This window comes from Microcaecilia unicolor, chromosome 2, assembly GCF_901765095.1.
Source record: "Microcaecilia unicolor chromosome 2, aMicUni1.1, whole genome shotgun sequence".
Taxonomy (NCBI): Eukaryota; Metazoa; Chordata; class Amphibia; order Gymnophiona; family Siphonopidae; genus Microcaecilia; species Microcaecilia unicolor.
The window spans coordinates 520,655,736-520,799,914 of NC_044032.1; positions in this window are offsets into that span (position 1 = coordinate 520,655,736).

Consider the following 144,179-nt stretch of genomic DNA (forward strand, 5'->3'; position numbering starts at 1 on the left):
ATTATGATAGGAAAGGAAACACTCAAGCCAGGAACACATATCAAAAATCAATTCTTGTATACCGCTAATATCCCCTTTCCAAGGTTCAGTGCGGTTTCCATTCTAGGTGAGACAAAAGCCGATAATGTTAGTGTGAGGTATGAGATCAATCAGAGACTACTGGTGTAATGCATGAGACCAAAAACATTACAGGAAAGAATAATGGATGATACTAGGAGATAGAAGTCAGTGGATTGTTATGAAGCAGTCTTTGGGATCATATCACATGCAACCAAATTAATAAAAAAACAGTTGATACCCTGATTAGGAAAAATCACCACTAGGATATTCCGAAAGCAACAGAAAAATAACTGGGTCTCATTGTATAAAATGGGACCTGTGCTAAAATAGCAGAAATTAGTGGTAAAATAACCCATCTGAATTGATAACCTCCCTCGTAATCTCACCCACCTAGGTGCCCTTTTACAAAGCAGCGGTAAGCCCAATGTGGGCTTACCGCTCGCTGTTTCAGGAACCGCTGGCCCAAAGCGGTTGCCAACGGCAGTTTCACCCCGAGCGCACACCATTTCTGGGGGAAAAAGAAAATCCACGGAAATGGCTTGCATGGTGATAACTTGGCAGTAATCGGGCATCACCATGTGCTGCCCGGTTACTGCCAAGTTAATGTTGGAGCCCTTATCGCCACCTCAATGGGTGGCGGTAAGGCCGCCCCGTTGCATGGCCATGCAATAAGAGTTCTCTTACCGAATGGCCAGGTGTGCCTGGGATGTTTTTACCCACTGCAGTAAAAAGGGCCCATGCACATGGGAAAAATGGACCCCGCCACCAGCGCAGTGCCCTTTTTCCCGCAACTTGGTAAAAGGACCCCCTAATCTTTAAGAAGCAATTAGCATGGGTTTTATCACAGAATAATGGCTACCTCATACTAAAACAGCAAGTGTGGTAAAAAAAAAACCTATGCTACCTGCTTAGCTTGGGATGGGGCAGGGACTAGGCAGGGTGTTGGTGGAGATTGGGTGTGGACTGCACACTGCTGTGCAAGGTTAACTAGAGAATGTTAACTGTCAAATGTACACTTAGTGCAAGCACACTTAACACCACCTCACGAGGCAGCATTAGGTGCATCTGCACATGAATATATTGTAGTAAAATTGCCCATGAAGTAACTGCAGGAAAAATGTTGGATATGCCCCCAAGTGTTACCACACAGCTTTGCAATTACTATGCACTAGGTTTTGCACCTAAGTCACAGGAAGTGCAAAAACTTACTGCACTTTAGTTAAAAAAAAAAAAGCTTATTGGTATAAGGAAAAAGCTATGAAAAAATACATCAAGTTAAAAAATGGACTGGATTGGGTGGCTCCAGAAAAATAAGCTCCACAAAAAATTACTCATGTATTTCTATGTGAGAAGCAGTTCAACTTCTGCAGCGTAGAAACTTTCATACAATAAAACATAGCAGTTGGGGAATTGCTCCTTTCAAACTGCCTCTCTGTTCTCTCACAAACAGAGCCAACATACACAGATACAAACACACATGCATTCTCACATATGTACATTCATAAAGACAAACAGCACACATACAGATTCACAGACTCACACAATCCACATATAAACAACACATACATAAGTACATAAGTACATAAGTAGTGCCATACTGGGAAAGACCAAAGGTCCATCTAGCCCAGCATCCTGTCACCGACAGTGGCCAATCCAGGTCAAGGGCACCTGGCACGCTCCCCAAACGTAAAAACATTCCAGACAAGTTATACCTAAAAATGCGGAATTTTTCCAAGTCCATTTAATAGCGGTCTATGGACTTGTCCTTTAGGAATCTATCTAACCCCTTTTTAAACTCCGTCAAGCTAACCGCCCGTACCACGTTCTCCGGCAACGATTTCCAGAGTCTAATTACACGTTGGGTGAAGAAAAATTTTCTCTGATTCGTTTTAAATTTACCACACTGTAGCTTCAACTCATGCCCTCTAGTCCTAGTATTTTTGGATAGCGTGAACAGTCGCTTCACATCCACCCGATCCATTCCACTCATTATTTTATAAACTTCTATCATATCTCCCCTCAGCCGTCTCTTCTCCAAGCTGAAAAGCCCTAGCCTTCTCAGCCTCTCTTCATAGGAAAGTCGTCCCATCCCCACTATCATTTTCGTTGCCCTTCGCTGTACCTTTTCCAATTCTACTATATCTTTTTTGAGATACGGAGACCAGTACTGAACACAATACTCCAGGTGCGGTCGCACCATGGAGCGATACAACGGCATTATAACATCCGCACACCTGGACTCCATACCCTTCCTAATAACACCCAACATTCTATTCGCTTTCCTAGCCGCAGCAGCACACTGAGCAGAAGGTTTCAGCGTATCATCGACGACGACACCCAGATCCCTTTCTTGATCCGTAACTCCTAACGCGGAACCTTGCAAGACTTAGCTATAATTCGGGTTCCTCTTACCCACATGCACACACACACACATACACAATACACGAACACACATAGACATAAAGGGGTAGAATCTATACATGGCGCCTGAAAAATCTACACAGTAGAAATGCTAAATAGTAGTAGTAGTAGTAGTAGTAGTAGTAAAAAAGTATGCCTAGGAGTATTCACTAAAATACACCTACATTTTAGAAAATAGGCAATTTCTGTACAGTATATAGAATAACACTGAGTGCCTCTCCACATGACCAAATTAGGTTGCATCCATATAGGCCATGTTTTACTTGGCATAAATCCTGATGCCTATATTAGGTGTAGAGCATGTATATTCTATAATAATGTATATAGGTTTTTGAAACAACCATTCCACACCCATTACCATGCCCCCTTTTCAACTGTGCAACTGAATTTACATGTACCATGTTACAGAATACACAGCGAGATGTGCATGTAAATCCTAATTAATGGCAATTAGTGATGATAATTGCTTGTTAACATCCAATTAAGAGCACTGATTAGCTAGCTTACCAATTAAGTTGTGCACATTGTTAAAAAATACACTTTGATTTCCACTTAGAAATTAAGGTGCGATGGATAGAATTTGGGGGAAAGCACATATGCATACACACACACGATACCCATATACACTAATTTCTCCTTATATAGTGGGGTCATCATTGTCACTTTGAACATGATAGCAACCCAGGGTGGGATCAAAGGGGGAATACTCCCACCTTGGGTCTCTACAACACTAGGGAAAACCCTGGTTGAGCTCTATGGTGGGACTGGGCTTGCTCAGGGGCAGAGTTTTGTGGCTTGGGTGGGGGGGAGGCTCATACTGGAGGGAAAATTTTGAGGGGTTATGACTTTGGGTGGAATTGGACCACGGAAAGGACACTGGGGCACTGCTTGCCACAGCAACCTCGCTACTGGAGTGCTGATAGCATGGCTGCACTTAACATCACCTCTTTTTTTTTTTAGTTCAAATTGTTTTTATTATTTTTTTAAAGTAATAAAACATGTATACAAAATTATGTTTCATCAAAAAAACACATTACATTCTCAAATGAATAGAACTATGGAAAAAAACAACAACAATAAAAAAAGGAGATGCTAGATAGAGACATAATAAACTGGTAGTTTTCTGTGAATATCAAAGTATATGAGTAGATGTAAGACACCGGTTGCCTTGAGCCTTTATAAATCCATACATAGAATGTCAATGTGATTACAAATCTTGATCTAAATATGTATCCAAAGGTTTCCATGTCTGAAGAATGGCCTGTAGGTTATTTTTTTTCAGCAGAATTTAATTCAAATTTTGATATCAATTATACTGTGTTCCTCCAAAATATAGCATCCAACATGTTTGCATTTTTCCAGTTGCATAGAATAATCTGCAGGGCAATAGAGATTAAGATATCAAAAAGTTAGAGATCTGATTCCAGGACATCTAATTGAGGATGTGTTGAACTTAAAATTATTATATCAATTGAGAGCTTGGCTTGACAGTGAAATAAAGCTTGGATGTTTTCCAAATTTGTATCCAGAACAACTTAATCATTGGACATAAATATATCATAGGGGCATAAATATATCATATGGGTTAATATACCTTCAGTTTTGGTACAATGCCAACAAGAATTGTTAGGGGAGAGACCTGATTTCATTTTTTCATAGGGGTCCAAATTGCCCTATGTAATAAAAAGTAAAGGGATTGCGCCATGCTGGTGGAATGAGTTGGCCTATTTACTTCACTACAGGAGCGTAGCCAGACAACAGGTTTTGGGTGGGCCTAGGGAAGAAGTGGGTGGGCACCAATTGTCCCCCCCACCAACCACCACCCAAAATATATCTCAGCTGGTGGGAAAATGCTTCTTTCCACCTTGGCAGTCTGCAGCAGGCATGCGCTGAAAACTGAACATTCGCAGTCTTCAGCTGACCGAGCTTGGGATCCCATCAGCTACCACTAAACGTGTGCTACTGTTGGGTGGGCCTGAGCCCTAAATGGGTGGGCCCCGGCCCACCCAGGCCCACCTGTGGCTACACCACTGCTTCACTAGCATCTTTGTTGATACCAGCAGTGCTAGATTGTGGTTTGTTTTAAAGAGCCTGAGCATTTCAATATTAGGAATCAGTAACTTTACTGTTTCCTATGAAGGTTCGTGTGCATGTTTCAGTAATATACTTCATTATATGATGAGGTTGTGAGACCAGACTTCTGAAGAAGACCTTTTGGCTGAAACACAAATACGTGTAGAGTCTTTCTTTCAATATAATAAAGCATCATTCATTACCACGATTGACTTTGGGACTCCTTTTTGTCACCTTTGCTTTTGTGCTGTTTTGGATTGCTTTTTAGCAAAGGTTTTCCTTCTTTGTTGTTTTTTGATCATCTATTTACTTTGAGCAATAAATAAGACCAATCAATTTTATCAGGTTGGATATTCAGGTCCTCAAGCCAAACATCTCGAATACCAATACAATGTGAAAAATTGAATAAGTTCAGAACTTTATAAAAATGCTTTACCTTTTGGAAATATAGAATCACATAAATGAGATACTTTTGATAAAGAAGTTGGATCAATACAGTGGCGTAGCTACGCGGGGCCTCAGGGGGCCTTGGCCCCCTTAGATTTGGCCCTGGCCCCCTCCCTACGATCCACTTGAACCCCCCCTCCTGCCAGCAACCCTCCCCCGCCATTGCCGCCCGCCCCGCCGCTTCAAATACTTTGTTGTTTGCTGGCCCCACCAGCCAAGAATCTAGTTCTTCGGTGCCGGAGTAGCGCCTTCATTCAATGCAGTTCCTGGCGTGATCAGCTGTTTCTGATGCCGTACGTGATGTACGGCATCAGAAACAGCTGATCACGCCAAGAACTGCATTGAATGAAGGTGCTACTCCGGCGCTGAAGAACTAGATTCTCTTTGGCGGGGCCAGCAAACAACAAGGTATTTGAAGCGGCGGGGCAGGTGGCAATGGCGGGGGGAGGGTTGGTGGCGGGAGGGGGGTTCAAGGGGATCGTTGGGGGGGCGGTGGCGGGAGGGGGCTAAACAGTGCCCCCCACCTAGGGCTGTGGCCCCTGCTCCTGGCGAGGTCTGGCTACGCCCCTGGATCAATATTACTTTTTTGATAGCATGTGTTAACTGTAACCATTGAAACATTTGGTTGGGAGGTAGATCATATTTATGAACTTAGGGCCCTGTTTACAAAGGCACGCTAGCGTTTTTTGTGTGCTCTAAAAATTAGCATGTGCTGTGTAGGCACCCATAGGAATATTATGGGTATCTACACGGTTACTGTGTGCTAATTTTTAGTGCACACTAAAAACTCTAGCACACCTTTGTAAACAGGGCCCTAAATCTTCAAATGAAAGAAAAGCCTGTCCAAATAGAAGCTGATGTTAATGACCAAATATTTAGTTGCTGCCATAACTTCCAAGATAAAGTTTTCTTTTCTATTTTGAATTTAGGGTTATATCAAAGAGAAATTTGAGAAGAGCTCCAGACATTCTTTTTCATAGCTTTATCAATTTGCAAAAGAGCAAAGTTTGTATCTTTGATTAATTTATTATTGAATAAATTATGTGCTAAAGATATTGTAATAAGCAAAGAGGTAGGTACTGATGAGATCAAATCCATTTCAATATGTAGACATAGAGGGATGTCATAATCCGTAGGAGAAGTTAATAGCCAATATATATCAAATTTAGCTAATGACGCAATGCGATAGTTGTAACAATTTGGGAAACCTTCATCACCATTCATTCTAGAGGCTTTGAAAGTTTTCAAAGAGATTCTTGGAGCTCTACTGTTCCATAGAAATGTTGTTAGTTTAAACTCAATGCTTTTATAGAATGACTTTGAACATAATCCAGGTAGCATCATTAATATGTAGTTAATTTGAGGAGTAAGCATCATCTTTATGGTGTCCATAAAGATGATGAAAGGATAAAGTGGAGGTTGCATCTTGAATTAAATTCGTGATTTTAGTTGTGTTAAGATCAATAATTTTGATGGGGTATTTGTTTAACCATATTCCTAAATATTTTAATTCTAAGGGAGACCAATGAAAATTTGCCATGCCTATATCAGTAACAGTGGCAATCTCATTTAGGGGCATCACTTCAGATTTGTCCCAATTTATCTTATATCCAGAAAATTTGGAAAAAGTCTACCGTGTTGATTAATTCTGCTATAGAGTGATTTGGCTCAGATAGAAAAAGAATCAAGTTGTCTGCATAAGCTGCTAACTTTTCCCCCTTTTACAAAGCCATGCTAGCGGCTGCCTGTGTGGTAATGCTGACATAGCCAATTCTAGGGGGCCCTTTTACTAAGGTGCGGAAGGACTAATACGCGGGTAGCGTGTGCCAAATCAGCACTACCCCTGGGCTAGCATGAGTGCGCAGTTGTTATTCTGCTCTGAATCCCATGGTAGAAAATAATTTTCAAATTTTTACCTGGGAGGGGCCGTTCCCGGCGGTAATCAGCAATTAACACATGCTGCATGGTTACCATGTGGGTAGCACATGAGCACTTACCACTAGGTCAATGGGTGGCGGTAAGGGCTCAGGCTGTAAATAGACGCACGCTAGTTTCAATTTCCGCACACACCCATTTCTCGGCCCTTTAAAAAAAAGCCCTTTTTCCCAGCCATGGTAAAAAAAATGGTCCAGCATTCACTTAGCATTCGCTTAGTAAAAGGACCCCCAAGTGAATGGGCTGTGTTGGCATTGTCGTGTAGCTTTCTAAAAGAGGGGAGTTTGTTTCCAATAAATTGGATTTAATACCTTTAATGTCTTACAGTATCACCAATAAATCTACCTTGCATGAAACCTACTTGATTTTCTGCTATTAAGGTTCCAAGCTTTTTGTTTTGTTGTAAAATGCCAGTAATTTAGTAAGAATTTTATCATCAATGCTAAGGGCCCTGTTTACTAAGCAGTGCTAACGGACTTTTAGCATTTTTAGTGCACGCTAATCACTAAATCGCCCATAGGAACATATGGGTGACTCTGGCGTTTAGTACGCACTAATTTTAGCATGCGTTATAAACGCTAGCACAGCTTAGTAAACAAGGCCCTAAGTAAATAAATAGTAACATAGTAACATAGTAGATGACGGCAGAAAAAGACATGCACGGTCCATCCAGTCTGCCCAACAAGATAAACTCACATATGCCATTTGTTGTGTATACCTTACGTTGATTTGTACCTGTCTTTTTCAGGGCACAGACCGTATAAGTCTGCCCAGCACTATCCCCGCCCCGCCTCCCACCACCGGCTCTGGCACAGACCGTATAAGTCTGCCCAGCACTATCCCCTCCCCCCAACCACCAGCCCCGCCTCCCACCTCCGGCTCTGGCACAGAGTTAGTAAGTTATCTACTTTTGTAGGATCTCTGCTAGGTGTAGGAATTAGAATAACATTTGCTTCCCCAAACTTTCATTGTTTTTCTGAATATAATTATAATAAATTGTAATAATAGAGTGAGGAGTACTTTGAAATATTTATAAAATTCAGAAGTGAGACCATCTGGTCCGGGAGCTTTGTTAGAAGAAATAGATTTAATAGCCAATGTTACTTCCTTTTCATTGATGGGCTTCCCTAGATCAGATTGAACCTTAGAAGTTAAGGGGCCCTTTCAAAGGCGTGGTAGCTCTACGCGCATGTAGCACATGCCAGATTGAGACTACCACCAGGCTAGTGTGCTCCCCTGGTGGTAATTTCAGATTTGGTGCACGCCTATAATGCCGGGACAATTTTTTTTAAATTTCCTACCACATGTGGCATTTCTGGCGTTAATCTTCAGTTGGTGCAAGCTGACCAGTCACCGCACATGCAACATGAGCCCTTACTGCTAGATCAATGGGTGACATTAAGGATTCAGGCTGTAAATAGGCGTGTGCTGGCTTCAATTTTACCACAGGCCCTTTTCCCGGCCCATGGTAAAAAGCCCTTTTTCCCAGACATGGTCAAAACTGCCCCAGCGTGTGCCCAAAAGATACACTCACACTACTGCAGGCCACTTTTTACCATGGCTTAGTAAAAGGACCCCTAAATTAGTACAGTTAAGTTTGTTCAGAAAGGTTTGCACTTCTGATGAAGAGTTAATAGTTTCTGAGCTAAATAAGGAAGAAAAAAGAGGAAAATACATTTCCAACTTTTGGATCAGTAATGGTACTTTTGTCATGGACATGAATAGAGGTTATTCTATCTTTTAATTTTTTTTTGCCTTTGAGATAATTGGAAAGAGATCTACCAGCTTTATTACCACCAAAATAGTGACCTGGTTTCTTAATAAAGATATCATGACCTGCTCATTTAGTCAGAAGTTTGTTATATGTATATTTTAGATTGAAAAGAGATTAGTTGGGTCTAAAATATGCTGTTTTTCTAAACTCTCAGTCTCATGCTCAAGATTTTTCATTTCCAGAAGTTCTTGTTTTCATTTCCAAATAGAGTAACCTATGATTTCACCTCTGAGTGAACTTTATAGGCCTCCCATAGTAACATTATATCGCTATTTTCATGTAGATTATTCAATAGAAATTCTGATGTAAAAGTTTCTATTTTTTTTAGTAAAATCAGAATTTGTTAAAAGAGTATTGTTAAATCACCATTGAAAATTACCCTTATTTTTGGTGGAAATACTTAGCAATAATGTGATCAGAAACAAGAATAGGGAGTATCTCAATTTTCAAAACGTTGGAGAAGATAATTTGGAAATTAAGAAAAAGTCAGTTCTGGAGCAGGTATAGTATGGTGCAGAGTAAAAAGTAAATTCTCTGTGGGTGTGTCAGTCTCCATGGGTCAACTAGGTTCAATAGGTCAATAGAATTGAGTAATTCTTGCCAAGAATTGGGTTTAGATGTATGGCAGGAAGATTGTCTGTCCATTATCATATCCTGGTTAAGATTGAAATGACCAGCTAAAATCTTTATGTGATCTTTATAATCAAAAAGCAATTGTGTGATATATTGGAAAAATTCTGGATTATCAGAGGTAAGAGCATATATATTCATGAATAAATATTTTTTTTCATTGAGAAGGCCAGTTATCAGTAACCATCTGCTTCTTGGATATGAGATTTGGGTATGAATTTTAAAATTAAGATTTTTCCTCATGAGGATTGACACTACTGCTTTCTTTTGAACTGCAGAGGAAAAATGATGACATTCACTTCAATTAGGTTTAAATTTCATACTCTCTTTATGAGACAGATGAGTTTCCTGTACTACTACATCAGAATTTTCTTTCTTAAGATATAAAGATTTTTTTTTCTTTTCACAGGGTGATTGAGACCACTGACATTCATAGATATTAATTTCAAGTTAGTCATTCAAATAAAAGCAAATAATAAATTCTGAAACTGTATAAAGTATCTACCTTAAAATGAAAATACAAACTGGTATAAAGCTAAAGCAGATCTAAAGATCTATTGGCAATTGTGATGCCAGTAAACCACCCCTACCTGCTTTAAGTGGGTATTGTGGTTTTTACTATAATGGTTGGTTTTAATGTGATAGCTTCTAGTACAGGTTCAACAGCTCCAAATCATGACTATTAATATCATCTTCCCATATTGCTCTCTACTTTCTTGCATATATTTTAAAATCTTTTGTATTCTGTAATATTAAGGGCTAGATTCATTAAAGTGTACCACAGCATTGTTGAGCACTAATGCAATTAATACACCTCTAAGCCCTTTTACTAAGGCGCGTAGGCACCTATGCACGTCCAATGTGTGTCAATTTGTAACTATCTCTTTGAAACCGTGTTCCCCAGGCAGTAATTCCATGTTTTATGCGCGTCCAATAGGCACGGCAGTAATCGGCAGTGTACGTGCGCTGATGATCACTGCTCGGTTAACGCATGAGACCTTACCTCTAAGTTAATGGGTGGCAGTAAAGTCTCAGGCCCAAAATGGACGTGCGCCAATTTTTATTTTGCTGCACACACATTTTCAGCCAAAAAAGGACTTGTGCGTGTCCAATACACGTACCTACAACTGCGTAGGCCATTTTCGGTGCACTTTAGTAAAAGGACCCCCTTATTAGTAAGTAGATTTTACTGCATAAAAATGGACCTGCTAGCATGTGGTAATCTACCTTAAATTAGTGAACTTGTCACAGAATCTGAGTACTTGATCAGAAAATATTGTTTTTTTCTTTTGATCAAAATGCATCCATCTCCCACCATTCCAAGCACCCTTTCATTTGAGATCTACTTCATGGTCAAGCTCCTTCTTTAACCGTTACATGCTAAACATAACAACTTCACTGTACCTACCGCCTGCCCTGCCAAACATCTATTCTGGGTATGATTTCCTGTAACTCAACAAGCTATCTACAACTGTAACTACATTAAACCAAAATGGCCACTCAACTTGTCATGTAGTACAATTTTCAGAATATCTCAAGGCAATATTTTTTTAGGGACAATCATATTTCTAGGTTTATTCTGAAATATCCCTTCAGTTATCAGAAATCATATGGAGGGGGCATTTTAGAAAGGATATCCAACTCAGAATGTGGACGTCCGGGTCAGTACATCACAAATAGGCATCCGTCTCACGTGTATTTTAGAAAAGGGTGCAGCCTGTTCTAAAATACATGTAAGAAGGATGTCCATGTACTGGAAACATCCAGCATGAACATCAATTTTAGAAACTGAAACATGCATATTATGAATGTGGGGGGAGCAAAATGAGGGACATGCACATCTGTGTAGTAGCAGAGGAATAGCTGTACCTCAAGAGGTGCAGAAGTAGCCTAATGGTTAAAGCATCCTGCTGAAAACCAGGAAAGATCCACAGGTTTTTGGATTAAGTCCTAGTGCAGCTTTTTAATTTTTTTTTTGTAATTGAGTACTCCAGAGACAGAAAAATACCTACTGTGACTTCCTTTAGCTCCAATCAGTGGAGAACTGCTCAGACCACCTTTCTGTAACCTGGGAGTGCCAAATACCAGGTCTAAATATAGTCTATAGTTTACGTTTAAAAATCAAGTAAAAACAATAGAAAGGAACGCCAGAGTAAATAGGAAAGATAAGTAAAATAATATAATTCATACAACATAAAATACATCAAGAAACGTATATACAAATGGATATCTTTTTAGACTTAGATATCCCTTCTACGGATGTACTGCAGTGTTAGACATCCATATCCTGCCTTTGATATATTGGAATTTGGACGTTCATGCAATATGGATGTCTAAATACCAGTTTTCAGACATCCAAAACAAGAATAGAGCATCTAAAATAACCACCATAATGTTCTAAATTTTCTTCATGTGAACTCATATGTGCAAATTCAATAAAATATTCAATATAGTATTTGTGTAATTGTAATGCCAGTATTATCTAAAGCCTTAAAGGTATTTCACATCAAAACACAAAAACTATATGATTGGACTGATGATTGCAAGGAAGTCAAATTATATCATCAAGGACAGACACAGACCATCCAGCTTATAATCGAACGAGAAAAACGCCCAAGTTCCGACCTAAATCGGGAGATGGACGTTTATCTCACAAAAACGAATAAAGCGGTATAATCGAAAGCCGATTTTTGGGCGTTTTCAACTGCACTCCGTCGCGGATGTGGACAAAGTTGATGGGGGCGTGTCAGAGGTGTGGCGAAGGCGGAACTGGGGCGTGGTTATCTCCCGAACAAAGATGGGCGCATTTCAGCGATAATGGGAAGAAAGTATGCGTTTTTAGCTAGAATTTAGGACACTTTTCCTGGACCTTGTTTTTTCACGAATAAGGCCCCAAAAAGTGCCCTAAATGACCAGATGACCACTGGAGGGAATCGGGGATGACCTCCCCTGACTCCCCCAGTGGTACCTAACCCCCTCCCACCACAAAAAAATGATGTTTCACACATTTTTATTTTCACCCTCAAATGTCATACCCAGCTCCCTGGCAGCAGTATGCAGGTCACTGGAGGAGTTGTTAGGGGGTGCAGTGGACTTCAGGCAGGTGGACCCAGGCCCATCCCCCCCTACCTGTTACAATTGTGCTGCTTAATGCTTATTAGTCGTCCAACCCCCCCAAACCCACTGTACCCACATGTAGGTGCCCCCCTTCACCCCTTAGGGCTATAGTAATGGTGTAGACTTGTGGGCAGTGGGTTTTGAGGGGGATTTGGGGGGCTCAACACACAAGGGAAGGGTGCTATGCACCTGGGAGCTCTTTGACCTTTTTTTTTGTTTTTGTAAAAGTGCCCCCTAGGGTGCCCGGTTGATGTCCTGGCATGTGAGGGGGACCAGTGCACTACGAATCCTGGCCCCTCCCACGAATAAATGTCTTGGATTTATTCGTTTTTGAGCTGGGCGCTTTCATTTTCTATTATCGCTGAAAAACAAAAACGCCCAGCTCACACATTGTTGAATAAAACATGGGCGTCTATTTTTTTCGAAAATACGGTTCGGTCCGCCCCTTCACTGACCCGTTCTCGGAGATAAACGCCCATGGAGATAGGCGTTTTCGTTCAATTATGCCCCTCCATGGGTATCAAGTGGGTGCATGGGAAATAGTTCCTCTTGTTTTTAAGTGTGTTTGTATCAATCTCATCTGTTTTGTAGGAGGACCACTGGAGCAATAACACTTGGATGTGGATTCAGGCGGAATGCCAAAAAGTAATCCCTATCAATCCTCGGTGAATTAACCATCCTTTGATATGTATTCCTATTATCATTCCTATCAAGTAAGGTGTTTTGTTTTTCACTACGTGGATTATTTGCATTGAAATGCTAATGACCTGATTGAAATGCAATATTATGCAAATCAGCTCATTTATGCATAGCTCGATTTGTGTAAGCAAAAAAACTTGCGTTAATGTTGCTAGATATTTCACTTACCTCTAAAGGTGCGTTCATAAAGTTTTACATTAAAAACTGCAGTAAACCACATTTTTATCTTGCATCATTGCAATGCTTTGATGTGCTATTCATTCAGGGGTCCTTTTACCAAGCTGTGGTAAAAGGAGGCCTGGGCTAGAGTTAGCGCATGTTTTTGATGCGTGCTGAAGCCCCATTTTACTGTAGCAGATAAAAGTCTGTTCATTTTGGGGAAAAAGAAATGGCTGTGTGGTAAGTAGTTAACTAACCACATGGCCATTTTGGTGGGGAGCCCTTATCACCACCCATTGAGATGGCGGTAAGGACTCCCGCGCTAACCCAGCGGTACCTGGGCAACACTGATTACCGCTGGTTAAGTTCCAGTATTACAAAAATAGGACATATTTTTGAAGAGCTGGAAATGGTGCGCACTAGGGGTGGGAACTGCCGCTGGACTCCTGTAGTAGACCAGCTGTAGTGTCGGATTGGTGCATGGCAAGCCCCTGTGGGTTTGCCGTTGCTTAGTAAAAAGGCCCCTGAAGGATATGTGAAGGGCAGTTCTATAAAGGGTGCCTAAATTGTGTGCAATAATTTTTAGAATAGACACACTTATGTGCATGAATGATGTCACAAATTGGCATTTATGCGCAAATGTGTAAGGCGTTATCCTATGAAATTGGTACACTAGTCACATGGGGGTCCTTACCGCAGCTTAATAGGTCTTACTATGGGACACATTTTTTGTTTGAGGGGCCGTGTCTGGGGTGGAGAGTGTGTGTGTGTGTCTGCAGTAATCAGTTTGCACATGTATATTACCACATATCTATTTATTTATTAGTATGTATTTACCGCCTTTTTGAAAGAATTCACTCAAGGCAGTGTACAGTAAAATAAATCAAACATAAGATATAGACAATTACAGCAGTAAAAATATTCAAATAACAATACAAAGTATGGCATAATATACTACTTACAATGTCAACACAACACGTAATATTAACTGATTAGCACAGGTTTACTGCATAAGCCCTTACTGCTTACAAAATGAAGGGAGGTAAGTGCTCATACGGAAATTGCTTTTAATGGCCACACGTTAATGGTGACACTAGCACATGGCCATTAATAATAAAAATAGAAAATCGGTCATTTTGTGCTCAAATATGTTGTTTAATTTGTTTTTAGATGTATGTTTAATCATTTTTATTGCATAAAGAGATATGACATTACAATAACGCAGTTATCACAAACTTGTTTTTAGATGTATTGTTCTACCTGAATATATGTAAACCGCTTTGAATGTAGTTGCAAAAACCTCAGAAAGGCGATATATCAAGTCCCATTTCCCTTTCCCTATTGTGAATCGCTTTGATGTTTTTGTTGTAAATGTGGTATATCAAATTAATAAATCAAATCAAAATAATTTTGCTGTTGTGGTACAAATGGCCAAGTAAGGGTGCGCTAAGGCCACTTTCTACCACAGCTTTGTTAAAGAAGGACCCCCATGGTGTGGAACAGCAAATGGGCTGTACCAGTAGGTGGAGAATGGGCATATTCCCCCGGATTCTATATAGCACGCCTAGAGATCTGCGCTGAAATCCAAGTGTATTCTGTAACAACGCACATGACGTAATTGGCTTAACAAGCTAATTAGCATTTATAAAAGCACTTAACAAGCAATAATGAGCACTAATTGGTAATAAATAGAATTTACACGTACAACTCGCTAAACTTATTCTATAGCATAATGCATCTAACTTTTTAATGCGTGCAGCCAAAAAAGGGGCATGGTTATGGGCAGGGAAATGGGCATTTCACAGGCATTCTGAAATTTACACTTGTTATACAACATGGCCCATAGAACCTAAATCCACGCACCGGGATTTATACCATGTTTTTGTTGGTGTAAATGGATGCATGTCGTTTTCGGCACTGGCATATCGACTAAGTGTAATTCATATACCGTGCCTAAATGTAGGTGCTACTTAAAGAATACACTTAGGTGAAAATGTTTTCCATGCAGATTTTTTAGGCACCATTTATAGAATCCCCCCCCCCCCCCCCCCTACTTATGGGCATTCTGCCTAACAATATGCATGATCTTATAGAATAGTATCATAGGTGTACACCGCAAGGTGCACTGAGGTATATCAGCTTATGCCCGGCTGAACCGGCGTAAGCTGTCACATCTATATTTCAGCATGCCAAAGTGGCTTGTACTACTATTTTACAGCAGGTTAAACACACCTCGATGCTACTATACAATTGGCACTATACACACATCTTTGTCGCACCTGCTTCTTTGTCACATATGCTTTTAATGGAGATTAATAAACAGGCCTCTAAATGGGAATTGTACTATAATTCAACATTTGGTTTGTATATGTTGGTTTATTGTCTTTGATCTTTGAGCCCACTTTGGCTCTTTTTTGTTTCTGATTGTAACTAGAAAATCACAAATACATCTAGAAGTCTGTATGAAATTCGAGATCTTTGTCTGTCTGAAATTCGAGATATTTTATATTGTTATAAAATAAAGTAAAATATGCAAACTACAAGCACTGAGAAACATTTATTAATGGAACTCAGACTACCTATTTCAAATGCAGTGTCAAAATTACTTTGATGTGTTGGAGCCTGAAGCAAGACAAACCTAATAAAAGCAGGCACAAAAATGAGAGACTTTAGGGGTTTTTTTTTCTAAATATGAATCTGTCACTTATTTGCAAGAAATCAAATCTAGAGGATATCCACAGAGTTCAAATTCCAAGTATCATTTTGTAAAGCTCTGTACACTGAAACATGTCATTTCTTTGCAGTTGGTTTACAAAGGCTGTTTGATCCTAAATTATCAAATGGCGCTCATAAAAAAATCAGTCAGAACAGATCAAATGACAGTGCAGCAACTTCCCTCCTGGTTACCCATTTATCTAGAATTTTTTCACCTACGTTCTTATAAAGTGACTATTTAAGGAGTGTTTTGCCCTCCAGTGGCTTTTTCACCAATGAAAGAAGTAACTACAGAGCATACAGCAGAACAGATCTTATTACTCCTTTGGGTGGGTTCAAGGCACAATGCTTCATTTAAGGGCCTTTTACTAAGGTGTACTGAAAAATGGCTTGTGGTAGTGTATGCGCGGGTTTTGGGCATGCACCAATCCATTTTCTCAGCGCACCTGTAAAAGAGGTATTTTTAAGATGTTTGCCGAAAATGGATATGTGGCAAAATGAAAATTGCCGCATGTCCATTTTGGGGTCTGAGACCTCACCGCCAGTCATTGACTTAGCGGTATAGTCTCATGCGGTAACCGGGTGGTAATGACCTACATGTGCCAAATGCCACTTGGCGCGTGTAGCTGACGTATGCCAGAAAATAGAAAATATTTTTCAGGCACGCATAGCGGACGTGCGCCAAAAATGAAATTACCGCAAGGTCCAGGTGGTAGCCATGCGGTAACTCCATTCTGGCACATGTTGGGCACACATAGACACTTACACGGCTTACTAAAAGGGCCCCTAAGAGAACCTCTTTCTTTTGTGAATCATTTCTTAGCCTTTGGATTAAGATCACATGTAAAGTCTGAGTCATAAGGCCCTTACCTTAGTCCACAAAGCTTACATCTCCAACATACCCTCATATTTGGCTGATCTGTTGCACTCTTACATTCTTACTCGTTTCCTCTGCTCACCCCAAGTGAACGGTTAGGTACTTCTCTCTCCTTCACATCTTAGAATCTCTCGGGACACTGCGTTGTTGTCATCACTCATCCAATTTGGATTTTTTGGTCTGGACACTGCATTGTCTCCGCACATCCCATTTACATAAGTACATAAGTATTGCCATACTGGGACAGACCAAAGGTCCATCAAGCCCAGCATCCTGATTCCAACAGTGGCCAATCCAGGTCACAAATACCTGGCAAGATCCCAAAGAAGTACAAAATATTTTATACTGATTATCCCAGAAATAGTGGATTTTCCCCCAAGTCTATGGACTTTTCTTTAGGAAGCAGTTCCAACCTTTTTTAAACTCCGCTAAGCTAACCGCCTTTACCACATTCTCTGGCAATGAATTCCAGAGTTTAATTACACGTTAAGTGTAGAAAAATCTTCTCTGATTCATTTTAAATTTACTACTTTGTAGCTTCATCGCAAGCTCCCTAGTCCTAGTATTTTTGGACAGAGTAAACAGACGCTTCACGTCGTCTACCCATTCAACTTCACTCATTATTTCATAGACCTCTGTCATATCTCCCCTCAGCCACCTTTTCTCCAAGCTGAAGAGCCCTAGCCACTTTAGCCTTTCGTCATAGGGAAGTCGTCCTATCCCCTTTATCATTTTCATCGCCCTTCTCTTTACCTTTTCTAATTCCACTATATCTTTTTTGAGATGCAGCGACCAGAATTGAACACAATATTCGAGTTGCGGTCGCACCATGGAGTCATACAAAGGCATTATAATATCCTCATTTTTGTTTTCCATTCCTTTCCTAATAATACCTAACATTCTATTTGCTTTCTTAGCTGCAGCAGCACACTGAGCGGAAGGTTTCAACGTATCATCAATGATGACACCTAGATCCCTTTCTTGGTCTGTGACTCCTAACATGGAACCTTGCATGACATAGCTATAATTCGGGTTCCTCTTTCCCACATGCATCACTTTGCACTTGCTCACATTAAACATCATCTGCCATTTAGACGCCCAGTCTTGTAAGGTCCTCTTGTAATTTTTCACAATCCTCCCGTGATTTGACGATTTTGAATAACTTTGTGTCTTCAGCAAATTTAATTACCTCACTAGTTACTCCCATCTCTAAGCCATTTATAAATATGTTAAAAAAGCAGCGGTCCCAGCACAGACCCCTGGGGAACCCCACTAACTACCCTTCTCCATTGAGAATACTGACCATTTAACCCTACTCTCTGTTTTCTATCTTTTAACCAGTTTTTAATCCACAATAGAACACTACCTCCTATCCCATGACTCTCCAATTTCCTCTGGAGTCTTTCATGAGGTACTTTGTCAAATGCCTTCTGAAAATCCAGATACACAATATCAATCGGCTCACCTTTATCCACATGTTTGTTCACCCCTTCAAATTAATGTAGTAGATTGGTGAAGCAAGATTTCCCTTTACTAAATCCATGTTGACTTTCCACCTTATAATTGAAAGAGAAAAAACGCCTAGATTTCGACCCAAATCGGGAGATAGACGTTTATCTCACAAAAACGAATAAATCGGTATAATGGAAAGCCGATTTTGGACGTTTTCAACTGCACTCCATCGCGGAAGCGTACAAAGTTGACGGCGGCGTGTCGGAGGCATGGCGAAGGTGGAACTGGGGCGTGGTTATCGGCCGAGGAGAGATGCCTTTCGCCGATAATGGAAAAAAAAGTACGCGTTTGTAGCTAGAATTTAGGACACTTTTCCTGGACCCTGTTTTTTCACGAATAAGGCCCCAAAAAGTGCCCTAAATGACCAGATTACCCCCAGAGGGAATCAGGGATAACCTCCCCTGACTCCCCCAGTGGTCACTAACCCCCTCCCATCACAAAAAATGATGTTTCACAACTTTTTATTTTCACCCTCAAATGTCATACCCACCTCCCTGGCAGCAGTATGCAGGTCCCTGGAGCAGTTGTTAGGGGGTGCAGTGGACTTCAGGCAGGTGGACCCAGGCCCATTCCCCCCTACCTGTTACAATTGTGCTGCTTAATGCTTAGTCGTCCAACTCCCCCAAACCCACTGTACCCACATGTAGGTGCCCCCCTTCACCCCTTAGGGCTATAGTAATGGTGTAGACTTGTGGGCAGTGGGTTTTGAGGGGGATTTGGGGGACTCAACACACAAGGGAAGGGTGCTATGCACCTGGGAGCTCTTTTACCTTTTTTTTTGTTTTTGTAAAAGTGCCCCCTAGGGTGCCCTGGCATGTGAGGGGGACCAATGCACTACGAATCCTGGCCCCTCCCACGAACAAATGCCTTGGATTTATTCGTTTTTGAGCTGGGCGCTTTCATTTTCCATTATCACTGAAAAACAAAAACGCCCAGCTCACAAATTGTCGAATAAAACATGGACGTCTATTTTTTTTCGAAAATACGGTTCGGTCCGCCCCTTCACGGACCCGTTCTCGGAGATAAACGCCCATGGAGATAGACATTTTCGTTCAATTATGCCCCTCTTTGTCTCATTAATCCATGTTTTTGAATATGCTCTGTAATTTTGTTCTTTATAATAGTATCTACCATTTTGCCCGGCACCGACATCAGACTCATTGGTCTATAATTTCCCAGATCACCTCTGGAACCTTTTTTAAAAATTGGCGTTACATTGGCCACCCTCCAATCTTCCGGTACCACGCTCGATTTTAAGGATAAATTACATATTACCAGCAATAGCTCCACAAGTTCATTTTTCAGTTCTATTAGTACTCTGGATTGAACATTTTCTGGTCCAGGATTTGCTACTCTTCAATTTGTAGAACTGCCCCATTACATCCTCCAGGTTTATAGAGAATTCATTCAGTTTCTCCGACTCATCAGCTTCAAATACCATTTCTGGCACCGGTATCTCACCCAAATCTTCATCGGTGAAGACTGAAGCAAAAAATTCATTTAATCTCTCTGCTACGGCTTTGTCTTCCCTGATCACCCACGCGGATGTTTTGATACTCCTCTCTCCTTCATGTCTTAGACATCTCTCAAGACACTACATTTTTATAACTTGGTCTTCTTTTGTGGAATCCTCTTCCACCTCTTATCCATTCTGAATGTTTTTACCATAGATTTAAGAAAGCTATAAAATCCTGGCTTTTAAAATTAGCCTTTGGTGTTGAGTTCACCATACATGTGAATTCATTAGACTTCAACTCCCCCCCCCCCCCCCCCCAACACACACACGCACACACATTTTGGTTGTCTCTCAGTCCCAACTCATGATTTTCCCATTTTTTTCTTCCATTCTTGATTCCCTTTATTCATGTTTTGATTTATTGGGTTTTTTTTAAATTGTAATCCACTATCCTGTGAAGCTTTCACTAATGGCGGTATATCAAGCACTTATAATAACAATAATAGTATAACTCAGCACTTCCTTTTAGGTGTCCTGATGTGGTGTGGTGAGAACCTACTCAATAACAGTATCTGGGCACCCAGATTCTGTTATAGAATATGAACATAACCTGGTATTGATACATTTGCAGTTACATTATCCATAGAGCTGGTATAACTGGGGCATCTAAATGCAGCAAGGAGATATGTAACTTACTTTATTACCTTGAATAATCTGGTCACCGTATCTCAAAAAAAGATATAGTGGAATCACAAAGTGGCCAATTTTCAGACTGGGGAAGCCAGACCAGCTAACTCCTGTGGTCAGCTCTAAGCCCGGATATTCAATACCGGGCCTTTTCTTGTGACACTCATTGAATATCCAGTTAATTTTTGGCCAGTTTAAAGATAACTGTCTAAGCCAATATTCAGCATTAGCCAGTTATCTTTAAATCAGCCAAAGATATCCCACGTTTTCACGTACCCAAATATGGCCTAGAAATCAGCGGATAGCCGGTTATATCGGGTGATATAACCACCTATCTGGTAGCTACTAACCAACAATATTCAGTGGGAGAAAGCCGTTATCCTCTGCTGAATATCACCGGATAGCCATTTTTCTGGCATTTAACCGGTCAAGTGCTGATCCTGGCAGGTTAAAAGCTGCTGACTATCGGGGGGAGGGGGGAAGAAGGTTCAAAGAAGAGCAACCAAAATGATAAAAGGGATGGAACACCTCTCATATGAGGAAAGGCTAAAGAGGTTAGGACTCTTCAGCTTGGAAAATTGACGGCTGAGCGGCTGATATGACTGAGGACTACAAAATCCTGAGTGGTGTAGAATGGGTAAAAGTGAATCGATGTTTTACTTTTTCAAAAAGTACATTGAAGTTACATGGAAACAGTTATAAAACAAATAGTTTTTTTTCACTCAAATAGTTAAGCTCTGGAACTTGTTGCCAGAGAATGTGGTAACAGAGGTTAGCATATGTGGGTTTAAAAAAGGTTTGGACAAGTTCCTGGAGGAAACATCCATAGTTTGTTATTGAGATGGACATCAGGAAGCCGCTGCTTGCTCTGGGATCGGTAGCATGGAATGTTGCTACTAGTTTGATTTCTGCCAGGTACTTGTGACCTGGATTGGCCACTGTTGGAAGCAGAATACTGGGTTAGATGGATATTTGGTCTGATCCAGTGTGGCTATTCTTATGTTCTTATGTCCCTCCCAGCTCCACCCATGTGAATGTCCCTTGCATGTATGTGCTATGCCTCTTTAGGCGTGTCCATACAGAATAGCACTTAAGTGTTTTACTGCCACTTATGTGTGTCAGTGCTGGGTTTCCTGTGCATGTACCTTAGCAAGAGGCATATTAATATTTTTTATACAGCTGGTTCTGGTTCTCTTTTGAATGTTTTTACATTTTGTGTTTTATATATATATATATATATATATATATATATATATATATATATATATATATATATATATATATATATATATATATAATTTCTTTTATATACACATTTTTATTCTCATGTTTTTCTTCAATGGACATTCTTTATTTAACATGTTACTCTTGTGTTTAAAGCTTTGGATAAGTTATTACTCATGTTAATTTGTTTTAAAATATATTTTCACTATAATATGCATGTTTTGATATTAATTTATTTATATTGCTCTATTTATATATGTTTGGTAGAATCCTAAAGCAGGCACTGTCATGCCAAAGCACAGCTGCTGTGTCTCGTCTTTTGAGTCTTTTTGGTGTATCTTAAATACATTTTATATACAAGATCCTTTTTGTCTTTCCTGTGGCTTTTGGAAGCGCCTACCCCTTCACCCTAGTCTTAAAGCTTGGTTACAATGGTCATAGGGATTACTGTTCCTCCACTTCTGTAAGCACCCTGTTTATTTATTTATGATATTTCTATCCCACATTAGCTCAAATGAAACTCAGGTTCAATGTGGTTTACAATATAAACAAAAAAGAAAAAAAAATAAGAGTTACACTTAAAGAATACATCATAAAAATAATATATATAGGAAGTGATGGGGCAAATTCAGTGGGCATCAGGAAGAAGTGAAATATAAGGAACTAAATAATATTCAGCGCTGAGTTCTAACATTGTTGATGATTGAGTTAATAAAGTAAGTTTTCAAATAAATTACGAAATAATCTATAATCACTGGTATGTCTAATTTGTTTAGGAAGCAAATTCCAGATTTTGGGGCATTGATAAGAAAAGTTAGCATTGTGGATTGTTTTGTAAGATGCATTTCTGCAACTGGGGAAATATAAAATGAGATATTCTCTGGATGACACGGGAGCATTCCATGGAGGTAAATCAGTGAATTACCTTTAGCATGTATATTGGCCTGTTGGCTGATTTTGAAACTTCTATGGAGGACAGGGGGAAGAACACTTTGCCACTTGCACTCACTTAGGAGTAATTAACCTCCAGTTCCTATGGACATCAATTCTCTCGGTTTTCAGGCTATTCCCAAGTATGCATAAGATAGACTTGCATGGTAGGGTTAAAAATATGACAGCACAAAAAAGTTGAATACCGTTAAATTTTTAAGGGTTTTTTTTAACTAACAATATTTTTTAACAACTTTCACGTTTTAGAGCTGGTTATATAAGTGGATGCAGTTGCTATACATATAACAGCAATTATGGAAAGAGAAAATACATGTATCCTTTCCCTTCAAAAATTGTTGCTTATACACATGTGTCCAGTAGCAGCAAACACTGCTTTTCACTAATCCAGAGGTTCTCAACCCAGTCCTTGGGACACACCAGGCCAGTCTAGTTTTCCAGACATCCACAAGGAATAAGCATGCGATCAATTTTGCATGCACTGCCACCACTGTATGCAAACCTATGTCATGCATATTCATTATAGGTATCCTGAAAATCTGACAGGTTGGGTGCATCCTGAGGACGTAGGTGAGAACCACTGCACTAAATTCATTCTCCTCTTAAAATTTTACTAGATTTCTTTTCCTCTTCCTTGAAAGAAAGTTATTTCCTCTTCTATAAGTGATCGGACAATAAATTCCTTTGTTTAAGCCTTTGCTGCCTTCCCTAATTTCTTTTGCTTTTTTCCCTTTCTTTCTTATTAAGGGGCCCTTTTACTAAAGGATTGGCACATGGCAAAATCCTTGCTGCATGCCAATCCAAAACTACACCAGGTTACTGCAACAGCTCGGCAGTAATTCCGCCCCCAGTGGGCACCATTTCCAGCGCTATGGAAATTTATTTCTGTATTTTTACTACTGGGGTTATGTATCGGGCAACACCGTGCGCTGCCTGGTTGCTATCAGGTTAGCACGTGTGCCCTCACTACCACCTTAGTGGTGGCGGTAAGTGTTACCTCCCCAGAAATGGCCACAGGTTAAGTGAGAACTTACCACACAGCCATTTCTCTTTTTTGGCCTTTTTACCCTTGCGGTAAAAGGGGCCTTGGTGCACGGCAAAAACAAGCATTGCCGTTAGATCAGGACCCCTTTTACCACAACTAGGTAAAAGGGCCCCTCAGTGTCAGCCTTTCATTCGTAGCCCTGGGGTAACTCCTGACTGCATCCCATGGTTTCTGTGTTGATAGCGCTAGCACTCCAGATCCCATTCCTCTGGGGTCATATGAGGTGGGGGAAACATAACTTCCAAGCCCCTACATCTCTGGATTATTCTTCTCACTCTTGTCCCCATTAGGCAGTTGGCTCAAGTCAAATCAGCATACAGTCTGATCACCTGTTCAAATAAAAGAGATTTTACTGATGACATTTTTCTGTGTTATACAACTGCAAAAAATCTTTGCCACAATCTAGACCCAACCAGAGTAATATGGAACAGTAATTTTATGATCTTTTTTCTGCTCACTGGAGACTCAGATATTCTCTCTATGAACTCCACTTCTACCACTGGAAAGCAGGCTCTTTGTCTCCTTAGGTTACTGTGGCTTCTTCCAGACTAGTGGCCAGCCTTCTATACAAACCTTCTTATTCTTCAATTCTCCTTCTCTTTGATTAAATGAACTTCTCAAAACTTTGCTCCTTGAGTCTTCCGCCAAGGATCTATGGAAAACAGACCTCTCACCAACAGGAAACAGCAGTGGACCTACTTTCCCTAACCTCAGGACCCCTGGCCAAGAAACCACTCCCTGGAGCTCACATACTCCCAAGGAAGGGGATAAAAGAAGAAGCTAGGCCATTCCTTCATAAGGGATTTTACATATCCGAATACATCACTGATACCTCCCCTTTAGACACTTCCATTTACATAAAGTAGTCTCTCCCACTGTCACTCTGCTACAGAGACTATGAAACCTCTGCAGCCACTATTATTAGTGAAGGGACTTTATGACTATCACAAAATGAATTATATTCTTTTTAGTCTTACTTTTTCTCCTACTTCTTCAGTGAGTCATAGTGGTTTATTCAATCTCTTTCCTTTACTAATATGCCTGACACAATGATTTATTGTCATCCTTTTTTATTTTCTTTTTCATAAGCATATAAAAGTAAAATAAATCAAAATAAATGTCTTACCATTAAAACTGAAGGCCCACAACATAGCAAAGGATCCAAGATGTGACAGAATCTTTATTTTACACAGTTGGATCTCTATAGGGAATGGTGGGAATCTCCAAGGGGTAAGAGAGTTCTAGAAGAAAGAACAGAGGCAAGGGGTCCTGAGAGCTGGAGTCCTGGGAAGGGGTGTCTGAAATTCTAGGCCCTACCCCTGAAGAAAAAGACAAAAGCCGATGGACAGGAATATGGAGGAAAACTGGAAGTTATGTTCCTGAACTACAAACAACACTTCTTGGCAGGGAGAGATGGAAGGAAGTAGAAGCTGGATTGAGAACCAGGGGTTGAATTGGGTTGTGGCCTACCCTAACCATTTGTATATAGTCTGACTTCCTGAGTAAATAGGAGAAAAGAAATGCTTCTTATTTGTAAAGAGTTGTCAAGAGGTTTCTCAGGATTGGAAGTGAACTCTGAGAAAATGGGAGTACTCAAATGGCGTGAAGTTTTGCAGAATACCTTTAAAAAATACATCATATATATATACAATGAAGAGAGAAAAAAGGGCTACAGAAGAACTCAAATGCAGGTAGTAATAAGGAAAAGAAAGGATGAGCAACGGAGAGAAAAAAAATATTTATCAGAATGAGTGAAAGTACACTCAGGGAAACCAGAGCTCAACAACTACACATAGTACGGAAACCTTGCTGCTTGTTCTGACAGCACGAGTTAATACCTATGTAGGGTAAAGTATTATTGGCATTTGATGTAGTCGATCACGTATTGTTACTTGAATGACTGGATCAGATAGGAATAATAGGAACTATTCAGTGAATTCCTATCAACTGAAACTATTTTGTAAGGCAAAGCAATCAACAATCCAACTATTAGTTTCTGAATTGTGGGGTCCCTCAGGGATCTCTACTCTCTCCTATTCTGTTTAATTTCTTTATGACCTCCCTTGGCTCCATACACCTGGGATTAGGTGAACTATTACTATCCTATGCTAACAACATCCTGCTTCTCCTACCATTAACCTCTTCATGTCAAGACATAGTAACATAGTAACATAGTAGATGACGGCAGATAAAGACCTGCATGGTCCATCCAGTCTGCCCATGACAAACTCATATGTGTATACCTTACCTTGAATTTGTACCTGTCCTTTTCAGGGCACAGACCATATAAGTCTGCCCAGCAGTATTTCCCGCCTCCCAACCACCAGTCCCGCCTCCCATCACCGGCTCTGGTACAGACCGTATAAGTCTGCCCTCCCCTATCCTCACCTCCCAACCACCACCCCCTCTTCCCCCCAACTGCTCCGCCACCCAATTTCAGCTAAGCTTCTGAGGATCCATTCCTTCTGCACAGCATTCCTCTATGCATATCCCACGCATGTTTGAACTCCGTTACCGTTTTCATCTCCACCACCTCCCGTGGGAGGGCATTCCAAGCGTCCACCACCCTCTCCGTGAAAAAATACTTCCTGACATCTTTCCTGAGTCTGCCTCTCTTCAATCTCATTTCATGTCCTCTCGTTCTACCGCCTTCCCATCTCCGGAAAAGGTGCGTTTGCGGTCTGCAATGTGGGCCTTGGCAAGTAAGTTAAAACTGAATGCACAAAACAAACCAAGAAACCCTGGTTCCGAAATCAAGGAGTTGTAGTCCCAACTTCAATAGCACTGTAATAAAACCTTTGTAGCTGAATCTGAAACCAGAGTACTTGGGGTCTTGTTTGACTGTTCCCTAACTTTTTCTGCCCATATTGATCAATTATGGAAGAAAATGCTGTTTAAAATGAGACAGCTACATCTTGTCTGGTCATTCTTTTTTTTTTTTTTTTTACTAAAAAGCCTTTGCACTGTTAGTCCAAATGCTGGTCCTACCACACCTAGATTACTGTAATGTTTTATATTCCAGTAGTAAGTGTCAATATCAGAAAAAAAATTGTACATTTATAAAGAACATAGCTGCTAGACTGATTTTCAAACTGAACAGATATATCTTGTCAAACTGCATTGGCTTCCCATAGCCGAAAGAATTTTTATTTATTTATTTATTGCATTTGTACCCCACATTATCCCACCTTTTTGCAGGCTCAATGTGGCTTACAGAGTAAGGTTATGATGCTTGTCTAGTTTTCCAAATTTTACATGGCTTCACATCTGAATTGCTGATTAATGTTTCACCATTATGTATGGTTCAATCTACATTCCCTTATAAAACAGTGATGTTTTATAAGGGAATCTGATCTCATTATGGAATTCTTTACCTAGTGATATTAGGTCAGATAATAGTTACCTTAGCTTCCAGAAGAGGTTACAAACTTTTCGCTTTCCTCTTAGATAACAAATCATTACTACTTTTGTATCCCTTAACTGTCCATGACTATTACATGATGTACCTTTATTACTTTTGTATACTCTAACGGTCTTTGTTATATTTCACTCAGGATATAAACCACACTGAACCCTGAAAAAGGGGATTTTAGCGGTATACAAGATTTGATTCAGGGGGAGAGAGTGGTTCAGGTTGGGATGGCCTGTTTTTTTTTTTTTTTGAGTGGTGGACCCTTATTTGGGAGGGAAGCCTCAGGAGGAGGTTTGTGCTTTGGGGGCGGGGCACCTTGAAGGTACTATGTATGGTCCCTTTAAGATACAATCTGGGATCATGGAGCCTCAGCTTTGCGGCCTGATGCTGTTGGGATTGTGTCACAGTCAGTGACTAACATGGTAAATCAAGATGCAGTAAAAGTCTGACTTTTACCACACTTAGATTGCTTTCCCCTTTAGATACTGAAGACAAAATGTAATCCCTTCTTTCAGTTTTTAAGTCCTCCAATCAAATAGCACTTATAAATGTTCAGTGGAATAAATTTAACAACTGTAGGGAAATTTATAGGAATCAGGTGCCTGAAAATTGCCCTCTTTCAATGCTGCCCAAAATTTACTCATTGTTCCACAATGAGAGACTTTTTCAAAAACCCACTGAGCAGATGAGATAAGCCGCTAATTTTAACTGACTATATTTAGGAACAGTTTCAGATAAATTAAAATGAAACCAGCTAGAGTTAATGCAGCTGTGTTCCCCAACTAAACTTAGCTGCTTAGTACTGAAAATCAGCCATGGCTGGTTGAACCCTTTGAAAAAGATCAAGTCAGCAATGACCCCTTTCTCTCACACATATATAAAAAATTACAAAAGGATCTGAGTCTCTGTCCATTTCTTTTGCCTGTGAAGGTGACCTGTATGTTACACCAATGTAAACACATTTTCCTTTCCCTCTTACTAGTTTGTCCCACATTGCTTCTTCCTTACCCCATATGTCCTGCAGTTCTGTCACTTTAATATTGTTCCTCTGTTAACCATGTCTCCATGACCACCACTAAATCCAAGTTAGCTTCTATTATTGCAGCTTCTAGATCTAGAAATGTATTTCCCATACTACAGGCATTGGTATAGAAGGCTCTCCAGATGTGACTCTATTTCTGCAAGGGTATTTGATGTCTTACTTTCCTGAGAGTTATTAATGACTTTAGGGCTTTTCTCTCCCACCCCCAGCAAATTTAATTTAAAGCCATCTTTAGTGCTTTAGCCAGCATTATTTATTTAGATTTTGCTCACACCTTTTTCAATAGTAGCTCAAGGTGAGTTACATTCAGGTACACTGGATATTTCTCTGCCCCAGGAGGGCTCACAATCTAAGTTTGTACCTGAGGCAACGGAGGGCAAAGTGACTTGCCCAAGATCACAAGGAGCAGCAATGGGATTTGAACCAGCCACCTTGGGATTGCAAGAACAGTGCTCTAACCACTAGGCCACTCTTCCACTCAGCATGCTACTGAAGACACTTTGTCCCTTCCATGAAAGATGGATACCATCACTACTCAGTAGCTCTTGGAAAATCATCACATGGTCTAAGAATCCAACGCGCTCGCACTGGACATTTAGCACCAGGATGTGAGCTTCCTTCATTCAGCCTTTACCTTCAACAGGAAGGATAGATGAGAATACTGTCTGTGCACTTAGGTGCTTCACCCTCCAACCCAGAGCCTAAAACCTATGGTAAACATGCTTTAATGCTTACCGCAGCTTAGTAAAAGGGCCCCAAAATGTGTTGATAGTGAATACCCATTATTATGGGAAAAGTAATCAACTATGATATCACAAAACAGGAGAACCCTCCCTCTCCAGTATTTAAATAGGAAACTAAATGATAGGTTCTGATCAGCTGAACCTTCTAAAACCAAAAATGTGGCATCAAAATGCTCTAAGGTGGTCTTACTAAAGATTAGCACATGTTATCTGCATCAGGGCCCACAGGAATGAAATGGGTCTTGTGGCAGATAACATGTGTTAATCTTTAATAAAAGACCCCCTTAGGGGCCCTTTTAGAAAGGTGTGGCAAGCTTACTGCAGACTTGAAGCATGGGAATTTGGCACTACCACCTGGCTTCTGCAGGAACTCGGCGGTATTGCTGTCTCACACTGTGTCCCATTTCCTGTGCTTCAAAATTAGTTTTATTTTTTTGGTGGTGGGGGCATGTCTGGTGGTAATTGGGCAGCAGCAAAATAGGTGGCGGTAATGCCCCCCCCCCCCCCAGGAAATAGCCCTGCCGCAAGAGTTTCAATTACCACATAGCTGTTACTTTTTTCTTTTCAAAAAATACATTTTACCCACTATTGTAAAAAGGGGCCTCAATGCGTTGCAAAACCATGCGCCGATGCCACCGCAGGCCCTCTTGTATCAGAGCTTGGTAAAAGGGGCCCTTAGTGAGGTAAGTACTATTTTTAAGCCTGTTCTTAAGAAGTCTTCTATACATCATTAATTAGTAAGGGATTTCTCTGTCTCAAATCTCCCACATCTATAATTGTGAATTCCTCCTGTATTAATGCCAAGTTGCCATTTCTTTGAGTGTAAGTCCATAAGATCCTGGGAGATTGGAAAAAATGGCTGACATGTTTATTAGTTAAGAAAATAAGCAAATGACAAGTGAATTAAGCACTCCTCCAGATACTTGCACTACTGACTTTGCAAAAATCTATAGCAAGCCCTATAAGATGTCAGAAAATACCAAATGAGAAGGTAGGAATCAATAGACACCCTTGGAATTACAAGAGTGACGAACAATATTTATCAACGGGAGTAAATATTCATTGAATGACTTTATTGGGTAGTCATCACATCTGTTAATAGTACCAAAGATATATAATAAGCCAACTATCAAAGCAGACTATAAGAATGTTTTTGCAAAACTAAAACATGTGTAAGAGTGATTTACCCCAAAGCCATGTCTGCCATCTACAGATACTGAACACTCAAAAACATGCAGGAAATTACAGGCCATGAATCAGAACAGCAGTTGTACACAGTGTCCGTAAAAAAACGGGACTCCTCACATAGTTTTAAAATACCTTGTAGTTGTTTAAACAATTAATATGACCTTAAAAAATACAATAATATAATGGAATTTTTCTTACTGAATTTATAATTTGTGCTCAGTGTCTCCTTCTTCAACCTTGACACATTCACAAAGAGAGGCATAATCGAACGGGGCACCTAAGTTTTCCTGAGGGCATCCTCGCAGGATGTCCTCGGGAAGGGGCGGGGAAACCTGTATTATCGAAACAATCTGGGCGGACATCTTTTGTTTCGATAATACGGTCAGGGACGCCCAAATCTTAACATTTAGATCGACCTTAGAGATGGTCATCCTTAGAGATGGTCATCCCCGGTTTTCGCATATAATGGAAACCGAGGACGGCCATCTCAGAAACGACCAAATCCAAGCCATTTGGTCGTGGGAGGAGCCAGCATTCATAGTGCACTGGTCCCCCTCACATGCCAGGACACCAACCGGGCACCCTAGGGGGCACTGCAGTGGACTTCACAAATTGCTGCCAGGTACATAGCTCCCTTACCTTGGGTGCTGAGCGCCCCAAACCCACTACCCACAAGTGTACAACACTACCATAGACCTAAGGGGTGACGGGGGGCACCTACATTGGGTACAGTGGGTTTGTGGTGGGTTTTGGAGGGCTCACATTTACCACCACAAGTGTAACAGGTAGGGGGGGATGGGCCTGGGTCCGCCTGCCTGAAGTGCACTGCACCCACTAAAACTGCTCCAGAGACCTGCATACTGCTGTCAGGGAGCTGGGTATGACATTTGAGGCTGGCATAGAGGCTGGAAAAATATTTTTAAAGGTTTTTTTGAGTGTGGGAGGGGGTTAGTGACCACTGGGGGAGTAAGGGGAGTTCATCCCTGATTCCCTCCAGTGGTCATCTGGTCAGTTCAGGCACCGTTTTGAGGCTTGGTCATAAGAAAAAATGGACCAAGTAAAGTCGGCCAAGTGCTCATCAGGGACGCCCTTCTTTTTTCCATTATCAGCCGAGGATGCCCATGTGTTAAGCATGCCCCAGTCCTGCCTTCGCTGTGCTTCCGACATGCCCCCATGAACTTTGGTCATCCCTGCGACGGAAAGCAGTTGAGGATGCCCAAAATCCGTTTTCGATTGTGCCGATTTGGGCGACCCTGGGAGAAGGATGCCCCATCTCCCGATGTGTCAAAAGATGGGCGCCCTTCCCTTTCGAAAGTAAGCCTGATAGTCTTCAGTGCCACTGAACTGCTGGCTCAATTAATTCTAGAGCTTCATTAATTAAGAGTTCAACTGTTTTGGGAGCTCAATACGCTGAAGCTCCATCCTGTTCAAAAATAAAGTTCTCAGAAATGTCTTAAATTTGAGGCAGAAGTTTCTGGTGCAGTAGGGCATTTTTGGATTATTTAGAAAAATGTTGGAGGTCCCCCTTTTTTTCTGGACACCATCTGCCCCATATTTAAAACCATTTAACCAGCCAGGAATGGCTCCTAGTCAATTAAATGGCAATTAACTGGTTAGCCAGCAAATATCAGTGGGAGATAGCCAGCTATTTCCCGCTGAATATTGCTGGTTAGCGCTTGCTTAGTGGATAACTAGTTATATCATGCGATATAATCAACTATCCATTAATCAGTGCCTCCACTGCATGCAAATCTCTTTCATGAATATTCATTATGGATATCCCGAAAACCTGACTGGATGAGGTGCCTCCAGGATCAGGTTTGGGAACAACTGTGCTAATATTTAGCGCATTGCTGGCTAAGCTTGGTGGCCAAATTAGGCCGCCAAAATAGCAAGCCTATCTTTGTCCTGTTTCAACATAACTGGACAGTGTTGAATATTGACTTGGCCAGTTAAGTTGAAACCAGCCAAAAATAAATCGGATATTCACTGGATATGGCCCAGAATTGAATATCCAGGCTCAGCCCTCATGTATTAGCCCTGTGCTACACAACCAGGATAGAATATGTGGATGATCGCCTATTTTCCATATAAGTAACAGACATACTAGTTTATTCTTTCATGCAAGGCTTGGATTTCATGATACTGTCTTTTTCTGTCAACTTTGAAATACAGTTTTCAACCCTAAGCAGGTCATTGAGGGAAAAATACAAAGATAGTATTACAGCAAACATTGCTCTCTTAACAGAATCCTGACACTGAAAAGTTCAAATGCCATTTGAATTGTTCTGTTCAAATAACACTTTAAGGTTTCTATTATTTGACGTCGTTACAATTTCAAATAACAGAATAACTATTTCAAACCTCACTACTTATATGAGGGGAGAAAAATCTTTGATTTTGATCACGGTACTGTCTACTCTTGTTTTATGGGGGAGGGGGATGTTGTAATAATGTATACAAAAGACAGAAGTACAAAAAAAAAGAGGGGGAAAAGAAAGAAAGTAGAAAAAAATCAAAAGTCAACAGGAAAAAAAAAGAGAATCCTGTGAAAAGAGGCAGAAGGTAGAAGGATGTTAAAAATGCATGAGTAGTAAGGAGTGCTGAAAGCAGAGAGTAAAGGACAAAAGAGGGGTAAAAAGTCACAAGGAGAAAGGGAGAGGCCTGTAAGCAAGCACAAAGGCAAAAGGTTAGAAACAAGACAGAAAGATAAAGGAAGAAAGAGGCAGCTCAGAAATAAGGCATTAAAGCATAAAATATGACAGCTAATAAGATCTGTGATGCTCACTACTGTTTCATTCCTGGTGCAGTGACATTGACTCAGTTAATCTCTGCCTCTCCCTTCCCTTTTTGTAAGTAGGGATCCTTTCATCTTATCCTGTGCTCTCATGAAGTGTCATCCTGTTTTTGTTTTTCTCGCCTGTACTGGGAGGCCATTCCTTACATCCACCACACTCTCATGGAAGAAGTTGTGGAGGCCACACAGTTTACAAGGATGCAGCAATTTCTTTCACATAAAACTAAACTCGATAAATTTGTAAAGGTTTGTTCAAAAAGATATGTGCTTTTTTTCAATTAACACAGTTGCCTTCAAACTTAGTTATTAAACAAAATAATCAGGATTCTGATAAAACTGTAGCATATATGAACCACAGGATCACAACTAGCCAGCAAAGGAACGCTGTTCAAATAGACAGTACTCAGAGGGGAGTCTAGGCACATGCTCAGCACTATTTACACAAACCTAGGAGGAGAGAAATGTATCTCTCCAAATGAAAAAGACTACACAGGATCATCTTCATTCAATCCTGTCTTCTTCCTAGACTCATGCTCGCTCCCTCCCATCTCCTTGAAAGAGTGATTGCCTAGGCCTGGACTCACAACCCATCAATGGCTCAATGGAGAAAGATTTAAAAACCAGATAAATAGTGCTTCCCATTGAAAATTTTAGCTGTGGTGAAGTCCACTGGTATAAATGTACCTGTGTGCATACTAAGGGGGTCCATTTACAAAGCTGCAGTAGAAAGCGGCTTTAGCGTGCCCTTACATGGGTTTTTACCATGCACTAAGGGCATTTGTACCACAGTCGGAGAATGGCCAATTTTCCCATTTTCCAAATTAATGCCCATGTGCTAATGTTGGCATTGACGTGCAAACATTAACAAAAATTAGCATGTCAGCCCTCACCGCCACCTATTTTGGAGGCAGTAATAACTTGCGCATTAATCAATGTGAGATAATGTTGATGTGCTAACTGATTAGCACAGAAATGCTCACTCTCTGCCCCCAGATATGCCCACTCAGACAACAAATACATAAGAACATAAGCAGAGGCAGTGATGTAGCTAGGAGGGGCGCAGGGGGAGCGAGTGCTCCCCCAAACAGGTTTGGATAAAAACAGCACCTATTTTTGCTGCGAACCCACTCCCTTCTCTGGCCTCTCTTCCTCCCCTCTCTCCTAATCATCTTTTACAGCTTTTAAGTTTAGTGGTAGAGCAGCAGCAGTATCAACTGTAAGAACAAAGTGAAAGCGCGTGGGACCATTTTCCTGCATGCACCGCTGCTGCTTTGCTCTGCTCTGCTGCTCACGCCCCCTCTGACCTTTGCCCTACTTTCCAACTTGCATTTCATCCAGATCTCTCAAGGATCTCTACCAAGTCAGGAATAGGCACACATGCCCCTTTTCCTCTGGACATGGTGTGATCAAGTGTCCAAGCGCAATCTTATTGGCTGACTGCAGGGGAGGGCATTGGCTGTGGTGAGCTCAGGGCAAGGTGTTTTGTTTTTCCCCGTGCCTCCCTCTGAATTTTTTTAGGGTCAATTTATCCCTCCCAATATGGCGGTTCACCCACCAATACATAGGAAGAAATAAATCACCCAAGGCTGCATCAGCTAGGAGTTTAATTAGATACCTTAGTTCTTATCAAGTATTTGTATAATTAGCAGATCAGTGATATCTCATTGGGAGTACGGAACATTGCTATACAAAAATACTGCTATATCTGAGACTCCAAAGAATATATATCCAATCAAATACTTTTATTTATTATTCTCCAAATATATGCACAATCAATTGCTTATGGGAGTACAGTATCACAGCTACACATAGGTGTTCTCTGTGTCTGAGTTTATAATGCTTTATTTTAGGGTCTTTTTCATCTTCACCCCAAATTACCAGCCAAAGCCAATTTGAAGATAAAAAAAGAGTCAAGGATACTTATGAGAAAGCAATAGGATTACTTGCCAATTGATTGGTTTCTCATGGGAGTGCAGCCCTGCTTGCACAAAGGTGCTGGCTGTGACTGTCTCACCCCATTGAAGTAGGAAGTACAATAACTTATATACGTTCAAGTGTGACTGCAGAACTCATGATCTGTTGTGACATTCATGCAGCAGAAAGAGGAATGGGCGTAGGTGGAAAAACAGAGTAACATCGTTTAGCAACATGGTGGTCACAGATGTTTTGGTGAAAAATAGATCAAGATAACTCCTCAGGAAGATAACTTAGTCTTCCAGTAAGAGTTGGTATATTATACACGATTCCTAGATGTGTAAGTGCTATTATGGTATGGTAGAGTTGCTCTACAGTTCCTGAATGACTTTTATAGGTTTTCATATTACTTCACAATATGCCTGGTACTGGATGTTGGGTTTGTATTTAGCTCATACCTCTCATGGTAGCAGGGCCGTGCCAACACGGTAAGCGAGGTAAGCATGGCAGGGGGGCGCTGCCGCACCATGCTCACTTCGCTCGCCCTCCTGCTCCCATTGTTCAACTACTGCCCGCCCTCTTCTCCTCCCTCCCCCCCAACATCCCTTTTCTTTTTTTTTTCTTTTTAAATTTACCTCCGTGGCAGTCCAGCAGCGCAGCGTCAGTGAAGGAGGCGGCGCTCCCGACGTCTCTAGCCTTCCCTTCACTGTGTTCCGCCTTCTTCTGATGTCAAGGAAATGACGTCAGAAGAAGGCGGAACACAGCGAAGGGAAGGCTAGAGACGTCGGGAGGCGAGCGCTGCCTCCTTCACTGACTCTGCGCTGCTGGACCGCCACGGAGGTAAATTTAAAAAGAAAAAACAAGAAAAGGGATGTTGGTGGGAGAGAAGAGGGTGGGCAGTAGTTGAACAATGGAAGCGGGAGGGCAGGGGAGAGACGAGCATGGATGTGAAGGGGGAGGGGAGAAGAGGGCGGGCCAGGCCAACTGGGACATGATGGGAGCGGGAGGACAGAGGAGAGAGGAGCATGGATGCGAGGTGGGTGGTCATGGAAGGGAGAGAGGGGAATTGCTGGATAGGGATTAATGGAGGGTGACAGAGGAGCATGGATGGGAGGGGCAGGGCTCAGGGAGAGAGGGGAATTGCTGGATAGGGAATTAGGGATGAATGGAGGGCACAGAGGAGCATGGATGGGAGGGCAGGGCTCAGGGAGAGAGGGGAATTGCTGGAAAGGGATGAATGGAGGGGGCAGGGGACAGAGGAGCATGGATGGGCATGGATTGGGAGGGCAGGGCTCAGGGAGAGAGGGGAATTGCTGGATAGGGATGAATGGAGGGGACAGATGGGCATGGATGGATATGGATTGCAGGGCAGGGCTCAGGAAGAGAGGGGAATTGCTGGATAGGGATGAATGGAGGGGGCAGGTGACAGAGGAGCATGGATGGGCATGGATTGAGAGGGCAGGGCTCAGGGAGAGAGGGGAATTGCTGGATAGGGATGAATGGGGGGGCAGGGGACAGAGGAGCATGGATGGGCATGGATTGGGAGGGCAGGGCTCAGGGAGAGAGGGGAATTGCTGGATAGGGATGAATGGAGGGGGCAGGGGACAGAGGAGCATGGATGGGCATGGATGGGAGGGCAGGGCTCAGGGAGAGAGGAGAAATTGCTGGACATAGAGGGGAGGGAAGAGAGATGAAGGAGATGAAATGAGGGAAAAGGAAGAGAGGAGAAAAACTGCACATGGATGAAGAAAATAGGCAGAAGCTGAGGACCAGAAATGAAGAAGAAAGGAGGAAAGGAAAGAAATAAATGGAAAGGAAGCCCTGGAAACGGAGTTAAGAGGACAGATAGCAGCAGAATCAGATACTGGGCCAGCATGATCAGAAAAAGAAAGTCACCAGACAACAAAGGTAGAAAAAAATCATTTTATTTTCATTTTAGTGTTTGGAATATGTCCACTTTGAGAATTTACATCTGCTATCTTATTTTGCAATGTATAGCAGTTTGTTTCTAAGAATATTGCTGACAATTCCTGTCAGTGTGGCAAGTGGTGAGCGATCATTTTCACGGGGGGGGGGGGGGGGCGCCGCTGCCGCCGCCAACTGATAGTCTGCAGGGGGGTGCCAGAGACCCTAGGCATGGCCCTGCATGGTAGTAGCTGAAGGTGAGTTGCATTCATGCGTCCGCCTCGCCAGGATGAGCAGGTAGACACAGAAATGATAAAAGAAATCAGAGACGCGAACAAAATGGGCAATGTGATAATAATGGGTGACTTCAATTATCCAAATATAGACTGGGTAAATGTAACATCGGGACACGCCACAGAGATACAATTCCTTGATGAAATCAAGGACAGCTTTATGGAGCAACTGGTGCAGGAGCCGACGAGAGAAGGAAAAATTCTAGACTTGGTCCTTAGTGGAGCGCATGATCTGGTGAGGGATGTTATGGTACTGGGGCCGCTTGATAACAGTGACCATAATATGATCAGTTTTGATATCGACCTTGAAGTAACTGTACACAGAAAGTCAAATACGTTAGCGTTTAACTTTAAAAAAGGAGACTATGATAAAATGAGAAGAACGGTAAAAAAAAAACTTAGGGGGGCAACTGAGAAAGTAAAAACTGTACAACAGGCGTGGACGCTGTTCAAAAATACCATCCTGGAGGCCCAGGCCATACATATTCCGTGAATTAGAAAAGAAAGACAGAACTCCAAAAGACAGCCGGCCTGGTTGAAAAGTGAGGTGTAGGAAGCTATTAGGGCTAAAAGAAATGCCTTCAGAAAATGGAAGAAGGAACCGTCTGAAAATAACAAGAAGCAGCATAAGGAGTGTCAAAGCAAATGCAAGGCACAGATAAAGAAGGCCAAGAGGGATTACGAAAAAAAGATAGCATTAGAGGCAAAAAAACATAGTAAAAAAAATTTTCGGTATATTAAAAGCAGGAAGCTGGCAAAAGAATCGGTTGGGCCGCTGGATGACCGAGGGGTAAAATGGATGATCAAGGAAGACAAAGACGTAGCGGAGAGACTGAATGAATTCTTTGCTTCGGTCTTCACCAAGGAAGATTTGGGTGGGATACTGGTGTCGGAAATGGTATTTCAAGCAGACAAGTCGGAGAAACTTACTGACTTCACGGTAAACCTGGAGGACGTAATGGGGCAGTTCGGCAAACTGAAGAGTAGCTAATCTCCTGGACTGGATGGTATTCATCCTAGAGTACTGATAGAACTGAAAAATGAGCTTGCTGAGCTACTGCTAGTGATATGCAACTTATCCTTAAAATCGAGCGTTGTACCGGAAGATTGGAGGGTGGCCAATGTAACGCCCATTTTTTAAAAAGGCTCCAGGGGAGATCCGGGAAATTATAGACCGGTGAGTCTGACTTCGGTGCCGGGGAAAATGGTAGAGGCTATTATTAAAAACAAAATTACAGAGCACATCCGAGGACATGGATTACTGAGACCGAGTCAGCATGGCTTTTGTGTGGGGAAATCTTGCCTGACCAATTTACTTCAATTCTTTGAAGGAGTAAACAAACATGTGGACAAAGGGGAGCCGGTTGATATTGTGTATCTGGATTTTCAAAAGGCGTTTGACAAGGTACCTCATGAAAGGCTACAGAGGAAATTGGAGGGTCATGGGATAGGAGGAAATGTCCTATTGTGGATTAAAAACTGGTTGAAGGATAGGAAACAGAGAGTGGGGTTAAATGGGCAGTATTCACAATGGAGAAGGGTAGTTAGTGGGGTTCCTCAGGCGTCTGTGCTAGGACCGCTGCTTTTTAATATATTTATAAATGATTTAGAGATGGGAGTAACTAGCGAGGTAATTAAATTTGCTGATGACACAAAGTTATTCAAAGTCGTTAACTCGCGACAGGATTGTGAAAAATTACAAGAGGACCTTACGAGACTGGGAGACTGGGCGGCTAAATGGCAGATGACGTTTAATGTGAGCAAGTGCAAGGTGATGCATGTGGAAAAAAAGAACCCGAATTATAGCTACGTCATGCAAGGTTCCACGTTAGGAGTTACGGACCAAGAAAGGGATCTGGATGTTGTCGTCGATAACACACTGAAACCTTCTGCTCAGTGTGCTGCTGCGGCTAGGAAAGCGAATAGAATGTTGGGTATTATTAGAAAAGGTATGGAAAACAGGTGTGAGGATGTTATAATGCCGTTGTATCGCTCCATGGTGCGACCGCACCTTGAGTATTGTGTTCAATTCTGGTCGCCGCATCTCAAGAAAGATATAGTAGAATTGGAATAGGTGCAGCGAAGGGCGACTAAAATGATAGCGGGGACGACTTCCCTATGAAGAAAGACTAAGGAGGCTAGGGCTATTCAGCTTCGAGAAGAGACGGCTGAGGGGAGACATGATAGAGGTATATAAAATAATGAGTGGAGTGGAACAGGTGGATGTGAAGCGTCTGTTCACGCTTTCCAAAAATACTAGGACTAGGGGGCATGCGATTAAACTACAGTGTAGTAAATTTAAAACAAATCGGAGAAACTTTTTCTTCACCCAACATGTAATTAAACTCTGGAATTCATTGCCGGAAAACGTGGTGAAGGCGGTTAGCTTAGCAGAGTTTAAAAAGGGGTTGGACGGTTTCCTAAAGGACAAGTCCATAAACCGCTACTAAACGGACTTGGAAAAATCCAAAATCCCAGGAATAACATGTATAGAATGTTTGTACGTTTGGGAAGCTTGCCAGGTGCCCTTGGCCTGGATTGGCCGCTGTCGTGGACAAGATGCTGGGCTCAATGGACCCTTGGTCTTTTCCCAGTATGGCATTACTTATGTACTTATGTACTTATATGTACAACAGGCATTTTCCTGTCCCTGGAGGTTTACAGTCTAAGTTTGTACAGGAGGCAATGCAGAGTTAAATAACTTGCCTAAGCTCTCAAGGAACAGCAGTGGAATGTGATCCCTGGTTCTCAGTCACTTCTCAAACCCATTAGATAACAGTTAATACAGATAATACTTTTTCCAAACATGTTTGGTACCTGTACAGTAAACTAAAAAACCAGCAGATCTAAAGCCTGATGGAACTTTGGCAGCTTACTAAAAGATCTGATATTTTATGGTTGCCAGTAACCACAGAATTTCTGTTACAGTGCTGCTGAATTCTACTGTTCACGTAGCCAACAGGAAGATGTTGAACTGGGAGCTAGGACTGACTAGGAGTCCAGTGTTAAAAGTACTTGCCTTAGACACTCTTGCACCTTTGATGACCCGCCCTATAAGGCGTACAAAACCCCAACCTTGGCTGACTTCTATTATCCGCTACCTACGTTCCTGTACCCGCTCCACCGAACGCCTCTGGCGGAAATCTCGGGCCCTTGCTGATGTATTTCCAGAATACTGCAAATACTGTTCTGTTTAATAATTTGCATTATTATGGTACATTATTTGGATGTTTTTGGCACATAATTCTCTGGAGTGTATTCAGTGTACACAATACCATCAGTAATAGAGATACTAGGGGGAAATAACTGGTGCATATGCACCAGAGACACAGCAAAGGGGTCCTTCACTGCTGTATTCAGAAATACCCCTACTATCCCTTTACAGCTTATGCTTACATGGGTATTGCCCCCACCCTAAGGATTTTAACTAGCCTCACCCCAACCACACTCTAGCCTCCCCAAACAGCTAAGTCACCGACTGCATATGCCTATGAGGAATTTAACCCTCCCCTCTCTCCCAGCCTTTCAGCCTTGCACTGGCGCCTATTTTAGAAAAGTCTGCTCCCTCTGATGTCAAAATCTGGCTATGCCTCTGTGTTATCCATAGAGATAGAGAACAGGGGAAGAGGAGAGGTGGGTTTAGGGGGAAAAGATAAGAAGCTCAGTCTTGGTCATGTTTAGTTTCAGATGGCGGTGAGACATCCAGGCAGCAATGTCAGACAGGCAGGCTAATACTTGGTCCTGGATTCCTGTTGAAATTTCTGGAGTGGAGAGGTAGATCTGAGAGTCAACATTATAAAAGTGATACTGAAAACCATGGGATGAGATCAGAGCACCAAGGAAACAAGTATAGATGGAGAAAAGAAGAGGTCCCAAGACAGAGCCCTGAGGTACACCAACTGGTAATGGGAAAGAAATGTTGGATTCACCAGAGCATACACTAAGTGTGATGGGAGAGATAAGAAAAAGCCCAGGAAAGAACAGAGCCCTGAAATCCAGGTGAGGACAGTGTATCAAGGAGTAGGCCACTGAAATTAGCATTTCAGATCCCATATTGCATCAGAGTAGAGTTGTCCAGGGCTGGCTCAAAATTTCCCTCCTGGAACTAGGTAAATTGGCAGCTCTCAAGCTCTAACCATGAAGCCATTCCATTTGAAGCATGTGCTTGTATGGTCCCCATGCTCACTCACCATTACTGTTATCATACCCACAGCCAGGCTCTGCACCTTTCCCTGCTGCGTAGCATGGTAGGGGGTCTGCAAATATATGTTTTACCTAAGGACCAAAATAGTGTTAATCCGTCCCTTTCCATTTTTACACTTTATACACTGATCTAGGAAAATCCTTTGGATATAGACTGTGATTCCTGATTTCAATATGGGAGACTGCAGACCCCCCAGCTGTCATTACACAGAGGTATGTGAAACTTCTGTTTGTCCACCTCTGAACACCTAATCCGAAAGAACAGGAGAAGTAATGCTTCATGGTTTATTTAGCTTTGCAAGGTAAAAATTGAAAAAGAAATAAAGTATCAAGGTCAAAATGTAAGGAATGTAGCATATTTAAGAACTAAAGCAGGACGAAAGAGCATTTGGGACTCAAGATGAAAAATGTCTTTTGAATTCAAGGATCATTTTAAGTTTGTACACAAATGATTGAGTCTTCTTTTGGATTAGTCAAGTATCACAGCAAGGCACTAAAGTGCAATATCATAAATAGCTTCAAGATAAAAAGGTTAAGTACATACTCTGGGTTTTGCTGTGGCATTTCCAGTGAACATGAAACAGATCGCTTTATTAGGAGTTACCCAATGAGTGAATAAGGCGGAATCTTGGCAATTTACAATCACTGAATACAAAATCATATTTTGGGTGCACATGAAAATGTAATGGATGTGGGTCATCCCTCATCAAAATAATAGGAAGAGTACTGAGGTCTACATTTAAGCCAGAACACAGGCAGATTTATAACACACAAATGACCTCTATTTCTCATTTCAAGCATGATACCCAACACTCACCTTGTCTTTCACAGTAGGGACAGCACAAAGTGTACAGCTATGCAATCTCATAGCACAGGAACTGGATATAGGACATCTTGAGTTAAAAGACAAATGTTACCACATAGCTTAGCTGGTGGTATATGTCAAGCAGATGCAAACTCTAAAAGGATTATGGTATTAATTACTACAAATGGAAGACTGATATGAGGAAAAAAATAATTCTTAGTGCAATTATAAGAATGAGCTACTGAGTTCTGCAGCAATCCAATGCCATGAAACAGAAAAACCCATGACCGGTGTAACCCAACAATGTTTTTAAGAAAAATAAAACCTAATGATGGAATTCTAATTATTGCACAGCTAGTTATTTCACTCAAGCCATTGGAACAAGACGTTTCTGAAGGAGAGTTTTCTATTCCTGTAAAGTAGCACAGTAACAAATATAGAGGCCCTTTTATTATGATACATTAGGTGTTAATATGCACTTAAAGCAGCTTCAAATGGCATACCATGGGACATATTTAGGCATCCTGCAGTAAGTGTCAAATGTGATAACAAATCTTTTCCTTTTTTTTTTGAGGGGGCGTGTCTAGGGGCAGAGAGTGACCATTCCTGTACTCATCTGTTAGTGCAGCTACATTACCATGCAATAAGGGCCAGATTCAATATATGGCGCTTACAAAATCCGCACAGAAAACATTTCCGCCTCAGTGTATTCTATAAGCGGCGCTAGATTTACGTATGATATATAGAATACACTTAGTTGATATCCTAGTGCCTAAAACTATGTGCATCCATTTACACCAATGAAAATGTGGAATAAATCCCGGCGTGTAGATTTAGACACAGAGGGCCATATTCTATAACAAAGCGCGTAAATTTTGGAATGCCCATGAAACGCCCATTTCCCTGCCAATAACCACACCCCTTTTCCCCTGCATGCATTAAAAGTTAGGCACAGTGCATTACAAAATACACTAAGGCAGGGGCATAGCCAGACAACAGATTTTGGGTGGGCCTAGGCAAGAAGTGGGTGGGCACCAAGTGTTCTCCCCCACCCCACCACACCAAAAAAATATCTCAGCTGGTGGGAAAATGCTTCTCTGCACCTTGGCAGTCTGCAGCAGGCATGCACAGGTGCCAGTATCGTGGAGAGCAGCGTTTCTGTTACCATCAGGGGGAAGTCTTCAGCTGATGGAGCTTGGGATCTCCAACAGCTACTGCTAAACGTGTGCTACTGTTGGGTGGGCCTGAGCCCACCCAGGCCCACCTGTGGCTACGCCACTGCACTAAGGGGCCCTTTTACTAAGCCGTGGCAATAAGTGGCCTGCGGTAGTGTGGGTGTGTGTTTTTGGAGCACACCAGGCCAGTTTTTACAGCGTCTGGGAAAAAAGGGCTTTTTTTTAATGGGCCAGGAAAAGGGCCTGCAGTAAAACTTAAACCAGCGCGCCCCTATTTACAGTCTGAGTCCTTAATGCCACCTATTAATCTATTTATTTAGCACATTTATACCCCACTTTTTTCCACATTGTGCAGACTCAAAGTGGCTTACAATGTACTGATTAGGCTATCGCCAGATCAGTGGTTTTACAATTTCAATTAAATTAGAGAAGATAAAAGAAACAGAGTGAAAGAAAACAGGGAAAGGGTAAAAGAGACTAAAATGGTCCATGAAATGTTGTTAAGAAAGACTTCAGGTTATAAGTTGAATCCTTGAAGTAGTCTGAACCTGTTTAGGCTGGAAAAGATGGAAATTGAGCAGACAGACCAAGTTTTTTTGTTACATTTGTACCCCGTGCTTTCCCACTCATGGCAGGTTCAATGCGGCTTACATGGGGCAATAGAGGGTTAAGTGATTTTCCCAGAATCACAAGGAGCTACCTGTGCCTGAAGTGGGAATTGAGCTCAGTTCCTCAGGACCAAAGTCCACCACCCTAACCACTAGGCCACTCCTTGCATTGTGGAAATGGAGTTGAAAGTCGCTCCTTTAACCGTCCACTCCAACTCCCAAGACATCTGGAGCTATGACCCCCACACTCGCTGAAATCTTGTGGTAAGGGCTCACGTGCCAATTGCCAATTAATGCCAGAAACACCGCACATGGTAGGAAATAAAAAAAATAATTTGTCCCAGCAGTATGGGTGTGAATCAAATCCAAAATTACTGCCGGTGGGGGGCAGTGCACTAGCCTGTCAGTGGTTTCATTTTGGTGCACACTGCACGTGCATAGAGCCTACCATACCTTTGTAAAAGGTCCCCTTAAAGAGTTGTGTGCATAGATTCTAATTATTGCCAATTAGTGCTCATTACTGCTCAACGCGTAGTTAGACTCTGGAATTCGTTGCCGGAAAAAGTGGTTAAGGCGGTTGACTTAGCAGAATTTTAAAAAGGGTTGGACAGCTTCCTGGAGGAAAAGGCCATAGAATGTTATTGAATGGACTTGGGGAAAATCCACTATTTCTGGGATAGGCGGGACAAATTGTTTGTTCTTTTGGCCGCTGTCAGAGACAGGGTGCTGGGCTCGATGGACCCTTGGTCTGTCCCAGCATGGCGATGCTTATGTACTTATTGTTATAGGATGCCCTTGGAGTTCAGCATGGAACACGAGGCACAATATATAGAATCCAGAGTTAACTGTTTAGCACAGGAGTCCTTATTGCTACTACTACTTAACATTTCTAGAGCGCTACTAGGGTTACGCAGCACTGTACAAATCAACAATTAAGGACGGTCCCTGCTCGGAAGATGGGTGCTGGTAAGTGCACATGTGCAATTTTTTTAATGGCCATGTGCTAATGACATTAACACATAACCATTAATACCAAAAATAGAAAAAGGCAAGCTTTATGGCTGCATTAAAAATGGCCTTAGTGCACAGGAAAAACCTGCACAAGAATGTGCTAAGGCCACCTTTTACTGCAGCTTAGTAAAAGAACCCCATATTTGTTTGAAAGCTTTTCTGTTCTGCCTATCGCGGTCAATCTAAGTGGATCACACTCAACATCATATAAACACACATACCATAAACATAAAAATAAAAAATTTAGACTAAACAATGCAGAGAAAGAAAACAAAATGACACTAACATAAATCACAGTAAACAAATGCAGCAGAATAAAGAGCATACAATTATACAAAAGACTGAGAGAAGAGTCACGCCTCACTTAGCAATGAGTTTCATACATGGATCTTGCAACAAAGAACAAGCAGGAGCCTTCCATGTAACTTTCAGTGAAGGTACTTCATGCAAAGGTTCATGAGATCATCATAAGGTACAGAGTGATTTACACCAAGAAACACCTTTCTCTAAATAGGCTGGATACATGTCATGTAACAGCAAATTGCACGGTGAGTGTTGGTAAATGCCAATTATGACTATTGTGATTCCCTGGTTCTACCCTAACCTGTTAGCTATGGGTATTCAGAAATAATATGAATGCAATATCAGTGAACCAGTTCCAAGTTCCTCAACTTGCTATATCAGGATTGAGGGGTCCTTTCACTAAGGTGAGATGAAGGGACAGGTGTGAAAACTTCACTCCTCCTCCTATTTGGTGACGTGTGCCTATATATAGACGCACAATTATGGAATCAAATAACTTATTATTTTCTTAAAGCACTTTATGAATGACCGCCTAGTAAACATGGAGGGCAATGCTATAAAAGGACAGCTATATTTAGGCTCCTAGAGGCTACCTATCTGGAGTCTATTCTATAAAGGACAATAGACACCTGCTTTCATTACAGAATATAATTGTAACCAGATAAATACATGCATGTGTGTTTAGGTGCGAGTACTTATACCAGCCGTAGAGTTGCTATAAATGCTTATGCCCAGGTTAAGGCAATACTCACATATCTTAGAGTATACTCCACCCAGATTCCACCTATGCTCACCTACAAACTACACGCTACCAGAGGTAGGTTCACAGTTGCAAAACAGTGCATAGCCGGAATAATTATTATTTGCATGCACATGTAAATGATTAGAATATTGACATTTACATACATAACTTGCTATCTAACTTTAGGCAGCTCCTTATAGAATTTACTTCCCAAGAGCAATGGTAGAATCATTCATGTCCCGTAAAATTTAGAAATATTGTATGTCGTCTCTGACTGGAAATATTCTCACAATATAGGCACATCAGTTATCAAACAATTAGCTCCATCACGCCTGCTTTGTGCCAAAGGAGAGTGAATATTTTCCATCTTGGCAACAAAGCAGTGCAACAGCTGCTGAGGATTTAAAGGGACATAAGATTTCCCTAAGGCACAATGCAAACCCTGGACAATGTGAAACAACTCACAGGGGAGGTTTATAGCTGAATCAGTTTTCTTACTGATATAATTGCTATCTGGTCTATGTCACTAATACTCTGTAGGTAGCTAGTAACTGGCGAAAATCAGTCATCAGCTGGAAAGGCAGATTTGTACCAATTCCATTCAAGAAGTAATAAGGGGCCCTTTTTACTAAAGGTTTGCCACGTGGCAATCTGGAACTACTGCTGGTCCAATGTGGCTGCCGGTGGTAGTTCCGCCTCAACCATGCACCATTTCCGGCACTACAGAAAATAAATCCGTAATTTCTAGCGCAGTACTGCTGGGTTACTATGGGAGACCTTACTACCACCTCTATGGATGGTGGTAAGTGCTCCTCCTCACATGGCCACATGGCAAGAATAATCTTACCTCATGGCCAGGGGCATAGCCAGACCTCACGGTGGGAGGGGTCAAAGCCCGAGGTTGGGGGCACATTTTGAGTGCCACTCCGCCGCCCCGCCCACCTCCACGCCTTGCCTCCTCGTCCCCCCACCGCCTCGCCTCACCTCACCTCCTCGCCCCCCCCCCACCACCTTGCCTCCTTGCCGCTTCCCCTCACAAATAAATACATGCACAGGAGGAGCAAGAAGAAAGAAGAGCAGGGGGCAGGCAGCGAATGTGGCTGCGCCAGAGACCGGCGCTGAAGAAGGCTTCGGCTGGTGGGGGTTGGGGACCCCCGCCATCCAAACCAGGGGCCCAGACAAAATTTGCGGGGGCCCAGGCCCCCGCGGCCCCCCATAGCTATGCCCCTGCTCATGGCCATGTCTTTTGTAGGGGCTTTTTACAGGCTGCAGTAAAGGGCCCTTACGTGTGGCAAAAACAGCCCCGCAGAGCCCTTTTTACCACAGCATGGTAAAAGGACCCGAAGTGCTTCAGCTCCTTGTCAAACCAAGAAGTCCAATTACATCAAATCAATTTTTAATCTTTGAAGGGAGAAATGCTCTAAGTAATCCTGCATGGTACTGAGCCAATTATCAATTGATACCTCTATATCAGCAGAGTCAGGGTGCCCAATTTATCCTGCAACCGGTCAGAAAATGCATGTGGACCAACATTACCATGTTACCATAATATCTCCTTTCATACAATTATGACAAATTGAATTTTTCATGTCAAAAGGAAAAGCCCATCATACAACAGTCTTACTCAGGCAGGGCCATTATTGTGGCCACAGAACAACCACCCATGGAGGGCTAGATTTTATATATGGCACCTGAAAATTCTGTGCAGAAAAAAAAATACGCCAAGGTCCATTCTCTAAAGTACGCCTAAATTCTATAGAATATACTTAAATTTCCACAAGGTATATAGAATATGCTGAGCACCGGTCCATACGATTAAATTTAGTCACGGCGAATTACGCCAGCTAAAACCTGGTGTAAATCCTGATGCCTAAATTGGGCGTGGAGTGGGTGTATTCTGTAACAACACACATAGATTTTAGAAACATCCATGACCTGCCCATTCCACGCCCTTAACCACACCCACTTTTCAACTATGTGATTTAGAGTTTATGCGCACTACTTTACTAGACAGTAGTGCGTCTAAATTCTAACTAATGCCAATTAGTGCTGATAATTGCTTGCTAACACCCAAATATCACCGCTGATGAGCTTAATTGCGCTAATTAAGTTATGCACATTGTTATAGAATACGCTTTGATTTCTATGTGGAAATCTCGGCACGATATATAGAATCCCCAGGGGGGAGGGGAATACTTAAGCATAAGCAGTCCATTTATGGTTTGGCTTCTCTCAAGCTTAGAACCTGCAAATATTTGCTCCAGACCCAATGATGGTACTGTAGAGAAGAAATTATTCAGTCAACTCAGTGAGACTTGCTTGATATGAATATTAAAAACATGCAGAACAGCTATTCTGGATATATTAAAATTCTCTCTTTCAATGCAGGGCTTAGTATGCAATCGTAAGGGGTGCATATGTGATATAAAATGTCATAATATTGGCACTTGCATTGTATCCGTTCCTGACACACACATGAACAAACAATACTATGACAACCTTAAAAATTGGAGAAATAATTTTGGCTGCAGCTTTATTAACCAATCAAAAATTCATAACCAACACAGATAAAAAATTTATTATCAATATTTCAATGCAACCTTCACTTTTCTTATTACTTTTTATAAAGCTAGTCGGTGCTGACCTAGCTGCACATATTTATTCCATCAAATGTATTAATGCTCCATGAACCACCTTGTAAAGTGAGACCTGTGGTGACGTCAAGGCCTCACTTTTGCTTCTGTAAAATGAAAGCTACTTGAATAATTCTCATTTAAATTACCACAGCTGTGATTTAAACTACCCCTTTTAACATCCCTAAACATTGCTATCCCAACTATAAAATTACCCAAGATCTCAATCTCAACCCTCACTCTTCTAAATTTTGGGAGGGATTAGGTGGGATGAAATTTCTTGCTTCAGTTCCCTCAACTAGCTTTCCTCCTTGTCGCCTATCAATTCTCTTCAGCCCAGACCCCACCAATTTTCCTGACTTTCTCGTGCTATTTTGTTCCGCCCCAATCTTAAAAAAAAATTATATACCCTTTGCAGTCACTATTCTTTCTGTTCTAATTTGGATGCCTTACTAAACCTCAATATCTCTTCCCAGTAATCCCTTCTTATATTGTTTACCCCTTTTTGCTAATTAATTTGTTAATTAATTAATTCAATTACATCAAATTTTATTAATTTTAATTTTTAATTCCTAAGTCTTTATAAGACTCATATTGCAAAATAATTAAATTATCTTCCTATCAAGTATATAGCTTCCCCCATCCATTTTTCTTTTATCCCTTCATCATAATGAAACATATATAAACACTACTGCAGCAATGCCAATATTATCCACTCATAATTGATCTTATGGGTTTTCTTTATCACAAAGAAATAATCAGGTTTTGATACTACATAGGGTTACCATATGGCTCCAGAAAAAGGAGGGCACATTGATCCAGTCCGGGTTTTGCTTCCATTAAACACAATGGAAGTAAAACCCAGACTGGCTCAATCTGTCCTCCTTTTTCTGGAACCATATGGTAACCCTAATAGTACACAAAATATCATGATTTAATTCCAAAGCAAGATGATAAATAGCAGTAACCTTTGTAGCCATCCCCCCCAAAGTAAGATCACAGGTATGCACAGCAAAGCTTATGCTAACAACACCTGAACTGACAACCATACAAAAGAAGCATTCAAAGGAGTACATATCCTTTGGAGCACTCTTTCAGCCACACAAGTGCAGCCATACACCACTATAGCCTGACGTAAGGCTGGTCAATAAAGTTGTATGTTTCAATATACATCTCTAGAGGGGTAGAGACTGCTCTCCAACACAGTCCTGGGAATAAAGTGCAAATATTCAAACTAAGATAAAAAGGGGGTCAACTCATTTAGAGAGTGGCTATTGGTTCAGTAAAGCCTAGTCCTAAATGGAAAGGCCACATACTTACTGATATTTCTTTTCTATGATTCACCAATTTCATTTCTCCATACCGAGTCATAGATCAGTATACCTTAAGTGCAGACTAGTTCTTTCATTTTCAGTAACTGAGTGAGTCTTGCAGATCTCTGAAGATGTTGTCAACTATAGGCTTGCAAAATAAATATAATTTGAGCCTTATTTTCAAAAGAGCACAGACCAAACAGTTCAGACTTGACAAGTGACCTTCAGCTGTCTAAATATTAATTATAAAGCTAGAGCCAAAAAAGCTGATATATTATCTGTAGTGTGGTGTATTATCCAAGTATTTATCCAAATTTGATTTTCCGCCCTTCTAGCAAAACCCAGAGTGGCATACAGATGTAATAACTTACATAAAATACATCAATACATTATTTAAAAAAAGAGCAAAATCAGAACATCATTCAGAACATCTTGCTATGATAATCCACACCCATATTTTTGGATGGTTAGGTTACTTCCATTCATATGGGTTTACCTAAGAAGCAGTAATTTCATTTGCATTATGTATACAGAATATTTCAGTTTGAGTTACGTTGGGTTTAAAATTACATGACCATATTTCTCAGATTTCTGTGATTTATACTGATTCCCTGTTCAATGAAGGGTTACATTTAATGTGACTGTGAGTATGATGTGTTCTAAAATTTTGTTTAACAACCTGCCTAGATATTTAGGTCAAAAGTTAAGGCAATAAAATCCAGAAGTGGTTCTTTAATCTTTGCAAGAGGGAATGTTAAACTGTCCAGCATTGATAAAGGTGAAATATGCTGAAACTTGGAAAACAGAGTTCTTCTGTTATACCCCAAAATCATGAAACTTATTACCTGTAATTGTCAAATTATGTAATAAATATCTTCAATCTAGGAAATGTATAAAAATGATAGTTTTCTTTGGGTATAAGTAGCACAGTATTTCCACTGATAAGAATCATCAATATAAGATTTTATTTTTGTTTAATTTTAACTCTATTGTTTATCTTTTTTTGGAACCTATTTACAAAGGCACACTAGCATTTTTAGCATGTCTAACCATGTAGATGCCCATAATATTCCTATGGGTGTCTACACGGTTAGCACGCAGTAATTTTTAGTGCATGCAAAAATGTTAGTGTGCCTTTGTAAACAGAGCCCTTAGTTTGAATTTTATTGTGCTTGGAGTATTTTGAGATGGTTTCTTATAAATCAAGGTTATTTTAGAAGCCCTGTTCACAATTTGCACATGTAGATCCCACCATTTACATGTGCTTATCAAATAACCAGAAATCCTGATTTAAGAAAGCCAGGATGTATAGATCTAAATTGTGAAAATGTGCAAATGGCAAGGTTTGGGCATTGTTTGGGTGGGACTATGATGGGACAAAATATGCATGTGTTTTCTCATTTTGGAAAGGGAATGCACATCTATGATCTCCAACATCAACTTCAGGATTTGCACCTGCTCCTGTTGACATCTAGGTTTTATAAAGGTGCTTGTTTTGGGCAGTGTTCTAAAGGATGGAATAAGAGAGGTCACCTCTTAATCCCCCCTGTGTCCACCCCCCCCCCCCCCCCCCATGAAATCGATAGTGTTACATGATTGTGGACTCTGTGCCTAACTGGGACAACATAGATGAGTTTAGTGAGGGAGTATTTTGCCCTGTACATCTTAACCATCTATTGCAGGCACCCCAAGATCAGCTACTACCCCAGACTAAAGCTAGACCCCCTGATATTCAGCCAATGTCAAAACACACTATTTACCTAAGCTCAATCCGTCAGTAACTTTGATGCTGTTTTAGTAGACATATTTGCTCTTATTCAGTGGCGTTCCTAGGTCGGCTGCCACCCGGGGCGGATCGCCACTGCACCCCCCCCCCCCCCGGGTGCAGCATGACCCCCCCCCCCCCCCCCGGCGCATCGCCCCCCCCCCCCCAGGGTGCATTCTTGGCTGCTGGAGGGTGCAGAGAGCAGTCGCGCTCCTGTCGGCTCCACTGGCTCCCTGCTCCCTCTGCCCCAGAACAGGAAGTAACCTGTTCCGGGGCAGAGGGAGCAGGGAACCAGCGGAGCCGACAGGTGCGTGGCTGCTCTCTGCACCCTCCATCAGCGTGCACCCAGGGCGGACCGCCCCCACTGCCCCACCCTTGCTACGCCACTGCTCTTATTGTCCCTTGTTCATCATTTGTGGCTGAAAAATATATGCTTGACTCCTGAGGTAGGCGCATCATGAGCTGAAACACAGGAATGTGTCGAGTCACTTATAGCCATTGCTCATCAATAAAGCACTTGCCTTGGAATCGCATTGGCCTACCCATTTCTTCTTTTTGTTTCTGTTTTGTGGACTGCTAAGGGTTTACTTCTGCTCTTCTTTGTTATTTTATTGTTAACTCCAGTTAATAGTAACTAGGTTCCACTGCATAAAATGGAACCTGTGCTAAAATAGCACAAGTTACTCGTAAAGGGGCTCATTTTCAAAGCACATAGACTTACACAGTTACATAGAGAGGCATTTTCTATATGACGTCTAAGTCAGACTTTGGATATTCTGTGCTAAACATCCCAAATCCGACGAGTAAATGTAACCATTTTTGAAACCACAAAACATCTATCTTTTTTAAAAATACCATTTGTACCAAATTTTGGGCTGTGTGTGTTTATCTTTTCTGACAATTTTCAAAAAAAAGTACAAGTAAAAATCGAAGAAATTCAAGCCATTGGGATTAGGATGGGCCAGCATTTTTAGCAGACTGGTCCCCCCAGACATCCCAGGAGAGCAATGGGGCACCTTAGGAGAACACAGCTGTGGACTTCATATAAATGCTCAATGCTACACATCTCACCATTGCTCCATTACCTTGTCTGATGAGCCCTCTAAAGACCACTACCCCCAACTGTACACCACTAAAATAGACCTTATGCATGAAGGAGGCACCTATATGTGAGAACAGTTGTTTTCTAGTGAGTTTTGGAGCGCTCACAGTTTCCATCACAATTGTAACTGGTAGAGAGAGGTATGGGCCTGTGTCCATCTGTCTACAGTGCACTGCACCCACCACTATACTACTCCAGGAACCTACATGCTGCTCTAATGGACCTGGCTATAACATCTGAGGTTGTCAGAGGCTGGTGAGTACTATGTTTATTCACATTTTTTGGGGTGTTGGAAGGAGGTCAGTGACCAATGGGAGATTAAGGGGTGTCATCCCTGAATCCCTCCAGTTGTCATCTGGTCATTTAGGGCACCTTTTTGTGTCTTATTTGTTAGAAAAAACAGATCTAGACAAAAACCCTGAGGTTTTTGCCCTAGACGTTTTGGTTTTGTTCCATTATAACTGTAAAATGTCCAAGTGTTAGGCACGCCCTAATCCCGCCATTGAAACGGCTGATAGATTCCCACTGTCTATTGGTGACTGAGAGGCAGGTTTTTGTTGGTATCTCATCTTCTGAGCATCACAATCTAAGTATTAGAGAAGATGACTAGACTGGTGTCTGATTTTTGTGTCTGTAAGGGTTGCTGGATATATTGTTCAGAGATTTTAATGTTTGTTTCAGTGAGTGATTTCTCATCCATGAATTAGAACATTTAGTGCCCTGTTTACTAAGCTGCGTTGTAGACGTGCTAGCATTTTTAGCATGTGTTAATGCTAGAGACACCCATATATTCCTATGGGTGTGTCTAGTGTTAGCGCAAGCTAATTTTTAGCATGTGCTAAAAATGCTAGTGCACCTTAGTGTTAATTCTGTTAGTACAGAAGTGTACACATCAGCTGAGTTTTTGTTCCACAAATAAAGTAGGAAGGGGTGGGTAGAGGACCTTCAGGCATCTTTTTGAACTCATCACAAAATAATACACACCTGCGGATGATACATTTTATGTCAGAATTTCAATTGATAGTATACCAACTACATTATATTTATGGAATGCTAGCCATTACCAAACAAGACTTCATTTTCCTTTGATTTGGAGGCTGATATAAATAGTAATGTTTTTTGTATAACTGATTCATGGTTATTAAATGATTTTGTGCTGTTGAATTAGCAATGCCCTCCCTCCCATCAGTCTTTCAATCAATCTTGTATTTTGAGAGAGAATATAAAGTTTTGCTATTCGCAAAGCATGAGACTAAGTTAATGTCAATCTGTTAGTGGTCAAAATGTCTTCCTATAGTATTTGTGTGGTCTATGTCCCTTCAGGTCAGCTAGAAGCTAGGTCACTACAGCTGACTGTTGACTGTGTTGTACCCTAGATCTTCCCTAGCCAAGGTAATTATTTTGGATGATGTAGACCTAGACACAGTATCTCCTTTGGTTGCAGATTTTCTATAGATCCATAGGTGACAATATACCTGCAATCTATGATTTGTCTTAATCAAAAGAAAATGACAAACTTGCACAACCTTTGATAGTTACAGAGCCATAATAGTAACATAGTAACATAGTAGATGACGGCAGAAAAAGATCTGCATGGTCCATCCAGTCTGCCCAACAAGATAAACTCATATGTGCTACTTTTTGTGTATACCTTACCTTGATTTGTACCTGTCTTTTTCAGGGCACAGACTGTATAAGTCTGCCCAGCACTATCCCCGCCCCAACCACCAGCCCCGCCTCCCACCACCAGCTCTGGCACAGACCGTATAAGTCTGCCCAGCACTATCCCCGCCTCCCAACCACCAGCCCCGCCTCCCATCACCGGCTCTGGCACAGACCGTATAAGTCTGCCTAGCAATATCCCCGCCTCCCACTATCATAATCTTGCTAGGATCAAAGATCAAAAAGCAACATCACTATGAATGCTTGGCCGCCACAAGCCAGTAATCCCTGTGGCAACTTTTCTGACATGTCCGGCTTAAAACCCAAAAAGTCAAAAAGATTGTGAGGCCCCACTTTCATAGTCTATATTCATACTGAAAATCAAGCGAGCTTTTGCCTTTCTGCTCCATAGGAGCTATCTAGCATCAAAACTAGGTTCCGAATCACCTCTCTGGCCCTAAGGACTACACCCATTTTTTCTATCATGGCATACACCAGGGCTTAATTTGTAGCCAAAAAAAGGTGGAACTGTGGAATTAGGGAGAGGACTGAGGAGCAGAGGCAGAAGCAACCAGAGGAGCTGGGTTATGGAGTAAAGTGATTGTTCTCTGCTCTGCTCCAGGTTCACCTCCTTCCCTCCTTTTCCCTGCAGGCTGCCTGGAAGGCATGGACTGGAGCAGAATACCATTGTTGCTCTGGAGTCTGAAAAAAGGAGTGGAAGTACGTTCCAAGCCATTCCACCAGAATTTATGCCCTGCATAACACACACTAATTTTTTATTTTCAAATAATTGTTATTGTTGATAGAAAGATAACAAAGAAATGAATAGTACAGCAGAGATATGAACTAAATCAATCCTTGTGATCAGCTTTGTTATCTCTCCATCATTTGGATGAGGTGACATTGGAGGTCACCAGGCACACAGGTTTGAGGTATTGTGAATCTACTCTATGGAATCCATTGCCCCAGGATAATAATGAATTTATTTTATTTATTTATTAGGATTTAATTACCGCCTTTTGAAGGAATTTACTCAAGGTGGTGTACAGTAAGAATAAATCAATACAGAAGTAAACATTCAAATAACAGTACAATGTATGGTATAGTATACTACTTACAATGTCAACACAATATATATAATAGAACATTTTAAGTGAAAGTGTTGGGTATAAGCATAGATGGAAGATATAGATAGGTAAGAGAGTAAGAAGAGTTAGAAAATAAGGTGACTAATTTAAAGAAATGTGTACAAGAGGTCAGAGAGATGGTTAAATATTATATCAGCTAGGGAAGGAATGGAAAAACAGCAGCCCGTTAGTTACTTTTTCCATTAAAGGCCTGGTTGAAGAGCCAAGTATTCATCTGCTTCTAGAAGTAGAGAGTGTCTTGTGCTAAGAAATGTTTTAGGAAAATAGGTTGAACACGGTTTTTTGATAACTGCTTCTCTGAAGAGCTTGCTGGCAAGAGGTAAGTGAATGGCCAGGCTGTAGGACCTATAGTTGGTCTAGTGCAAAAGTGGAAGTTACAAGCTTTGTGGTAGCCTAGTGGCTAGTGCAGCAGACTTTGATCTTGGGGAACTGCGTTCAATTCCCACTGCAGCTCCTTGTGACTGTGGGCAAGTCACTTAACCCTCCATTGCCCCAGGTACAAAATAAGTACCTGTATATATGTAAACTGCTTTGAATGTAGTTGCAAAATACCACAGAAAGGCGGTATATCAAGTCCCATTTCCCTTTCCCTTTATTGGTTGATAGTGGCGATTGTAACCTCTTTGATTCTTAAGTTACAGAAGACAGGATATCAAGTATGGATAAATAAATAAAGAGATTTACAAACATGACCATTAACATTACCATTAGTAAATGACACCTCTCCCCTCACCAAAGCAATGCATTTGCTTGCTGAATTCAAAATAGACATAACAATGCTAATGTGAGGATAATTTTATAATGTGCTTTCCTTACGTAAGAGGGAATTCAATAAATGGTGCTGAAACTTAGGCACTGAAAAAAGTTCAGCGCTAAGCACTATTCTATAAAGGGCAAGCGCCTTATATAGAATAGCATTTAGGGTTAGATTCTATATATGGCGCCTGAAACTTTTGCACAGTAGAAATTTCTGCCTAAGCATATTCTATAAGCGGCGCCTAGATTTAGGAGCGGTATGTAGAATAAACTTAGTTGGTATCCCAGCGCCAGGGCTTTTTTTGAGGGGGTACTTGGGGGTACTGAGTACCAGCACCTTTTCCATTCTCCTCTAAAATTGACCCTTGGTCCCCAAGTTTTAATGAAAGAGCTCAGGCTCTACATACCAATTCTGCCTTGTCATAGATTCTGTGGCTGGTTGCAGGGGGCCTGGCTATTGTGGGGTGGGTCCTTCAGTGATCACCTCACCCCTGAACGGTGGCCTAGCATTTGAGTACCAGCACCTTTTTTGCTAGTAAAAACACACAGCCCAGCACCTAGAACTACGTGCATCCATTTACATCAAGGGAAATGTGGCGTAAATACCGGCGCATAGATTTAGGTGCAGAGGGGCATATTCTATAACAATGTGTGTAAATTTTGGAACACCTACAAAATGCCCATAACCATGCCCCCTTTTGGCTCCACACATTAGAATTTAGGCACTGTGCATTACAGAATACGCTTAGCGAGTTATGCGCTTAAATTCTAATTGTTGCCTATTAGTGCTCATTATTACTTGTTAAGTGCTGTTAAAAAATGCTGATCGACTTGTTAAGCCAATTAAGTTATGCATGTTGTTATAGAATATGCTTGGATTGCGGCGCGGAATATTAGGCATGATATATAGAGTCTGGTGGTCAGTGTGGATCCTGTGCCTAACATTTGGGTACTAGCTTACACCTGCTAAAACCTGATGTAAATGCCAATGCCCAAGTTAGCTGCGGTTAGACAGTATTCTGTAATTCCATGCAAACCTTTCTGAACATCCCTGAAATGCTTATGCCATGCCCTGGTTTGAGATACGCACCATTGGAATTAGGTGCTGTGCCTTATGGAACAGCACAAATCCAGTTGCACGCACAAATTTTAATGAGTGCCAATTAACAACAATAAGGTTGTTAACATCCAATTATTGAGGGTTCAGAGCTCATCATCCAATTTATTTGTGTGTGTATCTCAGAAGCATGCCCAAATTTATGGGATTATAGTAGGAGGTCTATTTTACAAAGGCACTATGGGGTCCTTTTACTAAGCCATGGTAAAAAGCGGTAGTGTGGGCATACATTTTGCTCGTATGCTGGGCCATTTTTTGCCACAGCTGGGAAAAAGGGCTTTTTTTTAATGGGCTGGGAAATGGGCGTGTACTGAAATGAAACCTAGTGTGCACCTATTTATGGTCTGAGCCCTTACTGCCACCCATTGACTTCGTGGTAAGGGCTCATATGCTACCCACGTGGTAGCCATGCGACATGCGCTAACTGCTGATTACCGCCAGGCAGGAGAGTAGCCAGACATCAGTGGGAGGGGGTCCAGAGCCTGAGGTGAGGGGGGCATTTTAGCCCCCCCCTGGCGCCGCCAACCCCCACCCCCCGCCACCACCGTCACCTACCTTTGCTGGCAGGGAACCCCAACCCCCGCCAGCCGAGGTCCTCAGAAACAGAACAAAGCCTTGCGCTGGAAGAAGAGGACCTCGGCTGGCGGGGGTTAGGGTTCCCCGCCAGCAAAGGTAGGCGACAGCAGGTTGGCGGCAGGAGGGGTGGTCGAGAGGGTCATTGGCAGGGGGGTCCAGGGCCAAATCTACGGGGGCCCAGGCCCTCGTGGCCCCACATAGCTACGCCACTGCCGCCGGGACCACCCCGTGGTAGAAAATAGAGCATTATTTTCTACCGTGGAATTCAGTGCGCACCAAACTCAGAATTACCGCTGGGTACATGCGCTAGCCTGGTGGTAGTGCTGATTTAGCACGTGCTACCATGCATTAGCCTCCTCTGCCTTAGTAAAAGGGCCCCATAGGCACCTATAATGTCTTTATAAAGTAGACATAGTTTAGGTATTTTGGGGAAAATATTTATCGATGCTTTGCTGTGTGGGCCCTAAAAGTGATTGATCGAGTTAGTAACTAGTTGAGTGTAAGGTGATAAAGTATAGTGGTAAAAAGTAGTTCCCTCTCAGGAAAGAGGAATTATCAGTGCTGTTCCTCAGGCAGTGGTTCGTGGCCTGGTTCTTTTAACATTTGCATAAGCAATATTGGGAAAGAGTTGTCTGATAAGGTTTGCCTCTTTGCAAATGATACCAAAATCTGCAATAGGGTACACATCCCAGATGGAATGGATAACATGAAGAGGGACCTAGCAAAGCTAGGGGGTGGGGGTGTCAATCTTTTGTAAATGCAGGGATAAAGGCTGCAGATTTATAGGCCAGTTCCGGAGGGAGGGGGAGGATGTCTTTCCCACGTTTGCCACGGTGAGTAGTGAGTTACAGATCCCTGGCTCTCAGTTCTTTGCATACCTACAGGCACGAGATTATATACTGAGTGTGGAGCGCCGGAGCAAGGCTATAGTGCGATTCACAAAGCTTGATCATACCTTTTTGCAGATGACCCCACCTCATAACAGGTTGACCGGCTGGTGTCAACTGATCAGGGAGCAATTGCGGGCGCCTCATTTAACATCGCTAGCAGCAGCATGGAGTAAGGATGTTGTAGAAGAGGTATTGGTGGAGAGATTGAGTGCAATTTTCCAAGGCCTACGAAGACTCACTCCGAATGCGTCCTTGCAAGATACGCAGTATAGAGTTCTTTACAGGGTATCATTAAAGCTAGGGGGAAAACCCTGGGGATGTGGGACAGTGACACGTGTGACAAGTGTGGGGGAGCAGTGGGCACTTTTTTGCACTCTTTTATGGAATGCCCAACCCTGCAGGAACTGTGGTCTGGGGCAACAGAAACCATGGAAGAGATCTTACAGAGATCAGTGGAGTGACATTATTCAATTACGTTAATGGGTTGTGGACAGGCTCTTAAGGAGCAGGGGCTGAGAGCCTCACATTGCAAATTTGTATTATTAGTCCTGCTTAAAAGATGTGTGTTGAAGCAGTGGGTGCATAGAGAGCCCCCAGCCCTAGCAGCATGGAAGAACAGTATACTGGAGATGGCTAACTGGGTGTCTATGAGATACAAATCTGTGACCTCCTTGGGTGCTCGCCATTACCGTGATTTGTGGAGGAGAACTTGCGCCTTACTCACGGTGCCTGAATAAGAACCTGACTAACTAGATTTGTGTGCTGACTAAGCGACAAGAAGCAAAGGGGGGGGGGGGAGGGAGGAGGAGCAGGGGGAGGGGGGAAGGTAGGGGGAGGGATCTCTGTTGGGGGAGGGAATAAATAAGATAAAAGAATAAAACATGGAGGTCAGTAGACTGTAACTGAATCCATGGAACAATAAAAATATTTCTAAAAAAAGAATGATCTAGAATTTGGTAGCTAAGATTTAATACTATAAAAGGCAAGGTCATACATTTGTGATTTAAAAATCCAAGGGAGTAGTACTGTACTTCTGTGAAGGAGTAACATACTTTTATGTAGAAAAGAAAAGTGGGACTTGGGGGTGATTGTATTTGATAATCTTAAGATAGCCAAAGAGGTTAAAAAAAAAAAAGCAATGGCCAAAGCCAGAATGATGCCTAACTGAATAGGGAGAGTTATGGTCAGCAGGAAAAAGAGGTCACAGTGCCTCTGTAAAAATCTCTGGTGAGACCTCATTTACAGTACTGTGTTCCATTCTGGAGACCTCACCTTCAAAAACATATAAAGAAGATAGAGTAAGTCAAGAGGGCGGCTTCAAAAATTGTCAGTGGTCTTGGTAAGAAAACATAGGAGGACAGGCACAGATCTAAATATGTATACTTTGGAAGAAAGGCGGAGATAAATACACAGGAAGAGGACCTCTTTTAATTGAAAAGAAGTTCTGGACAAAGGGGCATAAGATGACTCAGGAGTAATGTAAGGAAATATTTCTTTAGGGAGTAGTCAGTGGATCCAAAGAATGGCTCCCAATGGAAGTGATGGAGACAAGCAGTGTATCTGAATTCAAGGAAGCCTGGAAAACCCACAGAGGATCTCTAAGAGATAGGAAAGGATAGTAGAGATTAGTAGATGATATGGCAGTGGCGTAGCAAGGGCGGGGCGGTGGGGGCGGTCCGCCCTGGGTGTCACCTCAAGGGGGGTGCTACCAAAGTCCTCTTATCTCGGAAGCCGAGGCGCAGCACCTCCCGTCTGCATGTAAAAGCAGTGTGGATCGTCTCTTCGGGTCTTCCCTCACTGTCCCGCCCTCCGCTGACACAACTTCCTATTTCCGCAAGGGCGGGACAGACAGAGTGAGGGAAGGCCTCGGCTTCTGAGATTTCTTTGTAAAGGTAGGGTGCGGGAGCTGGCAGGAAGAAGAGGACTTTGGACGGAGCTGAGGGTAGGCACTGGGTCGGGGGGGGGAGACTCAGATGGGAGAAGGGGGAACAGATGGGAGAAGGGGCGTGGAGCACTCGGGGGGGGGGTGCACTCGGGGGGGGGGGGTGTCATCGTGCTGCACCCAGGGGGGGGTGCAATGGCGAACCGCCCCGGGTGGCAGCCACCCTTGCTACGCCACTGTGATATGGATAGGCAAAATGGATAGGTCATATGGTCTTTATCTGGAAAGGAATGGCGAATAAAACTGAGAATATTATCATGCCTTTGTATCGCTCCATGGTGCCACTGCATCTTCAATATCGTGTACAATTGTGGTCATCACATCTCAAAAGAAGATATAGTGGGATTTAAAAAGTTACAGAGAAGGATAACTAAAATGGACTCTTAATCGAGGAGAAGAGACAACTGAGGACAGATATGATAGAGGTCTATAAACTCCTGAGTGGAATGGAATAGGTAAAAGTGAATCACATGTTTATCCTTTCCAAAAGTATAAGGATTAGGGAGCAAGCAATAAAATTAATAAGTAGTATATTTAAAACAAACCAGAGGAGAAATTTCTTCACTCAATGTGAAATTAAGCTCTGGAATTCATTACCAGAGAATTTGGTAAAAGTAGTTAGCATAGCAGGGTTTACAAAAGTTTTGGACATGTTCCTAAAATAAAAGTCCATGAACCACTATTAAGATGGTCTTCGGAAAATGCACTGCTTATTCCTGAGATAAGCAGCATACAATCTGTTGCATTCTTTTGGGATCTCGCCAGGTACTTGTGATCTGAATTGGTTACTGTTAGAAATAAGATACTGAACTTGCTGAACCTTCAATCTGTCCCAGTATGGCTATGCTTATGTGCTTATGTCATGTGTGCATGTTTCTATGTTTCTGTAAAATTGCATTCATAAAGTATAATTCTGTACAGTGCGACTTAAATTGCACATGCAAATCCGGTTGTATTCTAGATTTGCACACCCAACTTAATTAGTTAACAAACCAACCAATGCTGATAATTGCCAATTGGCATTAATTAGAATTTATGTGCACAACTGTCTAAGAATATTCTGTAACATGATGCACATAAATTCTAAGGCGCATAGCTGTAAAGGGGGTGTGGCCATGGAAGGGGCAGGTTGTGGGTGTTTCTAAAATCTATTCACATTGTTACAGAATACACCCAGTCCGTGCCTAATTTAAACATTAGCATTTACACCAAGTTTTACTTGGCAAAACTGCCCATAACAAAATATAGTCGCGCAGACGGGCGCTAGGTGTATTCTATAAACCATGCTGAAATTTAGACATATTCTATAAAGTATGCCTAAATTTAGGCATACTTTATAGCATATGCCTAGGTGTATTCTTTTTCGGCACTGATTTTTTTTAGGCATGATATATAAAATCTAGCCTAACATGGTTAAACGGTACTGGGCGAAAACTAAATTTAAAAAAAATCCTGCAAAATACTGCTACAGATGGAAATCAGTCTCATACTGTACATTGTATGCTCGCAGCACTTTGCCTTCCTTTTTAGAGCATTGTGCTTGAAGAACTGTCATTATTCCACTGTTTACCTGCAAATTGGTGTCTGCCTGACACACCTAGTAACAATATTTATGCTGACTTAAATATATAGCCCACATTAGTCCAAGCACTACTTGCTAAATTGGGCTGTTTGTACTTTTCACTCATGCCTGGCTATGAAGGCACTAAAAGCACATTATTACTGTTTAAAATGCAAACCACTAGCATGAAAAATACCACTTTTTACTTGCTGTAAAACAAGTTGCAAATTAATGGCTAGTTGTAACTAAGGTGCATTGTAGATACAAACTCCTTTAGACCATATGTGGATTATTCTCCTGCCACAAGAAGGTTATACTTGCGAGCAGATTAATTGCTTTTTTCCTTCTAGCTTAATTTATTTTACACTTTAAGAAACCAAAATGTCTAGTAGTTACTCTATCTGCAACAAAGCAGCACAAGAAAAGCCATTTCTCTCCTGCAAAAAAAGCATTCCTAGTAATGCATTTCTGAATCCAGCATACCTTCTCCTAATGAGGTTTCAGCACGCTATAAATAACACTAATGAGACTTTGTCTTGCCCATGTAATATATTTCCTTGATATAGTTCTAGATGCTCAAATGTATTGTGCTGGGAAAAAAAACTAAGAGGCACAGAAAGATGCATCTCACAAAACACATTAAAACCCAAACCGTGATAAAATATAAATGAATTTAGTAATTTACTCGCAGTTCTTTGATTCAAAAAAATTAAAAAGAACTACTGTAATTCCCTGCTACCAGTACATAATAAAAATAATGTAAGAGAATGATACAACATCTGAAGAGGGTTTTCCTGTGTAATAACATGAAGGTATCAGCTATTAGTTGATTTGTCCTGTGTTTTGTTTCCAAATGTGTTTATTGAATACTGCTGCACAGTTTAAGTACATAAGTACATAAGTAATGCCACACTGGGAAAAGACCAAAGGTCCATCGAGCCCAGCATCCTGTCCACGACAGCGGCCAATCCAGGCCAAGGGCACCTGGCGAGCTTCCCAAACGTACAAATATTCTATACATGTTATTCCTGGAACTGTGGATTTTTCCCAAGTCCATTTAGTAGTGGTTTATGGGCTTGTCCTTTAGGAAACCGTCTAACTCCTTTTTAAACTCTGCTAAGCTAACCGCCTTCACCACGTTCTTCGGCAATGAATTCCAGAGTTTAATTACACATTGGGTGAAGAAAACTTTTCTCCGATTTGTTTTACATTTACTACACTGTAGTTTAATCGCATGCCCCCTAGTCCTAGTATTTTTGGAAAGCGTGAACAGACGCTTCACATCCACCTGTTCCACTCCACTCATTATTTTATATACCTCTATCATGTCTCCCCTCAGTAGTCTCGTCTCCAAGCTGAAAAGCTCTAGCCTCCTTAGTCTTTCTTCATAGGGAAGTCGTCCCATCCCCGCTATCATTTTAGTCGCCCTTCGCTGCACCTTTTCCAATTCTACTATATCTTTCTTGAGATGCGGCGACCAGAATTGAACACAATACTCAAGGTGCGGTTGCACCATGGAGCGATACAACGGCATTATAACATCCTCACACCTGTTTTCCATACCTTTCCTAATAATACCCAACATTCTATTCGCTTTCCTAGCCGCAGCAGCACACTGAGCAGAAGGTTTCAGTGTATTATCGACGACGACACCCCGATCCCTTTCTTGGTCCATAACTCTTAACGTGGAACCTTGCATGTCGCAGCTATAATTCGGGTTCTTATTTCCCACATGCATCACCTTGCACTTGCTCACATTAAACGTCATCTGCCATTTAGCCACCCAGTCTCCCAGTCTCGTAAGGTCCTTCTGTAATTTTCACAATCCTGTCACGAGTTAATGACTTTCAATAACTTTGTGTCATCAGCAAATTTAATTGCCTCGCTAGTTACTCCCATCTCTAAATCATTTATAAATATGTTAAAAAGCAGTGGTTCTAGCACAGACCCCTGAGGAACCCCACTAACTACCCTTCTCCATTGTGAATACTGCCCATTTAACCCCACTCTCTGTTTCCTATCCTTCAACCAGTTTTGAATCCATAATAGGACATTTCCTCCTATCCCATGACCCTCCAATTTCCTCTGTAGCCTTTCATGAGGTACCTTGTCAAACACCTTTTGAAAATCCAGATACACAATATCAACCGGCTCCCCTTTGTCCACATGTTTGTTTACTCCTTCAAAGAACTGAAGTAAATTGGTCAGGCAAGATTTCCCCACACAAAAGCCGTGCTGACTTGGCCTCTGTAATCCATGTCCTTGGATGTGCTCTGTAATTTTGTTTTTGATAATAGTCTCTACCATTTTCCCCGGCACCGATGCCAGATTCACCGGTCCAAAATTTCCCGGATCTCCCCTGGAACCTTTTTTAAAAATCGGCGTTACATTGGCCACCCTCCAATCTTCCGGTACCATGCTCGATTTTAAGGATAAATTACATATCACTAAAATTAATGATTGGTCACATGGGGGTACTTTTACCAAACTGTAGTAAAAAGTGGCCTTAGCGCATGGGAATAATAGAAAGTAAGGACGCACTAAGGCCATTTTTCCACTGGGGTAAAATGGCCGATTTTTCTATTTTCCCCATTAATGGCCACACACTAATTTTCCCATTAGCATGTGAGCCCCTACCGCCATCCATTATGTAGGCGGTAAGGGTTCACATGCTAATCATCGCTAAACGAAAACAATTAAAACAAACATTTTCAGAAACAACATGGTAAATGAGACAAAACCAACATTTCTGGCTGCCCACCATTAATATCATCTTCTATGTTGTTTTATTACTATGCTTAAAAGTGGGTATTGCGAAACTTTAGATACTGTGGTTTCATGAACGAGGACAGGCCCAGGAGTCAGGATAAACTGGAGCTACACAGTAGGTTAACGTGAACCAAACAATACTTATTTAAGGTACCAGGTAGGATCCTGTTGTTATAGAATACACCTGGATTTCGACACGGATCTCTAGGCATGCTATATAGAATCTGGCAGTTAACGGCTAGCTGGATAGTGGCTGGGCACCTCCATTTTGTTCTGGGTGAGACTGAGCCAGGAGGGAGGAGGTGGTCTTCCTGCCTCCATCTTTTATAGTATGTGGGGGGTGGGGCTGAGGGGGTGGAGGGAAGTAATCTCACTAGACCACCAGGGCCTGCCGCTAGGGGGTCCGGCCCAGCCTGGGGCCTGCTGGGTCAGGTTGGTGGAGATTGTTCGGAGGACGGGGTGTTTTTAGGGGGGGGTCGAGAGGGCAGGGATTTTTTGTTTGGTTCTGGGGAGGTTGGGGAGGGGTCCTTTGGTCTTGAGGAGGTCCAGGCCCTGGTCGGGTGTATGTCTGTGCACAGACGCCTATCATACCTATATAGTTTTAAGCAGACTGCTCCCCATAACAACAGCTCCAGACCTGTCATTCATTTCCGCACATTAAAGGTAGATGCACAGTGTACAGAAATGGCTGTGAAACTCGGAATTCTCATTTAAATACCAAGGAGTTCATTGTAATACATTAGTATAGGGTTTTTAGTAGCTGCTACGGCACACAGTTAAAGTTTTGCAAAACCCCTTTGTGCAAACATTGCAAGCTTGGTAAGCTTTGTGCGTCGGGCTCTTAAAGTATAGAAAACTCACTGTGCAGCAGTAGCAGCTGTACAATACATATGAATTGAAAGAGGGGCATCAGCAACCCGAGATGTTGATAGATCCCAATTCAGACTAGGAAGAGGAGCTGAGATATAATGGTCAAGCTGGATGAAAGTTGAACAGCAATTGCAGTGACATTTAATTGCTGCTGGTCTCTCTTCCCTGCACTGTTGCCAGCACAATTACAGGTTTAAACATGAGCATCAGGAAGTACCTGTTCTCATGTTTAAACCTTTAGCAGTGCAGAGGTGAGAGCAAAACAACATGTTTAACCACTGTTTAAAGTGTATGGTAAGGTGCTGATGCATGCATGCTGGTGGGTGGACTGGCAGGAGCTGGCTGAAAGGGAGATAATGTGGCTGGGGGAGCTGGCTGGAAGGGAACTGGAGAAGGGGCTGATGGGGGTCACCAGATTAACCATCAAATACATCAGAAAGCAATGGCAATCCATTTGGCACACATCACCACAATCCCTTGAGCCAACCCTGAGGGAAATGTTGTTTAAAAATGTATAGGAGTATTATCTGATAGAATGAGAAGCTTTGTAAAGTCAAACATTGCTATTTTTCTTTACAAGTGTAAAAGAGCTTTCAAAATGTCAAAATCACTCCCATAGGAAGTAATGTATGCTTTGTTACAGGAACAGTTCTCCAGCACTGATTTATACTAACTCCTTGCAGGAATTTATTTATTTATTTTGTAAAATTTAATATACCGCCTTACAACCAAAATATATCAAAGCGGTTTACAATCCAAAATTATTCCAGACATAAAATCAGAAAATTATAAAGACAACCGACAAGACACTACACAACAGGATGAAGAATGATAATTGCACAACAAAGTATCACCAAAAGACCATGAAAGAAAAAGCAGTGACACAATAGGAAAACAGCTCCACCAGAACTACTCAACTAAAATCAACTCAACTAAAAAAGACTGCTGAAAAAAGTTATGTTTTCAGAAAATGTATTCATGTCTTGATGTTTGGGAGAGGGGAGGGGATGCTGAATAAATACACATATGGTTGAATGTGTTTATATACTTGAATTTTTAAATCACCTACCTTAAAAAAATCCCTAGGCAAGTATGTTAGTATATTCAATACATACAATAATTACATAAAATCAAGATTAAGGAAGAGGGTGGAAGACCCAACCAATGGTGTTCCAGGATGACAAACGAAAGAAAATCCAAAAGTCCAATGCTTCTAAAAACTTCTTATTCTCCACCAGTAAGCCAAATATGTGTACAATAATGACCCAACACAGATTGTGTTTCTGCAGCCAGCCTTCTTCAGGGGTTTGTCAATAATATCAAACATCATATATATGAATATTATAATAAAAATATAAAAAAAATAAAAATCAAACTATGAAACAAAATTGATTAGAAGTAAATATAAAATCAAAATGAATTAAATCAAAAGAGAAAGAGGTTAAGAGACAAGAGAGGAAAATGATAAATAAAAAATAATGTGTAAAAAACACAAAATGAACCAGAAAGGAGGAACAAGGTGACAAACAAATATAACAATGAAATGTGAAAAAATCAATAGTGAACAAGGTGAGAAAGAACTAACCGTAATACCTAAATCAAAAACGAGGTGGACATATGTGAAAAGGTGAAACTAGCGAAAATAAATAAGAATACCTGTCAGCAATGCATAGAGGACAAATGTAGGAGAATAAGTTCATCAACACCAATAGTGTCAAACTGTCAGAGAAAAATATGCTCAGATTCAAAATTATGAAGACAATAATGACTATGTTTCCAGATTTTGAAAAAACTGAAGTTATATGAAAGCCATCTACACTAAAGCAATGATGATGGAGTATAACAAAAGTGTATATATCACCTTATAACACTCAGACGTTCCAGAGAAAATATAGATAGAGCATGAAAAGAAAACTGGATAGAGTGCAGTATATGTGAAAGCTATGTAAATAGTGCTGATGATCAGATAAACAAGATAAAGATCAAGTGAAACAGGAATTGGGATAATAAAAATCGAAAGTAATTAATCAATAGAGAAATGTGCTCTTACACAGTAACATACATAGTAACGTGAGTAACATAGTAGATGACGGCAGAAAAAGACCTGCATGGTCCATCTAGTCTGCCCAACAAGATAAACTCATATGTGCTACTTCTTGTGTATACCTTACCTTGATTTGTGTCTGCCATTTTCAGGACACAGACCATAGAAGTCTTGCCAGAACTAGCCCCACCACCCAAACACCAGCCCCGCCTCCCAATCTCGGCTAAGCTTCTGAGGATCCATTCCTTCTGCACAGGATTCCTTTATGTTTATCCCATGCATGCTTGAATTCCGCTACCGTTTTCATCTCCACCACCTCCCACGGGAGGGCATTCCAAGTATCTACGACTCTCTCCATGAAAAAATACTTCCTGACATTTTTCTTGAGTCTGCCCCCCTTCACTCTCATATCATGTCCTCTCATTCTACCGCCCTCCCATCTCCGGAAAAGGGTCGTTTGCAGATTAATACCTTTCAAATATTTGAACGTCTGTATCATATCACCCCTGTTTCTCCTTTCCTCCAGGGTATACATGTTCAGGTCCACAAGTCTCTCCTCATACGTCTTGTAACGCAAATCCCATACCATTCTCGTAGCTTTTCTTTGCACCGCTTCCATTTTTCTTTACATCTTTAGCAAGGTACGGCCTCCAGAACTGAACACAATACTCCAGGTGGGGCCTCACCAATGACTTATACAGGGGCATCAACACCTCTTTTCTTCTGCTGGTCACACCTCTCTCTATACAGCCTAGCAACCTTCGGGCTACGGCCACCGCCTTGTCACACTGTTTCATCACCTTCAGATCCTCAGATACTATCACCCCAAGATCCCTCTCCCCATCCGTAACTATCAGACTCTCCCCGTCTAACACATACTTCTCCCGTGGATTTCTACTCCCTAAGTGCATCACTTTGCATTTCTTCGCATTAAATTTTAATTGCCAAACCTTAGACCATTCTTCTAGTTTCCGCAGATCCTTTTTCATGTTTTCCACTCCCTCCCCGGTGTCCACTCTGTTGCAAATCTTGGTATCATCCGCAAAAAGGCAAACTTTACCTTCTAACCCTTCAGCAATGTCACTCACAAATATATTGAACAGAATCGGCCCCAGCACCGATCCCTGAGGCACTCCACTACTCACCTTCCCCTCCTCCGAGCGAATTCCATTCACCACAACCCTCTGGTTTCTGTCCGTCAACCAGTTCCTAATCTAGTTCACCACTTCAGGTCCTATCTTCAGCCTGTCCAGTATATTTAAGAGCCTCCTGTGGGGAACCGTGTCAAAAGCTTTGCTGAAATCTAAGTAGATTATGTCCATAGCACGTCCTTGATTCAATTCTCCAGTCACCCAGTCAAAGAATCGCCACATATCCATACGGTGTAAAGTGAAGTGTGCTATCAATCCTGCTTGTCCATACTGTGTATGGTGCTGGGGTCCCTTGATAACAGTGATCATAATATGATCAAATTTGATATCAGCTCTGGAGTACAACCAGGAAATCCAATACGTTAGCATTTAATTTTCAAAAAGGAGAACATAAGAGTAGCCAGACTAATCATTGTGCGGTAATGCTGCAAAGCTAACTGATTAGCACAGAAATGCCCACTCTCTGCCTCCAGATATGCCCACTTGGCCAACAAATACATAAGAGCATAAGAATAGCCATACTGGGTCAGACCAATGATACATCTAGCCAAGTATCCGGTTTTCCAAACAGTGGCCAGTCAGGTCACAAGTACCTGGCAGAAAACCAAATCATAGCAACACTCCATACTACAAATCCCAGGGCATGCAGTTGCTTCCCATGTCTGCCTCAATAGATGTTCTGCTATGGATTTACAGCCTGTCTTACTGACACAGACTACTCAATAATTACCGTGGATTCTTTTGGATTTGTATTAGATAAATGTAACCTTTATTAGAGGAGCTAAATTCTACATTGATTAAGATATATATACAGTGGTTAAGACATATACAATGATTAGCTATATACACACAATGATTAGTTAAACAATCATTACATCACTGGTCTCTACATCTAAGCAATGCTAAGAGTTCTTAGACCAGAAAAAGAAGCAATAATACATATATACAACATCACTGGTCCTTACATCATCCAGGCTGTTAACATCAGCTGGGGGGTGGGGGCGGATCACAGCGAGAGCCAGGAGCTTCTTTGACCAGGAACAGATCCTCTGCACAGCACGTCCACTCACAAATGAGCCGCCCCCCAGCTGATGTTAACAGTTTTTCTACCATCTGTAGCCCTGTCCCTATCCTTCCTCGAATTTCAGTATCTGCCCTCAAAGTGTTCCGATCCAGCCCTTAAATTCAGCAGTTTCCACTCCATCCATATCCAGCATTTCTCCTCACTTCCCTCCCCTCCCCTCCATCCATCCATGTGCATCTACTTCCTCTGTCTTCCCTCCCCTCCATCCATATTCAGCATTTCTCCTCTCTCCCTTCCCCTCCATCCATGTGCATCTCCTTCCTTTGTCTTTCCTTCCCTCCATCCTTGTCCAACATTTCTCCTCTCTTAACTGACCTCCACTCCATCCATGTCCATCATTTCTCATCTCTTCCCTCCCCCTCCATCCATGTGCATCTCCTTCCTGACTTCCCTTCCCTCCATCTAACCATGTCCAGCAACTCTCCATTCTCCCCTGCCCTCTCCTCCATCCACCCATATCCAGCAAAATTCCTCCCTCCCCTCTCCCCATTCATCCATCCATGTCCAGCAATTCTCCTCCCTCCCCTGCCCTTTCCTCCATCCACCCATATCCAGCAAAGTTCCTCTCCCCTGCCCCCTCCATTCATCCATCCATGTCCAGCAATTCTCCATTCTACCCTGCCCTCCATCGATCCATGTCCAGCAACTCTCTGTTCTCCCCTGCCCTCTCCTCCATCCACCCATATCTAGCAAAATTCCTCTCTCCCCTGCCCCATTCATCCATCCATCCATGTCCAGCAACTCTCCATTCTCCCCTGCCCTCTCCTCCATCCACCCTTATCCAGCAAATTTCCCCTCTCCTCCATTCATCCATCCATGTCCAGCAATTCTCCTCTCTCCCCTGCCCTCCCCTCCTCTCTTGTCCAGTGATCTCCTCTCTCCCCTGCCCTCCCCTCCTCTTCATGTCCAGTGATATCTTCTCTCCCCTGCCCTCCCCTTCCCTCCTCTCCTCTCCATGTCTAGCGATCTCTTCTCTCCCTGCCCTCCCCTCCTCTCCATGTCCAGCGATCTCTTATCTCCCTACCCTCCTCTCCTCTCCATGTCCAGCAATCTCTTCTCTCCCCCTGCCCTCCCCTCCTCTCCATGTCCAGCAATCTCTTCTCTTCCCTGCCCTCCTCTCCATGTCCAGCGATCTCATCTCTCCCCCTGCCCTCCCTTCCTCTCATCTCCATGTCCAGCGATCTCTTCTCGCCCCTGCTCTCCCCTCCTCTCCATGTCCAGTGATCTCTTATCTCCCCTACCCTCCTCTCCTCTCCATGTCCAGCAATCTCTTCTCTCCCCCTGCCCTCCCCTTCTCTCCATGTCCAGCAATCTCTTCTCTCCCCTGCCTTCCTCTCCTCTCCATTTCCAGTGATCTCTTATCTCCACTACCCTCCTCTCCTCTCCTCTCCATGTCCAGCAATCTCTTCTCTCCCCCTGCCTTCCTCTCCTCTCCATGTCCAGCGATCTCTTCTCTCTCCCTGCCCTCCCCTCCTCTCCATGTCCAGCGATCTCTTCTCTCCCCCTGCCCTCCCCTCCTCTCCTCTCCATGTCCAGCGATCTTGTCTCTCCCCCCTGCCCTCTTCTCCTCTCCATGTTTAGTGATCTCTTCTCTCCCCCTGCCCTCCCCTCCTCTCCTCGCCATGTCCAGGAATCTCTTCTCTCCCCCTGCCCTCCCCTCCTATCCATGTCCAACGATTTTCCCTGCCCTCCCTCAGCTCCCTGACAGCCCTCCTCTCCATTCCTCCCCCCCCCCCCCCGGTGCATTTAACCTTTTTATTTTCAGTGGCAGCGATGGCAGTGAAGAAGAAAGCACTGCGGGCTCGCCTCCAGCTTCTCCCTTCCCTCACACAGTGTCCCGCCTTCTGCAATGATGCATTTCCTGATTCCGCGAGGGCGGGATACTGTGTGAGGGATGGGAGAAACTGGAGGCAAGCCCGTAGTGCTTTATTCTTCACTGCCGTTGCTGCCACTGAAAATAAAAGGTTAAACGTGCCAGGGGGGAAGGAATGGAATGGAGGGCTGTCGGTTTGGGAGCTGAGAGTTGAGGGTGGGACGGAGGGAGAGCTGCCTGCAGCGTTGCGCCAGCCTTGCATTTGGGGGGCAATGCCCCCACAAACTACACCCAGGCTTAGGGAGTAGAAATCCACGGGAGACGTATGTGTTAGGCGGTGAGAATCTGATATGTACAGGCAGGAAGAGCGATCTTGGGGTGATAGCATCTAAGGTTCTGAAGGCAAAGAAACAGTGTGACAAAGCGGTGGCCGTAGCCAGAAGGTTGCTAGGCTGTATAGAAAGAGGTGTTACCAGCAGAAGAAAGGAGGTGTTGATGCCCCTGTACAAGTTGTTGGTGAGGCCCCACCTGGAGTTTTGTGTCCAGTTTTGGAGGCCGTATCTTGCTAAGGATGTAAAAAGAATTGAAGTGGTGCAAAGAAAAGCTACAAAAATGGTATGGGATTTGCGTTACAAGACATATGAGGAGAGACTTGCCGACCTGAACATGTATACCCTGGAGGAAAGGAGAAACAGGGGTGATATGATACAGACATTCAAATATTTGAAAGGTATTAATCCGCAAACAAACCTTTTCCAGAGACGGGAAGGCAGTAGAACTAGAGGGCATGAAATGAGGTTGAAGGTGGGCAGACTCAAGAAAAATGTCAGGAAGCATTTTTTCACGGAGAGAGTGGTGGATACTTGGAATGCTCTCCCGAGGGAGGTGGTGGAGATGAAAATGGTAACGGAATTCAAAAAAGCGTGGGATAAACAAAGGAATTCTGTTCAAAAGAAATGGATCCTCAGAAGCTTAGCAGAGATTGGGTGGCAGCACCGGTGGTTAGGAGGCAGGGCTAGTGGTTAGGAGGCAGGGCTAGTGGTTAGGAGGCGGGGCTAGTGCTGGGCAGACTTCTACAGTCTGTGCCCTGAAAATGGCAGATACAAATCAAGGCCATGTATACATTTAAAGTAGCACATATGAGTTTATCTTGTTGGGCAGACTGGATGGACTGCACAGGTCTTTTTCTGCCGTCGCTTACTATATTACTATGTATAGACCATCGGTAAGCTTGACGTTGGTACATGCAAAATAGTAGAGACTATAAATACAGAGCATTTTCAAAAGCATGGATTAATGAGACCATCCAGCTTATTTTCGAAAGAGAAAAACGCCTATAGTGCGACCTAAATCGGGAGATAGACGTTTGTCTCGCAAAGGCGCCCAAATCGGTATAATCGAAAGCCGATTTTGGGCGTTTCCAACTGCACTCCGTCACGGAAACGAATAAAGTTGACGGGGGCATGTTGGAGGCGTGGTGGAGGTGGAACTGGGGCGTGGTTATCAGCCGAGGAGAGATGGGCGTCGTTAGCTGATAATCGAAAAAAAAGGCGTTTTTACCGCGATTTTGGGTCACTTTTTTTGGACCCTTTTTTTTCACGAACAAGTCCCAAAAAAGTGCTCCAACTGCCCAGATGACCACTGGAGGGAATCGAAGATGACCTCCCTGAACTCCCCCAGTGGTCAGTAACCCCCTCCCACTAAAAAAAAACCCCACTTCAAAAACTTTTTTTCCAGCCTGTATGCCAGCCTCAAATGCCGTACCCACCTCCATGACAGCAGAATGTGTTCGATCCTGTCACAGCCTTTCCCTAGGTCAGATGTGGCTCTCGGGTGCAGTACAGGGTCACATCAGCATTGCATTGTGGTGGGTGTAGGGTATTGGGCTCCGTGATTTCATTAGCTTGTGTTACAGTCTCACGATGTTGGTAGTTGGTAGGCTCTTCTCCCATGGTGCTTTTCCCCCTGCCTACTGGGTCAGAGCAGGGGCGTATCTGAAAGTCGGTGGTAGCGGGGGCCGAAGTCAGAGTGAGGGGGCACATTATAGCCCCCCCCAGCCGCCGCCGCCATTTCTGACCCCCCCCCCTGCCGCCGTGGGTACCTTTGCTGGTGGGGGACCCCAACCCCCACCAGCCGAAGTCCGCTTCCTCCTGCCGCTGCGAGGTTTTTTAAGTTAATCGGGATTCGTCCTCCGTCACTCTGTGCTGCTGTTCAAAGAAGCTGCTAGCTGAATGCAGTTTCGGACTGAGTCTGACGTCGCTGCTGCACGTTGTACGTGCAGGACGTCAGACTCATGTACAACGTGCAGCAGCGACATCAGACTCAGTCCAAAACTGCATTCAGCTAGCAGCTTCTTTGAACAGCAGCACAGAGTGACCGAGGACGAATCCTGATGAAGAACTTTAAAAAACTCGCAGCGGCAGGAGGAAGCGGACCTCGGCTGGTGGGGGTTGGGGTCCCCCACCAGCAAAGGTACCCACGGCGGCAGTAGTGGGGTCCAGGGCAAAATCTGCGGGGGCCCAGGCCCCTGTGGCCCCACGCAGATACGCCCCTGGGTCAGAGTGTGCCCTGTTGTGTTTCCTGTTGTAGTCCATGCGGTAGTGGCCATTTTTGTAAGCCAGTTTTAGTTCCCTTTCCTGTGTTAGCCACGTTAGACAACTTAGTTCTTCCCTTGAATGTGGCTGAAAGAGGGCATTGTACAGCATTCTGCCAGCTCTGACCTACTGCTCATCTCAGTACCAGGGAGACTCGTTGCCAGTGGGGCACAACCTCTGATCTGCAGTTACCTGTGAGTAAAGGCGGTTATTCCAATAAAGGACGTTTTCAGAGAGATTAGTCTTCAGGTGTCAACTGGTGTGCCAATGTTATATAGCAGCAACCAGTCCTAGAGGCCTGCCTGTATGCAGGTCCCTGGAGCACTTTTAGTGGGTACCGCAGTGCATTTCAGCCAGGTGGACCCAGGCCCATCCCCCCCCCCCACCTGTAAGGCTTGTGCTGGTAAATGGGAGGCCTCCAAAACCCACTGTACCCACATGTAGGTGCCCCCTTCACCCCTAAGAGCTATGGTAGTGTTGTACATTTGTTGGTAGTGGGTTTTGTGGGAGGGGGGTTGGGAGCTCAGCACTCGTGGTAAGGGAGCTATGCATGTAGGAGCTTTTTCTGAAGTCCACCACACTGACCTAGGGTGCCCAGTTGGTGTCCTGACATATCAGGGGGGGCAGTGTACTACGAATCGTGGCCCCTCCCATGACCAAATGGCTCGGATTAGGACGTTTTTGAGCTGGGAGTTTTTAGTTTCCACTATCGTAAAAAAAACAAATGCCCATCTGAAAAACGTTCATTTTTTTGAAAATACGGTTCAGTCCACCCCTTCCCGGACCTGTTCTCGGAGATAAACGCCCATGGAGATAGGCGTTTCCGTTTGATTATGCCCCTCAAAGCCAACATTGACTTAGTGAAGGGAAATCTTGCCTCACCAATCTTTTACATTTCTTTGAAGGGGTGAACAAACGTGGATAAAGGTATCTGGATTTTCAAAAGGCATTTAACAAAGTACCTCATGAAAGACTCCAGAGGAAATTGGAGAGTCATAGGATAGAAGGTAGTGTTCTATTGTGGATTAAAAACTGATTAAAAGATAGAAAAAAGAGAGTAGGGTTAAATAATCATTATTCTCAAAGGAGAAGGGCAGATAGTGGGGTTCCTCAGGGGTCTGTGCTGGAACCGCTGCTTTTTAACATATTTATAAGTGATCCAGAGATGGGAGTAACTAGTGAGGTAAGTAAATTTGCAGACGATACAAAGTTATTCAAAGTTGTTAAATCGCAAGTGGATTGTGAAAAATTACAAGAGGACCTTACGAGACTGGGAAACTGGTCATCCAAATGGCAGATGACATTTAATGTGAGCAAATGCAAACTGATCATGTGGGAAAGAGCAACCTGAACTATAGCTACGTGGTGCAAGGTTCCACATTAGGAGTAACCGACCAGGAAGGGATTTAGGTGCCATCATTGATGATACATTGAAACCCTCTGCTCAGTGTGCGGCAGTGGCTAAGAAAGAAAGAAAGCAAGAAAGGTATTATTAGGAAAGGAATGGAAAACGAAAATGAGGATGTTATAATGTATTTGTATCGCTCCAAGGTGCAATTGCACCTAAAATATTGTGTGTAATTCTGGTCACCGAATCTCAAAAAAGATATAGTGGAATTAGAAAAGGTGCAGAGAAGGGCGACGAAAATGATAAAGGGGATGGGACGACTTCCCTATGAGGAAAGGCTAAAGTGGCTAGAGCTTTTCAGCTTGAAGAAAAGATGGCTGAGGGGAGGTAAGATAGAGGTCTATAAATTAATGAGTGGAGTGGAACAGGTAGACATGAATCGCTTGTTTACTCTTTCCAAATATACTAGGACTAGGGGGCATGCAATGAAGCTACAAAGTAGTAAATTTAAAACAAATCAGAGAAAATATTTATTCACTCAACGTGTAATTAAACGCTGGAATTCAAATCCAGAGAATGTAGTAAAAGCAATTAGCTTAACAGGGTTTAAAAAGGTTTGGATTGCTTCCTAAAAGAAAAGTCCATAAGCCATTATTAAAATGGACTTGGGGAAAATCCACTACTCAAGTCTAGGATAAGAAGCATAAAATGTATTGTACTTTTTTGGGATCTTGCCAGGTACTTATTCCCTGGATCGGCCACTGTTGGAAGCAGGATGCTGAGCTTGATGGACCTTCGGACTGTCCCAGTACGACAATACTTATGTTCTTATGGTACTATTGTATTTTTCAAAAGGGGGGGAAGGAAGTACAGAATAAAGCATCAAAAATATACAATGCTGCAAAGAAGCAACACAGCGGGCATGGAAATAAAATGTATCCAGCAACCATAATACAGTAAGTCAAAATACAGAAACCAGAAAGTGAAATACCAAATATCTGAACATACGTCAAAAACGCTAAGCATCTAACCAAATACAGCTTGCTAAATGCTGTATATGTTTGAAAAAGACTAGCAGTGCACCAAAATGAACTGTAGAAATAAGGGGAGGCATGACACATCAGACTTGTGACTCATACATATTAATGTACTGCATGTCGTATTCAGCTGCAGGGTATAATTTGTCCAAAATCCGCTGCATCTAGGCATATAGACAGTATCAGAAAAGTGTATATTGTAAAGTCTACTACTACTATTTATCATTTCTAAAGCGCTACTAGACGTACGTAGCGCTCTACACTTGAACACGAACAGACAGTCCCTGCTCGACAGAGCTTACAATCTAATTAGAACAGACAACCTGGACAAACAAGGGATAAGGGAATATTAAAGTGAGGATGATGAAATAAGGGTTCTGAACAAGTGAATAAGGGTTAGGAGTTAAAAGCAGCATCAAAAAGGTGGGCTTTTAGCTTAGATTTGAAGACGGCCAGAGATGGAGCTTGACGTACCAGCTCAGGAAGTCTATTCCAGGCATATGGAGCAGCAAGATAAAAGGAACGGAGTCTGGAGTTAGCAGTGGAGAAGAAGGGTGCAGATAAGAGAGATTGTCAAGAAGGCATGGCTTTTAGCACAGATCCCTAGGCCTGATATATAGAATCCAGCAGCTAGTGCCTAACATTAGGCATGAAGTCAGAGGATTGCCCTTGCCTAGATTAGTTATATAGGGCTCCTTTTACTAAGCGGTGGGCTTAACAGCCACTGTACAGGAAGCACCGCTGGGCTACCGCAGCAGCCCGTCGGTACCTCCACCCCTAGATACCATCATTTATGACACTACAAAAATTTATTTTTGCAGCAACAAAGTGTACCCGGTGGTAACCGGGCAGTGCCGCGCGCTTCCCGGTTACAGCCGGGTTAACGCGGGATCCTTTATCGCCACCTCGAATGGTGGCGGTAAGGCTCCCCCCCCCCCCACATGAAATGGCCGTGTGGCAAGTGCTTTACTTGCTGCCTGGCCATTTCCTGTAGGAAGATGACTTCCCTTTTACCAACTGCATGATCACCACACAGACCATAGAAGTCTGCCCAGCACTGGGCTTTGCTTATCAATTACTAGTGTTGCCATCTAATCACCACTAATAATTAAATTCTCCTTATAGTTCAGATTTTACATAATTTCTAGAATCATCCAGCAATGTTAAAAGGCTTTGTTGTTTTTTGTGTTCTGTGGAAAAAAGATTGGTTTTGAAGTCATACTTTTAAAAAAAGTGTGCCTTTTTGTGGTCAAACCATATCAATGTTTCCAGATGTATCCAGGCCTACTCAACTGAGGCAAAAGGCCTTCTTACTGCTTAAGCCTAAGGTCAGTGGGAAGCACAATCTTTGAAAAGTTTTCTTCAAAGTGCCTGGTTACATATGATAACAATCCTTTTTTTTTTTTTTTTACCTTATGCTGCTTCTTCCTAATTGTTCATTTGAATGGTGCTATATATCAGATTTATTAGGGTTTAATAGATGTAATCCTAGTCCTGTACTTAATTTTATATTTATTTTTTTCTTAAATATGTTTAGTTTGTTCAGTTGGTTTAACCTGGATGTTTCTTCTTGATGTGGACTAGTGCTAGTATATGTGAAATGTAAATTTTCGTTGTTTCTTTTTCTTGAGCATATTCCATATGTTATGTTTTTGTAATATTTAAAATGCTTCAATTTAAACAAAAAATGGTTAAGGGAATTACCACATGCTAACTGTTAAGGTGCTGTGTTCACTGTTAGCACAAATCCACTCCAGCTGTTAGTATGTAACTACCTGTATTAAAGAGCTATCACAGCTTCATAAATAGTAAATAAGTCCCATTCCAACTCCTTGGAGCTTACAATATTGTCCTGACATATACACAGATATGACGCAGAAATAAAAAAAAACAATAGGAGATTTTAAGCAAAGGAAGCAAGGTGCCAGTTCTTCATGCAGGGGCTCTGACTCCAAAATAGGCTGGAGTGGGTAGCTGAGGGAAGGGAAGGACTCTGAAGACATGCTGAGCAGAAGCCTCTAGCTGCTCATATTTAATGTTCCTTTCCTACGTGTCCCCCCCCCCCCCCCCCCCCCAAAGACAGAGCATGAGAGAAACAGCACCTTCACCTCAAGTAGCTGTTCATAAAGGTGCCTTTGATAAAAATACAATACCTACAGATTTCCTTTAACTAAAAAGGTCAATGAAAACACTTACACATGGAGGAGGCCCAAAAACTCAGATCCAACTTCCAACAGCCCAGGACCTATTCCTTTATTATATGAATGCTTTACTCTGTTTTAATGTGCACCATGTTGTTTTAATTTCCAAGTTTATCTTGCCACTCTAATTCTGTATTGAGCTGAAAGTTGAGCATTTTATTACGGTTAAAATTTCCCTATAATTTTAAATCAAATGTCCAGTAACTTTTGCCATATACCTCCTTGGGTGAATTTCATCAACGTGCAGTCAATAAATATTAATAATTAAATGCATACATAACTCAGAAGAACTAAATCCAATTTCAGATAGTCAATGCTGAACAGGCGTCTATTACTTTGTTCATATTTAAAGTTCCCATCCTGTCTCGTTAAAGAAAGGAGGGAGGAGAAGCTGCACCTTTCCTCCAGTCAGCCCTTCAGAAAGATCGCAAAACTGCATCCAAGCTATGACACCCTGCCTAGATTTGTGCATCATGTGAGTAAGAAATGTTTTAAAAAATGAAAATCCTCTGGAAATGAGTTGGCATGTTTATTGTATCTTACTGCTAGGTAGCTATTCTGTATTGCTACAATGAGACTTGGATTTGTGTTCATAGTTCTGGCTACAACTATTTAACTTTTCCAAGCTGTCCTATGCATTTCTGTAAAATAAAATTTTTAAAAGGTTAAAAAAAAAAAAAAGAACAAGAAGAACATACAGCCAGAGGTGTTTCACAGCAGTTTTCAGCACCTTTTCCATCTCATGATATATGATAGAACAAAGCAGATGTCCTCTTTGAGTTAGACTTGTTAGTTTGAGATGAGAGGAAAAGAAAAGAAAAGTGGCAAAATCACATGAACAGATTATAATGGGAACTGCTGCTGCTGGAAATACTTCTGCCTTGAGACTGAATAAATATATTTTGTGTTGAGTGTCTCAAGCAGCAATTTAAAAGGGAGTAAATTAGAGGTGTGCGTTTGTTAGTGCACTTTGACTTCTTTGGTGTTTCTTTAAAAACTAAGGACCTTTTTACTAAAGCTTAGCACCCGCTAAAGGACATTAGCGTGCACTAAGTGCCACATAGCCCATAAGTAGAAAATAGAACAAACAGCATTAAGCATGCACTAAGCCTTAGTAAAAAAAGACCCCTCAGTGTCTATTAAATTAATTTAAGTACATAAGTACATAAGTAATGCCATACTGGGAAAAGACCAAGGGTCCATCGAGCCCAGCATCCTGTCCACGACAGCGGCCAATCCAGGCCAAGGGCACCTGGCAAGCTTCCAAAACATACAAACATTCTATACATGTTATTCCTGGAATTTTGGATTTTTCCAAGTCCGTTTAGTAGCGGTTTATGGACTTGTCCTTTAGGAAACCGTCCAACCGCTTTTTAAACTCTGCTAAGCTAACCGCCTTCACCACTTTCTCCGGCAACGAATTCCAGAGTTTAATTACACGTTGGGTGAAGAAACATTTTCTCTGATTTGTTTTAAATTTACTACACTGTAGTTTCATCGCATGCCCCCTAGTCCTAGTATTTTTGGAAAGCGTGAACAGACGCTTCACATTAGGACATTATTTTAGACGGCTTATTTGTAATTTGCCCTTATAAATACCAATATTTACATGTATGCATCACATACACCTGTAAAACTCAGTTTCAGAACGCCAATATTTACAAGTACATATCTACAGTGCATAGAGATGTCAAGGGGGCGCAGCTTGGATATAATGTGGGTAGGGCCTGTTGAGACTAAGATCTATACTTGCATTCCCTATTTCACAAGGGACTACCATGGCAATTCTATATGGCATGCCTAACGTAAGGTGGCAAATTGGTGAACCAATTTTGTAGACTAGCTGCAGTTAACACTTGTGATTGGCACCATAAATTGGCAGTTATGCACACAAGTGATAGGCTCCATTCTATAAACTTTGCGCCTAGGTCCCTTTTTATTACTCTGTTTACCATTAACTTTCTCTTTGCTTCATGTACAATTTCTTATTCATAATATATTTTCTAAATGTTAAACATCCATAGCTATCCCACTATGTTTATGATATTGCATTGTAAAATTGGATTCTTACAACAAATTACTTTCTTATGCATTATTCTTTGTTATGTATCTTATACTGTTTATTGTAAGCCACATTGAACTCAAACTTCTTTGGGATAATGTGGGATATAAATGTCACAAATAATAATAATAATAACAGTAAGCTAAGCATGAGTTTATCATGGGCAAGCCACCCAGCAATGCCACATCTTATAGAATATATTATATATTTTGGCCACTTCAAGACATTAATTTTGGCCCTGTATATCCAAAGAGTTAAACCTGAGGCTGCTAGTTACCAAGAATAAACTCTAATCCTTACCATGCTTATTTAGTGCAGTTGATGACAAGATAAACAAAGCATTCACTTACAGTTACATTGAGATGGATTAGGGATTGTGTGTATACAGAGTGAACCTGTGTCTATGATCAGCTCATCTGCCCAAGAGGAAGAACTGGCAGTGCCTGGTAATTTGGACGCTGAAATCAACAGGCACAGCAGCTGCACAGGTAAAAGATTACTACCCTAACAGGAAAGAAAGAAAAACAAGCAGCAGTTTACTTGCTCAGCATGGATGGTTCAAGCCATCTACACGCTACATTTATGACTTAGGCAAACCTTCCATCTCTCTTAATTCTCTCATAAAGAGCAATCAGAGGAAGGAGGGAGTTGTGCTCCTTCCACTCTCCCTGAGACAAGCAATAACTGCCAAGCTCCAAAAGGCATTGAGAGCAAAGCACAGGTGTTAATAAAGGCTAATCACAGAGGACCATAGAAATGCAGGGACCGGGTTTATATGCATAACTTACCAAGTATACAAACATATAATCTGTCGCAAGCAGACAGCACAAGCTGCCCCATGTAGTGGGGGCAGAACACTATCAATTGCATGCACTGCAAGGTGCACATATGCATGCCAAAAGCAGTGGCACCTATAGAATTGCCACCTACATGTGAATGTGGGAAAATTTGCACATTGAGATTTACACCTGCTCAAAAGTACCTATAGGTTTTTAGAAAGTGCTGGGTTTGGCCAGCCTTCTGTAGGGGAGATCAGGGGAGTACATTTTATTAATCTCCATTGTTTCTTTACTCCTTCAGGCTCTGTAGTTAAGTAGCAGCAGTCACACATATAGGTTTGCAAAATAGGGCTGACATACACATGAAAGTGCCAACTCTAGTGTACCAAGGGCGGGCGGTAGGGACAGTCCAGTATGGGTGCAGGCAGCGAGGGGGTGCACTGAGCAATCACTTGGCTATCAGTTCTGTCAGCCCCTATCCCTTCTGATGTCAATTTCCTATTCTGGAGCAGGGGACTTTCAAAGCTGACAGCTTGCTCAGAGGACGGGGGTCATGCCTGGAGGAAGGAGTGTTCCGCCCTAGGTAGCAACCAAGGTAGGTATGTCACTGAGTGCGAACATTTACACATGTAAGTCAGTATGCCTCAGCTTACATGTGTAAACTGCCAAGCTCTTCCACCACTGATATACACACTGTATCTGTAAAATGGATGCTCCTATAGCACATAGGTGTGCATTAGCTGCATTTATTTTAGAACAGGCTCTGTATCTGAAAATCCTTTTCTAAAACATCATTGCAATGTCCTGACCTGTATATCTCAATTGTGATCTCTATATGCTGTATAAAATGGGGCTCCACCAATGCTTACAAAGTTCTAACCTTCATTAAAATGTTTACTGAATGTTTGAAACAAACTAAAGATTCCAGAAATTGTGAAAAAAATGAACTGAAAAAGAACTGAAAATATTTGCTATGTGCATATCTCTGGGAAGTAACTGTTTTTGTGACCAAGCTGTTGTAGGTTGGTCAATGGATGAAGTGGAAGATATTAATAAAGTATGATGACTCAGCCTCCTGAGGGCTCCAGATTTCATTGTTAGTTATTTGAATATTTTTATGGACACTCTGCATATCACCCAAACAGTCTTTTTTACAACTGCTGCAATTTGGCAAAACTTTGCCCTCTAGAGCCCAAAAAGAAAAAGACCAGCACACTGTCAAACATGAGCACATAACAAGGTAGGTATAACCAAGCACTCAAAATACCAAAACCTTTGAATTGCTAGGAAGAGTCATTAACATTCTGCAACTCTGTACTTATTCTGAATACTTCCAGGCAGTGAACCTGCAATGTACATGATGCCATATCTTTTGCACATTTTCCTGTATGCTGCCAGTTACTGAGTAAAATAAGCTTATCATCAGTCCAAGCTCTCATTGTTGTATCTCAAAGAAAATGCACTACCTCTGATCACTTGGAAGAAAATGACTGTTCTAATACTTTAGGCAACACTGCAGGCAAAATTTACAATGGATTCTCCCTAGCAGATCTATCCCTTTCATCTAGGATATCAAAGAGAGCTAACATCCTGACCGCAATAAATAAAACAGTAAGTCTTGTAATGGACTTGACACATTTCACAAAACACAACTAAGGCATCATAAAATGCCATAAGCAGACTAAATTAGTTGCCCATAAGCCATATAGCTACAGATGCCGACACAACAGCTACCATAGCTACATAAAGGCACAGTTTTCCCTGGTCACTAACCAATATGAATCCTAGAATACATAAAATATGCAATGATTAAACAGATACAGGTCACATGGATGGGGTTTTATCTCTTATTTTGAGTACAGAGATGTGGTAGCTGTGTATTAGGTGGGAGTTAGCGGTATACAAGCATTACCATCACTATCATCATCATCACTTCCAACTGTAGCACTTTCAAATGCTGTCAAACAAATCCAAAAGATCATGGATAAAATATGTTAAACTGCATGTGAAATTCACTCTGAAGCCTTTTTGCAAATTTAAATTGGCGCTAAAACTTATTATCCTCTAGCCTTTTCTCCGGTGTAGCTTATTGGAGCTGTTGCTTCATTGGTAGTCTTGCTCTGTGGTTGTTTCTGTCCTTAGTTATCTTCTTCATAGTCACTTTAGTCTTTGTGGTTCTCATCCCATTTCTATTGTTTCCTCCCTGCTACTTATGATAAAATTAACTTAGCTGCATATTCGATTACATGATAAACATAAAGGAATCCTGTTCAGAAGAAATGGATCCTCAGAAGCTTAGCAGAGATTGGGTTGCAGCACCAGTGGTTAGGAGGCGGGGCTAGTGTTTAGGAGGCGGGGCTAGTGCTGAGCAGACTTCTATGGTCTGTGCCCTGAAAATGGCAGATACAAATCAAGGTCAGGTATACATATAAAGTAGCACATATGAGTTTATCTTGTTGGGCGGACTGGATGGACCGTACAGGTCTTTTTCTGCTGTCACCTACTATGTTACTAAGTCCACTTTTAAAGGCAATCAATAGAAACTGAATAAAATAAAACATAGAAAAGAAAATAAGATGATACCTTCTTTTCTATCAACATTTGATTATTTCTGATCGGACGAAGAAGGGCTACCTTTGAAAGCTAATCAAAAATGTATTGTTAGTCCAATAAAAAAGGTATCATCTAATTTTGTTCTATTTCTATTGATTCTCTTATTTTGAATTACTACTGTGTTGGGATCTTGCCAGGTACTTGTAACCTGGATTGGCCACTGTTGGAAACAGGATGCTGGGCTTGATAGATCTGTGGTCTGTCCCAGTATGGCAATACTTATGTACTTATGTACTACTACTATTACCTATCATTTCTATAGCACTTTTAGATGTACACAGTGCTGTACACTAAATATATAAGAGACAGTCCCTGCTCGACAGAGCTTACAATCTAATCAAGACAGACAAAAAGGACAAAAGGAATAAGGAAATTACTTACAGACATGGGTAACCTTTTCCAGAGGCAGGAAGGTGATAGAACTAGAGGACATGAATTGAGGTTGAAGGGGGGCCAACTCAAGAATAATGTCAGGAAGTATTTTTTCACCAAGAGGATGTTAGATGCTTGGAATACCCTCCCTTGGGAGATGATGGAGATGAAAATGGTAACAAAATTCAAAAATGCATGGGATATAAACAAAGGTATCCTGTTTAGAAGGAATGTATCTAAAGAAGCTTAGTAGAGTTTAGGTGTCAACACCAGTAATTTGGAAGCAAATCCAGTGCTGGGCAGACTTCTACGGTCTGTGCCCTGATCGTGGCCGAATAGATTTGGATGGGCTGGTGTGGAGCTTTTCAGGGACTTCAATGACAACTTCAGAGGTTTTAGAACAAGGACAGTGCCAGGCACACTTCTACAGTCTATGTCCTGAAAATGGCAAGGAGAAATTAAGATCAGTTATACATATGAAGAATCACATCGTACATTATGTAATGAGTTTATCTTGTTGGGCAGACTGGATGGACCATACGGGTCTTTATCTACCATCATCTACTATGTTACTGAACAGATGAACAGGAGTTAGGAGTTAAAAGCAACCTCAAAAATGTGCGCTTTTAGCCTAGATTTGTATACAATCAGAGTTGGAGCTTGACGTACTGACTCAGAAAGTCTATTCCAGACGTATGGTGTAGCAAGCTAAAAGGAACGGAGTCTGGAGTTGGCAGTAGAGGAGAAGGGTACAGATAAGAGAGATTTACCTGATGAGTGGAGTTCTTGGGGAAGTCAGGACAGGACTAACAAAAACTAGGAAGCCGGTTGGCACTTTAATCCACATACTCAGCAAATCTCTATCAGCCAATAAAAGCAGTTTACTCATGAATGATTGTTCTAAATTATAAAGGGTTTACTCAAGTAACTGGAATAGATGGAAATCACATGATGTAGTGAGCAGGTCAGATGTGTCTGTCTGAGGCTGCTTGGGGACCCCCCGGAACCCTGACTGCTTTTGGTCCAATAACATCAGTTCTGCTACCACACCTACTGCAGGTTCTTCTAATATTTATATGGTGTGAGAGAGAGATGGCAGAAATGTCTGGGAAGACTCTGCATTTTGGCACTGAACGAGCACGGCCTTCTGATCCTAAGATGGCAGTTTCCCAGGTGGAATCAGTAACGTAACTCTCAGCTGACATAACCACCAAAATAACATCGGCAGTGGTGCAGGCTTTGGAGCCGTGGCTTCAGCATTTATCGGAGCAGCTCTCCTCAGTACAACAAATGCTCTCAGATGTTACAGCACATACGGAAGAGCTCGAGGTCCATGTCTCGGATCTAGAAGATACATCACAATCTTATCACCATGATTTGAAAGTGTTTCTCAAGCAAGTTAAAGTGCACGCTGCTAAATTAGATGACTTAGAGAATCGTGTTCGTCATGATAACCTTCAACTTATAGACTTACCGGAGTCAGTTTCTGAAGCGCGGCTCCTTCCTTTTTTGAAGGAATGGATGGTGGCCCAGTTTCCAGTGCCACATGGAGAAAGACCTTACCACTTAGAGAGGGCTCATTGGCTGTGCCGCCAAAGTGAGGGAGCGGTTCGGCCCCATCCAGTCATCATAAAATTTCATAGCTATTCTCAAAAGGCAGCTGTCTTGCTTCTCTATAAGCAGAATTGAGAGGGGACGAAATATGAAGACCAGACTGTCCGTATTTTTCAAGATTATTCCATGGCCTTGAATGAGCACTGTCAGGCGTTCAACCCCATCTGTGCTTCACTATCTACCCGGTGCAGCTGAATGTATATGTGAATGGGCAGTGGAAGTTGTTTGTAACAGTGCAAGAAGCACAGGACTGGCTTAACTCTTCAGATCACCCGGAGGGGTGAGTGCGGCAGATGTGGCCGGATGATGGGTTAAGTGCTTGGAGTTTGTTTGCTTGGTGCCATTTGGCCTGGACATTGCTTCTCTCTTTTAGGCTGTACTGCCCAGCAATACCTCATTTCATATGTTTTGGACCTAAGGTGGCTCCCTTGTTACAAAGCTGTTTTTGCTTAAGTTGTCACTGCAGTAGTTCTATGTTAGAAGATGGGGACGGGGGGTCCTCCTTGCATCATTTTATGGACTTGTTTGTGTTTTGGTTTTTCTTGTGGCAGGGATTGCTGTGGGGAGGGGGAGGGTTTAATGGGAGGGTGAGTTGGCTTTGCTTGGGGTTGGCTCCCCCACTGGGAATTTTGCCTTTGTTACACTCTGTTCCTATGGGTTGGGATGGGGACTGGACACCCCAACCTTTCTGTTGTGGTACAGCTGCACTGTTTTCCATATCTTCTTTGTTACTGTGATGTCGGCCCCTGCTGTAGAATAGATACATGGAACGTCAATGGCATTTCTTCCCCAATAAAATGCACCAAGATTTTGATTGTGTTACAGTGGCGGACATCGCATGCTTACAAGAGACTCGTCTTAATGATCAAGAACACAGAGTGTGGGTGGAAGATGATTTTTATGCTTCCTCGGAGAGTAGACGGGGAGGAGTAGCAGTACTAATCAAGAAATCTATTGCGTGTACTACACAGATGCTATTTAAAGATGATGGAGACAGATATATTTTTCTGAAATTATGGTTACAGGGGAGAGAGGTTGTTTTGTTAACAGTATATGGCCCTACACCATTTGAGAAATCATTCTATCCTGAGCTGCTCCTCCATTTGATGCCTTATCAAGATAGGGCGCTAATAGTTCTGGTGACTTCAATTTTTTGGCGGACCCTGAACTGGACAGTTTAACTGCACCACACTCCAACGTACTCTTGCGACCAGGGCGGAGGGTTCTCTCCTTGTTTACTACCTCCTTAGACTTAGTGGATATGTTGTGTTTGCTCCACCCTACTGATCGAGACTAAACGCATCGGTCAAGGGCTCATGATTCATTCTCATGCTTGGACTATATCTTGTTTTTGGGAATGCTCTTCCCTTCGGCTACGGAAGTGGTTATTGACTATGATGTACTCTCTGATCTTTCAGCTGCGTGGATGGATTTGGACAGCCCCTCTTCCTTTCATCTATCTCCTAACTGGAGGTTCCCTGCCTATCTAGTGCACAACAAAGAGTTTCAGGCTTTTTTGCTTTAGAAGTGAGAGACTTTTCTCTCACATAACCAGCAGTATATCGACCAGCCATAGCTCTTCTGGTGCACGGCGAAAGCCATGATGTGCGGGGAAATCATAGCTTATACAGCGGCCAGGCATAAAATGATGACAGTGAACATCCGGAATCTTGAAGCACACTTGCAAAAGGTTAGACAGGTTTATATTAGGAATCTCACTCCGGGCACTAAAGACATGAATCTCTCGGTACAGGTGACCCTAAAATCTTTAATTCATGAGCAAACCCAGCAGAGTTTAATCTATTATAAATACAATTTTCATACTCATGGGAATAAATCAGGTAAAATTCTGGCTCACCTGGTAAAATTCTGGAGTAGCTCTTGGATGGTAAGTGCCTTCCATGATCTTAGTGGGGAAATAATAACCAGTCTGGACCACATAGAGCGTCTCTTAGATCATTTTTGTGCATTATATGCGGTACAACTGGAAAAAGGTTCAAAGGTCATAACAGATTTTCTGGACTCAGCTGCTCTGCCCCATTTGTCAGAGGTGGCAGCTCAAGCCTTGAATGTGTCTTTCTTTACAAGTCAAAGAACTTCAACAGGCCATTAAGAAACTAAAACCTTACTCGGCACCTGAGGCAGATAGCTTCTCTGGGGAATACTATAAATTATTGCAACAGGTAATTGGGCCTTTGGTGTCATATTATAAATCAGTAATTGACTACTACTATTTGACATTTCTAAAGCACTACTAGGGTTACGTAGCGCTGTACAATATAACATAGAAGGACAGTCCCTGCTCTGAGAGCTTACAATCTACCTTCGCTCTCCATGAGAATGTTGCTCTCATAACCATAATTCAGAAGCCGAATAAGCCACGCAAACAGGTGGACTCCTACAGGCCCATCTTCTTGATCAATGTTAATATTAAACTTTTGGCTCAGATTCTGGCCTCTCAACTAGCTTGTTATCTTCCAGATTTAGTTGACCCTGCACAGGTAGGTTTTGTACCCGCAAGACAATCTGTTCATAATACTCAGGTTTTACTAGTCATGTCCTATAGCCAGGCCCATAAGATTCCCTCTAAATTGGTTAGCATCAGTATGGCAAAGGCCTTTGATCAAGTCCACTGGTTATATCTTTTTCAGGTTCTTGAGTGCATAGGCCTCCGTGGCTGGTTTTTGCAAGTGATATGTGCCCTTTATCATTCTCCTCAAGCACAATTGTTGGTCAGTGGTGGTCGCTCATCTTCCTTCCCTATCGAGTACAGGACTCGACAGGGATGTCCTCTATCCCCTCTCTTGTTTGTCCTTTTTTTAGAACCTCTGTGGATAACAGGCATTACCATTTCCAACTTTACAATTAAGGCCTTGGCATACACGGATGACATAATTTTGGTGTTTACCTCCCTCCAAGACTCTCTATCACCCTTAATGTCACTTCTAAACCACTATCCAGCTCATTTTCAAAAGTGATCACCGGCCATCTTCCGACACAAATCGGAAGATGGCTGGTGATCTCCTGAAACCGGCCAAATTGGTATAATCGAAAGCTGATTTTGGCCAGCTTCAACTGCTTTCTGTCGCGAAGCCGGTGAAATTTCAAGGGGGCGTGTCGGTAGGGTAGTGAAGGTGGGACGGGGTGGGATGGGGGCGTGCTCACAAGATGGCCGGCTTTGCCCGATAATGGAAAAAAAAAGCCAGGCTTGACAAGCATTTCACCGGCTTTACTTGGTCCCTTTTTTTTTCACGACCAAACTTCAAAAATAAGCCCCAACTGACCAACTGACCATCGGAGGGAATCAGGGATGACCTCCCTTTACTCCCCTTGTGGTCACCAATAACTGCCCACCCAAAAAAAAAAATCCAAGTGCTCGTCAGGGACGGCCTAAATCAAAAGTATTTTTAATTGGCTTTTTCAGTAGCACCAATGGGATTTGACCCAGCCACCTCTGGATTACAAGACCGGTGCTCTAACCACTTGGCCACAGCTCCACTTATGTGGATGTCCATCCCTTTTGATTATGTCCCTTCAGGTCTCTCTCAGCCAATCACAGACAGGGGTCTCTCCCCACCAATCACATTTCATTTAGCTGTCTGTGAGTGACTGAGAGATACCCCTGTCTGTGATTGGCTGAGAGAGACATGAAGGGGCATAATCAAACAGGAGGGACATCAAAGCTGTGGTCAAGTGGTTAGAACACTGGTCTTGTAATCCAGAGGGGCTGGTTCAAATCCCACTAGTACTACTGAAAAAGCCAAGTAAGAATACTCTAGATTTAGGACGTCCATGACGAGCACTTGGTTTTTTTTTTTTTTTTTTGGGTGGGCAGGGATTGGTGAAGGGTAAGGCAAAGTTGTAACTAGATGGGTAAGAAAGTAGGAAGAATTAAAAAGTAAGGTGACATTTGAAGAAAGTTGCACATGAGGTCAGAGAGATGGTTAAATATTATCTCAGCTAGGGTAGGAGTGGATAAACATGTTCCGCTGCGATATGTGCAGCCCGAGTCAATCCTTGTGTGTGTGTGAGACCAACAAGTTAGTTACTTCTTCTGTTAAAGGTTTGGTTGAAGAGTCAAGCGGAGCCTTTCAGGTAATGCATATGTTCTGGCATTACCCCACCATCAAAAGTTTTTGGAAAGCAGTGCTTTTGTTGCTGCTTAGATACTGTGATGGCACGATCACTAATCATTCTGTCATATTGTTTGGACATTTCGTGCATACTGACCCGGTACCTCCAGGTTTTTTGCGTTTTCTTCACAAAGCATTTTCTTTAGGATCAAAGAGATACTGTTAAGGTGGTTGTCCCCCGAGAGATGGAGATCTCTTCTATTTCACCAAATGAGACTGGAGAGATGGGGGTCCATTCCCTGGATAGTTGTCTGGGGAAGCAGTTCCAAGATACCTCTTTGGAAGATGTTACCCACCAGAGAATGCAGTTATATTCTCAATTTGTAGTACATAATTAGTCGCAAATATGCAGGGGGATCCAACTGGCTAGGAGGGAGGGGATGGGTGGCTATGGATGCATTAGCACTGATTTCCTTCTCAATGTATTCTTCTTAACTAGATGCGATGCTGTTACTTTTGTTGATGTTGTCTTTGCATTCTATAGAAATCCTAATAAAAATGATTGAACCATAACTGGAATAGATAAAATAACTGGAACAATGCTTCAGAGCAACTATTTACACCACCTGTATTCTTAAGACAAATTTGAGAATGTTAGATAAGCATAGTTGCATTCTTTTATATTCTCATCTATAATTCTCTATTTTTAGATACAAATTTTAGAGCAAAGCTGGTACTCCCCAGTAGGATATCTGGTGTTGGAGGCATTAACTTGATTGATTTTCTGGGATTCTCCCTAGTCCTTGCTTTCTCTTTCTCCAGTTGGGTTATGTAGAACCTCTTCTTTTTCTGCTCCACAGCAGGCAATGGTGGTAGGCAGGTTCCCCATATCTGTGCACCCTTGAAACAGTGCAGCAGCTTTTCTGGCCCAGGGGCTGGTTCCCACTCCTGATACATTGACTAGCACAGTCTCTGACCCTACAGACCTTTCCTTCTGGTAAAAAAGTAGAGGCTGTAAACTAAGCATTAAAAGTTAGATTCTATCCCCTTGCATTGATGGTAAGGAATTGGCTAGGGAGATATGGCCAAAACTCTGTTCCCCTTCTATGAAGCTGCAATGATTAGAGATCTGGAACCAAAGACAGGAAATTCCTTAGTTTCCTTCTGGAAATAGCAAGACCTTTCCAGTCAAAAGTTCACTCTCCTATCCCTGATGGAGGCCATAAGTTCTCACAGCACTCTACTAGAAACCATAGAGAGTGGGAAAACAGAACAAGCAGAGTGCTTTAGACCTCCTAAAAGAAACTAAACTAATGCATACACAGAACACAGATCAATCCTTACTTATAGACAATACTCAATCACAATACTCCACAGTAAGAGATCATAAATTAGAAATAGAAATATGCAGACAAAAATTAAAATACAAACCTAGTAGAGAAGTAGGAAACTGCAATGTTGGAGAAAGAGAAAATGTGATGCATTTCCTCCTACACCAATATAAGATATGCATATTCTCAAAACTGATAACAAAATGCATTTTATTTCTGCCTTTATTGTCTGAATGTTTTTTTTTTTTGTTACATTTGTACCCCATGCTTTCCCACTCATGGCAGGCTCAATGTGGCTTACAGGGGGCAATGGAGGATTAAGTGACTTGCCCAGAGTCACAAGGAGCTGCCTGTGCCTGAAGTGGGAATTGAACTCAGTTCCTTAGGACCAAAGTCCACCACCCTAACCACTAGGCCACTCCGTTCTCATTGGTTTGGTCCAAGTTTCCCTTTTTTGTTTTACATTTACTGGTTGTACAAGTCCTTTTCCAGGGTCTCCTTTCCATTTTATATTTCTTCACTCTCCTTATCTTCTCCTCTTCCTTCTGTATGTTGCTCTGATGCTTCCATCTATTTTAGCCATATGTTTATTCTTTGCTTCTCTACTCACTCATTGCTAGATTTAATTTTTCCTTCTCTTTTTCCAGTCCTCATTCTCCCTTTTTTCACCCCTCACCTAATGTACCTACCAGGCTTCCTATTTCCCACCTTTTTTTCATATACTCCCTAATTCCATATTTCCACTTTCAGAATTTACTCCTTCCCTAGCCTCTATGTTTCAGTAAGCCCACGCTCATCTCCTGTCATTCATCCCTTCCTTGGCTTCTAGCTTCTTTCTTCTCTCTCTTACCTTCTACCCAATTTCCAATTTCTTTTCTGCATTTCAGCTCCTTTCTTCATAACCTCTCTTCACACATCTCTACTCTTCTGCATCCTCTTTTATACCTGCCTAGCCCAACTAACATATGGCCACCCAACTGCTTTTTTTCTGCTGTCCCCAATCCCTGAGTCCCCATTCAGTCCCTTAGTCCCCACTCTCGTCCCAATCCCCAAGTCCCCATCCTTCCACCTATCACCTCTCTGGTGGTGGAGCTAGGTATTACACTTAAGGAATATTGATGTTAAGTCATGGCAGAAGTTAATGGGTTTCCCAGTTAAACGCAACACCAAACATGGGATTTATTAATTTTATTATACTATTGATATCCCCATCTGACTTTTTCACTCAGTTCCAGAACCCATACTCTCCCATTCAGTCTTTACCCATCTGAAAACATGCTCACCAACTTTCCTACTTAATTCCAGATTCCTCACTTTCACCTATTCCCAAATCTCTACCCAGTTTCCAAGTTTTGAAAAGAATGGCCACATTGAACATTTAAGTCATCAAGAGGATGCTTGGAGATTTGAAATATTGGGGAAGGAGGAGGTAGAGGACAAGATTTCCAGGGTGAGATATACAGATTGTCAGTAATATTTCTAATTTGTTGAAATATGGAAACCCTGTTACACTACTAGGAACCCTACACCTGTCTCTTCACCTTTCTCCAGCATCTGGGTCTTGTGCTCCCTCTTGGCCAGCATCTACCTACTGCCTCCCTCTCTCTTCAGCATCTAACCCCTCCCATCCTCTTTGCTCCCCAGCATCTGGTCTATACTTCCTTCTCTAGTATGCAAGAGCACATTTGGCTGCTGCCATACATTCTCACACTGAGTCAAGGGCTTTGCCAGCCCTCTAATTTTTGTGGCACCTGGGGGGGTGGGAGTGCACTGCTCCCTCCTCCTCTTTCTTCCTCCACCCCCCGCATGACATGCCAAACAACCTTTGCTAGTGGGAATGCTGAGGCTCCACCAGCCATATACAGTACAGTGCAAGGAGAAAGGGAGCAGTGGCACTGTATTTATTTGGCTGGTGGGGCATCCCCGCCAGCAAAAACAAAAGGGTGCTGTAGTTGTGGAGGGGGCCTAGGCTCCCAAGCCCCCACCCCCATCCCCATTGGCTACACCACTGCACTAAATACTGATACAGTACAAGCATATTCAAAACTTGCAATTGACACTTCCCCCCATGATGCATAGGATCAGTAGCAGAAAATTAAATGCCAGATGTGAGTTCTTAATTAGCTTATGGTGTCCTGGTACTTTCTGTTACAAAGGGCAGCAGTGACAGCTGAATGCATTCCTGCTGCCGTCACGATCCATCTCTCCCTGGCTGTCATTTTCTTCTCCTGGAGAGGGAGGCACACATTAGACTGCTAGCATGGCATGACAGAACCTCTTTCGCTGGGGGGGGGGGGGGTCACTGGTGCAGTGCTCCCCTCCCCCACACCCCAATATCTTCAGTACATCTGGTTCTCATACAGTGTTACTTAAAATAGGTAAAATACATTCCATATGAGTTTCAAATATATTTGCGTATAATGAGTGTTTAGCTTATTTGCAAGAATATTAAATGAAGCCTGAGCTGTACAAATGTACTTTAGGTGTCAGGACCCAAGATACAGTAGTTGTATGAGGGTAGGGGAGTTACTTTATCAATGATGTACATTGCCCACTTTTAGCCTACATAGTCTCAATGGGTAAGATATTCAAAATGGTTTTAACCATGCAAGAGAGACTTTCTCCCAATTAAATCAGATGGAGTGAGCAGGAAGGGGATACTAAGTGGTATTTCACCAGCCTGTGCCACTGAGTATCTCTTCTGACTACTGCGGTACTCTCTGGCCCATGCCAGGATAGCCAGGGGGCAGAGTGGGAGTAGTCTCAAAAGTTATGCAGGCATTGGTAATATTCCATTCCATAGAAAAAAAACAGAGAAAAACGCAGGCAGACAAAGAGCATATGGCCTATGCAGTCTGCCCATCCCTTCCTCACCCTACAATGTAGTAAATTTAAAACGAATCAGAGAAAACTTTTCTTCATTCAACGTGTAATTAAACTCTGGAATTTGTTGCCAGAGCATGTGTTAAAGGCGGTTAGCTTAGTGGAGTTTAAAAAAGGTTTGGACGGCCTCCTAAAGGATCATAGACCGTTATTAAATGGACTTGGGGGAAATCCACTATTTCTGGGATAAGCAGTATAAAATGTTTTGTACATTTTGGGGATCTTGCCGGGTATTTGTGACCTGGATTTGCCACTGTTGGAAACAGGATGCTGGGCTTGATGGACCTTTGGTCTTTCCCAGTATGGCAATACTTATGTACTTATGTGCCCCTAGAGATCCTGTGTTCTTATCCTAAGCTTTCTTGAATTCAGATACAGTTTTCATCTCCACTATCTCCACTGGTACCACACAGTTAACTGGGCAAGTAGGACCAGATAAAAAGCAATCCTAACCTTGCCCAGTTGGTTGTGCAGGTGCAGTACTGAACATCAACTACAGCCAAATAACTTTATGGCCCAGCATTGAACATCCAGGTCTAACAGCCAGCGGCAGTCAATGTTTATAAGAACTTTCACTGCCACTGGCTGAATAATAACTTGAATGACCTTATGAGAGGAAAGAGAAACGGAGCTGTTGGGCAGAAGTGGTACTGTTTGCCACCCATCCCTACTCCATAATTTTGTGAGGATTAAATTGGACCATGTTAAAGATTTCATTTTAGAACACTGCACAATTTTACTAACTTGTTCTAAAAGTTTATGTGACTTGTATAGTATGCTGTGACTAATGGGTTGTATCAGGGCGTTTGCATTACTCTTCTGCCAAAACACTGTAATCCTTTCTCAGAGATGCTGATAAGCAGGCACACAACTTGATGTATGTAAAGGTATCATACAGCTTAACTTCAAACAATGTGCACTTATGCTAACAGAAAATAGAAGGTCTATAAATCTCCCCTTATCCTAATGAACACAAAAGACAGCCTTGCACCATCAATTTCTATTTAACATGTATTCACTGGGAAGGAGTTTCATTGTACTATCATTAGTATAAGCTACTAATTAGCCTCCATTTAGCAATGAAATGCACTATCAGAAGGACACCAAGATTAAAACAATCATAAAAATGCAAAATGGAAGAAAATACAGAATTTTTATACCATGTGTGTCTCTCATTCACCAAACCTAAAAAAAAAATGTGTTCTATGAAAATATTATTTTAGATATAGGAAGTGAGGATACAAACTCTTGTAGTCTAGTATGTGCTACTGTCCTGAGCTTATATACACCCTAACTGTACTGTACTCCCCAAACCAATTTTAGGTGGGTGTGTCAAAAAATGTAACATAAGCTACTTAATGAGAGATAAAAAGATTTAGTGAATTTCTTTAAAAACAAATTGTCAGAATATGTGCATGCTAACTCGAAAATGCAGTGGCCAAACAGCCTGAGCATGTTGTATACCAAGGGATGCTAACTGAGCATGCTCATTTCTTTGTTTCTCTTGACTCACCCTGCTGGTTTCCAAGAGAAATGCAGCTAAATCTGTTACATTGGGAATGCTTTTAAGTGCAGAGGGATAATGTAGACAGTAGTTCAGGTAATAGCAGTCCTATCTGTTCCCAGTTAGCTATGCAGGTGTGGCACTGAATATCAGCTCAGTATGGGCCTGTATAATAATAATAAAAGTTTTAAACCAAAGGGCTGTCCTGTCTGATATGGGTCGCACCTTCAGAGGCTCCTTGGGTTTTTCCTGTAGCTCTTTTCTCATTTGTAGAAAATTTTGTTGAAGTGTGCATAAGCACAAGATGATTCCATGAATGTATTCCTCTGAAAGTTCCACCTAACTAAACATGGTTGAATTTGCTCATCTGGAAACACCATCCTACTCTGCATTCTCTGAAACTACTGCAGTAGCATCCTGAAAGGGAGGGTGGACTGCTTGAGATACATAGGCTTTGCACTAAGGGCTAAATTCTATATGTAGTGCCTAAAAAATCAGCACAGAAAAAAATGCTATTCTATAAACTGTCCTTACAGCTAGCTGTAGTTTATAGAATAGCGCTTCCACACATTCTATTAATAGGATAAGATAAAAATTGTTCTCTGAAGGACATTCCATTATTTCCTACACCATGGGCTTGGGCTGCAGATTGAAAGCCAGCTTAAAGAAATGAGTCTTCAATAAAATCTTGAATCTCTTATAATTGGCATCTGCATGAATTTCTTTAGGTAGGTCATTCCATAATGCTGGTCCCAGCCAAAAAAAAAATCCCTTTCCCTTGTGGCTGCCCAATGTGCCTTAGAGAAATGAGGCATCAACATTCTGTAGTCATGCATAGATCTAAGGCAACTTGGTGGTCAATAAAAAAATGTCCATCTACTTAAATATAATGGTTGCTGTTCCCATAGCGATTTATGTACTATGCAGAGAATCTTAAATCTGCTTCTAAAAAATATGGGGATGGGACAGCTTCCCTATGAGGAAAGGCTAAAGCGGCTAGGGCTCTTCAGCTTGGAGACAAGGCAGCTGAGGGGAGATACGATAGAGGTCTATAAAATAATGAGTGGAGTGGAACGGGTAGATGTGAAGCGTCTGTTTACGCTTTCCAAAAATACTAGGACTAGGGGGCATGCAATGAAGCTACAAAGTAGTAAATTTAAAATGAATCAGAGAAAATCTTTCTTCACTCAACGTGTAATTAAACTCTGGAATCCGTTGCCAGAGAATGTGGTAAAGGCAGTTAGCTTAGCAGAGTTTTAAAAAGGTTTGGACAGCTTCCTAAAGGAAAACTCCATAGACCATTATTAAATTGGACCTGAGGAAAATCCACAATTTCTGAGATTAGCAGTATAAAATGTTTTGTACTTTTTTAGGATTGGCCACTGTTGGAAACAGGATGCTGGGCTTGATGGACCTTTGGTCTGTCTCAGTATGGTAATACTTATGACTATGAGTTAGATGCACAGGTTGTAGAATACTAGGAGTTATCCCCCAGATTCTATACCTCACAACCTAAGTTGAACGTGCAAATTCAGTAATATTCTGGATTTGCGCATGCAACTTAGTTAACAAGTCAATCAGTGTTGATAACTGCCAATTAACAAGCAATTATTAAAACTAATTGGCATTAATTAGAATTTACGCACACAAATGTCTAAGCATATTCTATAAATTCTAAGGCACATAGCTGAAAAGGGGGCATGGCTATAGGAAGGTCATGGGTGTTTCTAAAATCTATGCACGTTATTATAGAATATACCCGGTCTGCGCCTAATTTAGTCATTGGAATTTACACCAAGTTTTACTTGGCATAACTGCCCAAAACTAAATTTAGTCACATGGATGGGCGCTTGGCATATTCTATTCACTGCACGAAAATTTAGGCTTGTTCTACCCTCAGTGGGTAGCGGTAAGTCCTCCCCCCCAAAAAATGGCTGCAGGCAGAAACAGAAACAGAATCGAATCATCACGATCATACTTAAACCTACACTGCTCAAATTGCAAAGGACTTAAACACAAAACAACCTACGCATCCAGCTTCTCCTACATAAGCGCACAACTATGGAATGGACTCCCAAAAGCTGTAAAAACAATTCATAACCACCTAACCTTCAGGAAATCACTGAAAACCAATCTCTTCAAAAAGGCTTACCCCACTGATCCAACATAATTCCCCACACCCAGCAACACAACATAACCAATGATCGTACCAGACAATCTACAACCTTCACTCCTTTGACCATCATGGAGCCTGACACATACCCACATCATTTGTCCACAATACAACCTTGTATTTGTTATCAACCGACTTGGCAAATGCCTTTATGGTACTATCCGCCTTATTTTCGAAAGAGAAAGACGCCCATATTTTGACCCAAATCGGGAGATGGGCGTCTTTCTCCCGTGGGCGTCCAAATCGGTATAATCAAAAACTGATTTTGGGCATCTTCAACTGCAATCTGTCGCGGAAACGGCCAAAGTTGATGGGGGCGTGTCAGAGCGTGGTGAAGGCAGGACTGGGGCGTGTTTATTAGCCGAGGAGAGATGGGCGTCCTTGGCCGATAATCGAAAAAAGAAAGGCGTTTTTAGCGCGAATTTGGGTCACTTTTTTGGACCCTTTTTTTTCATGAACAAGTCCCAAAAAAGTGCCCTAAATGACCAGATGACCACCGGAGGGAATCGGGGATGACCACCCCTGACTCCCCCAGTGGTCACTAAACCCCTCCCACCCAAAAAAAAAACAAATTTAAAAACGTTTTTCCCAGCCTGTATGCCAGCCTCAAATGTCATACCCAGCTCCATCACAGCAGTATGCAGGTCCCTGGAGCAGTTGTTAGTGGGTGCAGTAGACTTCAGGCAGGTGGACCCAGGCCCATCCCCCCCCCCCCACCTGCCACACTTGTGGTGGTAAATGGGAGCGCTCCAAACCGCCCCCAAAACCCACTGTACCCACATTTAGTTGCCCCCCTTCAGCCATAAGTGCTATGGTAATGGTGTAGAGTTGTGGGGAGTGGGTTGGGGGGGATTTGGGGGGGCTCAGCACCCAAGGGAAAGGAGCTATGGACTTCAGAGGTAGTTAACTTTGTTTCTTTAATTGTTACAAGTGCCCCCTAGGGTGCCCGGTTGGTGTCCTGGCATATGAGGGGGACCAGTGCACTACGAATCCTGGCCCCTCCCATGACCCAATGCCTTGGATTTTTTTGTTTTTGAGCTGGGCGCCTTTGGTTTCCATTATCGCTGAAAAATGATACCGCCCAACTCAAATCCGCACAAATTCGATGCATTTGGCTGGCACAAACCGTATTATCAGAAAAAATATGGACGCCCATTTTTTTCGAAAATACGGTTTGTCCCGTCCCTTCACGTACCCATTCTCGGAGATAGACACCCATGGAGATGGGCGTTCACATTCGATTATGCCCCTCTATGTAAGCCACATTGAGCCTGCAAATAGGTGGGAAAATGTGGGGTACAAATGTAACAAATAAAATGAAATAAAATTTCTTTTAAAAAACCCCAGCCTATTACCCGCTGCAGTAAAAGGCGACCTCAGTGTGCGTCAACAAGCCCCCTTTTGCTGCAGCTTAGTAAAAGGACCCCTATGTTTCTAAAAAAGTGAGCATAAATATGTATATTCTGGCACATAATCATTTGTTTTGCAATTTTATGACACAAATATGTATGTTGAGGATTAGGCTTGTGCCAGGAGTTGAAAACTGGTGGAACTGGGTTCAATTCCCACTGTGGTTCCCACTGTGGGCAAGTCACTTAACCCTCCATTGTCCCAAGTACATAAATTTAGATTGTGAGCCTACTAGGGACAGAGAAATACCTATACGTAAACTGCTCTGGCTGTACCACAGAAAGGTAACATCTAATAATAAATATTTATGTTCTCATATTGACCCACTCATATTGTTGATGCTTACGCTCCCTGACACATATAACCAAGACTGCAGATCCTGCTCTACAAGATTACTGGAACTTGAGATGTCCCAGCCTGGACGTTTCAGTTCTGATTTTTACATCCTTTCATTTAAAGGTAATAAATAGAAATAAAACAAAACAGAGAAAAGAGAAACACCACTTTACATCCACCTCTATTCATTGAAGTAGACATTCCACTTATACCTGTACATTCAGAGGCACTGTTTCAACAAAAAGCACCCGTGAATATACACACAATTGGAAATGTCTACATTAGAGGTTTCAAATCATATGCTGGCATCTAGCTGAAAATTGTGCTTATAGGGCAAGCTATTTAAGAACTGTGTGTACTAAATAAGGTTAGCGTGTGCAAAATAAAAATAGTGTATGCTATTAACAACACAATGCACACACCTGAAATTGGAGGGGGGGGGGGTCTATTCCTCCATTGAGAAATGGCATAAGATATATCATTAGTATTTCCTCTGTGGTCTTAACTAACAAGGACTGCCAAGCGCACCTTGCTATGTTGCCTGTACATGTCATACGCTCTGAGCTGCGGATCGAGGCCTTTTCTGGCACCATGCAAATATTAGGAAAAGAATTAGAGATTTGTAGAATATCTATAACTCCAACCCACAGCCTTGACATTATTGATATCACCAATTAATTTAGACTTGTACCAGTCTTTTAAAATAAAACCAATTTTAATTAAAAAGAAGCAGATTCACATTGTTTGCTAAGCTGCTAAAATCACACAAGGCTTAACCAGTGTGTAATGCAAGATTATTGTTCTGTTGCTCCTGGCTGCACTGAATCCGACAAAACTCAGTATTCATTGAACCCCTTGCAACAGGCAGTCTCATCTCACTCATTTATAATGAGAACATTGATTTGTAAGGAAAATGTGTGGTAAGGTATTTAAAATCCACACTCAAGGGTTTAATTAACTTCCTTCCTTCTGCGTTCAAAGTAAGTGTTAAAAGATTTAGACTTGAGAGTTCCTTTTAGGAAACACTTATAGTAGATCTGAGTTTTAGGAACATATTCAGTAAATTGGCATGCTGAGACATGCCAAATCTGGCAGTTGTTACCGGTATCAAGAACTTCGCACAGCACCTTTGCACTTTACTGGGGATTTTTTCCTGCACTACTTATTTTTACTGGGCCTGGAAGGAGCAGTCAATTGCAGGATACATGCTAAGTCCCAATCTATCAACAGGTTTATTGGAGTCTGATCCACCCACTATCCAGCAGGCTTTTAAATCTGGCCGCAGTCACTGCAACCAATGCACTGAATGGGGCGAGTCAGTGGGTGTGCTCGATTGGGAGCCCCTTTACAAGGCTTTTGTGATGCAGTTTTGAGAGGACTATAACATTGATTGGACATCCCTCCTTGAGTTTGTAAGTACCGTGTTTAGTAAATATATACAGTTCTGCTGTCTTAGAGTAATCTTAGTGGGTAGTTTATAACGCTGACACTATGTGATTATTTTTATGTGCACGGTTCCGAATGTCAAGGCAGCAGTAGAATGATTGTAAGGTCTCAATTAATCCCAGTTTTGTGAGGAAGGGTTGTAATGCTAATTTCTGCAGAGGGTGCAGAAGGACTAAGAGGGACTCTTGCAATGTTGTTTTCACCTGTTTTTGATGATTGCTCAGATATTAGAGCTAATTGCAGTACTCTTTTATGGGGAAATTGTAAAACAAATACAGTGTACTACTGATGCCTGTTTGTTGCCATACGTTAGGCAGTCATCAATTGTTGAATTTACTTTTTAATATTCTAATATAGTGCATCATCTTGAAATACTATGTAATTATTAGCCAAATTACTTTCCTCTCTGCTCCCTACTAACCCTCCCCCCACCCTGTGGTCCATAGCCCTTCTCCCAACCCACCAGTAAAGATCCCCTATCCTATCTCCCCAAACAGGTCCTCCTATCTCCACTTCCCACCTCCAGTCTAGAATAGCCCCCCCCCCCCCCAATTGGGCCTACTCGAGGTCCTTCGTCCCCCATCAGGGGACGATTGGGACAGGGGCAAAGGCAAAGCCTATTTTCCTAGGGTAGGAGCAAATGGGCCTCGCTTCTACCCTCTCAACTGCACTTGGACCGCCAGGGCTATCAGGTAGGCCTTGAGGGGTTCAGCAGATGGGGGAGCCTGGGCCTATGTTCCCTTATCTTTCAGGGAAAGTCAGAACGAGATTGAGACAGGGAAAGCCAGAGCTGCTACCCAGAAGGTAACCAGGCACTGGCTGATATTCATACTGGTCTGGTTGCCTTCACCACATTAGGACAGCCTTTTTCCATCCTAACTTTAAACAGTTGCTCAGCTGGTTAGCAGAATGAAAATCTCTGATGACCGGCTAGCTTTTTGTTTCACCCTGTCTCCACACTAAGTCCCACAAACTAGCTAGTTTAGTCTTGGGCAGTCAGAGGGGCCCACGCCAAAACTAGCTAGTTTGTGGGTAATGATTAAATTGCCTGTCCGGGGATAACTAGGGATATTCAGCAGCACTGTCTGGATAAATACCGCTGAATACCCCTAGTTAGCCCCCAGACAGGCGATTTAAGCAGACAGGTTCCTCTCCTGGCCGCTTAAATCGCTTTGAATATCAACCCCAAAGCTTATATAAAAGGTCAGCTAGAGGGAGCAGCTGGTTCTGAATTTTAAAAGTTTTGGATCAGTCAAGCTTGCTTTCTATTTAGTGCAAACTGACATTCTTTAAACAAAAACAAACTTTTGCTATAGCAAGGTTACCTTGAGCATGCCCTCTAGGACTGTTCAGGCATCTTTTGAGCATTGTGAGGTAAAAGTATGTCATTTTTCTGGGAAAGTAGCTGAGATAAAGCTTGAACTGTAGCTCAGATTGACTAGTGGTATTTTAAAGAATTACTAGCATAATGATAAAAGATTTATCTGAGGCAATTTTTAAAAAAAAGTTAATCCAGGTGATTTAGTAAAAATCTTCAACATCAATGTGTCCTACAACTTCCGTTAATGATACATGCCCCTCCTCGCTGGTGAAGCTTGCCACCCCTGACCCACTTGGTTGATACTTCATTTGACCAGGATATTTTGCCTTCTGTTTTAAAGACAACCTGCATAAACCCACATCTGGGAAGAAAAAAAAACTGCTCACAAAATACTGATTCAGCTATAAGCCTGTGGCACATGTACCTTTCTTTGAGAAAGTAACTGAAAAAGTGGTAGTAAACCAGTATAGGATTCTTTGGATGACTGTGATTATTATGACCATTTCCATAATGAAGCATGGCACAGAACCAAACCGAACAGAGAGGGTAAACAGTATGCATAGAAAGTACACAAACAAAAAAAGCAACACTGGGCCTTCAAGACTGAGACAACAGGAGTATTTTATTGAAAAATGACCCGACACGGGCCGTGTTTCGGCTTTAAGCAACGTCTGTCTTGATTATTGAAAAATGACCCAACATGGGCCGTGTTTCGGCGTTAAGCCGAAACACGGCCCGTGTCAGGTTATTTTTCAGAAAATACTCCTGTTGTCTCAGTCTTGAAGGCCCAGTGTTACTTTTTTTGTTTGCATGGCACAGAAACTACATGGTGGCTGTAGGTGGGTCCAGATATATGGAGGAAGCAAATGTATTCAAACACCCGACATGGCCTACATTTCAGCAAATGCCTGCGTCAGGGGTCAGGATGTTGTTAAGATAAAGTAAATCTTCCAGTATGAGTTCCACAATCACAATAGTAAAAAGTCAAAACATCAGCAAAGCTTCCTGTAGTGTCCTGGCTTCATTCCATTTGTAACTTTTACAATTTGGTCAGGCAGTTACAGACGTCAATTTTAAATATTTTTTTGTATGCAGATGATCCAAATCTTTAACTATATCTTTCACTAGGATGTGACCAAGAAACTGTGCTAATGACACTGACAGAGACCTTAACTGCTGTTGAAAGCTGAGCAACCAGTAAACATGCTGAAATTATGTAAATCCTGTAAACAGGCAAAGATGGCCTTTATAGGATGGAATACTTTCAACTATATGATCAGCTGGGTCTCCCAATTTGTACACAGGTTAGAAATGTTGGAGTATTAGTAGACCACGGAATTCATAATAGCTGTTTATTATTTTATGCTTTTCTGGCAAAGACCTATTGATGACAGTATTATATTACTTATAAGACAGAATTATTGCGTTCCCTTTGGACAAGGCTTCCAGAAAAGCACTTATACAGAAATCAATTTGTCCTATATTGAGACTGATCTTCCTTTTGGAGGATGACGAAGGGATGTGGATCAGCAATCTGCCTGTTTCTTGCCCCATGGACAGATCACTTCTTAGACTTGTTTTACAAATGGCTGTTCTCTACAAGAGCAAAAGTATGATCTTAGGCAGCTTTGTTTCCAAAGTTCGCTCTTTGTTGATCCTTTTCATAATCAGCTTGAAAATTTGGAACTTTTTGAGTTTAAGCAAAATGTACAGATATAACCCCTATTATGCATCAGCTCCACTGGTTGCCAGTTAGCTCTTGGATAACTTTTAAAATTGCCTGCCTGACATTTAAAGCTACGCTGTGTTTGGGCCCAGGCTACTTGAATACGTGTCTGTTTCCTTATGCACCAATTCACTAGCTTAGGTCATCAGTAGGGGTGTGCTGTAGTTTGAAATGAAATACGAAATGTCAATGACATTTCCAATTTCATTTCATGTTGTTTTTGAAATGAAGTAAAAGAAAAATGAATAAAATGTCATTCATTTTTCATTTTGTTTGTGTCCCCTGGGATCCCCATCACGCCCACCCTCCCACCCCCACCCCCACTACCACTATAGCTTGACCAAATTGTCCGCAGTTCTTCCATGAAAGGATCAATCTCTTTTTGTTCCTGCCCTGCCCCTGCTAGCTTTCAAAATGGCACCTGCTGACCTGAGATGGTGTCATTCTTCCACAGTGTATTCTATACAGGAGATTCTGCTATACAAGAAAGTGGTACCAGGCTCAAGTTGGCCAAAGTCATTTCAAAGTTAACTAGCAGTAGTGCAGTAGCCACAGAGATCACCCTTGCCCATAGAAGATCAGAAACATGAAGTGGTATGCAGCAGGTAGGAGGAGAGGAAGATGCATGGGGGAGCCCTAGGGCTTAGCAACTTTTGTTGGGGTTTGTTTAGTTTTTTGTACGTTTCTGCTTTGGTTTAAAGAATTAATATAAACAAAATGACAAAAAAAATTAAATGGAAAAATTGAGTGCATATCCCTCCTCATCACAGGTCACTCTGTAAGCAACTTTGTCTTGGGAAGAAACTTGCCTCACAATAACACACTGAGGACATTCAAGTGTATTGGGCTTGCAACTGGAACTAGTCACTCCTTGAGGCTAGAAAATGCTTAGGGCCCTGTTTACTAAGATGCACTAGCATTTTAGCGCACGCTAATAAACGCTAGAGCGCCTACAGTTTGGCTTAATAAACAGGGCCCTTAGTTTATTTATTTATTTATTTATTTATTTACAGCATTTCTAGCCCAGATTTTCCAATTAATGTTGTTTCAATGTGGCTTACACGGAACTACGAAATACAATAAGATAGGGATCTGAATTACATACATTTGAAGTGGCTTGAGGAGGAATAGGGGGAGAAGTAAGGCAAGAGGAAATATGAGGGACAGAGAATACATCAGTGTGTCAAAACACACTAATGTGTCCTCAAGTGGTAGGAGATCTGTCACATACCATTTGGAATAGGCAGCAAGCCTGTGTTTCCTTTACAAACATTAGTGCCTGCGAGCTGAGAAGACCAGCAGTCTTGAGAGTCAGGTTCTTGAAAACCCCATAATTGGTCCCTATTTATACTTCTGCACAACCCCAATAATAACTTCTGCTACCAGCCCCAAATGAAAATATTGAAGATCTTCTTTCTATAGATTGTATGCTATATAGTTTTTGAGTAGCATAAATGCAGGTTTTGTGTGGTGTCACAATATCTGGCAGTGGAGCGATTTTGTGTTGCTGATAGGAGCAACCTTCCTGAGCCCTTACGCCAAGCCCCCTCCCTGCCCATTTTCAAGTCTTTGCTTAAAGCCCACCTCTTCAATGCTGCGTTCGGCACCTAACTCTTACCGTTCAGGAAATCCAGACCGCCCCAATTTGACTGCCCCTTTCGGTCTGACTGTTCACTTGTCTTTTAGATTGTAAGCTCCTTGAGCAGGGACTGTCCCTCTATGTTAAATTGTACAGAGCTGCGTAACCCTAGTAGCGCTTTAGAAATGTTAAGTAGTAGTACTAAGGTGGCATCAGAATTTGAATATATATTTCTTTTGTTATATGACAAGTGAGAAATCTGGGACTGATGTGTTGCATACAGTTTTTTTTATATGGGATAGGCAAAATCAGACTAAACTTACAGTTAAATATTTAGGTGTGCTTTGTTCAGTTGTGAATTTTAGTGTTTGTTGTGTCATATATATGTACATTGTCAGATATATAACAATAGAAGAAAGGTTGAGAACCACTGCTTTAGAAACATGTAAAGATATGACTTCTTTGTGTTAAATAGAAGCATGTATACCAATCTTTCTGTGGCCATGACCCCATTATCATAACCACAGAGGCATGGGCTGATGACATTTGGATAGACAGCCTGCCCAGGTTGCGACCCCCAAATGCAGGTTTTGCAACACCATTGGGGTCAAGACCCACTTTGGGAAGTTCTGATGTAGACACCGTCAATGGGTGTGATGTGTGATGAAAGATTAACAATAAAAGTGCATGTAAACAAAATGATCACAGATGGTTATTTTAAACTGTGGTTAATGAGGAACCTGTGGAATTTATTGAAGCCACATAATTTCAGAACTGCTGTACAGAGTTTAGTCACCATGTTTTCATTACGCTAATGCTTAGGACTCCAGAGAAACCAGATAAAAGCACTGCAAATAGCACAGAAATCAGGACCCTTTTTACCAAGCTGCGGCAAAAGGGGCTGGCACTGGTGTTTTACACATGATGAAGGTCCCTTTTACTGCAGCTGGTAAAATGGAAGTTTTGCCTTCCTGCAGAAAATGGCCGTGCAGCAAGTAAAGCATTTGCAATGGGGCCATTTCAGGGGGGAGCCCTTACAGTCACCCATTGAGATGGCGGTAAAGGCTCCCGTGTTCACCTGGCGGTAACCTGGCGGTAACCGGGCTGCATGTGGCACTGGCCAATTATCGCTGGGTACAGTCCAGCGCTATAAAAACAAATACATTTTTGTAGCGCCATAAATGACGGTGTGCTAGGGATGGGAAGCACTGCCAGGCTGCTGTGGTAACCCGGTAGTACTTCCTGTATTGCAAGCGGTAAGTCCACGATGGGATAAAAGGAGACCTCAGTGGATAGGGTACTGACACGGACCAGTTGTTTAGAACTTAAGTACATAAGTATTGCCACACTGGGACAGACCAAAGGTCCATCAAGCCCAGCATCCTGTTTCCAACAGTGGCAAATCCAGGTCACTAATACCTGGCAAGATCCCAGAAAACTCAATACATTTTATGCTGCTTATCCCAGAAATAAGCAGTGGATTTTCCCCAAGTCAATTTAATAATGGTCTATGGACTTTTGCTTTAGGAAGCTGTCCAGACCCTTTTTAAACCCTGCTAAGCTAACCACCTTTACCACATTCTCTAGCAACGAATTCCAGAGTTTAATTACACGCATGCCCCCTAGTCCTAGTATTACTCCTGTTTCAAAGAGTCTACACTAGTTGCCTATTGAGCAAAGGGTCCAGTTTAAAATTCTTTGTCTAATGTTTAAGATTTTAAAACAACACGTCTCAGAGATATTGGCAGCTAGGTTGCATATTTACCAACTGAATTGATTGTTGAGATCGGGAGCCAAAAATTTACCAGATGTTCCATCTCATCATATTATTCGGTCTGATGAATCTAGACATAAGAGTTTTTACATTGCTGGTCCAATTCACTGGAGTAGACTACCTTTAAGACTTAGGAATATTACAGATTTTAAAGAATTTAAAATAGGAACTCATTCCCCCAGCATACAGCTGGGGGAATAAGTAAGGACCCTGCGCCTGTTTTACAAATTGATTGATTTTATTTGCAATTGTCTTATGTTATATTGTAAGTTTGTTTTGTTCTTTATGAGTATAATATTGTGATCCACTAGGAACTATGGATTAAGTGGAATATAAGTTCTGTAATAAATAAATAATAGGTTAGGAAGATTAATGTGGTTCTATCCATTTATGTTTATAGTTTTAAATTTTCCATTAATGTCTCATATTATTAATATTATCCCCTCCAAGAGGACACTATCTTGCACGGTGGACGGGCTTTTGTGCTTCTATGAATCGGAGGGCCATGCAGCAAGGCCACCCACATCAAACCATAGTGTGAACAAGACAGACGAATCCTATACCTGATTGGTCATCACTGATGACAACATGGACCACATCAGGCAGTCTGGCAGTACTTTCTGTATAGCAAGCGGTAAGCCCAGATTTCTATCTGCTAGTTTGTCATTCAATAAGTATCATTTATTAACTCATATAAGTTGATATATATTTGCCAATTGATTAATCTATGAAAAGGACTGCCTAATTTTATTTACTTTATCCTGAAAATATTCTGCCAAGTTGTCTGCATCAGGTTCTAAAGATTTAGAAACCATAAGTACTGACTCAGTATTAGTTAATATCTCAAAAATCTGAAAAAGAAGTTTAGAAGAATTCCCTGATTTCCTGATCTCTTGGCTAAAGTAAGCCTTCTTTGATTCATTAACCTATTGTTTATACTGCAACTTTCTTGGCGTCTCCTAACTTCCAAAATGATGTCTTTGTTAGGGCTTTCACCCTGATGCAGGGTTAGCAAAACATGGTCATGTTGCTGGCAGTCCTAATGTCACCTAGTTTACAATACAAGTATTTAAAAGATAATTGTCTAAAATATTTTTGTTATAATTATGCCTTATCAACACATGTATTCTTAATAAGACAGTATTTGCATTTTAAGATTTGCTAAAAAATAACTTGCACTAATATACATTGAGCTGATGATGATCTAGTAAGTCACAGGAAAAGAGTTACCTCCGAGGCTCAGTATGAGATTGAATGGATTACCTAACAACATCATTTTGTCAATTTGCATTGGGATTTATAATACAATTACTAAATTGTCAAGTCACACCCCTACACATGGTCCAGCATTTTACCTTCTTTCTCGTCTTCCACAAATAGTCCAGTATTTACCTTTCCTCACACACTCCCACCCACACAAACAATCCAACATTTACCTTCTCTCCCCCTCTCCCACAAATAATCCAGCATTTACCTTCTCTTCCCCCCACCCTCACAAATAGTCCAGCATCTCTTCCTCCCGTCCCCTCTCCAGCTGGTGACTGTATCTAGCGGTCGGTGGCAGCGAGCAGCATTCATACAGCCTGCTTGCACCAACCCCAGAACCCTCTCTCTGACACTTCTGGCCAATGCAGAAGCATGAAGTTACGTCAGAGAGAAGGCTCCGGGGTTGGCATGAGCAGGCTGTATGAATCACTGCTCTCTATTCGCTGATTGCTGCTTGCTGCCGCCAACCTAGAGACCAGTAAACTTTGACTCTCAACTTCCGCGGCACACCATTTGAAAAATGCTGCTCTACATACATCCAGATATAATCAAACCTTACATCCCATAAATGGTTTGGAGATTCCTTAAGAAAGGTATAGGAAGCCAGTCATAATCAGGTTATAAAATAATTAAATCAACATTCTCCAGAGATGTTTCAAGCTCTTGCTTCAATGAGAACGGCTGTTCTTGAGCAGCGATATGTTTAGTCAGGATAAAAGCTGTTTTCAGTGAAGAGAAGATTTTTCTCTAGGAATAGACAAGTATTCAACAAGATAATTTTTAAATAGCTCCAGTCCTGACACCACTTGCATAGAATGAAAATCGACTGCTCTAACAGGTTGAGAAATAAAGCCTGATATCCAGAGGAAAAATGCTATTTCACCAACAGAAAGGGCTCTGATTGTTACCCTCATAGTTATTAAAAACTATGTTTTCATAGAAAGAAAACATTCAGAAAGTTCTGGCAATGGCTCTAAAAGAAAACCAATATGCATATTAAGTATTAAATTCATGTTGGCGCTAAAGACCTCACTCTTGAATGAAGGATCCTCTCTTCTCTCAAAATCTTACATCAGTAAGAAAGAAAAACTGATTAATGACCTATGGTAATAGTGTCTGGGGTCACTTTTGGGCTCAATTTTGAAAGAGAAAAATGTTTAAAAAGTGGCATCATGCAGCATTTGGACGTTATTCTCATAAAAATGTCCAAATCAGTATTTTCAAAACCTATTTTGTGCTGTTCATCTGCAGTGCATCCAAATCTCAAGGGGGTGTGTTGGGGCATGTTAAGGGTAGGATTTGGGCGTTCCTAAGACTTAGACGTTTTCCAGACGTAATGGAACAAAACTAAACTAAAACTAAGATGTTTTGAGCTAGACCTGTTTTTATAATGAATAAGGCACGAAAATTTGCCCTAAATCACCAGATGATCACTGGAGAGAATCTGGGATGACCTCCCAATAACCCCCAGTGGTCACTGACCCCATCCCACCCCCAAAAAATGTGTTTAGAAATATGACTTACCAGCCTCTTTGAGAGCCTCAGATGTTATAGCCAGGTCTATTAGAGCAGAAGGCAGGTCCCTGGAGTAGTATATGTTGGATTATTTGTAGTAAATAATTAGCAGATTTTAGTACACACAGCTTCAGCTTTAGAAATGTTAATTTCTTTCTTCATCTCTCTCTCATTCACCCCTGAATAATTCACTGCTGAGTCACTTTAAAGTTGAAGTAACAAAACATCTGTTTACTCACAGTTTGTAGTTAGATTATAATCAGACAGGCTTATATATACATATTACTATACATTTGTATTATCAGCTCCTTCCATGTGCTTAGATGGTAATGGATGCTCACACCACCATAGATCCTCTCAGGTTAGGAGAGAACATGAGCTCCATGTGCTCCATGTGCTGCATGTGCTGTATCTATCCCCACAGGAAGTTGCATAGCTGTGTGACCTCTCTAAGTAATTCACATCAGAGGTCACAGAGTAATCACAGAGAAATAATAGGTGACAGGCAATGCATGTAAAATACAATTACATTCCAACAAACCCCTTCTCATGCATAACTGTCATGCAATTATTTATTCATACAAAGTCCAAGCTTTATACGCAGATTCACAAAATGTTCTCTGGGTAACGGTTTGGTCATGATGTCAGCTGTCATCTCACTGGTGTGACAATAGTGTAGACTGATGACCCCTTCTTTTTCCAGCTCTCGCACGTTGTGGTATTTCGTTGCGATGTGCTTGGTGCGTGACTGAACCTTGTCATTCTGTGACAGTCGGATGCAGCTCTGATTATCTTCCATTATCTGGATTGGTCTCTTTTCAGCTATTCCAAAATCCAGCAAAAGTTTTTCAATCCACATCAGTTCTCTGCACGCTTCCGATACGGCCACGTATTCAGCTTCTGTAGAAGACAGACTCACAATACTTTGTTTATGACTGGCCCATGAAATTTGTACATTTCCATACATAAACACATATCCACTTGTGGATTTATAATCAGAATGATCCCCTGCCCAATCTGAATCACAGTAACATATTAGTTTTGGATTACTATTGGCTGAAATCTTTAATTTACAATCAATGGTACCCTTTAAATACCTTACCATCCTTTTAACTGCAGTCCAATCTGATTTGGTAGGTGAGCTGACCCTTCTGCTCAAAATTCCTACTGCATTTGCTATATCAGCCCTGTATGTGGTAGCTAGATATAAAAGCTTACCTATGGCTGATCTATATTGGATGTTATCTGGTAAAGGTTCTCTTACTGTTTCATCCTTCAGAAAATCAGTGATCATGGGAGTGCTTACAACTTGGGCATCTTGCATACCTAAACTTTCAATAAGCTCATTTATTTTCTGCTTCTGGCTTAGAAGATAAGAACCATCATTTTGTTTCTCAATTTCTATACCAAGATAGTATGACACATTACCAAGTTCTTTTATCTCAACATTGAGGTTTAAACACTTTACAATGTCCTTGTACTCTTGCTCACTTTTGCTTGCAATGAGCAGATCATCAACAAAAGCTAAAATGTATGCATATTGTCCATTTGTGCACCTAGTGTACAAGCATTTATCTGCTTCACCTTGCTTAAATCCTAAATTTGTCAATATTTCATGCAATTTTTCATTCCAACATTTTGCACTTTGCTTTAATCCATAAAGACCTTTGTTTAATTTACACACTAGCTGTCTTTGTTTTGTATTTATGAAACCTGTTGGCTGTTCCATGTACAAGTCTTCAGTTATATCTCCGTGAAGAAACGCTGTTTTCACATCAATGTGTTTGACTTGCATGCCTTTTGAGACTGCAATGCTCAGAAGTGTTCTGATTGTCGTGTGTTTCACTACAGGTGCAAACACTTCATCAAAATCTTCTCCATATTTTTGAAGATATCCCTTTGCCACTAATCTGGCTTTATACCTTTCCACTTTTCCTTGTGCATTCCTTTTTAACTTGAATACCCATTTGCATCCTATAGCTTTCTTGCCAGGAGGTAATTTTGTAAGAATCCAAGTATTATTTTTATCCAATGCATCAATTTCTTCTTGTGCAGCTTTATGCCATTCAGCAGCTTCTTCTGCTGGCATTTTCTCAATCTCATCCCATGTTAAGGGCTCTTGAGCTTCTGCTGACTTTGTTAGGTAAGACAGTCTTGGGGGTGGAACACCTTTGTTTTCCCTGGATGAGCGTCTGACAACAGGTTGGTCTGACCTTTCCGCATCCTCTAAATCTGAGAGTTCTTCTCCAATTGATTCCCCTTCTCCAACTGTACTGTCTTCTTCAATGATCCTTTCTGTGTCTGTTTCCTCTGCCTGTTCCTCGTTAGATACAGATGAGTTGCTTTCAGACATCTGCCTTGGTATGGCATTTATATACACTGGCATGTCTATTATGGTTCTAGTTTCATATTCTGGATGATAAGGCTCATCTGGGATAATCCAGCCTTTATCAACCCTTTTGTTTTCATCAAAATATGTAACATGTCTTATGCCAACAATGCCAGTTTTCAGATTCAAAATTCTATATCCTTTGTGTCCTGGAGTATAGCCAACTAAAATGCCCCTTTCTGTTGTGGAATCCAGCTTATGCCTTCTTTGCTTTGGTACATGAGCATATGCTGTACTTCCAAATGTTCTTATGTTTGACAGGTTTGGCTTCCTACCATGCCATGTCTCATGTGGTGTGCGCTCAGCGCCTTTAGTTGGCATTCTATTTTGTAGGTACACTGCTGTGAGAATGGCTTCCCCCCATAGTCTTTTAGGGAGATTGCTATCTGACAGCATACATCTGGTCATTTCCACAAGTGACCTAAATTTTCTCTCTGCAACAGAATTTTGCTCTGGTGTATAAGCTACTGTTGTGATATGTTGAATGCCTTCTTGTTCTAGAAATGTGCGCATGCTTTGTGAAGTGAACTCACCACCATTGTCGGTCTGAAGAACCTTTGGTTTTCTTTCAAATTTATTGCTCACCATGGCTACGTATTTCTTCAGCATGTCTGTGACTTGACTTTTTTCTTTCAGCAAATAGGCCACACAATATCTAGAGAAATCATCCAAGAATATTAGCACAAATCTGTTATTTCCCAATGATGGGATATTAAACGGTCCACATAAGTCACTGTGTATTAAGTCCAGTACTTTATTACTCCTATTTCCTGTGTATGCAGGAAATGAGGGTCTCACACCTTTTTGAGTAACACAGTCTATGCATTTCTCCATTTTACCAGCATCTGCACTTATCTGAATGCCGGTGGCCAGTTGCTTACTGTAAAGATCCTGGATCACCTTAAAATCACGATGTCCCAGGCGGCGGTGCCAGATTTCCGGACTACATTTACCATCATTCTTCCTTACTTGCGCCATATGTGAGGCTTCACCTGAAATGTTCAGCTTATAAACATCATTATGCATAAAAGCTTCAGCATACACTTCATCATTTTTAGAGATTGTGCACTTACTGTTTTCAAAATGAATCACAAATCCCTTCTTATCTAATGTAGATACACTAAGCATATTACAAACTGCTTGGGGAATATACAAGACATCACTTACAGGAATTTCTTTAACTTCATTAGACACTTTGCATTTTAAGAATCCAATACCTTTTGCTTGGATCTTAGCAGTCCCTGCGTTTGCAGTTTTAAGAATTCCTTCTTCTGGACACATTTCCTGAAAGAAATCTTTACAATTGGTTAAATGGCATGTGCTCCCCGAATCCAAAATCCAAGTACTTTCATTTGAATTATTATTTACCATAGTCAAAGATTTTTCTGCCATTAGAAAGCCCTTGTGTTTATCTTTGTCCTTCATACATTTCCTGGTTTGAAAATTCTTTAGTTCCATTGGCTTAGGTGAGCTAGAGGGAGTGTTTTGTGTTTCCTTACACCATTTAGATACATGTCCCTCCTTTCCACATGAGTAGCAAATCAGCTTGCCCTTGGGTGGAGTTTTCCCATAGCTCCGCCTTCCTCTGTTCTTTGCCAAGAAATTTGTTTCATTTCTCTCTGACTGACTTTGAGAACACATCTCCTCAGAATCATTTATTATGCATTCCTGCCTTAGTTTTGATGTTGCCTGTTCAAAAGATTGCCCTTCAATGGCCTCATTTACAGACCTAAAAACATCAAACTTCTTTGATAGTGAGGTAAAAAGAAATGCTCTTTTCAATGCATCACACATGGGAATTCCTGAAAGTTCTAACTTTTGAAATGAAGACATAAGATGCATAATGTGATCATTACATTTACTTTTATCCCTTAATTTGGTTTCATTCAACTCTGCCAGCCAAATTGGTTGCTGCTTTGCATATGTAGTTGCATACATAGTTCTCAGTTTATATAAAATGTCCTTTGGTGTATCTTTTCCCTCCACTAATATGGCTTGTTTCTCTGAGAGAGCTTCCAAAAGCATGCACTTCACATAATAGTTTGCATTGTCCCATTCAGCCATATTTTCAGCTGTTCTGTCTTGGTCTAAGCATATATTTAATCCTTTTGCTCGAAGGAGACATATGAATCTTAGTTCCCACTGCTGATAATTAAACTCAGTTAATTTAGGCACCTTGAGAGAATAGAAAAATGGTGAATTTCTTCCCTCAGCCATTTTCTTAGCCTTCTGTCTGCTGTGTGGGGGGAGAGAGAGACAGACTGAATCTTTCCTTTAAAACTTAAGAGAAAAATGTGGCCTTTTGTTACTGCCTGGTAATATTTCTCTTCTTTTTCAATTCCTGGCCCTGGGCCCATAACCCTTTTGTTGGATTATTTGTAGTAAATAATTAGCAGATTTTAGTACACACAGCTTCAGCTTTAGAAATGTTAATTTCTTTCTTCATCTCTCTCTCATTCACCCCTGAATAATTCACTGCTGAGTCACTTTAAAGTTGAAGTAACAAAACATCTGTTTACTCACAGTTTGTAGTTAGATTATAATCAGACAGGCTTATATATACATATTACTATACATTTGTATTATCAGCTCCTTCCATGTGCTTAGATGGTAATGGATGCTCACACCACCATAGATCCTCTCAGGTTAGGAGAGAACATGAGCTCCATGTGCTCCATGTGCTGCATGTGCTGTATCTATCCCCCACAGGAAGTTGCATAGCTGTGTGACCTCTCTAAGTAATTCACATCAGAGGTCACAGAGTAATCACAGAGAAATAATAGGTGACAGGCAATGCATGTAAAATACAATTACATTCCAACAGTATAGTGGTCAGTGCAGTGTACTATGGAGTGGGGGACTTGGGTCCCTATCTCCCTCTACCTGTCACACTTGTGGTGGAAACCGTGACCCCCTCTTAAAGCCACCAAAACCCTACTGTACCCTCATATAGGTACTCCCTTCACCCTTAAGGGCTATTGTAGTGGTGATCAGTGGGTGGGGGGGGGGAGGAATAGGTTTTTTCTGGGTTTTGGAGGGCTCAGGGGATAAGATAAGGGAGCAAAATGTGAGATGTGTACCTGGGAGCATTTTTATGAACTGCACAAACATGTCCCATTGCTCTCCTGGGATGTCTGAGGGACCAGTCTGCTAAAAATGCTGGTACTTCTTACATCCCAATGGCTTTTTTGCACTTATTCAGTTTGGTTGTTTTTTTCAAAAATGGACCAAAAAAACAAAACATCCAAATCACAAAACCTTATTTGAAATAGTATTTTCGAAATAAAAGATAGACATTTTTCTTTGTCAAAAATGGCCTTCTTTCCTATTCGAATTTTGGACGTTTTGTGCAAAACGTCCAAACTCAGACTTAGATGTCATATCGAAAATGTCCCTCTTTATGTTCATTTAGAATGTACAGGACAACTCTTAAGTTAAACTCCTGTGTGCAAGAACTCTAATACATTACTGTGGACTTTTTGTAAAATCACATGCTTGTCACAGCATTTGGAAAACACATTCCGTACTCTATCCTGAGTTCATAAGTAGAAGCCTTTCTAGAATAGGGTGTCTCAATTCTGTTCCACCAGGGCTGAAAAAGTCATTTTTTTCAGAGTAGGCATAATATGCAAATTAACCTAGTTTGTGGCCGAAATTTATATAAATATATCTGCTGAGTATTCCTTGCAGACATCCTGAAAAGTAAACGTTACTAGTCTTCAAGGTCTGTTCTAAAGTTTAGTACTATATTCCTAACCTTGATTAACTATCTTTTGTTTTCATTTATTTACCTGCTTAGAGCTGTTGCTTGTCACATAACAATAGAGCCTCTTAGAAAATATAAAATACAGCATCAAAAATACATAAAATATACACCCACAGAAACAAAATGCATCATTATCATCATCATCATCATTATAAAACTACCAAACAAAAATCATCATAAAAATACCAATCAGAAATAAAATTGCAATCATCACTGACACAGAATCAGGTAAAAGCCAATGGAAACAAATGTGACTTAACTTACCTCGTGAGTTACAGATTCAAATATCTAATGGAAGTAAATTCCAATAAACAGGCCAAATACAACAGAAAGAATGATTCACATTTGTATCCAAACTCAACATACATAATTTAAAATAAAAGAAAATTAGACAAACAACATTAATCCTGGATAGTCAAAATTCTAGATGGTTCTAGATACAGTCAAAAACTCCACTAAAGCTCAATAAACTTCATCTCTCCAAAAGAAAAAAAGCTTTTACAAAGCAATGGGCTTTCAGAAATTGTTTAAGCTGCCGAATATTAGCACATAGTCTCAAGTGACCTGGGAGCTTGTCCCACAATCCAGGTCCTGCAAGAGAAAAACCACGCATCCAAGTTTCAGCATAATGATATGCCATTGCAGAATAATATAAATAGATCACGTAAAAACAAACATATAAGCAATTAACAACAAAAAAAGTAGACAAAATACAGATTCTTCCTTACCCCTGAGCTAAGGAAGTGACCAAAATCTCAGTTAAACCCCAAGAAAAAAGCCAGCCGTTATGTAAATTCTGAAAACCAAGGTGTGAATCCAACTGGTATAAATCCCTGTGGATAGCATTTCATAATTCTGGTCCAATATAATAAAATGCCATTTTTAAAAAAACTATTGGCACATATAGGTGTAAATTCTCAAAATGTCACCACAAATTAGGCACTGGGATGATACACGCTATACACAAATTCTATAAGGACAATTCCACATGGATTTGACACTATGGAATACTAGCATTAGTCTACAGTTCCGCGCTTCACTTTAGGTGCAAGCACTTACAACGACCAAATGGCTGGTGTGAATGCTCTCGCCTAACTGTAAGCAATTAGGAGCATAACTGCTAATATTCCATAATCCTTAAGCATAACTCCTAGGCACATCTATGACCCGCCCATGCCCCTCCCAGCTCCACGCCTTACAGCTGTGCACTATGGGTCCGATATTCAGACTGCAGGATTTAGTCCAGCTAACTCCCTTGATCGATGCTGAGCCTGAATATTCAATGCAGGACTGTTTTCAGTGACCAGCATTGAATATCCGCTTTAATTTTGGCCAGTTCAAACTTAATCAGCCAAATTGATATTCAGTACTGGACGTCTAAGTCTGAACCGGCCAAAGATGTTCCAGGAATTCAGGTGGCCAAATATGGCCTCCAAACTTACACTGAAAATCGGCGGAGAGCTGGTTATATTGGGCAATATCACCGGCTATCTACTAACTGAATTTTCAGCAGGTCATTGCAGGTCATGTCCTGCTCAAAATTCGCAGATAGCCAGTTATGGGGCATTTAACCAGCCGGGTGATGATCCTAGCTAGTTACAGGCTTTTGAATATGGGGGGGGGGGGGGGGGGGGAGCATGGAAATCACACACCCAGTTTATAGAATACCACCTACATCTTCCAACCATGTGTTTTCCTCCAGCTCTGGTTTCTGCCTGTAATCCAGTCTTCAGTTCTGCATAGCATGATAGCAGGAATATTATGCACATGCATTAAAACTATGAACCTATTCAAAAGGAGAAACTAAGAGCCCAATATGTCCTCTGAAAATTTACTAGGGACCTAATTTTAAACTCAAAATTTCACAAAACTCCTAGATTAGGAAGCATAAAAAGCGGGTAGCAACAAAGAAGATTTGAGGTGAGGGAAAAAAGTTAGAAGCTTAGCACTGCTTTTCAGAACTAGACTCAAAACCTAGGCTCATAAACCTAGACAAATGAATGGCAGACCTAAATTTATAAACACCTTTAAGCTCCTAAATTACAAGGAATTTTCAGCTGATTACTTAGTGAGGAATTCATCATTAGGGTCTTAGGTTAATTGGTCCATAATGCAACTGAAACGGTCCTAACGTCACTTGACCAACAATAGTGTGGAGATAGTTAAGTTGCTGTGGGTTACACACTAATTAGATGCAAAACATGCAAATACCTGTTTTGCATCTCATAAATATGTAAATACCATATTGTGACTTGCAGTGATAGCAAGTCATGGTATGGCCCAGAAATCATGGTAAAATAACCCCAACTTTTAGCTGGGATTATTTTACTGCCCGGGGGCATCGAGCCGTAAAGCTACAGCCCAATACTGTGCATGGGGTCACATGTATGACTCCCCCTCCAGTCATCTACTCCCCCTCGGACACTATCCTCCCTCCCAATCCCCCCCCCCCCCATGAAGCTTTCCCTCTGTTTCACACACACATCCCCGCAGCATCCTTCCCTCCTGTGTGATAGCCCTCCTCTACAGTATCCTTCTCTCCCGATAGCCCTGACCATGAAAAATCATTCTCTCCCAATAGGGCCTCAGAGCCCTTAACAAGTGGTCCAGTGGTTGCCAAGCAGGACAATTCCCCTTTGCTCCTGCCTGGCCGGTGCTGCATTCAATATGGTGCCCCTAGCAGTAGTCTCATGCAACTACCGCTAGGATTCATATGTCTACATAGAATAACGCTGCTTGTGAGGTGGCTAGCAAGCAGTGTTATTCTTTTGCCATGGGATTCAGCAACCTATAGTACCGAGATCTTGCAGGTTGCTGATTCCCCTGGGAAATCAAGGTGCGGTAACAGGTGATCTTTTACCACACCCTGATGAATTCTCCCCTTAGGCTCCTAAGTTTGACTAAAAATAAGGCACAAATTCAGGATCCTAAATTTAGAAGCTCAGCTTTAAAAAAAATGGCCTGCAGTTCTTGAAGGTAGGAAATGAAATTCAAAAATAGAGGATCTGGCAATTGATTTAATCCTTTGATTAGAAAATCTCTACAAGAGAGGAACTGCAGTCATTGCCGAAGGAAGAAAAAGACCTGCCGCTACTTTACATTGGGGAATTTCAGGTATTACATTTCCACGAAAAAAAATGCTGCCCCTTCTTTTACCTTTTCCATACCATAAAATGATAACAGTAATAATAGGAAAGAACAGCAGTCCCTTATCAAGTAAAAACAACATTATTTCCTTTTTTTATTTACTCACTATTCTGCCAGACTGTTGTAAAGGTGTCATAGGCCCAAAACCTTCTTCGCCGTACAATGTACCTCGGGTTTGAAGGGAAGGACTTGCTATATCCAAACCCTATGAAAGAAGAGATAAGAAAACTGTATCAGAAAATAGCTGCCACCTCCTGAATGAACTAGGTCATTAAAGTGAAATTTATTAAATCATAGTAAGTAAGCAGGGAAGACTGGTTATTCCTCAGCATGCCATCATCAAAAAACACTGTGTCCCTTACTAGTACAGTTGTGTCAAGGGTGCGCACACACAAGTAATACCTTAAAAATGAAATATGTCACATTCTAGTAACATAGTCGATGACGGCAGAGAAAGACCTGTACGGTCCATCCAGTCTGCCCAACAAGATAAACTCATATGTGCTACTTTATATGTATACCTGACCTTGATTTGTATCTGCCATTTTCAGGGCACAGACTGTAGAAGTCTGCCCAACACTAACCCTGCCTCCCAACCACTAGCCCCGCCTCCCAACCACCGTTGCTGCCACCCAATCTCTGCTAAGCTTCTGAGGATCCATTCCTTCTGAACAGGATTCCTTTATGTTTATCCCATGCATTTTTGAAAGAGCCTATGGAATTTCACTCTCACTTTATTTGGGAGTGAGGTTTCAATAATGGTGAAAGAAAGCCAGGAGTGTTTAACGGGAGACCAGAGTATAGGATGCAAATTATCCCCATGAACTTCTAAGCAGCTTGTAGATGCAAGGAAAAAAAACACAGTTTGAAGTGTCTGTATACGAATGCTAGAAGCCTAAAATATAAGATGGGAGAGTTAAATGATGAGGTAGATATAATAGACATCTCAGAGACCCTGAACACTGTGTTATCAGGGTACAAATTATATCGTAATGATCTGAGGAAATTGAGTCAAATAAAACATAACAAACAAAAGAGATCAAACGACTGCAACTGATACAAAATGTAGCCCTGAAGTTACTTTTTCATGCAACACAATATAATTACATGACTCCATAGCTAAAAGTTGAACTTTGGTTGCCAGTAGAATATCACATTACTTATAAAGTACTGCTTCTGGTGTTCAAAATCTTTCATACAGGGTTACTTGAGTTTTTGTCACCTTGTTTATATTACATAAGTACATAAGTATTGCCCTATATTACATAAGTACATAAGTATTGCCAAACTGGGAAAGATCAACGGTCCATCGAGCCCAGCATCCTGTTTCCAACAGTGGCCAATCCAGGTCACAAATACCCGGTAAGATCCCAAAAATGTAGAAAACATTTTATACTGCTTATCCCAGAAATAGTGGATTTTCCCCAAGTCCATTTAATAACGGTCTATGGACTTTTCCTTTAGGAAGCCGTTCAAACCTTTTTTAAACTCCGCTAAGCTAACCACCTTTACCACATTCTCTGGCATATTCCCGGATGAACATTGTTTTCCAGCCAACTGTCACTATTGTCTGTCCATTCACTGCACGTAATTCCGTCCTCACATTTCAGAAGAAGATATTTAGTGTAGTGGGACCTACATTTTGGAACAACCTCCCCATAATTTTACGTACAGAGCCCTCCCTTTCCTCAGTTAAGGTTTTACTTAAAATACACCTGTTTCGGTCAGCTTTCATTAGCTGAACCTTTTTATTTTTCTTCTAATTGTCAGACTGCTTTAGCCTTAGGTTCTTGTGAGATGCAGTGAGATTGTTTGTTTTTATTATTTTATTGTTTACTTGTCTCTGTTTTTCCTTGTTTATATTGTAACTAGCAGTTGAGCCCGTAAAAACGGGCTGGTATTGGGGTTTTCCTTCCCCCTCCCTCCCCCCCCTTCACCCGGCCCGGGCCCTCTCTTCGTTATTCAACTTACAGCAGCGGCAAAACAGCAGCAAGCAGCAGCTCCCGTTGGCCTTCCTTCACTGCCTGTGCCTCACCCTCGTGTGACGTCACGTCGGCGAGGGCAGGGCACAGGCAGGGAAGGAAGGCCGACGGGAGCTGAAGCTGAGCTGCTTGCTGCTGTTTCGGCGCTGCTGTAAGTTGAATAACGAAGAGAGGGCCCGGGCCGGGTGAAGGGGGGGCGGTGGCGACTCCGGGGGGGGGGGGGGCGGTAGCGTCTACCTTGGGGGGGGAGCGGTAGCGACGTCAGCGGTTCCCTCCCTCCCTCGCAGTTTCCCTCTCTGTCCCGCCCCCTCCCCCCGTCATCACGTATTGACGTGGGGGCGGGGCAGAGAAGGTCTCTACTGCGCATTTGCGGTGAGTACGGTTACTCGCTGTTTATATGTTTGATTTTCCTAGACATGTTGTATTCTATTGTACGTTAGAGATTTCAATATATGTAAATCGCTTTGATGGCATAAATGCAACCTTGATCCTATATGAAACAGATAGCAGTGTAGAATACTTATGGACAGAAATTCCATGTGTGAAAGAAAGGAGTATACTGGTAGGGCTGTATTACCATCCGCCAGGACAGAACGAACAGACAGATGAAGAAATGTTTATAGAAACTAGGAAAGCAGATAAATTGAGCAACAGTATAATAATTACTCCAATATTAACTAGATAAATATTACATCAGGGAGCATTAGGGAGGTAAAATTCCTAGATGTAATAAAATGACTGCTTCTTGGAGCAACTGGTCCAAAAACTGATAAGAGGAGGAGCTATTTTAGATATAGTCCTTAGAGGAGTGCAGGGTATAGTACAAGAGGTAATGGTGTTGGGTCTACTGGGAAACAGTGATTATATCGATCAAATCTGAGCTGATATCTGGAGTGAAGTCACTAAGGAAATCTACTGTAGCAGCATTTAATTTCAAAAGAGTAGCTACGATAAAATGAGTAAACTGGTTAAAAACAAGTTAAAAGGATCGACCGCAAAGGTTAGGACTTTAAATCAGACATGCACGATATTTTTAAAATACCATCGTAAAAGCCCAGACCAGATGTATTCCATGTATTAACAAAGATGGAAAGAAGAGCAAATGACAGCCAGCATGGTTAAAAAGTGATGTGAAAGAGGCAATTGGAGCGAAAAGAACATCCTTCAAAGTATGGAAAAAGGATTCAAATGAAGACAATAAGAATCAACATAAGCACTGACAAGATAGATGCCAAAGCATTGATTAAGAAGGCTAAAAAAGAATATGAACTGAAACTTACCACAGAGGCAAAAACTCATTGTAACTTTTTCAGGTACATCAGAAGCAGAAAGCCTGTGAGGGAATCCATGGGACAGTTGGATCATCAAGGAGCAAAAGGATCACAAGGTCATAGCAGAGAGACTGAATAAAGTTTTTGCTTTGGTCTTTACGGAAGATGATGTAACAGATCCACCTGTACCAGAAATGGTTTTCAAGGGTGACAATGCAGAGGAAGTGAAAGAAATCTTGTGAACCTGGAAGACATACTAAACCAAATTTACAAGTTAAAAGTGATATATCACCTGGACCAGATGGTATACACCCCAGGGTACTGAAAGAGCTCAAACATGAAATTGCTGATTTGCTGTTAGTGATCTGTAATCTGTCATTAAAATCATACAATGTCTTGGTATCTCTCCATGATGTGATTTCTCCTTGAGTATTTCATTCAATTCTGGTCACTATATCTCAAAAAAGATATAGCGGAATTAGAAACGGTTCAAAGAGTGACCAAAATGATAAGATGATTGAATGCCTCTCTTTTAAGGAAAAGCTAAAGAGGTTAAGGCTCTTCAGCTTGGAAAAGAGACGGCTGAGGGAAGATATGACTGAGGCCTACAAAATCTTGAGTGGTGTAAAACAGGTAAAAGTGAATTGATTTTTCATTCTTTTAAAAAGTGCAAAGAACAGGGAACACTCAATGAAATTACATGGAAATACTTTTAAAACAAATAGAAGGAAATATTTTTCACTCAAGGAAGAGTTAAGCTCTGGAAGTTGTTGCCAGAAGATATGGTAACAGAGGTTATCATATCTGGATTTTAAAACATTTGGGACAAGTTCCTGGAGGTAAAGCCCATAGTCTGCTATTGAGACAGACATTGGTGAAGCTACTGCTTGCTCTGGGATTGGTAACATGAAATGTTGCTACTATTTGTGTTTTTGCCAGGTACTTGTGACCTGGATTGGCACCTGTTGGAAGCATTAGTCTGTCCTAGTATGGCTATTCTTATGTTTTTATCTTTTTTTTTTTTTAATTATTTTATTTATAGTTTTAATTATAATTCACAAGGATAACCTTGTTAAAGCAATACAGGTAAAGAAATATATAAATTTAAGAATTTGTAACATTCTCATTCAAATAGAAATTTACATTTCTGTCATTAATGAAAAAATAGGAAAATTATAATGAGTATAATTACAAGTACAAATACAAATAAATATTTAACCTTTCTTAGACCCCAATAATTGCTTGGGGGGGAAAAGAGTAAGAGAAGTTATATAGGCATTAACCAAATTAAACTAGACCTAAATAGGCACTCATGTTTAAATAAAATACAGGCTGTAAATTCCAGAATTAACTTATTTCACTGTTTTAACTTCTAGAAACACTTTAAGCTGTTCCAGCGAAAAGAAATTATATTTTGTTTGACCCAATTTCACTACACACTTGCATGGGTATGCTAGAAAAAAAGTAGCTCCAATCTCTAGAAGGACGGTCCCTGCTCAAAGGAGCTTACAATCTAAAGGACGAAATGTCAAGTTGGGGCAGTCTAGATTTCCTGATTAGAGGTGTAGTGGTTAGGTGCCGAAGGCGACATTAAAGAGGTGGGCTTTGAGCAATGATTTGAAGATGGACAGGGAGGGGGCCTGGCGTATGGGCTCAGGGTGTTTGTTCCAAGCATGGGGTGAGGCGAGGCAGAAAGGGCGGAGCCTGGAGTTGGCGGTGGTGGAGAAGGGTACTGAAAGGAGGGATTTGTCTTGAGAGCGGAGGTTACGGGTAGGAATATAAGGGGAGATGAGGGTTGAGAGGTAAGGAGGGGCTGCAGATCGAGTGCATTTGTAGGTTAGTAGGAGAAGCTTGAACTGTATGCGGTAACTGATCGGAAGCCAGTGAAGTGACTTGAGGAGAGGGGTGATATGAGTATATCGGTCGAGGCGGAAGATAAGATGTGCAGCAGAGTTCTGAACGGACTGAAGGGGGGATAGATAGCTAAGTGGGAGGCCAGTGAGGAGTAGGTTGCAGTAGTCAAGGCAAGAGGTAATGAGAGAGTGGATGAGAGTTTGGGTGGTGTGCTCAGAGAGGAAAGGGTGAATTTTGCTAATGTTATAGAGGAAGAAGCGATAGGTCTTGGCTATCTGCTGGATATGCGCAGAGAAGGAGAGGGAGGAGTCGAAGATGACACCGAGGTTGAGGGCAGATGAGACGGGGACGATGAGGGTGTTATCAACTGAGATAGAGAGTGAAGGGAGAGGAGAAGTGGGTTTGGGTGGGAAGACAATAAGTTCGGTCTTGGCCATGTTCAGTTTCAGGTGGCGGTTGGACATCCAGGCAGCAATGTCGGATAAGCAGGCCGATACTTTGACCTGGGTTTCCGCAGTGATGTCTGGTGTGGAGAGATAAAGCTGGTGTTTAAGATGTTACATGATGATGCCCCATTGGTTCTTGTGAAACGTTTGCGGGCCTATTGTCCTAAGAGGAGTCATAGATCTCAGAGTAAGTGTTTGTTGGACATTCCTTCGTTCCATCAGATTCATCAGGAGGAAGTTTATTCTCGTGCCTTTTTTGTGGTAGGGCCGAGGTTGTGGAACGTCCCTCCCCTTTCCTTGCATGAGATTTCATCCTTGTCATTGTTTAAGAAACAGTTGAAGGCATATTTGTTTGGAAAGCTTTTTTCTTGAGGGGGATCTAGGTTATCTGCGGTTGCAGTTGGGTTATCTTTTCTTGGGGTTTTACGTGTGTATGTTAATTCATGTTTGTTATAGATTTTAAGAATATTTCATTGTAACCTGCTCAGATGGTTTTAATGAGCAGATTATAAGTTTGTTAAATAAATAAATAAATACATAAATTAAATAAATTACACTCCCTTACATACAGAGAAACCGCACCAAAAGTATACTGATGTCACATATTTACTACTTCCCAGACCTCAACTCTGGCTCAAGTCATATGTCCAGAAAAGAGGAATGGATCGTGGCAGCTTGAGAAACTGCAAAACATTATATATTCAGCAGTGAAATTCAGCCCCTGAACATAGAAGAACAATTCCATAAAGGGCACCAGAGGTTAGGCACCAAAATATGAGTATTTTCTTTTTAATTTGCTTAGAAGTGGCTTTCTGTAGTCATTAGGTCCACCGATATGGAACCCAGCAGGGAAAGTTGTAAAATTAGCTCATCCAACCACTTCCAATGAATGAAGAGCAAACCAATGTCACTTACTAGTCCTACTGCTCAAGCACAAAATGGATACATAAAGCATCAATGAATCATCACTTTTAAACTACTTTCATTTAGTTAGACTCCAGGGAGACTGTGTATGAAAGCATGAGAGCTCTCTTTTACAAAAGACAGATTCATAGTGAAATAGATTATATAGTAAATCACTATGCTCTCTAAAATGAGATAAATGGCCAGACATCGTACTTACCAAAAAATGTACAGTCAAATTGTAGTTAGAAAGGGGGTTAAGCAGGGCAAAAGTCAAGCTATGCCTTACAATTAATTTATCTATAATTTGACCGGTTAAGTATGTTCTGGCCAATATTCAGCCAGCAGCAGACAGCATTTATTTGTCCGAAGCTGGCACTAAAACCAGAAATTCAATGTTGAGCCATATTTGGACTTCAACATTGAATTTCCATTTTTTTTTAAAAGGCAGGTAGCACATGCCTGGTTTGGGGGGTCTTTTACTAAAGTTTAGCTTGAGTTATCTGCAGCAGGGCCCATAGGAATAAATAAATCCTATGGGCCCTGCTGATGATAACTCAAGCTAACCTTTAGTAAAAGACCCCCTCAGTCAATATTCAGATGCATACAAGTGCGTTAACTGGTCAGCAGCCGATCCCAGCCAGTAAACTCGCTTTGAACATCAGCCGGGTTGTCTTTTCCTTCTGAAAGTCAGGAGCTGGCCTAAATTGAGAAGACATGGGCCCCGATATTCAGACTGCGGGAGCTAGCCCGGCTGTCTTCCACGGTCGACGCTAAACCCAGATATTCAATGTCGGTCCATTTCCGGTGTCCAGCATTGAATATCCGGATTCACTTTGGACGGTCCGATTTTAACTGGCCATGCTGATATTCAGCGCTGGCCGCTTAAAGTGACACCGGCCAAGTTATTCCACCTATTGTGGTGATCAAATATGGCCACCAAACTTGGGGGCTCGCACTTTAAAAATCAGGGGATAGCCAGGTACATCACATGATATAACTGGCTATCTTTAAGCCATTAGGCGGCGATATTCAGTGCTGGATAGCCACTTAAGTGCCATTTTAGTGGCCATTTTCATTTGAATATCAGGTGGATGATTTTTAGTTGATTTTCTCAAGTGGTTTAATCAGTTGATCTTAAGATAATTCTTTTATGCATAGTTCAAGAGAAAAACTCAGCAATTTTTAATTCCCCTTAAATAAAGGTCATTCCTTTACATAAAATGAATATGAAATTACGGTTAAGAGAATTTGAGTTTCTGAGATCTTTTCCTCTGTTTAGATATATCATATTTGGCCCCTAGTTAACCTTTGCTTGGATTGTTATTGCATGTTTAGCAATGAATATAGTAACCATAATGCTAGTTTATAGAGTATCACAAAATACTGGCCCTTAGAAACTCGGTGAGTTCAATATTCTGTTTCATAGACAGATATAGATTAATAACATTGGAAAGGGAAAACAAGATAAAAATATTAAATGGATATGTAGTATAGACATTTTGAGTGACAAATTACAATATCTTAACTGAAAAATATATTAATGATCAATATTTGATGCAGCACTGTCCATTACATGTGTAACAGCTGTATTAATTAAATCAGTGATGCAATATAGTGTAGAGAAATACTTCTGCTTTTTTTTATTTCATTCTGTTTTTTTGTTCGTGGCCAAGAAATTTTTACTGACTGTACTGCTGTCTCACACAGTTTTGGCAAAACAAAAGGCAGAAGATAGTATTCTCATTTTCTCCTCCATTCGTATAAAACAATGCAGGGCAGAGAATGTACGTCTAGCCCCGTCTTTGGCCGTTTTCAAGTCCAAGCTAAAAGCCCACCTCGTTCACGCCGCTTTTGAGTCCTAACCACTGCTCACTTGCCTATACCTTTTATCCCCTCCTCTTTAATTCCCCTTACCCCTTAGTTGTTCTGTCTGTTACCTGTCTTATTTAGATTGTGAGCTCTTTGAGCAGGGACTGTCTTTATGTGTATGGTATAGAGTGCTGCAAATGCCTTGTAGCGCTGTAGAAGTGTTAAGTAGTAGTAGTAGAATAGGAGAAGAATGAGGGGACTATGCCTTACACTCAACATGGAGGTAGTTACCATATATTAACAGTTAATGCAACAAGTAATGTGGTGCAGTTAGTGTCACCTTACTAAATACAGCTAACTACAATGTTATTTGCATTGTAGTGAACACATGATAATGGCATTGTCTTTAAATTAACTAAGGGGCCTTTCTACTAAGCTGTACTAGTACATGGACTTAGCCTGACCTGACAATATTTAGCTGACTACATTATGTTGACAATAACTCTTTACACTCCTATTCATATCCAGTTATAGATACAATACACTGTTATACCTCAAAATGGCCATGGGGGATTAATTTTATAAAGGACTTTTCAACAAAACCCTTTTATGCACAGAAGAAACCTCTTTCAATCTTAGCCCTTGGGGTACGCGTGTTAAAGTGCATGCTAGAGATGTTTTTTCTCATGTGGAAATGAATGTCACAAAGAGTGTGCCCTCCTTAAAGAGTGTGCCCTATTTGCCCATACTGTTGGATTCTATGAAGTCCACCTAAATTTGGTCATGGATCCCAGATTGGCACCCAAAATAATTTTTTAAGCTTAGTACCCCAGACTTAGTGGAATACTGCATAACATGGCTGAGCAGGCACTCTTAGTAGAGGTCAGGGGTAATGAATGGTTAATAGTAGGGAAAGGGTGGTTGGGGGGGGAGTAAGGGTAACAACCTAGTTTAGAGAATGAGGACAACAGAAGTATTAGTAAGTGAGGGTAGTGTTAGAGGATTAGCCAATCAGGATAAGAGTTGCTGTAGCAGGGTTAGTGTTGGTGGAAAACTACTACTACTACTACTACTACTACTACTTAGTATTTCTATAACGCTGCCAGGGTTACGCAGCGCTGTACAAGTTTAACATGGGGAAGGACTGTCCCTGCTCAAAAGAGCTTACAATCTAAAGGTTACAAACTATGTAGTCAGTGTAGGTATCATGAGTGGGGAAGGTGGTTATGCGCCAAAAGCAAGGGAGAAGAGATGGGCTTTGAGTAAGGACTTGAAGATGGGCAGGGAGGGCGCATGACGTATGGGCTCGGGAAGGCTGTTCCAGGCATATGGTGATGCGAGGCAGAAGGGGCAGAGTCTGGAGTTAGCGGTGGTGGAGAAGGGTACAGATAGGAATGATTTGTCCTGAGAGCGGAGGTTACGGGCGGGAACATACGGGGAGAGGAGGGTAGAGAGGTACTGGGGGGCTGCAGATCGACTGCATTTGAAGGTTAAAAGGAGAAGCTTGAACTGTATACGGTAGCGGATCAGGAGCCAGTGAAGTGACTTGAGGAGAGGGGTGATATGAGAGTATCGGTTCACGCGGTAGATAAGACGTGCGGCAGAATTTTGGACAGATTGAAGGGGGGATAGATGGTTAAGCGGGAGGCCAGTGAGAAGAGGTTGCAATAGTCAAGACGAGAGGTGACGAGCGAGTGGACGAGGGTTCGCGTGGTCTGTTCAGAGAGGAATGGGCGAATTTTGCTAATATTATAGAGGAAGAAGCGACAGGTCTTAGCTGTCTGCTGGATATGGGCAGAGAAGGAGAGGGAGGAGTCGAAGATGACTCCGAGATTGCGGGCTGAAGCAATGGGGAGGATGAGGGCGTTGTCAACAGAGATGGAAAGTGGGAGAAGAGGGTTTGGGTGGAAAGACAAGGAGCTCAGATATACTGTGCGGGCAGATATACTGTGTGAGTAGGGTAGGGTAGCAGTGTTCTTAAATTATATTTTTGTATTTTGCTGCTTTATAGTGAACTGAGTATCAGGTTTCATTAATTAAATTTCCGATTGATAAATTGATAAGGTTTTCAGGTATTCAGAATGCTGTGCTGGATGGATGTTTGGTCTTATTTAGGTACTTATGCACTCATGTACTTTATGTATTTCATAATCAAATCTTTAGGCATGCTCTGGCATAAAATAAAAACCAATTTTGCAGTTTCTTTTGAGAAGGACATAGATAACCCCACTTTGCCTAAGCAATGCGTAGAATCCTCTGGCCCTAATCCTTGGACCCATAATGTAACTGATGATATTTCCACCCCCCTCTGATATTGAAACAAAATTTGATTTATATTCAATTAAGTCAGGGAGCAAGAGGAATTCTGCCTGTCTCTGGTTAATGTGGACCATATATAAGAAAGCCTTAAGATCATTCAAAGTAATGTTTTGGGAGTTTGAGTTAGGTTTAGGAGGTTAAGTTGTCACAGCTGGCATAGTTCAGAGCAGATCCCTATATTGTTGGCCAGGATATGGAGAAGTGTTTCAGTGATTGCAGTGGGTTTGGTGATGAATTTTGGCCCCTGTATGCCACTGTCATGGGCATAAAGGGGGTGATTTGAGGCCTGGTCTTGCAGTACCACATTCCAGGTGGAGGGAGAATACATCCACAAGGGAAATAGTCTCCAGATTCTTGGTTAGTGCATCACCGTCTAGTCAGAGGAATTTGTGGATGGGATTTGGGAGTTGAAATACATTCAAGTTTGACAAAGCACCCTAATCTTCAAGATACTATTTGGAATGGCACTCAAATATATGCTTAGCATGACTGAACTATCCTCAAAACTGTCAGCCCAGAAAACAGAAACTACCTACTCCTACATCTACCCAACTGCAAAAACACCATCTACAAAACTATCTACACAGCAGGATTAGCTACCTGGGTTCCAAATGGTGGAACTCAATACCAAAAACCATAAGAAGTATCACAAATCTCCTCCAGTTCAGAAAAGAAATGAAAACCTATCTCTTCAAAAAAATCTACAGCTAATCAGAAAGATATTGTCACCTTCCTTTCAAATCTACGTCTTCAAAAACTATATGAATAAATATCACCAAAACTCTACAGTTGAACACAAAAGCTACCACTACCTTTTCCACTTCAAATCTATCTCTTCAAAAACTCTATGCATAACCAGTTAAATAGTTTTGAATATTGGGCCTATAGGTACCATCACATATGTGTTCATGTTGCTAGTTCTACCAAATAACCATGTATGTGCTGGTTTTCAACTGTTTAAATTTTACAGCATTGGTTCCAAATAGGTGACTTCTTGACATCTACAAATAAGCAACCCTCTACAGAAATGTGAAGCAGTTAATACTTAAAAAAAAATCTTTAAAGATTATTAAGACCAGTACCAGGTGATAAATTGCATGTTAACCCCCTAGGGAGTAATTCCATAAGGAGCTGTTTCGGTAAAGGTGGCAGGAATGACTGTAAATAGTGGCACTTGCTTCAGAGCAAGGATTCATGGGCCAGGGACAAATACCAGAACATAGTTGACTGATATATCAAGCAGGTGCCCTGTTCCAAATCTCAAAGGGCAAGGTTCCACCCAGGGCAGAAGGGTATAACATCTTATAACGATTTATAACACCATCACTACAGAGTCTCAGGGCCAGATGCACAAAGCTTACCGTGTTATTAATGTTTGCTTTAGACTGGTTTTAGCCAGTGTAAAGCAAGTGATTATGTAGCTAGTAATGTACAAAAGGAGTTTTCTGTGGCTCTAACGTGCGCCATTAGCAGCCACCAAGAACCCCATGCAAATGTAATAAATGAGCTTATTAGTATTCTAATGAGTTTATTAGTATTTTAATGTGCATTCCGGGGGATGCAAAGACCCAGAGCAGCCATAATTTAACGAGCAAATTTTACTGCTGCTCTGGAGCTGTCGGAGAGGAGGGAAGCAAGAGCAAGCAGCTGTAAAGGCTGCCTGCTTGTGCTTCCTACCTCTCACCTCCAGGTGCCCCCACCCCCAGCCAAGTCCCGCCACCTGAATTTTTTTTAACTTCCCTGGTGGTCCAATGGACTCTGACACCCCGTCTCCCATGAATTTTTTTTTTACATTTCTCTGGTGGTCCAATGGACCCCAACACTCCACCCCACAAATCTTTTTTTTTTTTTTTTTCCCTGGTGGCCCAGTGGACCCTGGCCCTCCCCAAATCTTTTTTTTTTTAATTTCCCTGGTGGTCCACTGGATCCTGATCCCCATCCCCATGGCCCTCCCCATGACCGCCCCAAAATCTTTTATTTTAATGTTCTCTGGTGGTCCGGTGAACCAGACCTCTTCCCCCATGCATGCATACCCCCCTCCTAGTCCCAGTGCCGACCCCACCTGCATCTGCACCCCAGGAAGGAGCAACTGCTTCTCCCTCCTGCATCGGGCATGCCCGGAACAAGCAGCACCCAGGCCCTGCCCAGTGCATTCTGAGATGTACTGGGTGGGGTAAGCACCATATAAGGAAAAGAACTCCTTAAATGATGTATAGCCCTGCCCAGTGCATCCCAGAATGCATTTGGCAGGGCCTGGGTACTGCCATATTGTTCCAGGTGGATCCAAGGCAGGATGGTGGAGCTGTTGCTCCTGCCCTCCTCAATCGCACCTTGTAAAGGTACAGGGAGGGGTGTGGGTGGGGTCAGGAGGGGGTTGTGTGCACGTGCAGGGGAAGGAGTCTGGTTCACTGGACCACCAGGGAAAAATTAAAAAAAAAGATTTGGGGGGTTCAGGGTCCACTTGACCACCAGGGAATTTTTTTTTTTAATGTGGGGTTGGGAGGGGATCTAGTGCATCAGAGCTGTCAAATGCATTTGACAGCTTGGACTCACAAACAGCGAATGATGCACAAAGGAGGATCCGTGCAGCTCATTTGCATGTGATCCCCTTTGTGTATTGCTCTCCATTTGCAAGTCGCTAAATTTTACCGAGGCTGCCGTATTTTATGGCTGCCTTTGTGTATTGGGCCCTCAGTGTCTGTCCCCTGAATACCTACTAGCCTGCGTTTATCATCCATACTAAGCAATGATAACTTTGAACATCAGCTTTATGAGAACAGTATGTGTAAGGAACAATATATTGTAGGACCCTCACCAACCAGGTGTGCCGATCTGAACACTTAAGAGGGATGAGGAGCAGCAGTGTATATTTTTGTACTGCTAAATGAGAGGAGATAAGACTATATATAGTTGACACATGTTTGTAAATACACCACTATCACAGCCCTTACGGATAAAAAGGGCAACTATATATGGGTACAGTGGGTTTCTGGTGGGCTCACATTTTCTTCCACAAGTGTAACAGATAGAGGGAGGTATGGGCCTGGGTCCACCTGTCTGCAGTGTACTGCACCCACTACTAGACTACTCCAGGGACCTGCATGCTGTTCTAATGGACCTGAGTATAACATATGAGGCTGGCATAGAGGCTGGCAAGTAATGTTTTTAATCAAATGTTTGGGGGGTGGGAGGGTGTTAGTGATCACTGGATAAGTAAGGGGAGGTCATTCCTGACTCCCTTCAGTGGTCATCTGGTCATTTAGGACACCTTTATGTGCCTTATTTGTTACAAAAACAGGTCTAGTTAAAACATCTTAGTTTTAGTCCTATACAGTTTTGTTTTCTTCCATTATGCAATATCCACTTCATTCTCATATGTATCTTTACCAGCCAATCGTGGTCCTTCTCCAGGATTTTCTTCCTTGAACACAGAAGTATTTGTTTAGCACATTCACTTTTTCCTCACACTCTCCACATAACCATCCACAGCATCTTTCAGTCTCACAATTCCATTTTTAACCTTCCTCCTTTCACTACCACAGCCCTTACGGATAAAAAGGGCAACTATATATGGGTACAGTGGGTTTCTGGTGGGCTCACATTTTCTTCCACATTCCTTACATTTCTAGCCATTTGTTCTTCCGCCTCTGTTTTCGTCAGACGTATCTCCCTCTTGGCTTCTTTCAGTTTCATCCGGTATTCTGTTCTGTGTTCTTCTTGAGTTCTCCTGTATTTCACTTGTTTGGAGAACCATATCTGTTTCATTTTTTTCCTTGCTTTTATTTACTTTCCTCACATAAAGGTCAGTAGCCATTTTAATAGCTTCTTTCAGCCCAGACTACTGTCTTTCCACTTCTTGTATGTCTTCCTATCCCAACAGCTCTTTCTTCAGGTATGCCCCCATTGTACTAAAGTTAGCATGTTTGAAATCTAGAACTTTGAGTTTTGAGTGGCTGCCCTCCGCTGTAGCTGTTATATCAAACCAAACCATTTGATGATCACTATTGCCCAGGTGGGCACCCACTCTGACATTACACACACTTTCTCCATTTGTGAGCACCAAATCCAGCATCACTCCTTCCCTTGTGGGTTCCATCACCATTTGTCTGTACAGAGCACTTCAAAAGGCATCCAGCACCCCCCTACTTTTTTCTAATTGCACAGATTGAGTTTTCCAGTCTGATTCTGGCAGGTTGAAATCTCCCATTAATAGCACTTCCCCTTTCTTTCTCAACTTTTGGACATCTGCAACCAGATCTTTATCAAGCTGCTCCAACTGTGTTTGAGGTCTGTAGACAACACCCATGTGGATAGAGGTTCCATCTCCATTTTTTAAGGCGATACATATCGCTTCATTTACAAAATTACAATGGATGGCTTCTCAAGGGCCAAGCAATGTTCTAAAAGTCTTCTTCTTGTGTCTCTTAGAGGGGCATAATCGAAAGGCTCTGGCCAAATAGCTGACCAGCCATCTCCGGCACCGCAAGCGGGCGGAGCAAACCGTATTTTCGAAAAAGATGGCCGGCCATCTTTTTCTTCGCTAATACGGTTGGGCCCGCCAAATGTCAGAGTTTGTCGGGGTTGAGATGGCCGGCCTTGGTTTTCAGCCATAATGGAAAAAAATGCCGGCGATCTCAAACCCGGCGAACTCCAAGGCATTTGGTCGTGGGAGGAGCCAGCATTTGTAGTGCACTGGCCCCCCTGACATGCCAGGATACCAACCGGGCACTCTAGGGGGCACTTCAAAACATTTAAAACAAAAAATAAAAATAGCTCCGTTCCCTTGGTTGTATAGCCCCCCACTCCCCACTCCCCACAACTCTACACCATTACCATAGCCCTAAGGGGTAAAGGGGGGCACCTACATGTGGGTAAAGTGGGTTTTGGGTGGGTTTTAGAGGGCTCCCATTTACCACCACAAGTGGAACAGGTAGGGGGGGGGGGGGGGATGGCCTGGTTCCACCTGTCTAAAGTGCACTGCACCCATTAAAAACTGCTCCAGGGAGTTGCATACTGCTGTCAGGGAGCTGGGTATGACATTTGAGGCTGGCATAGAGGCTGGCAAAAAAGTTTTTGTTTTGTTTTTGGATGGGAGGGGGTTGGTGGCCACTGGGGGAGTAAGGGGAAGTCATCCATGATTCTCTCCGGTGGTCATTTGGTCAGTTGGGGCCCCTTTTTGAAGCTTGGTCGTGAAAAAAAAGGGACCAAGTAAAGCCGGCAAAATGCTCGTCAAGCCTGGCTTTTTTTTTTCCATTATCGGGCGAAGCCGGCCATCTCGTGAGCATGCCTCCGTCCCACCCTTGTCCTGCCTTCACTACCCTACTGACACATCCCTTGATGTTTCGCCGGCTCCACGACGAAAAGCAGTCGAACCCAGCCAAAATCAGCTTTCGATTATACCGATTTCGCTGGGTTCAGATCACCGGCCATCTCCCGATTTGTGTCGGAAGATGGCCGGCGATCACTTTCAAAAATGAGCTGGTTAGTCAGCTGACCACATTGATTTATAGCATGGATGCTGTTGTTTGTTGAGCTCCTCATCAGCTAGCACGAGTACGTTTAGAAACATTCGTAACAGTTTGTAAGAGAACATGTTAAACAGATGCTTTAGGAAGAATTTTCCCCCCTTTATCATTCATCTCTGAAGACTTCAGTAAAGTGACAGGATATTTGGGACTTTTAACAGTGGGATTTATTTTTAATAGAATATTGATAATATAGCAAAAATGACAGTGTTTGCATTTCTCTTTGAACTTCAGCTTAGGTCTTTAGGTAAACTGATAAAAGTCTGACTTCTCTGCATTGCATTACTCGGTTTTCTTTTTTTTATGAAATAGAAAAAAAATTGAGACTTTTCGTTATTTATGTACACGAGTCTATATTCCACACAATCCAGGCGTCTATACCTTCTCACAGAGGATTACAAAAAATTAGAGATATACTATTACATAGAATACAAGTCCTGTGCCATACGACATTCACAAAACAGGAAAATTGGCTCATTAAAGTACCTAAATCTGAATGCAGATAAAGGGATCCTTTTATGAAGTGGCACTACTGATTAATGTGCACTGAATGTGAAGAAGCCCATTCGGTTCTCATGGGCTTCTTTGCATTCAGCGCATGCTAATCAGTAGCGCCATTTTGAAAAAGGAGCCCTAAATGTCCTAACATTTGGAACCATTAACTTATGAATATTTAGATGTATTTTTAAAAAGCTGTGCATCTTCAGTGTGAGACTAGTGTAGCCAAAGGGTTAAGGATAACCTCATTTTAGAATCTACTCTTCCATGGAAATAAATGTTAGCACATTTTCACCACAAAATGCATGCTGTATCCAGTATATAGAACTGTAGCTGCAGACAGATAGATATGGAATAAGTATATGTATAAAAAGAGATATATTTTGCAGTGGGAAGCCTGCAACAGTGATTTAAAACAGATTCTATTCTCTGTTATTGTATGATTTGGTATACAGCAGAAATATTCATTGAAATATGTTTACTAATTTAACAAGCATGATAATGCAGTGCCAGATTGTCATGTGCCAGGTTTCTTAAATGCCAGCTATATGCCTTTAAATGCACATACAAAATCTGTGACGATCAGAGAGTGCAATGAAATCCTTTTTACAAGAAATACATTATAGTAATATACATGTAAGATTCAGTATTTGTCGTTAGCAGGCCCCCTGTGCCTCCACTGCCAGAACTAGACAGAGGCATGCCTTGTAATCTTTAATAACTGGTGCTTTCACAACATAATCAAACTGAGCAAACAGTCTCCTGTAAACCAATTAGTTCCAAGAACTGTACAGAACTGCCAGGTCATGCAAAGCTTGTGATTCGAGCTGGAGGAGCGACGTTCAGCCTGTCTTCGTTAAATAGTTGTACTAAGAGGAAGCACTGCTGAACCCTAGCACATGAAAAGCGAGAGAGAGGACGCTTTTCCACAAATGCACTCAACACACGTTAGATACTATCCTCCTACGCCATTCAGGGCTTTCTTTTTGTTTTCTTTCAGGCTTATGAAACGCACAAAATCCAAAACATAAACAAGTAAAATAAAGGCCTTTCATCTACCTATAACCAGTTTCCTTCAATTATAATCCTTTTAGCTATTATGACATCTCCCAGTTGGGAAGATATTCAACTTGTTTTTCTTTTCTGTAGCTTCTGATCCATCTTTAATTTACTGCATCTGCAGAGCTAAGCATTCATGTCTGAGATAAAAACAGAAATTTCAAAGATATCTTCACTTAAAGAGAACTTGTTAGCCTGACATACCCCCCCCCCCCCCCCCTCCTCCAATTCAATTTTCAGTGCAATTTAAGGAATTGATTCCACCCATTTAGGGAGGAAGTTATCAACATGGGCTACCATTAAGACAGTCGTGCTATTTTAGTAAAGGGTCTCACTGCAGAAAATGGAATCCTGTGCCAAAATAGCACAACTTGTACTAAAATAACGTATCTTAAAGGTAGCCCATATTGATAACTTCCCCTCCCCCCCCCCCCCCCCCCCCCCCCCCCAGTGGAGAAAAGAAATGAAAGTACTTTACCCATGTCAGAAAAGAGTCAGGGTTAGGATGGGGAGAGAAAGTCTACGCTGACTTCCCATGTGTACATTTGTGCTTTCTCTTTTCCAGCTCTTTCCTGATACATTTTTATAAATCCTACTCCAAAGGAAATGATGAGTAGAAAGAATTGGTATGACCCGGGACAGATCCCATATTTCTCCATGAGAGGAAAGAACATCTAACTGGTCAATATTCACCCTTTAAGGATGCCACGGCAGTGATTTTGCAGAGCAAGCCATGTTGGACAGGTGCAAGTTGGTTATGTTCCTGCCTGTTTTCCCCAGACCACTAGGGACCTGCAAAGGTAGGCCAGAGGGGAGAGGGCCCTATGGTGCTGGGGCAAGGTTAGATTTTCTTCAGTATCTTGTCAGGTATTTGGACCTGGACTAGCCACTGTTGGAAAAAGAATACTGAACCTGGACCTTCGATCTGTCCCAGTATGGCAGTGCTTTTATTATTTTGTGCATCTGTGAAATACTACATGTTTTCTTGATACTTTCCCCCTCCCTATCTACAAAAATGCTCCCACCACTTCTGTGTCTTGTACTGTATGCACTGGAGTCCATCTTTGGCATTGTGTTATCATATTACAAGAGCACAATTCAATTCTATTTTGGAATATGTCTTGGCTAATCTAGATAATGCAGGGCCTGAAAAGAATCACTTTCATTGGATAATTGCAATAACAGCATATTATGTTCTGAGGAATTTGTATATGGTGTTTAGGATGGGATTTGAAGAAAATAATTAAAGCATTATGTTAGATTATGTTAGATTGTTTTTTGCATCTCTTCCTTACATCTTCCATCTATTTTCTCTACATGTCTTCATTTTTCCCCTTTCCTTTCTTTAATCACCTGTTCAGTCCTTTACATCTAAATGCTTTTTCCTCTCCTCATTTTATCCCTTTCCCTTCTTTCATCAAGTCTATTACCATTGCCCTCCCAAAAGAACATAAGAATTACCATATTGGGTCAGACCAGAGGCCTATCTAGTTCAGCATTTGATTTCTAGCAGTGGTTAATCCAGATCACAAGTACCTCACAGGATCCCAAACCGTAGCAAGATTACATGCCACTTACCCCCAGGGATAAGAAGTGGCTTTCCCAGGGACTACCTTACTAATGGTTTATGTTTTGATTTTGTTTTTTTTTAATTTGGCTAAAATGTCTTTAAACATATCATAACTGCTTTTGACATGGAGGAGTGGCCTAGTGGTTAGGGTGGTGGACTTTGGTCCTAGGGAACTGAGGAACTGAGTTTGATTCCCACTTCAGGCACAGACAGCTCCTTGTGACTCTGGGCAAGTCACTTAACCCTCCATTGCCCCAGGTACAAATAAGTACCTGTATACAATATGTAAGCTGCATTGAGCCTGCCATGAGTGGGAATGCGTGGGGTACAAATGTAACAAAAAAAAAATTGTATAGTGCAAAGGAGACCTGGCACTTATTAACACTTCTCTATTCATCCTCACAAACTACATTGTGATCTTACATACCATCCAGAAGAACGTAGATCCACCCCAATCCCCTTCACATCTGGTAAGTGTGATGCAATTCTATGGATCCTCATTCTATCCCATGAATAGAAACCATTCTGACAACCAGTGGCATAGCCAGGAATTTTTTACAGGGGGTGTGTGGTCAGGAAGTTTTTTAAGACTTCACCCACGCAGGGGCAGTGGCACTAGTTGCCTGTAGCCTGCACCAAGACATCCTCTCTGAACCAAACTGCCCTTCTTAAAACAGGAAGTTGTGTCAGAAAGGGTAGGACAGTTCAGAGAAGAAGTCCCGGAGCAGGCCGCAGGCAGCCTATGAGTGCCGCTACTGATGCCCGGGTGAATACTGCAGCAGAAATTATTTTAAGGTATGGGTGGGGGGCTGGGTCTGACAGGGAGTGTGTATGCAACACACACACCTTGTATAAATTTGCCACTGCTGACAGCCTTAATAATTGAACTACATGTTCTTGATGGTGGAAGGATAGTGCAGGTGGTTTCCTTAGATCTATCCTCTGCTTTCAACCTAGTGGACCATGCCTTTCTGCTTGATAGGCCTGCAGACATACACTGGTCAAGTTGTATGATGGTTCTCCTCTTTCCTGACTGGCTGCTTCTTTACTGTCACACTAATATTCTTCTCTGTTACTCATCTACTGCCCTGTGGTGTTCAACAAGATTTTGACCTAGTTAGTTTTCCTCAGCCCTCTGGCAAATTATCCAGGACTTAGACCCGAGTACCTTCTGTTATGCAGATGATATACTACTGATATCTCACATAGACCAAATCTGGACCTCGTCCAATTACACTTCTGCCATGACACTTTGGCCAGTTGGCTACAAAAGCATCATTTGATTCTAAATCCATCTAAAATGATTGCATCCCGAATCACTGGCATCATGACCTTCTATTGATCATCATCTGTTTGATTCATGTGGAGGGGCATAATCGAATGGGGCCGCCCATCTATAAGGGCGGCCATATCCGGGCCGGCCCTGGGAAGGGGCGGAGCCAACCATATTGTCGAAACAAGATGGTCGGCCATCTTTCGTTTCGATAATACGTTCGGGGCCGGCCAAATCTCAACATTTGGGCCACACTTAGAGATCGCCGGCGTTAGAGATGGCTGCCATTGGTTTTCGCCAACAATGGAAACTAATGGCGGCCATCTCAAACCCAGCCAAATCCAAGGCATTTGGTCATGGGAGGAGCCAGCATTTATAGTGCACTGGTCCCCCTCACATGCCAGGACACCAACCGGGCACCTTAGGGGGCACTATAGTGGACTTTACAAAATGCTCCCAGGTGCATAGCTCCCTTACCTTGTGTGCTGAGCCCCCCCAAAAAACCCAAACCTACTACCCACAACTGTACACCACTACCATAGCCCTTAAAGGGTAACGGGGGCACCTAGATGTGGGTACAGTGGGTTTTGGGTGGGTTTTGGAGGGCTCACATTTACCACCACAAGTGTAGCAGGTAGGGGGGATGGGCCTGGGTCTGTCTGCCTGAAGTGCACTGCAGTACCCACTAAAAACTGCTCCAGGGACCTGCATAGTGCTGTGATGGAGCTGGGTATGACATTTGAGGCTGGCATAGAGGCTGGCACAAAAATATATATTTTTTGGGGGGGTGGGAGGGTGTTGGTGACCACTGGGGGAGTAAGGGGAGGTGATCCCCGATTCCCTCCAGTGGTCATCTTTTTTGAGTCTTGGTCCTAAAAATAAATGGACCAAGTAAAGCCGGCCAAGTGCTCGTCAGAGCCGGCCTTCTTTTTTCCATTATCGGCCGAAGCCGGCCATCTCGTAACCACGCGCCCGTCCCGCCTTCCATACCCTGCCGAAACTCCCCCTTTAACTTTGGCCGGCCCTGCGACGGAAAGCAGTTGAAGCCGGCCCAAATCGGCTTTCGATTATACTGATTTGGCCGGGTTTAGGAGATGGCCGGCCATCTCCCAATTTGTGTCGGAAGATGGCCGGCCTTCTAGTTTGAAAATAAGCAGGATAGTCAGCAATATTGTATCAGTTGTAATGGCTGCTGTTCTCAGGTTTATATTTCTTTTATTGTTCAATATTTATGTTGTTATTTTTTCCTTATTCTTTTTCAGTGCCCCTTTATTCAGGAGTAGTACTGTGACTCTGATATAATCCCAACCCCAGTGTACATTTATCAGGATTGTCACCTGACTTGTGCAGTTGTCAGCTTACTCTAACAAAGGGATCCCCAGGCATGTCTTATGGACCTCAAAGGCAAAGGAAAAGGAATATAACCTCTGCAGAATCAGCAAACACCACAAGGAACAGCAAAGGTGGTTCAAGGGAAGAAGAACAACTGATAGTACAAATGTAATATTTTCATTGAAGAAGGACCCAACTTGGCCACGTTTTGGTGACAGACTTCATCAATGGTCATCAGATTCTTCAACTGAGACAAAAAGAAGCACACAGTTGCAAATAATATCCTTTTCTGAGTGGAATAGCCTGGGTAATACCCGTAACCAGTGAAGAATCCAATGACCCTGTTCCTTGTTGTGTTTAGGGACCTCAAAGCCAGTCAGGTTTTCAGGATACCCCCAATAAATATGCATGAAATAAATTTGCATTTATTGAAGGCCTTTTTTTGTGGTTTCTGCTCTTACAATGATGGTGACAAGCCAATTTCTTCAGTAGAAATTATTTGACAGAACATATATTTCTTGGACGATGAAGCCATGTTTGCAAATGGTGCATTCAATAATTCAGCCTGTTACAGTTCCCTTGGTTACTTCCTGGACCACAGGATCTTCTCTTAAGTGGAACACACCCTGGTACCTGAAATTCAAAGGTTTTATGTGTACTGTTCTCTTGATGAGCCTAGTTTATGAGGTGTGCACATTCTCTTCCAATTTCTTCTCCCCTGAAGTGCCAGATGGGCACACACTTTCCTTGTCTTTCTCAATACTGCCCGGGAAGCTTGGATTCATGCTGGATGTGTCGATCCAGGGTTCAATCCAAAGTCTTTCAATCCTCTTACTTCTAAACCTTCAGAAACACATAAATCTGTAAAAACTCCTTACTGGACTCTTTCCTACAAGGATTATTGTATCTTCCTCCTTGGAGTAATTGGTGAAAAAAGGGGTTTACTAACCAGTAGCATAGCCATGGGTGGGCGTGGCTTACCCATTTTGGGCTCAGGCCCTCCAAAATTGTGTTATCCTCATTAAAGCTGGCAGGGATCCCCAAGCCCGACACCTGCAGATCAGAATGCTCCAGTGTTTACTGCAGCCGGCACCATTCTCTATGGGCTGCTGCTGCACCAGTTCACTCCCTCCCACACATGCTAAGTTTTTGCGCATGCACAGGAGGAAGGAAGAACAGCTTGACAGTGGTCCATAGAGAGTTCCACCAGCTGCAGCAAGTACAGGAGTTTTCTGGGCTGCTGCAGCAGGACCTCTTTAACTGACAAGGCTTGGAGATCCCGCCAGCTCAGGCATTTATTGAATTTTGGGGTAATGGGGGATGTGGAAATAGTGTATGCCCACTTCCTTTGGGCTCAGGCCCACCCAAATTGGCATGTCTGGTTTACATGTAGCTAGGCAAACTGCGCCATTTTGACTGAATGAAACACATTCAAAATGGCGTAGTTTGCCCATGGCCTCAACATGTTCTGTCTACCCAAGATCTACCAGGGATACATTGCTCTGGTAAGGTGTAGTAATGTGGTCATGGGTGTGGCTTGGATCAGACACAAACTCAGTCAGACACACAGGGTTTGCAAGAAAAAGGGAAAATATTTCATTATTTGACATACCATGTGCCCCTGTTACTTCACAGGCTTTCATCCAGCACAAGTCCAGTCTTAATTGGGGCTAGCTCCCAGCCTAACCCAAAACATTGTCTATTCACATCAAAACAAGTACTTTCTGAATGCAACTTCAGGTGTCTCCTACCTTGCCAGTCTTCCCACACAACTTTGATACCAATGAAGCCTGAGTCACACTACTTCACGGCAGGGGCGTATCTGCGTGGGGCCACAGGGGCCTGGGCCCCCGCAGATTTCGCCCTGGCCCCCCTCCCTGCCGTCAACCCTCCCCCGCTGCTTACTTTTGCTGGCGCCGAGGTCCGACCCGCAATCTCCGTTTTTCGTCTTCCTCCGTGG